The 111,297-nt window shown below is 37.7% G+C and overlaps 1 protein-coding gene across 6 annotated transcripts; it reads right to left on the bottom strand.

Moving 5' to 3' along the window:
- Positions 1–24,392: 24,392 nt before the first annotated feature.
- Positions 24,393–109,639, bottom strand: LOC109069500 (rho GTPase-activating protein 35-like). 6 transcript variants are annotated; one of them, XM_042739154.1, is made up of 8 exons: positions 108,784–109,639; positions 50,163–53,620; positions 49,477–50,123; positions 46,910–47,057; positions 37,756–37,833; positions 31,645–31,776; positions 27,468–27,573; positions 24,393–27,377 (listed from the first exon to the last, which is right to left on the bottom strand). In XM_042739154.1, exons 2-8 carry the CDS (start codon positions 53,221–53,223, stop codon positions 26,966–26,968), a joined length of 4,584 nt encoding a protein of 1,527 aa, XP_042595088.1. In that variant the 5' UTR covers positions 53,224–53,620; positions 108,784–109,639; the 3' UTR covers positions 24,393–26,965. The 6 variants fall into 6 exon arrangements, with proteins under 6 accessions (XP_042595088.1, XP_042595084.1, XP_042595082.1 ...); XM_042739150.1 differs by adding an exon at positions 84,632–84,701 and having other exon boundaries at positions 49,477–53,620; positions 108,784–109,638; XM_042739148.1 differs by having other exon boundaries at positions 49,477–53,620; positions 108,784–109,638.
- Between the last annotated feature and the right edge of the window lie 1,658 nt (positions 109,640–111,297).

The raw sequence follows: 111,297 nt of genomic DNA, 5'->3' as shown, positions 1-111,297 counted from the left end.
CAATCACAAGAGGTGTGATATATAATAATCTGCGACTCCAGAGGGAAGGGAGGGGATGCGCAATGTTAATGGCAGTAACACAGACGGCAAAGGTCACAAAGGTTACCCACGTCTGCCCTTTATTGACCTTCTCTGGGCAACAAGACTATAACCATGGCAACTGACTCACAAACATATGTGATGTCATCTATTGTAAGTGGATGAATGGGATTGCTGGGGGGAAGGGGTGGTCACACACTCACACACACACACACACACACACACACACACACACTCGTGCTGTATGTGCCAGTGACTGAGCCATCAGTGCATGTCCAATGATCGCATCAACTTCCCAGACAGCCATAAAAAAAAGGAAGTTGAATCAAAAGAATTAGCATTCCCGTAACGCAGGGACTGTCTGTGTGCCCCCTGGCAGCAGTGAGAGGGGCTTTCTGTCTTTCTCTCTCTTTTCTCTTCCTGTTTCTCGCTTTCCTGCTCTCTGTCTCAGCCTGTGTCATTCCAGCAGAGCAGCTTTGGGTGAATGAGGTGGCGTTTTTGAGGATGATGGCAGTGAATAGGAAAACTACTAGGAAGCCTAAGACTGCTGTCAGTCACGGGTGATACACAAACGTGCGGCGGGAGTTAGGGTTCATCTACAATGGGGTCCAAAAGTCCGGGACCACTTGAAAATTCCTCTGTTTTGCATTTTTCTAACTGAACACATTTATTAAACTACATTATCAGGGTCAATGACAAATGCAAGCCTCCAAAAAAAAAAAAATACTATGAGGCAACAACTATTTTTAGCACTGATAATAATAAGAAATATTTATTGAGCAGCAAATCAGAATATAAGAATGATTTCTGAAGGATCATGTGACACTGAAGACTGGAGTAATGTTTATTGAGATGAGATTTGGATTATAGGAATGATTTATGTTTGTTAATGTGAAAAAACAGTTATTTTTAAATCAAATGAATATTCACAATATTAGTTTTACTGTGTTTTTGATCAAATAAATGCAGCCTTGATGAACATAAGAGACTTCTTTCAAAAACAGTATTAAATCATACCAAGCCCAATTTTTCAATGGTAATATGTGATAACATTTTCATTTTTGTTAAAATATATATGTTTTCTGATAAATAATAAAAGATTGTCAAACTACATGATGTATTTACATAATATATATATATATATATATATATATATATATATATATATATATATATATATATATATATATATGCATACATACATATGCAATTTTCATTAAAGAATTTGAATGGCACACTTTTTTCTTCATTATGACATCACACTGGCTTTTGTGACTTTATGAACCCCAAAAATATCTATAAATCCAAAAATTATGAATACATAAAAACATGCTCTACTTATTTTCAAGTCATTGCATGGCATTCTAGTGCATTTGAGATGCTTTTTGTATTTTATAGCTTGACTGTTTCAGTAACCATTATATAATTTACTGCTTTTTTATGGTAAAAAACAAACATCTTATAGGTGAACTATACCTTTAAAGATGGAAGATGGCCTCTAGAAACACACACAAAAGCATGCATGCAAAGAAACACACACATGGATCTCTGGTCAGGCGCTCACATGTGTTCGCAAAGTCATCTACAATCAGTGATTTGCTGTGAATTAATGACTCATCCTACCCACACTCCATCCTACACTCACGGAAAGGCCCTTTCTAATTGGACATTGATTGTCAAGGCCCTCCAATCTCGTTTGAATATCTAGAGCATGTTAATTGAAGAATGGGACTGGGTGTATCTTCATGCTTAAGGGAAGGAGAGTGACATAGACAAATGAATGTACTCTCACAGACACAATTACAAGAGCTCACCCATGAGCAAACTTACACACCACAGAATAAACATGAGCTCATGGTAACTTCATCAAGACTTCATCCTTCACACAGAAAACTCGAGAGAAGAACACACATCATTTTGGGGACTGTAAAACACCTAACCTTCAGCTACTTCAAACAATTTAAAACGGCAACAAAGTGTTGTTGGAGGAATTTACAGCAACCTTTTATGAAGTGTTTAGCACATTTTTGCATGTTTTATCATCCATGAGGTTTTCAGGAATCATCACAAGTTACATTTATTTATCTATTATTTATTTATGGTAAAAATGTCAGGGCAATGCAACTGTCCTGGTATTATTAAAAAAAAAAAAAAAAAAAAAAAAAAAACTTTTTTGTAATGAAAAACGCAGCTTGAGAATGTAGCTCAAAAAGTCTGTGAAAATATTAGAATCAGAAGTTTTCATAATTAGCTTTCATAATTAACTTATATACTTTGAAAAATATATGTACAATTATTTTGAAAATATTTTGTGATTACACATGTATACTCATATGTACAAGGAAATTCATGAACAGTATTTTTACTTGTCGCATTAACCCTTTTTTATTTTTAATTCTTTATTCAACTAATTTGGATGCTGAACTCTTAAGTTTTGTATGAATTAACTTCTTGAAATTCTATCAAATTGATTTTCAACTGTTTTAGATTTGTGCAAAACTTTGGAGATATTTTATAAATGTCGATAAAAAAGTATTGCGAAATGATGACGTTTCCATTAACCAATGTTATGCAACTAAAACGTAACCTTTTGCCTCTCACGATAAGTCCTGGCAATGGATTTTAGTGGGATTTTGATGGATTTTGGATATATTTATTCAAAGGAGGCGTATGCATGTATCTTTACAGAAGCAGCACAGAGAGCCACTTAAGAAACGTGTGAGGTGTGGTTGGAATAAACACAAGCATTGTCTAGAGTGGCGGCAATCAGCTTCAGTGGCCGTATCAGAGCCACACTGTGCCGCAGACGTGTGCAGTGTAAATTGTCTAAGCATTAATGTTAGGGAAAGCCCCTTATACTGGAGAGCGGCCACATATGAAGTGTTTCTTGAAGGTTATACTACACTGAAGAATGATGTTATGATTTTTTACATATGCCATGTGACCTGTAAATGCAAAAAAAAAAAAAAAAAACCTTTCCATTGCAGTTTTGCGAATTATTCCTTTTTTGCATTGCCCGAAAAACCACCTCATGCGAGCGTAAAAACTTTTTTTATTATATATGGGCATTTTTGCAAAATTGACGCATTTCCACTAGGCGTATTTTCAATTCAAATTTCAATCTGCGCAATTTGAAAGGTAATGGAAACGTGCCTAATGGTAGCTACTGAAGAGCTGGAAGTGATTTGGGATGCCCTATATCTTCAGACATCAAATACAGAGTTCTGTCTTGAAACGCTAGATCGCGCAGATTAATAGTTTTAACTCAATCTGATATAATCACATCATTCACATGGGGCAGCCAATTGGTTTCTTTTCGCATCAGCAGCCAATGAGCTCGCTGCGCAACATTTAAATACTTAGCTAGTGATAGCTGTAGCAGTTGCAGCGCACTTCAGAAATCCTCCACCTCCCCCAGCTCCACCTGTCTAGATCTGTTACAGGGTGATTTCATGTATGCTAGACACAGAAGTTATTTCATATATATGTGCAGCAGTATTTCTTACATGCTCATGTGGATGTACAGTATTGCAGCAGCATAGCAAATATATTCCACCAAGACCAAACATGCCATGTTTATTACCATGCTAAACTCATTTGTCAGGACAGAGTTTGTGTTATTGCCTAATAATTTTCCTATAAAATATAATTTATTGTAAATGTAAACTTTTAGATTATGCCATGTTTAAACATTTTTAAAAATAAATATGAAACACTTCTAAGAACTTCGAAGAACTACATTTAATAAAGATTTCCCCTGTTCTTTATCGTTGAACTCTGATTTGTCATTGACCCACAGTTTGAAGTAGCATGTGCAATGTGTGACACTTTTAGGTTTAATACATACTGTAGGAGTTTTTAAAAATCCCTAACTCTAGCTCTAGCGATAGCAATAGGAATGCTGGCCTTAGCAAACACTACTAATCAATGCCACAAGCACAGGCACATCAGAGTAAACAACTTAACCTGCCAGAAATGCCATTAAACACCTCAGTTCTTTTCATCTCTCTCTCTCCTCGTGCACATCAATCACAGCACCACAGCATCGTCAGAAAGAGTACATCTGAAATCATGATGGATGACAACTTCCTCCAGATTTCCCCTCCTGTGCCAAAGCCATTAAACTAAAGGCATCAAAATGTTTGGGCGAATAAGAATCTCCTCTCTCACATCCATCCTGCTGTACCAAACCAGAGACACTTTCATAGTTTGATTGTGTGAGAGCTCTCAGAGTCATAATGGTGATATTCCCTTTAAGAATTAGTTCATCCAAAAATTATTTATTCATCTTCATGTCATTCCACACCAATGTCTTTCTTCTGTGGAAGAAAAAATAGTGAATTTCTTAACACCAACCTGGCCACTTTTCCATAAAGTGACTCTTTTCCATTTAACACATTTCAGTGGGGTTGGAGTCTTATAATCCATAATGATAAAATTTAAAAAAAAAAATCATATTATTCTATAAGTGGACTATATTATTCATGCACAATATTCCAAATCTTCTGAAGTCATATAAAATGTTAGTATGAGAAATAGAAATCAGAAATGTAGTTACTTGCTAAAAATCTTGATTTCATGAAAAAAGTAGTAATGTCCAACACACTCTCATGGCAATTCACAACTAGTTTTGGTGAATTGGTGGCAAATTCGTATAATATCATTTGTACAATTTTGCATAATCTGCTTACCTTCATACTCATTTTTTTCTAAAAAGCATACATTTTGTTATGAATCAAATTGTATAATTTCATAAGAGCTTGCCATCATTTCGGCATAATGTAAAATAGTTCTTTTCTCATGAAATCAGGTTGTAATGTCTGATTTATAAACAAATTGCTCTTTTGAGTCAAAAGCTTTTAAATGAATTGATTGAATCATTTGGACCAGTTCGTGAAGTTCAACAATCATGAACCAGACTCATTCAGTTCTTAAATTCATCCACAGCTGTTATGAAATTACAGAAGGGAAAAAAATATTAGTTAAAGGGTTAGTTCACCCAAAAATGAAAATTAGCCCATCAATTACTCACCCTCAATCATCCTAGGTGTATATGACTTTCTTCTTTCAGACAAATCCAGTCGGAGTTACATAAAAAAAATTATCTTTGATCTTTCAAGCTGTTTCATGTTTCATGTTTCAGCGGGTGTTGCAAAAGAAGTTAAATAAAAAGCACCCATCCTTAAAAAAAAAGTGTCTCACATGGCTCCGGGGGGTAAACAGAGGCCTCCTGCAGAGAATTGATGCGCTGACCTCACACATCATCTGCCCGGAACTACTTCCGTATACTACAGTGACCGCAAGTTACATTAAAGTGATTATTACGTTTTGAATATGGATATTTTTCTTACAAAAACGCATCGATTCACCACAGGAGGCCTTTGTTCACCCCCCGGAGCTGTGTGAGACACTTTTTTTTTATGGATGGGCACTTTTTATTTAACTTTTGGACTGATGCATGCAACACCCGCTGAGTGGCATTAAACAGCTTGAAAGATCAAAGACAATTTTTAATATAACTCCGACTGGATTTTATCTGAAAGAAGAAAGTCATATACACCTAGGATGACTTAAGGGTGAGTAATTTATGGGCTAATTTTCATTTTTGGGTGAACTAACCCTTTAATAATACTTTCAGTATATTTCCCACACAAACAGACCCAGAGTGCATTTTGAAAACTTGATGAGACAGCATCTTATAAATCTCAGCAAGACTTCATTCTATTCACGACTTATAGGCTTTGATTTATTTATTTATTTATTTTTATTTATTGCAAATTCAGAATGATTCACTGTGAATCATAATAAAATTTTATTAGATTTGAATAATATGAATGTAAATAATTTAAATGTTTTTTCTATGTTCTCTCATGTGTCTTGAGCAAAAAATAAAAAATTAAATTAAATTAAAAAAATAAAAAAACTACCCGCACCAAAAGTAACTAGAATAGAAATGTTAAATATGCTGTAAGTGTAACATGAATACAATGAAGAGTGCACTGTGCCAACACAATCTCACAGACATTTGTGACTATTTTGGTTACACTTCATTTTAAGGTGTCCTTGTTATAGTGTAATTATACAATTAAGTACTAAGTAATATTAATAAAGACCTTGTACTTGCTATATGGTAAGGGTTAAGATTAGGGTTTGGTTTAGGGTTTATAATTATGTATATTTTACTTTTATTACTATAATAAGTACATGTAACACGTGTAAGAATAAAACTGTAAAATAAAGTGTTACCCTATTATTTACATTTTGCCATATTGGTGACTAATTCATATAAATTTGTACAATCTCATTTGTACCTTTTCGTGCAATCTCCTTACGCCCCACTGATTAAATTAGGGGTGGACCTTCATGCTGAGGCTTCTTACTAAAAATCATACAGTTTCATACAAATCAATATTATATAGCCAAGTTTATTCCATAGAAGAACGTAAGTCATATTGATTTGGAACATGAGGGTGAGTAAATAAAAATATATTTGGAATGCATTGTTACTTTAAATTCACACAAGCGTACATTGGGCACATAGACACATGCATACACACAAATTCACTCCAAACCATACAAAGCGTTCTCCATCTTTCCAGGCTCATACATTCTGCCATAAACAGACTATCAGTCCAAACGGCATGGGGCACAGGACGCAGCTCCAGTCATTATTAGCGGTGCCCTCTGTATTGTGTTGGGAATGAGCTGTGATTGCCAGTTATGTGTAATATGCTGTGAATGTGCATTGACATGGCTGACTGCTCAGCAATATACAAGGCAATTAACTTGATTGCCCTATCTCAGACTAACGCTACCAAGTGAGAGAATGAAGACACAAAGAAATACGGCATCAGACCTTTGCTAGCGCTAAAGCTATGAGCGTCAGAAAGAACGGTTAGCAGAAGACAAAAGCTGGCCAATCAGTTTTGCTATGCTTCGTAGCCTATATCTGTAAGACAGTAAGTACCTGGACAGTTTGAAGTATTGAAATATATGTGTGGACTATTATATTTTGTCGTTTTATGTTAGTATTAGTAGAACCAAACTGCAACAATGTTTAAATCTTGCCGTCATGATGCTAGGGTGGTTTTTTGTTTGTTTTTTGTTTTTTTGGTTGCTACAGTATGGCATTCCTTAAGGGATGTTTTCGTTGTTGTTGTTGTTGTTTATCGTTACCAACATAGTTCAATGATTCTGTTTCCCAAAAACAAAAATTTGCTAAACTGTAGTTAGAAGCGTGGTTTCTTGTTGGTGTGACATAGAGCAAAATAAGAAACTTTCATTCCATATATACACATTTAATTCTACGTCTTTTAGTTTGTTAAGAGAATGAAAGCAACATGGAGGTCAATATGTATTATTTATGATAATATCCTAATTATTGTTTTAACAATGTGTCAGATGATGTTATCAAGCATGTCACGCACTTTGCATAAACAAACAAATCAGGCACTGAGAGTGAATGCCTTCACTCTGTGATGGAGCCTATTTTAATGTCATTAGAATGACCTAGAAACTCAAGATATAAGCCTACTAAGCCTACTTTTCCTCATGAGCTCATTAGTCTTATATTTTTATTAAATGATATATAGTCAAGAAATATCATACAGTATGTGCAAGATTGCTGTTTTTCCCGAATATATCTGCACTGATTTTATAAAAGTTCAAGAGACAATGTTACAATTTTTAGTTACATTTTAGACAGTATTGTCAGTATTTTATGTTTTTGCTTTATTTCATCAATAAAAATTTCCAAAAGAAACCACAGCAAAAAGGTTTTGTGTCCGAGCAATAATAACAGTATGTTGTTACTGAATGAATCAATTTTTTTAACAAACCCGTTTAATAAATTATTCAATGACTGAATTAATCAGCCGTTTTAATGAATCAGTTCAATAAATGATTCAATGACCAAAATGAATCATGTAAAAATGACTCAGTGACTTAACTCTTCCATAATGCCTTCTGCCTGACTACCCTTGTCTTCCATTGGTACATAAAAATATTGGTTGAGCCAGACGTTTATGTTGTGCTCAAAAAAGAGCTTTTTAAAACAAAAAGCACCACAGTTTTCTCTGCATATTTAATATTTTGTCATCGGAAAAATAATCAGATTACAAATGACGCTATATATTGCATACAAGGAGAAGGCTGAAAAACATAACTGCAGTGGGGCTTTGAGCCCACAATATCACATATCTGGCCAAGAAATTGAGACACAACCCACTGTTGTTTTGTTGAATGAAAGCCTGAGAAAATATGCCATGCTGGGAGCCAACAATTACATGCAAAACACATTGCTAGACAGGGAAGGGGCCGACAAACAAACGGTGAACAAACAGGAGATGTGAGCACACAGAGCACATGAATCCTGAGGGATGAAACCTGCCGTGTGCTCTCTGACTCACTCACAAAGCTCATGAGTCCGGCTAGTTAACATGCCATGACTGAAAATGTGAGGGGGAAAAATCGTTTTATACTGATTTCTGATTTCTGATTTCACATAAATGGCATTTGACATTTGATCAGTTTTAGTAAAAAATGCAATTTTACTTAATACAGCATTCACAGTGCAATTCTTTACTTACATAATACTGAGTGAGGAAAAAAGGTGCATTCATGCCTTATTGGAATTAATTCAATTACGAGATTGAAAAAAGCATTCACGTCTTCGTATAACTCGTAAGCTCTGAATTTTCGGAGAGCTCTGACTTACTGCAACATCACCCTTAAATACTCCGCTGCAAAATCTAGTTAACTGTTTCAGAATATTTACTAATTAATTGGTTTAATAATTCAATAATTGAATCCAAAAATGAAAATGCCGGCTCCTGCGTCAGCGGCATAACATGCATGCATTGTGGTACTCTCATGAACACATGTCTAAGACTGAGAGAAGAAATTGTTGAATAAAGTAATTATTTTTGTTTTCTTTGTGCACAAGAAGTATTCTCGTAGCTTTATAACATTATGGTTGAACCACTGATGTCACGTGGACTATTCTGACAATGTCCTTACTACCTTTCTGGGTCTTGAACATGGTAGCTGTGAATGCAGGGTCAGAAAGCTCTCGGATTTCATAAAAAAAATCCTAATTTGTGTTCCAAACATGAGAGTGAGTAATTAACGACAAAATTTTAATTTTTGGGTGAACTAACCCTTTAATAATGCAAGAACAATTAACAACATCTATAAAATACAGTTTATAGATAATATCACACTAAATAAATTATTAATAATGTACAATGCCGCGAAAAGGTTTTTGCCCCTTCCTGTTTTATTTAAATTTTTGCTTATTTGTCACACTTAAAGGGTTCAGATCATCAAACTAATTTTAATATTAAACAAAGATAATGCAAGCAAATACAAAATGCAGTTAAATTATGATTTCATTTATTAAGGGAAAAAAGCTGTCCAAACCTTCCTGGCCCTACTTGAAAAAGTAATTGCCCCCTTCTGTTAAATCATGAAAGAACTGTGATTAACCACATTATTTTAGAAAGCCGAGTTAAATTTCACTAGCCACACCCAGGCCTGATTACTGCCAGACCTGTTGAATCAATAAATCACTTAAATAGAATCTGTCTGACAAAGTGAAGCATGCTTAAAGAGCAACACATCAAGAAAGAAATTCAAGAACAGATAAGAAACAAAATCGCTGACATGTATCAGTCTGGAAACGGTTATAAAGCCATTTCTAAGGCTTTGGGACTCCAGAGAACCACGGTCAGAGCCATTATTCACAATTGGAGAAAACTTGGAACAGTGGAGAACCTTCCCAGGAGTGGCCAGCCTACCAAAATTACTCCAAGAGCACAACGATGACTCATCCAGGAGGTCATAAAAGAACCCAGAACAACATCTAAAGAACAGCAGGCCTCAGTTAAGGTCAGTGTTCATGATTCAACAATAAGAAAGTGACTGGTCAAAAAATGGCATCCATGGAGAGTTCCAAGGCAAAAGCCACTGCTGACCAAAAAGAACACAAAGGCTCATCTCACATTTGCCAAAAAAATATCTTGATTATCCCCAAGACTTTTGGGCAAATATTCTGTGGACTGATGAGACAAAAGTTGAACTTTTTGGAAGGTGTGTGTGTCCCGTTACATCTGGCATAAAACCAACACAGCATTCCATAAAAAGAACATCATACCAGCAGTCAAACATGGTGGTGGTAGTGTGATGGTCTGGGGCTGCTTTGCAGCTCCAGGACCTGGACGACTTCCCATAATTGATGGAACTATGAATTCTGCACTCTATCAGAAATCCTGAAGGAGAATGTCCGGCCATCACTTTATGACCTCAAGTTCAAGCGCACTTGGGTTATTCAGCAGTACAATGATCCCAAACACACCAGCAAGTCCACCTCTGAATGGCTCAAGAAAAACAAAATTAAGGTTTTGTAGTGGCCAAGTCAAAATCCAGACTGGGACTAAATCTGATTGAGATGCTGTGGCATGACCTTAAACAGTCCATTCATGCTTGAAAACCCTCCAATGTGGCTGAATTAAAGCAATTCTGCAAAGAAAAATGGGAAAAAATTCCTCCACAGCGATGTGAAAGCCTCATTGCCAGTTATCGCAAACGCTTGATTGCAGTTGTTGCTGCAAAGGGTGTCACAACCAGTTATTAGATTTAGGGGGCACTTACTTTTTCACATAGGGCCAGGCAGGTTTGAACATTTTTTTTTTTCCTTTAATAAATGAAATCATCATTTAAAAACTGCATTTTATATTTACTTGCATTATCTTTGTGTAATATAAAAATTAGTTTAATGATCTAAATCTTTTAAATGTGACAAATACAGTATGCAAAAAAAAAAAAAAAAAAAGAAAACAGGAAGGGGGCAAAAATCTTTTCACAGCACTGTATTTGCATAACAACTTTCACTTGTTATATTGTGGTTTTGTTCATTGTTTACTCAAATCATGTGGGAAAGTCGTGGGCTAGTGGTTAGAGAGTTTGACTCCTAACCCTAAGGTTGTGGGTTCGAGTCTCGGGCTGGTAATACCACGACTGAGGTGCCCTCGAGTAAGGCACCGAACTCCCAACTGCTTCCCGGCTGCCGCAGCATAAATGGCTGCCCACTGCTCCGGGTGTGTGTTCACTGCTGTGTGTGTGCACTTTGGATGGGTTAAATGCAGAGCACGAATTCTGAGTATGGGTCACCATACTTGGCTGTATGTCATGTCACTTAATTTGGACATTTAGGTCCAGTTTTACTAACAGCGATACTAACAGCGCAAACCGTCTTTTGGCGTTAAAAATTTTACTGTCAGATTTAACTAAAGATGCTCAGTGAACAATTAGCACTGAAAAGGCATGGACAGTTATTTTTGCACCTGACCTTATTGAATATGCATTTATAGGAGTTTTTCTTTCAGACGCAAAAGTCCTCATCAAATTACTGGCATTTGTGTCATTACTTAGCACCCCCAAAAAATCATGTCTTATCTATTTTGGGCTTGAAATATCTGCAATTATTGTTGCTAGGAGGAGGCACCGCAGAGAACAGAGCATGTGATAGAAGGGAGAGGATTTTTTCCACACGTATTAATTTATTTGGAAAAAAAAATTATATTTTACATATCATATCATTTGCGAAGCCATGTTATTTTTAATTTGCTTCAAGAAAAAAAAACGACTTGGAACCTAGGAGTCACGCAATAGCAGGTCTATCAAAATGTCAAGCTTCATTTTTTGGCTTCTGGTTCTTTTCAACGTACTATGGCTTCTTTTTTTGTTTATTCTTTATTTGTGACTGCTAATGCTAATTTGCACTGGACTTGGTATATTTCATTGGTCTATATGTAAATGAGATGTTGCATCTGTCTTCATTTTGCACATTGTTAGTAAATCACCCGCAGAAATTTCCCCTCCCATCGGTGCTGTGAACACCTGCAAAGGTTTCCTGAGCCTTCAAAATGGTCTCTCAGTTTGGTTCACTAGGCTACACAATCATGGAGAAGACTGCTGATCCGACAGTTGTCCAGAAGACAATCATTGACACCCTTCACAAGGAGGGTAAGCCACAAACATTCATTGCCAAAGAAGCTGGCTGTTCACAGAGTGCTGTATCCATGCATGTTAACAGAAAGTTGAGTGGATGGAAAAAGTAGAAAGTTGAAAAGATGCACAACCAACAGAGAGAACCGCAGCCTTATTAGGTTTGTCAAGCAAAATCGATTCAAGAATTTGAGTGAACTTCACAAGAAATGGACTGAGGCTGGGGTCAAGACATTAAGAGCCACCACACACAGACGTGTCAAGGAATTTGGCTACAGTTGACGTATTCCTCTTGTTAAGCCACTCCTGAACCACAGACAACGTCAGAGGCATCTTACCTGGGCTAAAGAGAAGAAGAACTGAATTTTGGAGGACTTCATGCTTCCTTCTGCTGACCAGCTTTTTGAAGATGCTGATTTCATTTTCCAGCAGGATTTGGCACCTGCCCACACTGCCAAAAGCTCCAAAAGTTGATTAAATGACCATGGTGTTGGTGTGCTTGTTTGGTTTTAGATAAATTGACCTGTTTCCCTTACAGAGAATCTATGGGTATTTGTCAAGAGGAAAATGAGAAACAAGAGACCAAAAAATTCAGATGAGCTGAAAGCCACTGTCAAAGAAACCTGGGCGTCCATACCACCTCAGCAGTGCCACAAACTGATCACCTCCATGCCACGCCGAATTGAGGCAGTAATTAAAGCAAAAGGAGCCCCTACCAAGTATTGAGTGCATGTACAGTAAATGAACATACTTTCCAGAAGGCCAAAACAATTCACTAAAAATGTTTTTTATGGTCTTATGAAGTATTCTAATTTGTTGAGATAGTGAATTGGTGGGTTTTTTTGTGAAATGTGAGCCAAAATCTTCACAATTAAAAGAACCAAAGACTTAAACTACTTCAGTCTGTGTGCATTGAATTTATTTAATACACAAGTTTCACAATTTGAGTTGAATTACTGAAATAAATGAACTTTTCCACAACATTTGAGTTTATTGAGATGCACCTGTACATGAATTGCATTATGAATTGCATTCCTATGCATTTCAGAATCAAGCTTATACGTTTAAATAACTTGCGCAGAGTACGTTTTGCCCTTCTTTTTTTTTCTTTTTTTTTGGTCAATAACTGGTTCATTCTTTCACTCTCTCTCCTACTCTGTGTGTGTATTTGCATCCTCTTCATGTACATTTCAGGTTACAGTGTCACCGCTCCCTAGTGGCTCTGGCTGGCTGCTGTGCTGGTGTCGGTTGGCCCTGGGTTTGCCCTCTCACTGATCAGTCTCTAATCCTCGCTGATGGGGGTCTGCCTGGGTCTGCACTGGGATTAGGGGGGCATGAGACCACATCTCTTGGGCGGCTGGTCGTCCCCCCTGGAGAGAGGAAGCTCAGAAATATATGCTGAGATGGGAACTCTGAGAAGTTGACTGAAACGATACTCAGACGAGACATTATTAGCATGCTCGCCAAGGCAAAGATCACCATTATTTTTGTTCAAACTTTATTACTGAAAAACCCTGAACCCTAAGAATTAAACACTGGGGCATAACTCATCCAACACTGTTTGTGAATCTTAAATTTAGCTTTTTGGTGAGAAGAGATGTAAGATTTGGCTTATGTTCATTAGCCCCTGTTGGATTTGTAACTACACATTATGATAGCAAAACTGTATTTTCCCTTTGATGGTAATTGTAGTGTGTTATGATCTTATTGATGTTTTACAACGAAAAGTATTTACTACTGTTCAAAAGTTTGGGATCAGTAAAATTGTATTTTTTTGAACAAAATCAATACTTTTAATGAGCAAGGATCCATTGAATTGATTTAAAAAATGACTAAATACACTTATAATGTTACAAAAGATTTTAATTTTCAAATAAATGCTGTTTTTTATCGTGTTCATCAAGGAATTCTTTAGAAATGTATCATGATTTCCACATTAAAATAATCAGCACAACATTTTTCAACATAGATAATAAATGTTTATATATATATATATATATTATATATATATATATATATATATATATATCTATATATATATATATATATATATATACACACACACACACAAACACACATTAGTCTCAATACTGTATAAAAACTATTTAATTGGCAAACAATTAAAGACCAGAAGCCAGAAGTTTGTGTATTCTTCTGTCAAAAGCATTTTTCTATATATATAATTAATATTTTGGCCGCAGTGCTTGCAACGCATCTGTGTATTCTTGTCAAAAGCATTTTTCTATATATATAATTAATATTTTGGCCGCAGTGCTTGCATTTCGACAGGGAGTTCCTCAGGGTTCAGTATTGGGTCCAATATATTTAACATTATATGCTTCCACTTGGTGATCATTAGGAAACATGGTCTTGGGTATGACTGCTATGCGGATGATACGCAGATTTACATCACCACTAGTCCTGATGTCCATTGCTCATTAATAGCTTTGCGTGGTTGTTTAGCAGAGATCAGTATCTGGATGCATAACAACTTCCTGAAGCTGAATGGCTCCAAAACCGAACTGATGCAGATTGGTACAGTGGCAGCTACTCGTAAGGCCGAGCAGATCAGTTTGATTGTTGATTCCTGTACAGTAATCCCCACTTCACAGGTGCGAAATCTTGGTATCATTTTTGATTCACAATTATCATTTGAAGCACACATAAAACACATCTCTAAAACTGCATTTTTCCACCTGAGAAACATAGCTCGACTTAGACCTTTTCTCTCTTTTGCAGACACAGAAAGGCTTATACATGCCTTCATAACAACTAGGTTAGATTACTGTAATGCCTTGTTCTCTGGCCTTCCAGCTAAGTCGTTTGAGCAAGCGTTTCAGTATATACAAAATTCTGCCGCTCGTGTGCTCACTTGTACTTCTCTCTCGTGAAAACATTACACGGGTTCTTTCACAATTACAACTGGCTTCCCGTAAATGCGAGAATTGATTTTAAAAATTCTTATTTTACCTACAAGGCACTTCATGGGACTGCACCTGACATCTTTGTGATCTCATCAGTCCTTATACTCCATCACGCTCCTTCGCTCTACTAACATCTCTTTCACTTCACCAGCCATCATGTAAGCTAAAGACCATGGGGAAAGAGCCTTTTCATACAAAAGCCCCTAAGCTATGGAATGTCCTTCCTCTGCCCGTCAGAAATGCACCAACATTGGGTTATTTAAAAAGTTGATTAAGACACATTTTTCAGACTGTCTTTCTCTAATGAATTGTTGTATTGCTTTTGGTGGTTTTTTATTTTATTTTATTTATTACTTTATTACTGTAGCGCTTTGGGTTTAAGAAAAGCGCATTACAAATAAAATGTATTATTATTTTTCTATATATATAATTAATATTTTGGCCGCAGTGCTTGCAACGCATCAAAACTGTGTGTTTCTTGTGTGTTGACTGTCGTAGTTATTGGAATAAGGATGCACGGCGGGCAACTGGAGGATTTAAACGCTCTCCTCCCCCTCTCTCTCCTCTCGCCCCCTTTCATGAATTAAAAGAACAGTCTGCAGGGGGAAGCATAGTTAATTCTGATCAGATCTCTCTCTCCCTCCACTTCCCCTGGCGTCTCTCTCGGCCTGACAGACATAGATGGGATCTGACAGTAAACAGCCGAGCGGATGCCTTGCGCGTGATTGACACACCGGCAGGTCGCCTCTCGCCCGCCCAGCACCTAATCCTGCCCTGTCAGGTCTAATTGGAGAGGTGGAGCCCCGTGTCACCGGGGCAACTGATTGGCAGGACCCTGGCTTTGCATAGATATGAGCCGCAGATGAAGGCTGCGGTACTACCCCACTGCTAACAGAGATATGGAGACTGATACACACACACACACACACACACAAGTATTTATGCATATTTTACACACAAATGCACATTTATTTACTATACTTTGAGATTTATAAAAATATACTGATGGAAATTACAGACCTGTACACACTGTCAAATGCACAAAGAACAATGACTGATCATAATTTAATGATATGAGGGTTTGAGTCTCTGATCAGAGAATTGGCCACATAAGAGGTGAAGGGTGAGTCCGTTTAGAAGTGTCAGAGTTTCTATTGAAGATTTCGCCAGTGTTATTTTAGTATTATTTACAGTATATACTATAATATTAATATTAAAATTATAATTTCACTTTTATTTGATATTTTCAGGTTTGGTTTAATTTTTAGTTTCTTTCTTTCTTTTTTTTTTTTTTAGGTATTTGTTATGTCCTTTTGGCCTTTTTATTAGTTTTTGTCATTTTTAAATACTGTTACTTATTTTATATTTTGTTTTTTTTTATTTTTATTTCAGTATTAGTTTTAGCTTCGATTTTATCAACTATTAGCTGCCATGGCTTCTTTTTTTTATCAAATATTATGCATACTATATAATGCACATCATATGCATAATATATTTTAATATGTAAATATAATATATATATATATATATATATATATATATATATATATATATATATATATATATATATATATATATATATATTCATATATTATATAATAATACAAATAACAATAATTTCTTAATTACAATTCATTTTGATATTTTTGAGGGAATAAAGTGGGATACCTCTGTTGTGATGCAGTATGAAGAAATAAAGCCCAATAAAACATTTCAAAAACATTTTTAAAAAGGTGATATTGTACATATTTATTTTAAATAAGCCTTAGTAAAAAATGCTGCTTCTCTGCTATTTAATATTTGAAAAACGTGTCGGCCAAATCAAAGTAAAGTGGTGCAACCAACTTTCAAGAAAAAAAACAGGAAGTGATGTCATAGAAAGCGGACCTCAATAAGCCTCTTAAAATATCAGATAATGTGACCTTTTTATGACAAGGCAGGTTTAGTTCAGGTTGTAAAATGTTGTCGCCATAAACATGACATTTAATAAATAACAGTAATAATAATTACCTTGAAAAACCTGTGACATCAAGCCCCGACGGCCTTGCATTAGTGTCATATGGTTAATGCGTTTGTGTTTTTCATGAGCATTTTTGTTTTTTTTTTGTATATATTTTGTATTATTGTTATTCATCAGATCATTAGGTGTGTGTTTGTAATTTTCACCTGCAGCTGTGTGCATCTCCTCCAGAGTTTGAATGTAAGGGTGTTTGTTGCATGACCTCACCGTTGCGTTTGTGTCTGCTGCAGAGTGATTGACAGCTGCCACTGACCTGTAGCAGTCAGAAAGCCATGGTAGAGGTCACCGGGTCAGACAGAGCAGCGTTGCTCTAGACACGACCTCAGCCCCTCATCTGCATACAAGCCTTCATTAGTAGCACCATGCAGCCTGCATAACAGCACCATAAATTAATAAGGCAGCTATAGGAGAGTTTGTGGTAGAGAGCACATTTAATTAGGGCAAGGTACAGTCACAGTGGCCATATTCAAGTGTATAAAAACTATCGTAGATCACTTCTTCCGGGCATGATATCCAAATTCATTGTATTTGAATGTGTTTGTTTAGCACACACCACACAGATGGTTTTATGATTTAAAAAAGGCAGAGAAACAGTCTTTCTGACCTGTGCTAGTCTTGATGGATCTTATGGAGGCAGCTGGTGTACACCAAAAAAATAATATGATATTGTTAAAATATTATAAGCATTTGGGGAAATGTTGTCTACTATAGCAAAGTCATGTGGTGTAACCAGCATGCAGAAACATGCAGGGACTCTCAAAACTGGTTCAGGGTCACTGAGTCTCTTAAAATATCTTAATAATTTTGCTCTTTTAAATGTCATCTGGTGCAACTAAAAATGACCGATTTATGATATTTGTAAAACTACTTTTTGCCTTGAAATTTTTTTTTGGAAAACGCATTTGAAAATAATGATTGTTTTAATGCATTTATTTGATCAAATTACTTTAAAAACATTAATATTTTTGAAATATTATTACAATTTAAAATAACTGTTTTCTATTTAAATATATTTTAAAAAGTAATTTATTGCAGTGCAATGGTAAAACTGAATTATCACATGATCCTTCAGAAATCATTCTAATATGCTAATTTGGTGCTCAAGAAACATTTCTTATTATTATCAATGTTGAAAATAGATGTGTTGCCTAATATTTTTAATGGAAATGTGACACATTTTGTTTTCCATGATTCTCTGATATATAGAAAGTTTTTTTTTTAAATAACAGTATTCAGTTGAAATCAAAGTGCTTCTATTCATAAATATAAGCCTATTCACTGTCACTTTTAATCAATTTAATGCATCTTTGATGAACAGAAATATTAATTTCTTTCAAAATACACAAACCTTTAAAACCTAGTGTATACATAAGGGAAAAAAGTCATTATTATACACCACATGACATTGTTGGAGTCATTCAATTTAAACATCTGTTGAAAACAGTATAAAAGTTTTTTAAACCATGAAAAATAAAATCGAATGATTACTGGAGTACATCTTATAAGACAATACTATTTCATTTTTCTATACTAAATTTCACATCTAATTCAATATGAAATACCCATGAAATACTGATTTTCAATATCTGCACTAATCACCATGTTGTCTGTTAATCCTGCTTCCTCTTTAACCCCAAAATGAGAGGAAATTAGCTCGGCAGTCACAGGAAGTGAGGCTCCGGCGGTGCAGATGGACTGAGTGTGAGAGGAGGCTGACTGGGCCACAGCGGGGCAGGAGCGCTGGGATGCTCGCTGTGCTCTGGAGGAAATTCTCAGGGCAATCGATGCTGGGGATTAAGGCTGGGTTTTGGGCTCAAAGGCCTGGATCTCAGCGTTATCCTCTAGGGGAACGCTGGGAGTGCAAGTGGAGAGGCGAGGAGCTAACCTGGAACTGTCAAGTGCGCATGAAGGGCTTCTGAAAGCCAGGCAGGAAGATTCGCAGGGGCCGCTTCAATGCGCGGAGCCGCTCGCGCGTGCTCACCATGCCATGGTAACCTTATTCAATATTCTACGGAAGACAGAGCTACTCAAAGTTTGAACTTGGAGGGGAAAAAAAGCAGTCTGTGAAGAGACTGGATGTGCTTAACTCACTTCTCGCTACTTGCTATAGAATCATGCCAGGCATCCATACTGATTCTGAATGGTCAATGCAATCATCTTCACTCGGCGCTCCCCGGGGTGAAACCGAACTCGACGCTTGAATTCACGACTCATTACAAAATGAGAGTGAAAAAAACACACGCGCACAAGAAGACCATGGGGAAATTACAGGAGAGCTATGGTGAATCTCAGAATTAAACAGCATAATTAATCATAGCAGAAAAAAAGACAGCGAGAGAAGGGAAAAAAAAAAACAACCACATTGCTAATAAACTTAATAATAATTGCATTTCTTTTCCACATCAGAAAACACAATCAGTTCAACCATGAACTGACTAACTAATCTGCATCAGCGTCTGCCTGGCCTTCAGTGCCAAAATCAGTCTGCACTAAATCTAAATCACTAAAGCTGATTTCATCTGGCATACCAAAAAATATAGGTTTGATTCAAATTACTAATAAAAGAGAAAATAAATCAAGTTATGTCTTATTTTCACCTAATCAGAATCAAAATTATAAGCTGATACTATTTACAGTGGACACAAAATGTATTTAACACTCAAATGTTTGGAGGTGGAAAGATTTTTTTTTAAGAAATGAATGCTTCAAGAAGTGAAAGTAAAGACATTTATAATGCTAAAAATATACTGTTCATACTGCTTCAATTCATCAAAGCACCCTAAAAAAGGCAACACAGTTTCCACAAAAATTGTATTGTTTTCAACAAATGTTTCTTGAGCAGCAAATCAGCATATTACAATGATTTCTGAAGAACCATGTGACACTGAAGACTGAAATAATGTCTGCTGAAAATTCACAGAAATAAATTGCATTTCAAAATATATGAAAACAGAAAACTTTCATTTAAAATGGTATTCATATTTCACAGTATTTTTTACTGTACTTTTCAGCATTGGTGAACATAAATTGCCTTTTTTCATACACAATTCATCAAATTTTACTAATCTCAAACTATTGAATGCTATAGTTTTTGCATTATATGACAAAATATAAAACTGTAAAAGGTAGGATTCTTGAAGCGTCTTGAAGACGTTGCCAACAGTTCTTCTGGATTCAGTGTGTCTCAGTTTCTTCTGTTTCTTCATGTCATTCCAGACAGATTGAAGAATGGTGAGATCAGATCTCCGTGTGGATCACTGGCTGTTGTCAGACAAAAATCTCACTGGATTATTACATTTAATAGCTAAATGAATGTTTGGAAATGTAAACTGATATTTCCAACTGACACACTACAGCAACAGATAGAAACAACTGACATAAAACCATTTTTTACCTGCATAGTGAAAACACTAGTGTTCTAATAATTTTGGACATGACTGTATATATATATATATATGGAAAAAGTGATCTGGGGCTTGGGTGCTGCTGGCTGTATTTGACTGTTTTCAGCTGATAGTGCCAGCAGCATTCATCAATTTGACCATCAAATGATCAATAGCAGCATCCTTACTCCCAGCACTGCCATCAATCGAGGTATCAGAATCGAAACCCCCACAGTGACCCGGACAATCGATGTGTCGTGAGGACAAACATGGGCCTGCGGAATCAGTCTTATCCTGTTCTGGGATTAGAGAGAGACCGGGGTTAGTTGTCACAAATGAATATACACTGAATATACAATTTATTAAATACAATTAATTAATTACTGTTGGACCCAACAATGTTGTGATATTTGTATGCATTGTTGCAGGCATTTCAGATAAAATTCTTCACTATTTAGTTGACTTATGTCTGGATTTCTGAGTGGAACTTTATTGTATTCTCTAGTTATTCAATAAATGTGACCCTGGAGCACAAAACCAGTCATAAGTCACCTGAGTATATTTGTAGCAATAGCCAACAATACACTGTGGGTTAAAATTACCTATTTTTCTTTTATGCAAAAAATCATTAGGATATGAGGATATTTTGTAAATTTCCTACCGTATATATCAAAACTTAATTTTTGATTAGTAATATGCATTGCTAAGGACTTAATTTGGACAACTTTATATATTCAAAATTAAAACTGTTTCAGTCTATAGCCAAAATTACGCATTTGTGTATGTATTTTTTTTTTTTAAATCTCAGAACATTTGAACCTTAAAATAGTTTTGTCTTAAAACAGTAAACTACACTTTCTGTAGTACGGATCGAGTCAGAATTAGGATGAAGGTTACAGGTGGATCTCGGATGCTGGTGTATGAGAGCTGCTCCACTCGTGAAGCTCTGAATCGTTTGGAGTCGGACGCATCTGAATTCAAGACTCGGAGAGACACGGATGAGCAGCGATACGTGCCTCGACTGATCATAAGAGGAACCGGAAAGAAGCAGGACAGACTTCTGATCTACCGAGACAAAGGATTCATGAAACAAACAATGACTCTCTGTATAACCTATAAATAAACACCTAATGCGAATCACACGAGGTCGTTTAGATGAAGTCAGTAGGCATGTTTGTTAATTGAACGTGTTTATATCATTCAGTCTTCAAAAAAAAAATTAAGTAAAATAAAACTTAAAAATGTGTTGGAACATTAAATTACGAACATGTATCTCTAATGAAAAGAATTCATCAACGTTAACAAGCGTGAGTCTGAGCAGAGATCCGAATGATTCAGATCGTAGTGGAGAGAATGTCAAAGGTCCAGTACTGAAAGTTCAACAAGCGAGACACCTAGTGGTCTGTTTGGGTCATTGCGTGCGAAACTCCAATAAACACACACGCATACACTTACAACTGAGCAACAACAGCGATCAAATTATGTAATTTATAACAAATAATCAATAAGCCGTAATTAGCTGTAAGCTGTAATTATGGTTATTAAAAATATCGGAACACAATCCGTAGAATATACGCTTTGGTGTATTGTCAGCTACTGGAACATTCCACAAAAACGGTAGGCTTTTTATATTGTATATTTTTATACGTATAGTATTAGGAGCAAAAATGTTTTTGTTGTGAGGTCTTATCGTCTAGATAAACTATTATCTAAATGATCCTATGAAAAATAGCTCGATTTAAACACCAAATATTTCTATCCCCCATAAAATGATGTGAGCTGATGGTCTTGACTTTTTAAAAATCCATCCAATAATTAAATCAAACGCCATAATTCTGACAATTCGGTTTAAGTGATATTCCATTTATTTATTTTAGATACTTTTGAACATAAATATCACTGACCAGTTTTTATATACAGTCATGGCCAAAAATATCAGCACCCTTGGTAAATATGATCAAAGAAGGCTCTGCATTAATCCTTTTGATCTTTTATTTTAAAAAATTCACAAAAATCTAACCTTTCATTGGATAATAAGAATTTAAAATGAGAGGAAATATAATTATGAAATAAATGTTTTTCTCAAATACACGTTGGACACAATTATTGGCACCCCTAAAAAGTCTTATGAGTAAAATATCTCTGAAGTATATTCCCATTCATATTCACAATTTTGAGCACACCAGCATGATTATAGACATGAAATTATCCATCCAAGGCTTCCCGTTTCACAGAAATATAAAGAGGAGGGAAAACAAAGCCCAAATGCCCTTAATCATCCATCACAATGAGAAAAACCAAAGAATATATTTCTGATGTGCAGCAAAAGATAATCGAGCTTCACAAATTAGTGAAGTGGCTTTAAGAAAAGAGCCAGAGCAGTGAAAACTCCCATTTCCACCATCAGGGCAATAATTAAGAATTTCCAACCAACATGAAATGTTACGAAACTGCCCGTAAGAGGATGTGTATCTATATCGTCCCAATGCATGATGAGGAGGTCAGTTTGAGTAGCTAACGACTCTCCAAGGACCACAGCTGGAGAATTGCAGAAAATAGTTGAGTCTCTGGTTCAGAAAACCTTTAAAAAAATTGTCAAACAGAACCTACATCATCACATGTTGTTTGGGAGGGTTACAAGAAAATTTCTCCTAGCTCATCCAAAAACAAACTAAAGCATATTCAGTTATCAGCCATGACTGGAACTTTAAATGGGAATGGCTTCTATGATCAGATGAAACTAAAAAATGAGCTTTTTAGCAGCAAACACTCAAGATGGGTTTGGTGAACACAGAGAAAAAAAAGTACCCCATGGGTACACTGAAATATGCTGCTGTATTTTTGATGTTGTGGGCCTATATTTCTGCTGGAGGTCCTGGACATCTTGTTTAGATTCATGACATCATGGATTTTATCAAATACCAACATATTATAAATCAATAAATGACTGACTCTGTTAGAAATCTTATAATGGGCCATGTTTGGATCTTCCAACCGTACAATAACCCAAACACAAACCTCAAAAACAACAGAGAAATGGGTCACTGAGCTGATCTGGGTCTGAAGTGATTCTGGATGAAGGAATGGTCTCTGATCTCTGGTCAGGTGTTCTCTAACCTCATCAGGCATTATAGGAGAACATTTAGAGCTGTTAAACTGGCAAATGGAGGTTTCTAAAAGTATTGAATAAAAGGGTGCCGTTAATTGTGGCCAATGTGTATTAGAGAAAAACATTTATTTCATAATGATATTTCCCCCCATTTTAAATTCTTATTATCCAGTGAAAGGTTAGATTTTTGTTTATTTTTAAAAGAAAAGATCAGAAGGATTAACAATGCAGATGAATTTTCACAGCCTTCTCTGATCATATTTACCAAGGGTGCCGAATGGGACGTTAGAAAGAAACTAACAGAAGTCAATATAATGTATGGTGCTGTAACTGGGTAGTTTATATACTGTAGCATGTCAGACATCTGTGAATGACAAAACTATATTTCATTAGACATTCTTTTTTTTTCATTTTAATGAACTCTGTGGGTCAGAAGTAGTAAATTCTTCCTCAAATGCACCAACTTTCTTTTTTTGTACAGCATTTGATAGTAAAATAAACAGTATTTGTTATAAACAATTGTTTTCATTATGTTTTCTATTTTAAGATGTAATTTATGTCTGTGATGATGGTAAAGCTGAATTTTCAGCATTGTTACGGCAGTCTCCAGTGTCACATGATCCTTCAGAAATCATTATCATATGTTGATTTGTTGTCATTCCTGTCCCCAGGATTCTGTGATGAATAGAAAGTTCAAAAGAACAGTATTTCTTTTAAATAGAATTTCTTTCCAACAGTGTTAAATGCATTAATGTCATAATTAACCAATTTCAACATCATTGCTGAATAAAATTATTTTTTAAATAAATTTGATTACATAAGTGAAAAAGTAGAATCAGTAAATAGCAAAAGCACAGATGTAATGGAATTGAAGCACATTCTGCAGCTATAAAATAAAGACAAGAGACCGATTTTACAAGATTGATTTTATTAACTATAATACAGGTCACAGAAGGCCTTACTGTTTATACACCATTCCCATTAAGACTAATTACCAACTTCTTGGCAAATAATGACATGTATTTTTGTGGATGTAACTTCATTTTATTTCTATTTTTTTCTTTGTTCATTTTTTCTTCCTTTTTTAATACTGAGAGTGGCAGACCTCTCTCCCTGACCTGGTCTTCAATCATGCACTACATCAACGTGGCCTTTACACCATTCACAAAAAAAAAAAAAAAAAAAAAAAAAAAAAGACTTAAATGCCTTCTCATTTTTTAATTATTAAAATAAAACATAAAAAGAACACCTTTTCTATCACCATTGACTACAGGGCAAAGTGTCAGACCCCCTAACGTACAAATAAACAACAATTCTGAATATAGTTTTGCTCCTTTCTCCTTTAACTTAACAGACAATCTGTCACCAATGTTGAAAAAAGAAAAAGAAAAAAAAAGAAAAAAAGTGATGCAGCCAAATAGGATTGCTGAAACAATGTCACATTTTTAATACACGTTTGTCAGGTCACTTTTAGTCGTCTTCCCCTGCCCATTTTTATTATTTTTTTTTTTTTTTTTTTGCACAGTCTTTGGCTGCGAAGGACAGTCGGCTCTGAAAGAATACATTGAAAATACATAGAGAATGCAGCATTCATACAAAGTACCAGGGCCGTATAGGCCACACAGCTCCCGATTTCCCAAAATATACCATTACTCCTGCTCTCTGAGGGCAAAAAGTGTTTAAGCAAGAACGGTTAAAGAGTTGCAGATCATCACAGCCAATCAGAAGTCAGAGTAGATGTGGATTGAAGTTAAAGAGGGACAGGGCAGGTGTGGTTCACAATGTATTCTAGGGAGAGATATGCACAAAAATGAAATGAAATCTGCTGTAGGATACATTCATTTTTCTCCATAAACAGTTTCACAGCGTCTGCCTGCTTGAAAACCACGGCTCACAACAAACTGACTTTTTTTGAGTTCAAATAAACACACAAGCCACAGAAAATGATCCATTATCTAATCTGGAGTAAGTAAACTTATGAAGTATAAGCCCTGGGAACACTGATATAAACTTGAAAGCTAAATGTCAGTTTTTTTATTTAAACCACGTGATTGTGAATGCATCCAGCATTTTCTAGAAAAACAAAAATGTAACATTAGCGTGAATACGAGTTGAGTTTCAACATGCAATACCTGCTTTGTCCACAGGGTGGCGCTCCAAGAGCCCACAAACGGAAGTCTGCTCACAAGCTACCACATTACCTTTCCCGTTTCCAAAGTTTTCTTCTCCTAATCTTTTTAAAACGTCTGGCATTTTATAAACAATGTCATCCTTCTGAGGTCAACTCCGAAGTAGAGACATTTAGTCAGTCTTGACAAAAAGCTCATATTCTCACTCTGATAACGCACCACATGCTGTTTTCAAACACATTGAAGACTTTATCTTTTCCGAATGCCGTTAACAGCTATGCCACTATCTTCACTCTCATCTTCTAGGCTTCCACAGCTCACTGATTCAATGCCATCCGAATAGATACAGCACAGCGTCTCCTCTAGTGCAAACTTCCTTTACCTTCCAGAACTGTGAGGTAACTCTTGATTTAGTGCATACCTCTCCTCTAAAATGCAGGAGGACCACAACCCAACCCATCCCTTAGAACTCATCACTTACTGGTTCACCAATCATGTGCGCAAAAAATAGTCCACGGATCTAACATGAGGAAACTTCCTACAAACGTGTAATAAGAATAATAAATGAACAGACACCGATCACAAGATCCTCGTGGAGCAGGAAACCGAGGGTTGAGTGCTTTGTGAGGACATTCTGCAATAAAAGAAGCATTAGTCTTCCAGCATGTTCTGGAGGCTCATGTGACGGGGATAAAGGGGAGGAAAAGACTTCAAATCCCAGAATGCTGTGCCACACACATCCTCCCACACACAAGTTCTAGTTTTGTCTTTTGATTTGTGTCTCTCTTTAAAAAGCGGTTTCAGGATAAATAAGGGGGAGGAATATGGTCATGTTGCTGCGTTGGAAAAAAGCATTTATTTTTCGTAATTTATAACAATGGTCGAAAGTTACAACAAAAATCTGGTGAATATATAGGCCACCCTGTTGGCCCGCTTAACCTTATTTCTAGGAGATTGCGTACAGTGGCCACCCGAGTATGAGGTGGACTTCATACATCCAATCTCCCATTGGTCGCCGATTGACTAAGACAACGCTGGAACAGCAAGAGTGCGACAACTACGTCAGATTGACCCATCAGAGATCTGGGTTTAGGGTTCCCACACTTAATCTGCAGTTGTCTGAATGTGCGTGAGGAGCGTAAAGGGCCAAGAACAGAGCAATTTATAGAGGAGCATGATGCAGAAAGAGGGCGATGAAGTGTGGTTGACATAGCTCATGTACTCTTGACCTCTTTCTTTCTCGTTCCTCTGCTGCTTGTGATAAGTCAGGCACGGCCGTGCAATCTCCTCGGAAGTTTCTTCCATTCGATTAATCTCTTTCAGTGCTCCCAAAGTTCTCCTCCTCGTCTACAGCTTCACAGCGTGTGTTGCTCCGTAGGGGTGTGATGGGGGTGGAGCGAAGATAGCAGGGTCTGGATTGGGGGTGGAGAATGGGGCGGGGATTGTTGGGCGGTGCCGAAGGGCGGGGCTATAGGTTGTAATGGGGCGTAACAGGCGGAGTAGGCGGAGCCTTGTATGGAGGACGCAGAAGACAAGGCGGTGGTAGGCGAGGCGGGCTGTCCGTGCAAGCCACTGGGTGTGTCGGCCAAAGGCTGATTGTAGAAGAAGAAAGCACACTGGTGGATAAAGGTCTCGATGACTGTCTGGTAGGTGCGTGTGGCTGTCAGCGCGTCCATGGTGGTGAAATCTGGCCGCATTAGTGTCGGCCAGAAACAAATGGACAAGTTCTCGCTGGTCATCAGGTTCAGGCGGCTGTTTTGACTCACCCTGCGAGAAAGAGAGAAACAGTGAGAATGAAAAACTTTCGTGTGAGAGAGTATGATTGTGTCTTGCCCTAGGGATGGCTCTGATTCTCACTTGTTCAGGTGAGTGATGACGTATTTGAAGACCTCGTAGTTTTCTCGAGGGAACCTGCGGAGCACGTCCTTCATGGTGTGGAGGCGCTGCTCTCGATCATTGATTTCTGCAGGGGGCAGAGAGGGAACACGGAATGAGACACAAACCCATTTATTTTCTTTATGCTTCACAGGTGTTCACTTGTCCCACAGCACACAAATAGATGGAAGGCGACAAGACAGACACACTGGAGTCTTGACAATGGCTTCAGTGCTTGAGGACCTTCAAGACCAGTGTGTTTCTGTAACGTCATGGTGTCCTATTAGCTTCTTTAAAGTAATAAAGGCACAGACCCTGAGCTATTTAATATATACAGATATATTTTAAATTATTAACAAATGTATGTACCATAAACACAATATTAAGCTGTCCCACACAAACAACATGTTCAACCCTGTTACCACAATGATCCACTCCTAAAGTTTTTTAATATTTACCAGTATATTTTAATAGAACCTTTAACCAAAGACTTCATTCATTTCATCTGACTGGAGTGTCTATACCACCTTTTTAATTAGTTTTAAACTGTCACACATTTTTGTAAAAGTGTGATAGGATAGAAAACTTTAATATAAATGTAAATTAAAACAGTGCATAGTTTATTTTTTTTATTATTATTTTCAAAGAGATGTATGCACTCTTTTGTAGAGAGTACTAGAAGCCACAATTAAAAATAAAATGAAAGAATGAGTTGTCAATTTCAAATATAAAAAAAAGGAAACAAATCAGATTTTAAATGAAAATAATTTCTTTAATTCATGTGTTTACAACTGAGTAAAATAAATACAAATTTATATATAATTTAAATTCAAAAAGACTTATTTAAAATGGTTTAATTAAATTTTCTATAAAAAAATAAAATAAAACAAAAATAGTAAACAGACTTCTAATCCTCCATAATTCTGCACCAGATTTGTGAAAAATGCTGAATACTAATTGAGACTTTGATTGAATATGTGTGCAGAAACTGAATCACTCTATTTACTCGAGATGAAATGTGAGTGGGGACTCTTTCTTAAAACACTATCCATGTTTGGCTTTGGGACCTCAGATTGCTTGGAAGCGATGCTTGAGGAAGTAATTCAGGAATAATGAGTTCTAATATGCACAAAGGAAGCAACACACTCCACCTAAATCAATAAACAACAACTCTAGGGAGGAGTAACAGTGAAAAGGTGTGTGTGTGTGTGTGTTTGCATGTGTGTGCGCATACTAGACTTCCCATCAGTCTCATCTGGGCTGACCGAGGGGTTGTTCAATGAAGCACAGTGTCTCACACACACAAACAGTACATGTACAGAAATAATTGTGTAGTGTGTGCAGTCACACACACACAGACACACACACGCACGCCCTAGGTGCAGCGAGCTTGATGGTTGCAGTGAGTCAGAACGGCTTACATCAGCCCTTAACGCTGTGAGCCTTGTGTCAGAACATGTGACCACTACGGCAGATGTGTTCCTCCCTAGTCACACACATACTCTGATGTCAGCGTTACACACACACACTCACACACTGACATCAGCATTATGCATTGTGGCCCCAGATGCAGAATTACTGCAGTAACTCAAAGGAAAAATGTGCAGAACCACTATAATGGCAGTTTGTTGCTATATGGTTGCTAGCTAGGGTCATTTTTAGTGCAGTGTTTCTGAAGTGTTCATTGTTACTGACTCACCATCAAGTTCCAGAACACAACATTTTTTATCAGTTATAAACCTGAAGCCCTATTCGCACAGGATTAGTATTACCCGGTGACTTCTAGTCATGTGTAATAATTGCAGAGGTTGTCTGTGATCTTAATTCTGTGTGAATCGTACATGTCTGTAATTTGTCAAGTAAAAATTTCCCCTAAATGGACCTACCATATTTCACCAGACACAGAGGTTCTGTGATAATATTAGTCCCCTGCGAATCGGTATCTCTGTGATTGACCAGGATCTGTTGGGGTCATGTATATAATTGTTTCAAGGTTTTTCTTTCCTGTGCACCTTTTTATCCATCTTTCTGAATGGAGGCTGCGTTGGAGTGTTTTGATAGTATTTTGGGTGCTGGGTCATAGCGCTCTACACCATAAAACTATATAATTTGCAGAAAGAGAAAGCTGAAAACCATCAGAAGAGTGAAAACAAAAAGACTGATTAGATGGAGATGGACAAAATGTAGGAACACTCTTCAGTTTATGATATATAACCTTAAGCAAAGCCTTGACATCATATCCGGGAGATAAGTAAATTTTTTTTAGTAAAATCCCAGGCTTCGCTTATAACGTGCAAATGCAGATGTGCGGGGTAATTTCTAAATCACATGAGCTCCCCAGATAATACTAATCCGGTGCATATAGGGCTTAAGAGAGAAATAGCGCAAACATTAGACAAGGATGAAACTTTATAGAGCGCAAATGTCAAGCAACTTTCAAACGAAGTATACTTCGCAAGTTTGCATCAAAACCGAAAGAATTCTGTGGGACCAAATTATACTTCGGGTTTTATGGGCATGCTTGGGTATTCATAAGCGCATATTTTGTCATCAATACTATACAGGCACAGCCTGATTTTTCTAACCACACATATTCGACACAATCATCTCACACATGTGCTTTGAATTGTACTATGCACAAAATTTACAAACACAGACTGATATTTTGGAACGTGCATATTAAGTGCGTACAAATACATTTTTGTTTGTTTGTTTTAAAAAGGTTCAGCTGCATGCATATCTAAGCATTCAGGTCAAAACTTAAGTATATTTTGGGCTTAATACTTAGGATTAGGTACTTGAATGAAATCATGACCTGTAGTATTAGTAGTAGTAATAATGCTCTCAAAACATCAGGACGCCAGTGTATTTAAACCCTAGCCAGACATTGTTTATTTTGAGACCGAATATGCAAATATCATCCAATGAATAAACCACCACCGCCACTGCCAGTCAGAAAATGCATTAATTTTAATATCCTATTGAGACGTCTAATAGATGGCAGATCAACAAAGCAAAGGATTATTCAGAAGGCCATAAAGCAGTGCAGGTGCTTCCTGTGTTTTCAGAGACTAAAACAGAACAAGCCTGCTGGGCTCTTGCCTTGGCATCCAGTAACAGACGGATCAGAGAAAAGCCCCGCCCACCACCTGCGGAGAGTGACACGGCAATCAGGTGACCTGCCAACTGTCCTCTCCCTCCAATATCCCTTCCTTCTTACTCTCAATGGGCTTCTGTAATGTTCTTGCATTAAATAGTGTTTGGTTAAAAGTTTAGACTATTAATAAGTGGTTGCTTATATTTAGGATTAAGAGTTTCCACAACCCACTTTCTTTCATCTGAGGAACACGAAAGAAGATATTTTGAAGAATGTTGGTAACCAAATAGTTTTGATCACGACTGACTTGCATCGCATGGACAAAACAAACATTGATATTTTTCCAAATATCTTCTGTTGTGTTTCACAGAAGAAACAAACTCAAACATGTTTGGAATGACATGAGGGTGTGTAAATAATGACAAATTTAAGAATTTTGATCATTTTCTATGGCCATTTGAACAGTACTAAGATTTTACTCTGGTATACCAAATTTATTCATTTTAACACTTCCAAAATAACTGAACAATTTAACCAATCAAGTCCCCTTTTTGTGCTTTACTCCACCAGTGCAGGTTTGGGTGTTACGCTGAATCAGGCCTGCTGTTTGTGAAACTATTTAAAGCATGGCAGGACTTGAGAGGGCTTGTTTATTGAGAAACAGTCTGGAGTGAAGGACTAACGGCAATCTTAGGCTTAAGTCTCATTGCTTGTGTGTTGCTGGCTTGGAGCGATGCCCAGAGCAGACAATGCTGAACTTCACACTGAGAGAGAGAGTGTGTGTATTGAAGAACGGTGAGAGAAGTCTATCATACCGCAACAGGAAAACACACTGCAGAAACTCAGTCCATTTCTACTCGCTGGCTTATCCCTTGTTTTTCGTTTTCTCCCAGCTCCACACACAAGATTTCCAGCAGAGGAGCTCTCCAGAGCACACTAACCTCAGAGGACTACAACCAAGCACGCTGCTTTCTGACAGTAAACATCTGGCCATGGAAAATCTTCCCTGTATCAGTGTTTTTATTGATTGTGATCGCTGCTCACTGTGGTGTTGATACTCACTGAAGGCCTCCACCAGCTCCGTCTGCATGCTGTATGGTACCAGAGGATCGGGCAGCTCTGAGAAGAAGCTCTTCATCGCTCCTGCCACCGTGTTCACAGACATGTCCTTCTCGATCAGGTCAATGTTAGGGTCTATAATGTACAGAAAGAGAGAGAGAATTCAGTTAGACTTTTAAACGGAAGTTTAGTCATTGCAGCTTCTCAAACTATTTGCAATTTAAAGTTGTTAAATTACAGTCTAAAAGGTAAAAAAAAGAAAAGGAAGTGCGACAATCATTTTAGGGTGCAACTGGTTAAGTGTACATTATCCTTTTAATGGGTGTTTCCTTAATTTCAGGCAATTTTATGTGCTGGGGATTGAATTTTATTAAAACCAACATACTTCAGCATGATCACATTATAAAGATTTTACAAACTTTACCAGGCATGTGAAAAGTATTTTTGTTACTTTTCACATACATTTTATGTTTAAATTTAGTTTTATCCTTGGTCTCGGACCTTCAATCTAAAACTATGAAAATTATTTATATTTGTAAAACAATCAACCATTTCAAAATTTACTTTGAATTCAAAAGTTTGTTTTACATTCTTAATGTTTTGGAAAGAAGTGTTTATTATTTTATTATACTTTGAAATGTTATTTATTTCTGTGGTGGCAAAGCTGAATTTTCAGCATCATTACTCCAGTCTTTAGTGCCACATGATCCTTTAGAAATCATTCTAATATGCTGATTTGCTGCTTGAAGACAGCTAATCTATATTTTTTGGAAACGTTGGTGAATAGAAATAGAATAGAAAGTTCTAAGAAAAGCATTTATTTGAAAAAAAAAAAAATTGCAATTCTGATTATCAAATATGAGCTTAAGGGATAAAATCAGTGACTGCATGGGGACTTTTATGTTCTTTAAAAAAATTTACAAATAAATAAAAATGATACAATAAAATATATATATACATATATATATATATATATATATATATATATATATATATACACTATATCACACACACATTACATTTTCAAAAAATGTAGTGTGTGTTTGAGTACGAAGCACAATTACTGTGTTGGTGCAGAGCTTGAGATAAATATCAGAAATCAAAATATAAATCATGTTCAGAATATGTTGTGCATCACTTCCAATTAAGCTGTATTATTAAGCAAAAATTGTGAATGCATTAAATTTATTTAGGACACATTAAATATAACATGTTAAATTGGCCTTTGGAAAACAAAGGAGTCATTTTATTCCAAAAACGATAAAAATGGCATTTCCATCAAAATGCTATTGAAACTGCATTTAAAATGCTATTGAACAATACATTAATTTGTATTTTATCACTATTGGAAAACAAATTACGAATTAAACTGAGTTTGCAAAGCTTTTAATAAAAAATAAAATAAAATAAAAAATGCACAGGGCCAAAAGTGCCAATAACTGAAGAGACACTGTGTCCTGCACCATAATTTTGAGTCACTCTGACCCTGAAATACATTTCTTACCAAGGAACTAGCACTGAGATGAATGGGAAGGCAAATGGACACATTTTTTCTAAGAAGTACTTGATCTGACTTAACAGCAAACAATCCGTTTCTTAAAATCAGAGACACAGGATCGTATAAACATCCCTGACAGCCAGCTTCTTGCAAATGCAGCTTCTTTGTTCACACAAGGGGTCCTTCTGAAAGCACAAGCCCCTTATAATCAAACCTGTCCACGCTTGCTGTCTTGATGCATCTCTAATCTCACGGCTGATCCAGTGAAATCTGTATCTAATTGGAGAATGTATGCTTAGCATGCAGGCGTGAAATGAGTGCATAGGAGAGGGTGAGAGCTTACGAGCCGCAAACAAAACAAGCGCTGATTAAAACCACAAAACAATTTTGATCTCCGCTTCAGCTAATATGACTGAGCTAAAGCTACAAACACAGACAAGCACTCCACATTCGTATTACAGTTGTAATCTTTCAGACCAGCATGTTAAATCCAGTTGACCCCAGATCAGCTACTCTAGCCGTCCTGATTGTATTTCATCAGAGATCGATAACGGCTGTGTAGCACCTGATTGTGAATCGTCTGACATTTCGCTAGAGTTGGCCGGGATGCTGCTGAGCACATACCTGAGCAGTAATTTCCGCCGTAATTGTATTGTCACCTGGCTGTGCGGGATTCTGATCGATCAGACACGAGCCTTCGCCTTCTATTAGCTCATGCCCATCCAAACCGGGCCCGACCAGATCAGTGGAGCGTGTGCGCTCGTGGTTCATTACCCAAACCAATCTGTTGGTAATTAACTGACCTTCTCTTCCGGCGCAAGCACACAAACAGGACGGCCTGTGGTGATGCACACACACACACACACAAACACACACACACACACACACACACACACACACACACACACACACACACACACACACACACACACACACACACACACACACAGACATGCATCCATAGCACACAACAGTTCCTTTAGAAGAGCTTACTGAAATGAAAATTAGAGATTTGGGGATTTTAGTCCATGTCTATTAACTAACAAAGCACATGAATATTTACAAATATTAATTAAATATTTATATAAATAATATATTTTATTAATTATTTTTATATTACATAATATCTGTATATAACTGCATTTTTTATTTATAAATATTATATTCTGTTCTGTTCTGTTCTGGATGAAAAAAAAAAATATGATAAATCGGTCAAATTTGAAATACGCTATCAGTGAAATGTTTTGCGACAGTAAATATGTGTTTTTGAAAGAAGTCTCTTGTGCTCACCAAGGCTGCATTTAATCAAAAATACAGTTAAGTGTAAATATAGAAATATTATATATACATTATCATCTAATTTATGATATATATATATATATAATTTTTTTTTTGGAACAAATAAATCCAGGCTTGGTGAGCAGAAGAGAATTCTTTAAAAAACATAAAGAAATCTTATTGTTCAAAAACGTTTGACTGGTAGTGTATGCAAAATAGTTATAAAGTTTTATGTATGTATGAAGTTATACATACTTATACATAGATACATATACACACAAATACTAGTCTGAACCGGTGGGGATAAAAACATCATGCAAACCCGCTCTGACGTCCCGATCTGAATCAAATGATTTGCGATACGCGATCCGATTGGAGCGCTTCGAAACAGTGAATCATTTTGCGACGCAATGGTTTAACTGATTCGGAGTTTCAAAAAGCTCCGTTGTGTTCTTTGCTCACTTTCTCGATGTAATTTGTTGTTTGAATAACCGTGGACATTAAATCATTACAATTAATAGGCCTAACGTAGACTTACAATGTTTTTATTAAACTGAGATCACACTAAATACAATTTCCGTCGTATTAAAAATATTTCATAAAAATTTTCAAAAGCATCCCCCCCTCTGTTTTTTTTCACAAATCGCACCCTGTATATATATATATGTCTTACCACCATTAACATAAGCAAACAATAACAGACGCTGTGCACAAGTATGCACATAATACAAGCATATTCTATGCGCTCTGACATTATGCTTTCATAATGGCCCTCGGTGGGCCGGATCAATACCTGTGGCTCAGTCCCGGTTAATTGAGCTTATCTGCTCTACAGTGTGCTCATTGACAGAAATGTGATCCATGCACCAAGGAATAGCAGCCATTTCTTTGAAAGCAGCGAGGTCAGGCGGGTCTGCTGTGACTGGCCCACTCAAACTTTTCCCCAGGGCAAATATGAGTAACAGAGTTCTGTATGTACTATGATATCCATGAGATGTCTTTAGATTATGCTCCTACAACAGCAGGGTAATGTGAGAGCATGGAAGTTCATGGAGGCCAGACAAGCAGTGAGAGAGAGAAGCCAGGTGGTTGTAGTCATTGCTCTGGTTATACTTTAGTGATGTTCTTAGCTTTACAAGCTTTTTAAGGTGTACTTTTGAAACAGCAGCATGGTATTATAATGTTTTATATTTTCTTCAAGATTATAGTGTAATCTGTACATGGGTCAAAGACAAGATGTCCAATTTTGGTCTCTGCATCAAATTAAATGAGCAGTTTTGTTGCAAACAAGAGTCTTACCTGAAATGCAACAAAAGATATTACTGGACAACAGTTATGAGGTGAAATTGCACACTGTCTAGTAGGTACTACATTTGATGAGGAAGATACTTTGCAACTGTTACAAAGTCTGTTCTATATTGTATGAATGTGTGTGGTATTGAAATCTGGATGTAGTACATTCGCTATGTTGTCATTGTCACATAACAAACCAGCGTCAGTTGCGTCATTTTAATATTAGGTTACGTTTACACGACAGCGATGTAGTCAAAAATGGAAAAGTTTATCCCTTGCGTTTTTAAAAAGTTTCACGTACATATGACAATGTTTTCAAATCGATTCACGTTTATACACATCCGTGAAAACGGCCAAAAATGCTGTATTACGTATGCCAGGCCAGTAGGTGGCGCTGTCACCTTGTTAGTAAGCCGTACCTGTTGCAGTGTGTATATGATACATCTCCGCTGTTGGTTGTAATATTGGTGAAGTAAATCCACACTTTGCTGAAGAAGCGTTGGCAAACTCTTGAGCAGCAACAGCAGTACCATGTACTACGCCATTGTTGTGTATGTTTGTTCGCGCTTGCCTTTAAAATCAACACCTAACACGTACTATGCACGTGCATGACATCACCGTTTTCAAAGATTCCTGTTTTGGGTGTTTACACAGAAACGACAATGGTGTCATTTTTTAAAAACTTGCACTTTGAAACCCATTTTCAAAAATATGTTTTCAGTCCCCAAAATGCCGTTGTCGTGTAAACAAACAGGCAAAACGCATAAAAAGTTTACTGTTTTTTGCTGAAAACATTGACATGTAAATGGTCCCTTAGTCACAACTCTTCTCCCGCGGCCTCATGATAGTAAAGTCCCATCAGATGCACACTTTGGAATAGTAGGTAGGTCATCTGGTACTTTGCACCTACTGTTTTATGAATACTGTGAATGTGGACATACTATATACTATATATTAGGGAAGTATGCTTATTGGTATGCATGGTTTGTCTTTTGTAGTAAACCTTTTAAGCTTAATAATGTCATAAGGTTTTATGACAAAGGTATACATCAACACCACAAATTTGACAAGAATAAAACAAAACTCCCTTACTTATCAGATTTCTAAATTCTAATAAAATAGTCTAACAGTTACTACTTTCTGTGGTGATGGCAAAAGTACAAGAACTGTCGATCAGCACAGCTAACACCCTATATTTTTTACAGGATCCAAAAAACTCCTTTTTTGGTGTCCCGTTTTCATCTGTCATCTCGTCTGACATGATTCAGTGCAGCAGAACTAGCTACACACTAGTCATCATCTTCATTTTTCCATTTTTCTGATGGATGTCAAACAGTGTTAAGGTGCAACACTGCCACCTTCTATGCTGGAGTGTCAACCAGATTACAACCACAACAGTTACTACCACAGGATTATTTACATTACTGTGTATTATGTGTAGTATTAACATCAATATTTCATTTTTCATTCAATATCATGATTCTAATCACATTATGCCACACATAATTCATAATCATTTCAAAACTGCCATGGTAGCTTCGGCATCAGAGCTTTAAACAGATTCGAACCGACAACATTTTTGTGATTCATTAAACAAATCTGCTCATTTGTTCACAAACTGGACTCCATTAGCATGTTTGGATGCAAGTCTGTGCATCTAACAAAGACAATGGGATTATTTTGTGGTGTATGGACTTCTTATTAAATTCAATTCACACTGCAAGATGCAGCACAGGTAAAATGTGATTTTGCTGACTGAGGCCGATTAGCATTTAAATGCATTATTTGTGTCTGCCTGACTTGAAACTTTCCCAACACTGAATAGTTTCAATTTACCCTTACTAATTCCATTCCTTGCTATTTCAACTTATGTTCTACTCCACGGTTTCTTTTTCAATCTAATATTACTGCGTTACTGACAGTAGATGCACTACATTTTGTTCTATTTGTATGTATCTGCCATGCCAATGAAGCACACTAAACAGAAACTGAAAAGAGAGATCAAAAGAAAAAGAAAGTGAAATCAAACAGGTCATGTGACTCACCCTGGTCAAACTGCCGCTGCATGCTTTCCATCTCGGCCTTATTTCCACTCACCCTGTAGATCCCCTCTGTGCTCAACCCTGTAAGAGAGAGAGAGAGAGAGAGAGAGAGAGAGAGAGAGAGAGAGAGAGACAGAGAGAGTTGACATTAATTAATGAGTTTTGCACTCCATTCCTTTTACACAGTCTCAGAGTTTGATAAGAGCTAACAAAATGGTGTTATCTCCAGCTCAGAATGTACAATGCATTACACATATTTAATTTATATCTGAGGTTGCTAATTGTGCGACCACACTCCGACTGTCAGATCTTCACTGTTTGACTTATCAGTCGTACATGAAGAATGAGGGCTGCCACAGGCCGAGAGCAGCTTGCGTTTTGTGCCCCGCAGATGCAAGAGCCAGAGAACGGCTCGACTTGGCCCATCTCACCCAAGCAGAGAGAAAACAAGTACATCGATAAAGAGGAAGACAGAGCGAGAGGCAGAGAGACACTCACGGAAATGAGTCGGCACGTTGCCGAGGCAGACTGCATTGACTGCCTCACCTCTCCTGATCAATTATCCATAAAAGCTTTTCTGTGGAGCTGCAGGAAGGGAAATGTGTGTAGAGAGGAAGGGTGTGTTTATGGCGGAGTGTAATAACATGAGGGAAAAAAGAAAAGAAAAAAAGCGAGAAAAGGACTGTAAAACGTCTGAAAAGTTTCATAATGCGTTATAGATCTGCACTGATCATAAAACTCTACTTTTGATGTCTAAGAAATCCACAGGGTCGACCTGGTCTACCAATAATTTCAAACTTTCTTTTAAAAATAGGCTCAAATATGATATGAATATGAACAGCCTATTCAAAAACAAATTATTGTTTTGTGATGATAAAATTAACATTGTTAAAAATAAACCACAACACCACAAATGCCACTGTATTTTAATGCCAGACCTCAAGAGTGCTTTTTTTTTTCTATTAGTCTTCTGTTGTTAAATTATTTATTTAGAAATGTCAAAAATATTAATAATGAAAAAGTAATATGATAAAAAAATACAGATTTGTAATGTTTGAATGTGCTAGGAAAACTGTCACAATTCTCAAAATGAACTAATATACAGTTAAACACACAAGTACGCAGTGCCGGTCCTACATAATCAGTGATATAAGCGGCTGCATAGGGCCCCCGTGGCCACCAGGGGGCCCCGTGTCAGGAGTTCAGACAGCAATCACGGGAGTATGGCGAGATTATGGTGGAGATGGCAACAGCAGAGCTGAGCTGGAGCGTTCTCTGAAGCTTTACTTCCATAGGAATTAATTAAAAACATTCGTGGACACGCATTGTAAGTGTCTGACAAATCTTGTAGAATGCAATGCGCGCTCAGCACCTCCGGTCCCGATTGCGAAACCGAAAGTGAAACTAAAAAGGATGTGTGCGCGCATTCAAACGCAATTTCTATACCAGCAGTTTGAGAGCGGCTGCGGCTCCCTGATGCAAGCAAATTAGGCTCCATACAATATCTAGGCTGTAATTAATATGCACACCATAATAGGATGTGTAGTTATAACCATCTCCTAGCTCTGTATCATGCTTTAAGAAAATTATGGTTTCTGTTTGCGCTTTGATTTGAACATTGAGAGAGTAGCCTACTTTGATTATGGTTGCACTTAGATTAAGAAATAACTGTTCTTTTTATTATTATTATCATTATTATTATTATTTCTATGATCAATTTATGGAAAAAAGTTCAGATAGTAGGTCAAACAAGTACAATTCTATAGTTCTGAAGAGATTCATGAAATCATACAAAAGAGACGTCAGTCAGTTGAGCCTGTGGCAAAATATTTTACAGTGCTTGAGTACTGTCCGTTATTGCTATAATAATTCATTGTCAGAAAGCAGAACTGAGATGGCATTTATTGCAAGATTAGTTAAAACATTTCAAATGCACCTGCAGACTATTTTTCCAGGAAGGTTTTTATCATTGAAGATCTCTTAAAATAGTGTAAAAATCTTGTCTAGTCTAATTCTTGTGAAACCGGTCTCTTGTCTCGTCTCAGAATTTTGCCTTCACTTTGATGTTGCTTAAATCTGCTTCAACATGTGTTTACACTTATGTTTGATTATTTTTGCATTATAATCTGGCCTGTCATGCCAGCCCAGAAAATTAATTCTTCTATTGTTATTATGTTCTCTAATGTATTTTTCATAACCAGGTGTTTTTGCTTTAAGAATTAATCTCACTGAATTTTGTTACATTTCTCTTAAGCAATCATTAAACTCTTTAATTTAAAATTTTAAACTGTTTAGTTGTAAAAGTTTGCTTAAACGGGTTGTTGACATGACAGCATTTTCACTGTCACACAAGATAAAAAAATTATATTGTCATCATTTAAAATGTATTTGTCTTATATGGACCCATTGTTATAAAAACTTAGATTAAACAATAAAAAAAGCTTTATTATTAGATTTATTTAATTTTATTTAATTTTATTTTACATTTTTGAGCTAAATCTCAAAATTGTCCTATGGTTTGACTGTCTCAAGGATGTTCAATAAATTACAACTTATATAAATTAAAAAGAAAAGCATACAATTATTTTAATAATTGGCAATCATTTTTTCATCAATATATTTCTAAAAGCATATGAACTGTGATACATTATAATACATTATGTCACTGAAAACTATGTCCTGCGGTGTGACACCATATCCTGTTTTTAAACTCCACGGATAACTTTAATTAGTTGAAGGAATAGTGTTTTACGAAAAAAAAAAAAAAAAAAGAATTAACCTTTTTTTTACTGCATATTTGTCAACTAATATATTTTCCTATCTATATCTTGAAAGATAAATATATTGAGTAAAACAAATTAGTAAAACTTTACAATAAGGTGTCAGTGTAGGATGTGTACACTGGGATGGGATGCGGGTGGTTAGGTGAAACTGTAGGTATGGGGGCCCCTATTGAAAATCTGCTTAGGGCCCCCAAAACACTAGGACCGGCCCTGCAAGTACGTAACTAAACACACAAACAAGTAACTAAGAAAAGTCAATTAAATAAACTATTAAATAATTTAATTACTAACTACATAAGTGAATAACTATATAAGTAAAAAAGTATAGATATGTAAATTAATAACTAGGTTACGTAAATAACTAATTAACTGAAAAGAAGTGAAGTGAACAGACAGACAGACAGACAGAGAGATAGATATCATGAACTCACTATAAATTCACAATAATTTTTTTCTAGAAAATAATGTTATATGATGTAAACATTACTGATTAGCGTATAAGTTCTGTTTCCAAGTCTCTGTTCTGTTAGGTAGCACTGGTCAAATGCAAAAATTAACAATTTACAGAACCTTGCTTAACATAATAGAATGTTAAGTGGAAACAAGTTGAAGAATGTTCTAATTGAATGTTCTAATCAATTAGAAATAAGCTAACCAGTAACATTTACATCATAAACCATTATTTTCTAAAGAAAAAAAAAAAAAAAAAAAAGTTTATGAATCTGTGGTATATTACTATGGTATCTATTGATCTACAGTATCTATCTATCTGTCTGTCTGTCTGTCTGTCCACTGAATTACCCTAAATTTTAAATCATATACCAGACAAGAAAACACTACTATGTATTTCAAATTAGTTTTGATGCCCAGTTTATATGCAAGTTCTTCAAATGACCCTTAATGAACTTAATTCAGATGAGCTTTCCGACTAACAAATCGTACAAAAGGACTCAAGACTATCCATTCATAGCTTAAATTGAATCACAAACTAAAGATTCCTAAAGAAAACATTCAAACAGAACAGAAGCCACAGGAATGCATCAGAGAGAAAGAGAAACATCCTCTGAAGGACAGTCAAGGACAATACAAGGAAGCTGCCATATTTCCAGTTCATTATATAATTTCTCTCATGTCATTTCATGTCCATCACTCTCAATCTATTGGCCTTCAAAATGAACGTCCAGTCCATTAGCAGCGCCAAGAGAACGTCATGTTAAGACATTTCAAAAAAACACAGAGCACTTTGAGCCTCATGGGCTTCTCTAACTGAAACTCACCATGACCTTTTTGCTTAAAGCCCTCCTAATGCACAGATAACCCTGCAACATGTCCAAACAAACCCCTGCCACTTCCTGCCATCATCTTCAGCATATCCTCCGGGGCCAGTATCAGCCAATTCAGCATTTCTTCTCCTCCAACGGCTGTCATGTTCCCTCCTTCCCTGTCTCAATAACTAGGGCTGTTTCTATAGAGCTATTTCATTATCTGATTCATATTAAAAATAGGGTCTGATTGATGGGTAACAGTTGGTGGCCTGTGGGCTGAGACTATATACTGTATCTCCTGTTCCCATACTGTGTAGCACTGGACTGATTCTGGAACAGGTCCTGCTGCTATGAAAAGCAGTGAATAATGTGGAGTGTGTGACCCCTATGGCCCTAAAACAACCAACATTCATTTATCATACTATCCCGCTGCTACAGTGAGAAAAGGACTGACAGATAGAGAGTGACAGGAAAGAAAAGTTAAATGAGAGACAGGTTTACCTAGAAGAATGAACAGGAAATGAGAGGAACAATAGGGGAATGCAAGTATTTTCGGTACAGAGGGCATAACGGAAGGGACGGAAATGGATCCCTATAGAAACTACTGTATATAAATCTGTTTTTATTTCTGCCCCATCAAACACAAAAAGAAATAGAAGAAAATGACATGAACCCCTTCTCCAGAAATATAGCTAGTTTGCTCATAAACTGAATTTGTCGCCCAGCAACAAAACTTCTGTGTTTAAAAGACGTAATTTTGATTAATGTGATGGTTACTCAACAATGAATTGGGCCCTTACATACAAGTATAGTACACAAGGATATATGGGTGAATAAAGAATGACTAAATGTTTTGATGGTTTTTTGATTAAATTATTTAATGAATTAAGTGATTTAGACTAGATATGTGCTACATGCTCTACCATCCAAGGTTTTGGGTCAATAGAAATTGATAAAAATGATTAAAAATGATTAAACGATATTTTACTTAGCAAGGATACATTAAATTGAAAGGAAGTGACATTAAATACATTTGCAATGTTAAAAACTACACCTTTTCAAACAAATGCAGTTCTCTTGAACTTTCTATTTGTCGAATAACCTTGAAAAACCTTTTTAAACATTTATAATAAGAATACATGATTCTTGAGCAGCAAATCAGCATATTATAACGATTTCTGCAGGATCACGTGACACTGAAGATTGGAGTAAAGATGCCTAAAATTCAACTTTGCATCACAGGAATAAATTACGCTTTAAAATATATTACAATAGAAAACAGTTATTTTGAACTGAAATAAAATTTTACAATATTACTGTTTTTACAGTATTTATGCACAAATAAATACAGCCATGATCAGCTTAATGTTTAAAAAATAGCATACTGACTCAGAACTTTTGAACGGTAGAGTACTTTGAAAATTGCTTAGTCAACATTGGTTTGAAGTTTGAACAACTAAGTAAACCTTGCATAATTAGGCATGTTGCTTTAGACAAGTCCAGGCTCCCAAGGAATCTGCACTAGCAGACCTCCACAAAAAGCTCCAAACATCAATCACATAACACATCTGCACATACCTCGCCACTTGCTTTATTTAATTAATATTTACTTATTTGATTTTGCTTTCAGGTATAAAAGAGCTATACAAATAAAAAAACTAGATCTAAATAGCTGACCTTATAAACCGACTAGCCGTTTTCATATGACGAAAGTGACCAGTCCCTAATTTATACAGCTAGAGGTAAATTTAGCTTTTATGAGGCCCTGAGATACAGTGTTGCCATATGTACAATACTAAGCTGCTATGACTAAGCACATCTTAGCTGACATGTCAGACTGACATTTTTTCTACAAAAGCCTTTGTAAAAGCAATTTGGTGTAATTCTGATAAGGTTGTATTTTTTTGATGGGTAAGGCACTGTGAGTGAGTAAGTGAGCGAGTGAATGTGTATCCTCTAGTGTTCACGCTGAGGGTGCTATCAGCAAATCATGCTGTAAGCTGTTGTAGAATCCAGTTCCACCCACAGAGCAGAAAAAAAGAGCTGAGCCCAAAGATTGTTCACCATTTCTGCTATGTGATATCGATCTCAATGAGGGAGTTATCAGGCAGAAAATTACCGCAAGGGGTTTGGCAGCTTACACACATACACAACGAAACATAAAAGGTGGGAGAAGGGCGGGGGGAAGAGGAAATGGAAACGAGGGACAAAGATCAGGAGCTGAATTAAGAAAACTATTAATGACACAGCCAATGACTCCGCTCTGCCCCCTAGTGGTTCACACATTCAATCTAAAGGGTGGGGTTGAGCGCTATCTTAGGTATTTGACATGAATAGACTTCAGCTATGTTTGTAATGCATAAAAGCATATAGTTGATGCTTTATATAGGTATTGTACCAATTTCATGTTTTCTTTTATACTTATGTGTGTAATCGCAATCCAGTAGTGAGGATCCAGTCAAATCACTTGAGTGATAATCCAGAAGTGCACAAAGCAACGCAATTTTGAGATCCGGATCTGTGAACACGCCAACATTTGACTAACAGGGGCTCATTATACAGTAGGTTGCGCAGGGTTGACTTCATCTGAACTACAGATGGACAGATGCATCCCACAGGGAATACTGACATGTTCTCCAACACTCAGCATTACAGAAAACCCCAGCCGGAGCAAATGCACTCGCTCTCAGTTAATGAGCTTAATCCTTGGAAGCTAATGGCACTAATGCTACCGAGCCAAATCAAATCACACACTTAACAAGTGCACATACCTGCATTCATGCATTGCATTATCATAATGCTGAATATGAGAGGCTCTTATTTGCATGCTGAGCTCTGTGGGATTACTTAAAATGTTCAAATGATTATATAGGTTCGGAACAGTATATACCCTGTTGAGAAAAAAAATCTTAAACCAGCCTGAGGTAGTTAGCTGATCTCCCAACTTGGCCAGGTTGGTTAGGTTTAGAGGGATTTGTAACTTCTGAACTTCAGATACAATAAGCAAATCAACTTATGGTCGACACAGGTCTGAGTAGGATTTGAACTTCAGCCTCAAATGTCAGTTGCTTGCATGCGTTTTAAAGGGATAGTTTACCCCAAAATTTAATTTTGCTTACAATTTACTCACCCGCAGATCATCCAAGATATAGAGGAGTTTGTTTCTTCATCAGAACATTTTAGCATTACATCACTTGTTCACCAATGGATCATTTGCAGTGAATGGGTGCCGTCAGAATTAGGGTTGGGTATAGATTGGGTTTTTTACAATACCGGTGCCATTTCGATACTTTTAAAACGGTACCGGTGCCTAAACGGTGCCTGAACCGATACTTCAAAAAAATAAAAAATAAATAAGGAGCCATTAAAAAGTATGGATAAAATAAAAGAACATTCAAATTTTTTTTTTAAAAATCCATAGAATTCACACATTTCTTGGATGCTCTCATTTCCCAAGTTGTGCTTCCCTTACTCTAAGGCTAATAAATGTTCACAATCTGGGTCATTATTTAATACAAAACCACACATAATGTTTCTACTGTATCTCTGTCAGTTTAGTTAAAATGAGTGCTGTCTGTCACTGTCTTTAATCAGTTCTGTGAATGACTGTATGGTCATTCTTCATAAAGTAGCAAAAATGTCGTTTGTAAAGTACAGTACTGTGCAAAAATCTTAGGCACATTAGTATTTTCACCCCAAAAAAGGGTTTTAAGCCAGTTATTTATATTTTGCTGTAGTGTGTCAGTATGAAATATTAGTTTACATTTCCAAACATTCATTTTGCCATTAATTTTAATAATAATCTAGTGAGATTTTTGAATGCACAAGAAGTCTGACAACAGCCAGTGCTCCACATGGAGATCTGATCTTACCATCATCGAATCTGTCTGTGATTACATGAAGAAACAGATGAAACTGAGACAAACTAAATGTCTCTACAGGAAACAGACACACTACAGCAAAAGATATAAATAACTGGCCGAACACCATTCTTTGGGGTGAAAATACTAATGTGCCTACGACTTTAGCACAGTAGTGTCTGTATAAAGTAAGTATAATTAAATTAAGTATATTTATATAAGTATAATTAAAGTATGCGTTCATGTCTTAAGGGCTAGATTTTCGCTGGAGGAAACAGCTGCGGTGTGATGAGCGGGGAACGGAGCGAAAACTTTACAGTAGATGGGAAACAGATTGCTCCCTTGTGACTTTCTGTAAACTGTATTTATGACACAGAAACACACAGATACAGATATTCTAACAATCAAGAATCCAATTCCAATTTGAGTCCGCTCGCGCTGCTCCGCCGCGGTCTGCGGATTGAAGAGCACACCGAAAGATGGGGAGGAGACCGGTCTGCCCCCATTTTCATATGAAATTTAAGGGGACTGACTCTGAGGCGATCGCAATTTTGTGTGCAGTTTATGGAGCTATAGTTTTAAAAAAAAAACTATATAAATACTCTTCAGTTTCTTGCACAGACTGATCGTTTTGTGTCTTTACACATCAATGTATCATCACGAGCCGGAGGGTTTAATTTAGATTTTTCTGTGCATGTTTTTTTTCTCTCACAGATTATGTGACCATTGACAAGCATTGTACTGCTGAGAGACTGCAACACCTGAATCTAAAAAATCATTTGTGTTCTACTGAAGAAACAAAGTCACCTATATCTTGGATGCCCTGGTGGTAAGCAGATAAACATCAAATTTTCATTTTTGGGTGAACTATCCCTTTAAGAGCAGAGGAGTGAAGGAGTAAATGGTCATGGCATCAGTGTATGTAGTATTTAATGGGATTCAAACCAGCATCAAATGGCATGTGAGGCGGGCACACTAACAAGAAAGTTGTTACCATTACTACAAGCAGGTAGCCAATATTATAATATTTAATTGTATCCATCCACCATATACAGTACTGTACACAAAATATATGTACTCAACAGTCTTTTGAGTTTGAAAACAGTTCACCAGCTTTGGAAAACACTGCCATTTAAAAAAAAGATCTTCGCACTACAGACTTCTTGTCACATACTGTTTGATTTCAACTTCAATACTTCACTCCAAAGTAACAATACAAATGTCAGAATTTTAGCTATGTGCTGCTTACCTGTAGCCTCAATGTAACGGATGCACTTTTCGATGAAGAGTGGAATGGGCCGCTCTGGTGTGACCACGTTGGCCAAGGGAACACCGAAGTAGTTACTTTCCAGAGGTTTGGACAACGATGACTGACGAGCCTTTTGCCGCGTTTTCTGCTAGACAGAAGGCGAAGACATTATTTGCTGTTATTATTATTTACAATAACAATAGCTAAGTTTGAGCCACAATTAAGCACATACAATATCTCAACAGGTTTAATATAAAATACATCAACAGGTTTTGACAAACAATAATTATAATATTATAATTATATGTATTTTAACACCTTATCATGTCAAATGTTACTGGAACATAATTAAATGCAGTGATTCTTTAGGGAACTGAATGCATAAATCCACTGAAATCCCCTTCATATCAGTTGATTAAAAAATAAATAAATTCTAAGACAAGGTTTAATATAATTTCTAGACACTTAGATTTATATTTTGCATCTTATGCAATGAAATTAATATTTTAAAAAGTGTCATATCAGAGTCCAAATACTGTGCATCAGACCACCCTAAAGGTGGTCAAATCATTCACATTATTCCAGCAATTTGACAGTTTATAAAAGGTACACTGGGTTTGACTTTTGCGTTTAGAGTTCTTCAGGAGAATATACTGCTCAGACCTCCCTCCCCACCTCCTGCCTTCCCATAATGCTCTGCAGCGGGCATCACGGTTCATTGGCTAGTATGTCTGCAGTACTGTCAAACGAGAAAAAGCTATGACGCTTATTAGGCCAGAATCTGTCTGCTCTATAGCTAGAAGGCAAGCCGGCTTCCTGGTACATCTGCAGGTCAAAGCTCTGCTTTTCACACATTCAGGAACCATGCCACCTTTGCCTCCCTTTTTCTATCTCTCTCTCTCTTTTTGCTTCTCCTTACATTTATTTTCAGATTTTACCTAAATCCCCACTGGCTTCTCTCAATAGACGTTTACATAATTACCTCCCTCCCCTCTCCGAACTCTCGGTAAAGAATCTGTGCTCCAATTACAGTTCACAGGGAGTATTACTGGAATGGCAATGTTATGCAAATGTAATGCATTCACCCTGCAATGCAGGTCACACAGCAACCCAGACCAAGGTGCACAAAGAAAACCAGCTACATCATGTTTATAACTGCTACTCCACCCATTTGCAACTTCAGACATGACAAGATACTCTAGTGTTACAGTGCAATGTTTTGTTGTGTTATGCCTCACTAACCTCACAATCTATGCACAAAATATTTGCAAGCGGTGGAAAACTTTACATTGAAACCAGTCCCCTGGTATCTCCACCATGCAACCATTCACTTGCCAGTTGCTGGTGCAAAGTTAAAGGGGGCATTAGAAAGGAACTAGGTGACGGTGGAATTTAAAACATTCCACTTGTTGGGTGAGGAGATTTTAAAAGGCTGAGTGAACATTTCCGGCTTTGCTGTCCAACATACTGAGAAAGAGAGAGAGCACAGATGGGATAGTACAGAGAAACAGGAAAGGCTTATTTGAACTCCTTTAACATCAGAAGGGGACAGACTTTGTTGAACAGAGCTTAAACCAGTATAGACCCCTGGGGCTAATGGGCTGCTGTGCTTTTTTATGGGTTGCTTTATGGATCAGTCCCATAAGGCAATTGATGCAAGCAAGGTGATTTAACCCAATGGCCTCATTCTAACCCCACTGAAGTAATAAAGACACTGCTGTGCAATGAGAAGGACTGGTGGCTCAATCCTTTCATATGCCCTCAGGCTGTCACATGCTCTATGAGAACAGCAGTGACTGAAATTTCTGCTTGTGTGAATACAGTGTTTTATGGGAGTGATGGCTATAATAGTACTCCCAGCTAAAAATAATTTAGATTTTACAACTATTAAGCAAAAAACAGACAACTGCAAGTGAACAGCACCCAACTGCCTTGCAAAAGATTCAGACTTAAAAGATAATTTGTTTTGTCTGACTTAAACACTTTTAAAGATGGACATACACCACAGCATAACCAAAAATCAACCCTGATCAAAGTTTGGCACACAGGCATTCAGATAAACTAGAGGATTAAAGTCTGTGCATCCATGACACACACACACACACACACAAACAAACACACACACACACACACACACACACACAAACAAAAAAGTGGATCGACTTTCTGAAGATTAAGTAAAACAGCCTATCAGGCTACTGCTCCAAAACTGTAATTTACATTTAGAGAATGGGTCAAAGACTTCCCCTAATCCTGGATGAAGCTAAGTGCAAGAAAAAGACAAGGGCATGCCACCATTCCTCTACATTTGTCTTTTGACAGACCTAAAAGAGTCTGTCAAACACTGATAATATCTGTCAACACTGACAATACACAGATGTGAACAGCCAAATTTAAAACAAATACACAAGTGTAGTCTAATACAAAAACAGCATTAATTGCAAACTTCAGAATCATAAATCAATAAAAATGAAATAAATTATGGCCATCTTAAAGAAAATTAGCCCGTATAAATGTGATCTGAAGTAAAATGAATATATGTAACAAAAGAACACCACAAAATTTACCTTGGTATTTCTTCTCAGACTTCTCAAGATATTCCTCCTCTTTGGGTCCTCGCCTTCTTCATTCAAGGAAATGTCCCCTTTCTGTGCAGCAAGCTCATCCTCTTTAGTCTTGGAGAGACCTCCAAGTTCATCATCACTGCCAATGAAGCTTGTGCGGTAGCTGCTGAACTTTCCAAGACGTTTGGAGCGATCACGATACAGCCGAGGCTTCACTCCAAGAGCAGATAGTTTCCGTCTACGTTCCAATGAACTGCTATCAGCCTCACTGTCTGACCCATTTCCTGCACCATTAGAATGGCTCTTGTTTGCATTGCGAATAGTGATGATCTTGCCCTGTGTGCTGTCATGTGGTACAGAATAAATATTTTCCTCCTCTGTGGGACGGGGCTTTGCTACTGCATCCATGGGCTCAGCATAGTCAGATGGATCATAACCACCTTCAGTTGCTGGTGGCCAGGTGACTGACGGTAATGAGCGCCTGTTAGGTCCATGTAGGCTCAGGTCCATGTATGAACTGATGTTTGAGGGTTTGGGAATGTCAAAGGTGACATTGGGCTTTGGTCGCACCTGAGGTGGGACTTTATTGTTAAGCTTGTTTTCAAAAGTTGTCATGTCAGAAATGAGCGGGAAGGCATCACCCTCCATATCTGGGAGCTTGAAACCTCCACCATGGGCCAAAGTGCCATCTTCCCTTAGGGTGGGATAAGGTGGGGAGGGCTCGATGTCATCCTCTGAGTCCAGCAATGTGATGCTTGGGGAGCCACATCGAGGTGAAGAAACATTTTCATTAGTGACATTGTCTGCAACATTGTCATACATATATGTTGCCTCTACAATGGTTTTCTTCTCCACTACCTCCTTAAAGAATGGCTGGAAGTGGTCTATCCGATGCAAGCCTCCCACCACCCCACCAGGTCCACAAATTACTGAGTTGAAACGGGCGTCAATTTCATGGGCCAGTTCCTCCCCTTGGCCAAGCTGCTCCCGGACTGCCTCAGAGTCTGCAAGTTCTGATTGAGTCTCTCCAACAGCAAGCAACTGCACTGGAATAATATCTTGGACCTCACAAAGGAAGGCACAAAGGGTTTCCATGGAAGCCTTCCGTTTGGCTGAGTACACTGCTATGTAACCATGCACTAATCTGCTTTTACGTAAGGAAAAAGATGAGTGGTAAGATAGAACAGCAAGATCAATGCTTTGCCTTTGGCCACCAATAGATAAATCCAACAAAACTGATGTTCCACTGGACAGACTGGAAGAGGGCCGACAGTGCTGGGGCAGCAAGAATGGTGAAAGAAGCTGGTCAACATCATAAGTATCTCCACACATGAGACACATTACGATTCGCAAGTCACCCTCTGTGCTCTGCTGAGAGTCTCTGTAACCTGCAAATGCAGGCAGCGAAGGTGGGGGGCTACTGCCAAGACTAACTGAGGGTCTTCGTGTGTCTAACAGACCTTTGAGTATCTGGTTTAAATGTTTTTCATTTATATTGCGACCATAGCCCACACCTGGAGAAGCAGGCTCTAAATAACTGCACTGAAATTTGCCAGCCACTTGTTGACCTTGTTGGATCAGGCTTTGTGCCGTTTCACCTCCAATGTCAGAAATTGAACCAACACCTCTTTTGGTGACCAATAGAAGAGACAAGGGAAACTGAACTAGATTGGTATCCCTTCGACCTATGGTTGACTCTCGTAATTTCTCAATACTATCAACAACATAGGATAAGGATTCCTTTGAGTTGTAGAGGCAGAGGCAACCGTGTGGGGCAAAAGTGGGGGTATGGAAGGAGTTCACTGGAAGGCGTACATTTCCCTCTATAGGTCGAAGAGCCAGTTCATAATTCCTTCCATCTAGCACGTACCGTTCATCATTGGTGCACAGGGCTCTGATCTCATTAGCTAACTCTCTTGCAAGTCCATCTTTGCCAAGGATTACAAGATTAATTCTGTCTACCTTTCCCTCACCAAATTGTGATTTTGAGCTCCCATCAAAGCAATATCGAGTGGGAAAACGAAGAGCTAAGAGTTGCTCAATTTTGCCATCCACACAATGAGGACTGCTAGGACAGGTTTCCTTAGTAGGGTGGTAGACAAAATGGATATGCTTGAGCACTAGGGCATCTCTCTCAGCTTGAAGCTTTTGCAGGGCCTTGAACCTCTGCTCCTCTCCAAGAACCTCCTGGATAGCACCCATTTTTTCTTTACTGGGCTTAGCATCAACTTCAAGCTCATAGAACAACTCCGAGTACTCCAGTAAAAGTTCTTGGAAGTCCTCCTTGGCTTGGTCAATAATAATCTTCTGGTATTTGTTATAGATATCAAGGTACTCAGGCTCCTCCAGCCACTGATAGAACTCCTCATTCATGATGAAACTACGAGCTTCCTCCCAGGGTTTGCCAGGAGTAACAAACGGAGAAGATGCAAGTTTCTCTTTGAACTCCCATTGCATTTCTGCCCGCTTTCGCTCATTGCGCAGATGTTCTAAGTGAGCCTCATAGATTTGCTCTGCTGCAGGGGTTTCCAAAAGATCCTGGGGAATGCGTTCATCCTCCATGTTGTCAATGTGTGGTGTAGTTTCCCAAGGTGTGTCATCCAGCACTACAAACCAGTGGGAGAATTCCCGCTTAGTCTCGAGAACTTTCTGTACTCCTGACCAGCTCAGGTGATCAACCTCGTCCAGGTCTGGAACCAAGGAATTGAGAGCCTGTGGGAGTGTGCTGAGATAGATTTTACGCCGCTTTTCTATATGCTCTTGCTTGAGTCTGTGCACATGCTGCTGGAATAGTTTCTTGGCCTTGGAAGTACCCTCGAGGAAGACATACTCTTTGTATTCAGGGGATGTCTGCATTCTGCGGTTGATGTTGGGCCATGTTTCATTATGGTTTTTCACAATGCGGTTTACCAGCCACTCGTAGCGGTCCTTAGAGGATGCTATCTGCTGACTCTGCTGCTTGAGCGCTTCAAAGTATGGAATGATCTTGGGCTTTCCTCTACTCTTATCTATCAACTGCACCAAGGTAAGAAAGGCAAGGTCAACATTAACGTTAGAGCGTGCTGAGGTTTCAACAACCTGCAAATTCTTCTTGGCCAAGGCAAAGGTGTGAGAGTCTTTGATGTACCGTTCAACTCCTTCATCACACTTGGTCAGCACAAGTACAACTGGCTTCTTGGTTTTAGCTAGCTGGTTATAGAGATTGGTGACAAACTTGATCTGGTCATCAAAATTTCGGTTCATTCCCCTGCTCACATCTACACAGAGTAAGAATCCATCCACTAAAAGCTTGCCTTCAGGCATTTGCTTCTGCTCAAAGTCTTGCTCTAGTCCTAGCTGATCTGTGCAGAAATACATAAGCTTCTCAGCAGAGGCTAGTTTGGTGGAAGCTGCCCGCTTGATATAGGGCTGTAAGGCAGTACTTCGATGTGGCTGAAACGTTTGGTCATCAATGAACTCGGTCTGTTCCACCACATGCATTCGGCACTCAGCACCCTCCTCCAACATTCGTACCGCCTCACCCCAAAACAGGAAGTGGTCATTGTTTACCACTCTACCACCAAAGTCACTTGTGCTTAAAACAGATGTGTGGTCCAAATAAAAATCATCAGCACTGGGGCGAACAAAGCGATTACAAAGGCAGGACTTTCCTATCCCACACTGCCCCTTTTCCTTTTCAGTCCCGGACAAACCTACCACAACAAGATTGTAGGTTGGTGCCCGGGCATCTTGTTTTTTTGCCATCATCATCGTATGACAGCACTCATTTTGCCATTCCCAGAAGCTCTAGTTTGAAAGCTGCTGGGCTGATGTTCCATCCAAATTCTTTCAGGCTTGGCAAATTATTTATTTCTAAAATTCCTGAAAGTTACTTTAGGGTTTTTTTTCTTCTTTTTTCCATGCAGGGCCAGTATGTCCAATCCCTTTAATGATCAAATTTTAAATCCACAGTCATTTGGCCATTCACAACTCTGGCAGATGTTTAGAAGGGGAAGAAGGGAATGGGTTTGAGGGTGGGGGAGAGGAGTCCGTGTGGACTTAGACGGGTGTGCGGCAGGTGGTATTATTCCAGCCCATCTCCTTTCTTTAGGGGCACTCTTACACAGAAATAGTGTAGTTTTCAGGTTCGCCCAACCTGGACCTCACCCTGCAAGAAATAAAAGAGACATTGCAATTAGAAAGTTATTACAAAATAGATACAAAGATACATTATAATAATTTATCCATCACATTTTTATTTATTAAGTATCTAAGACTACTTAGAGGACAAATAATTGTTTAAATTTGACCAAATATGACTATAAGCTATAAGCTCACATCCAGATGAATGATTTTATATTGGTTGTAAAAATTAACCGCAGTACAGTAAGGGCTAAGTCACAAGGAATTGGATTATTTTGGCACCACCAGTCCCTGTTTTATTTCATCAGTTGCCCAGGGTTGTTTATGCATAACCTAAAGGTATCAATACCAAGGTATAAGAGGCTGGTATCATACCAAAGCCAAAATTTTTAAATGGATTCAGGCCTACAAGGCATCATATTCTGATCCCCAAACACACACAAACATATACACACAGATGAAAGCTGTGATAAGTGCTCCAGAGATACAGTTTTAATTGGGCAACCAGGGAAACCCAAAACGGCCCTTAATAGGAAGCACTGCACATTGGCTGCTTTCCACAGTCTCAAAAATCATTTTCAAAAGGTTTTTGCTATAACAAAAATTTACAACTCCATTAACATTTCAAACAGAGTGATACTGTGAATCAAATTCAGAAACAAATTCATAACAGGAAATGTATGATGTATAAATTGAGTGATGAAAGCATCTGGATACAAAAACAAAATTAATTTAAGGCCTGTGGAAATCTACAAAAAGAACAGAACCCTCTAGACAATATATGACAAAGGCTCAGAGGAGCTCTTTCACTGTTCTTGAAATCCTGAGACCCAATAGCCTGCCAAATGCAGAAAAAGTTGCCGCTATACTTACAGAATACAGTGAAAAGGTTAAGGAGTATCCTTATATTTTTGATATCTATTCTGCTATTTGTTTTGGAAAGAAATTACAATCACTATTTATTAGGGGTGTGAAAAAATATTGATACATGTGAGTATCGCAATATTTTGTTTGGCGATACTGTATAGATTCTCAAAAACAGATTATTGATATAAAAAAAAAAAAATAATAATAAAAAACATACAAGATTCATGCGTAGCAGTTGTTTCGTTTTAGGTTAATATCCCGACCTGCTAGACAGCAGTCTTCATCTCTGAACTTAAACAGTGGCAGAAAATACTAGCATTAGGGCACGCCACTATTGTTAGCGTTAATATAGTTTGCTGCCAGTAATGGAGGATGAAAGAACTGTTCCAGTTGCTGTTTCGGTGTACAAAGCTGAAGTATGGCGTCATTTGGGCTTTTGTGGTAACGTCCGCCCCGGGACCGCGGCGCGGATAGCACCTCGGTTTCACCACTTGTCATGTCCCGTGTAAAGAGCCTTTGCGTGAGGCACGCAGCTGCAGCTTTCTCTCGTGGTGGTGGCGTTTGTGCAATTGGGGTGGTGCTCGCGTTATGGTCTCTGTGATTCCACGCAGAACATAAATACAAACTGACCACCCTGTGAAATCCAAGTTGAAAGGTTCTAAGAATGTTTAATATCTGTATTTATTTGATTGTTTTACAATTGTTTTGTTCTCTTTAGGAATCCTGCAAGAACTTTATTTTCCATTGATATTAAGCAGATGTAATTTTTTCTAGATCAAAATGTTATGACATTGTATGTCACAATTGTAAACTTAAACTGTGAACCTTTAAAGCAGGGTCTAAAAATATATGGTCTTTTATAAAATACATTTTATACATATACATTTAACTAAAGAATCCAGCAAGCACTTGAATTTTTCCCCCTTTACTCATACTGCACAAAAAGTGGTTCAATAACATTGAATGCTACAGGGACTGATTATTGCAAATGCAGATCCCAGTGTGTTCTGGTTAAAAAAAAAATATTTATTTTTTGCTAAGGTTTGCATATGGTGGTGTGTTCTTAATGACAGCTTTCCTAAAAAAAAATATATCCTATTCCTAAAATAAAATAAAAAATCAAATTTATCAAAATGTATCGCAATATATCGTATCGCATGATTCTTGCCAATGCAAAGCCCTACTATTTATACATTTATATTTTATTTTTGTTGTTTCTTTTAATATATAGGCACTAGCCTATGCTAAGGACAGGCAATACAGAAGCCACAGAATTCCGTCTGCCTAATCAACAGCAGCACCTTGGAAGCAAGACTAGGTAAATGTGCTGACAACAGCTCTCAAGGCACTACATCTAGCAATCACAAGCGACACATGATTGTAGATGTCACTGTCATGGTCTGGGCCAAATGTAATGATTCTGCTGTGGCAAATTTGTTTTAACATTCTATTTGAATTTCTGACACTTAATATCTGAGCAGAAAAAGGTATTAAAGTTTGCGCCTGGTATTCCAGTCAATGTTAGATCAGTGATAAGACCAGTGCTCGTTTAACTCTATCAAAAACAGATTTGGCTACAGTACGATTAGCCAGCAATCATTGGACACTTGCAATATAGCAAACACAAAAGTGAGGTATAATGGTTTAGCTAGAAAAAAAGCCTGAAATGTTAAGAATTAATTTGTTCTTCTACTCCCCCACTATAGTTAAAACAAAGTGGAGAGCAATGCAATGCTGTGGGTGTGGCAGCATTATGTTTGTTTAACCATTGACCAGCTCCCCCTAACATAACTCGGAAACATCTTCTCCATTTTGTGTGTTAAATACTACACCTGCACTGCTCAAGAACTTACTAAAATCATATATGAAATGTAACCTGGATATATTTTTATTGCATTCATCCAATAAGACTTCAAATTAACATTTTTTTTTTCTCTTGTGGCCCTCAGATGTGGTTATCAGACATTAAGCTATGAAGGAGTAATTATATCATTCATGCTGATAGGGGGCAGGTAATTATGTAATTATGCTCAAGAACAGGTTGCTGTAAGTTCCACCCATGGTAATGCTTTCAATATTAAATTCCAAGATGTTACAATGAGGAAGAAATTATGTGAGAATGCATTCTGTGGCTTGAAAATTCATTTTAGCAGAGAAACACTTGAGAGCTCTCAAGGAAAAAGAAATCATTAACAAATAACCATGACAGCTGCCTGGCTTCAGATCAGCTATGACCCACGTGTCGCACACATACACGCACAACCAGGTGGTGACTCCACCTTTTGGGACTAAATGAAAAAAAGAAAGAAAAAAAAATCAGTGCACATATTTTGTTGGGTCACCAACATGACAAGTGGCGCAATGCTTGCTGGTTCATGACCAATTGTGAAAGTCATTAGTCTAATTAAGGAAGTGCTCATTATTCTTTAGCTCATCATGACCTAGCTCTCTGAAACTCACACGTTGCCGCCAGCGCAAGAGCCACATCTGCTTGATCTGTCCCAGCTGTGTAATTCCATGTATTGCTGTCTCTTTCCATGTTCAGCATGCTATCAGTGCTATAAAATGAAATGAAATTTACAACAGCTTAAGATGAGAGCCAAATCAGTCTGTTTTTCCCCTGAAGAACTAATGCAGCAACAAACAAATCATAGACATCACAAACATGCGAACAGATGGCTAGTATAGTTGATACAAAATTAACTAATAAAAATTAAAGCACTTCAATCAGACATTCAAGCTCTAAATAACTGTTCATGTCCATCTGCAATTCTAAACACTTCTTGTCAAATGACTGCTCAGATTCATAAATTTGACAAATATAATTTGAAATAGAAATGAAACACTTTTCTGATAGACCAAATGAAAATGTCCATATGCAAATTGCATTACACTACTGGCTACTTGCATGTTCAAGTAAGACAAGGTCCCGTCTCAAATGCCAACCTAAAACCTTGCAATCCTCCTTTGTCCACTATAAAGTCTGGATCTGTATGAATTAAAAAAAAAGTGGGCATTGAGGGTGCATAGTAGATGAGGGGGCCTTCTGACACCAAAAATAATGGGACGACATACAATCTTGAAAGAAAAAAAAAATGGGACCACTGCTAAGGTATCATCCAACAGATGGCAAAAGCAAGATGTTCCAGCATCCACCACTCAGAAGTGAGATACAACCACACCCATGACCATGTTTGTTTAAGACATGATACAGTCCATCAAGCCAAAGCAAGGCTAGCATGTAGCCTGCAGGCTTGAAGACTTCATCCTACCCTTTGTGTCAGAACACAGTCAATAATAGATGAGGATATGCCTGGACTTGCCCTCATACATGGCCCACTTGCCTACATAATGAGTAGAGGAATGAAAGAGAGTGCATGGGTGTAAGAAAGATCATCTAAGAGATGGATGCCAGCTAAACCTAAAACAGCATGTAGTGGCCAAAAGAGCATGAAGTTCACACTTGCTTGTAGCGGTGGGTTCCAGTTAACTCAGGGAGAGGGTTCAATAATAAGTGATCAGAGCATTCCAACGCTTCATTAAAGGACAGTTTAGTCTTTTAAGGGACTATCAAGATTTAAACAAGCATTCTCAGCTTTAGGCTACTGTTAAAAATAGGTACCATTCCACCAGCCTTAGGCCTGACCGGCATATAAGCTAAGAATACTGTTAAAATTGCAGGAGCCAAGCTGATCAGAGAAAGGAATCCATACACTAAAGTCTGAGTGATGTGCAGTGTTAAGCTCTGCAGGACTGCTTTTTAAAAGGTTATGGCTGCATCAGATAAGGACACTGTGTTTACATTTATACAGTATGCCTTTTTGTTTTTGAGTGCTAGCAAAGCCCCTGACCTTTAGATAAGCAAGACTAGGAAGACAATGAAAATACAGGTTAGAATGTTGGATGAAGCCAGAAACATCTCTTAAGCTACGCACTGACTTTCTCATCAAGTGTTAAAAAAGTTGACGGTTACATTTTTTAAGACATCATATATAAGTTGATCTGAAAAATGCCCATTGTTGGCTGACTGTTTAAGTCCCATCAACTTCCAGTAATGAACAACTCCATAGCCAACACAATCAAACTAGAGAACAACCATACAGCCCCCTCTGAATGGGTCTTAGGACAGTAAAATGCAGCAGACAAAAGCCATTTTAAAGACTATAATTAATACCAACAGAAATGAAAACTACAATTTGTTTTCAGTCAAACTACTGTGAAAAAGCCTGTCTAAACAGACAGTCACAAGCTGTAAACATCCACTTACACTCTCGCAGATCAATCTGTCTTTTATATTCCCTTCAAAAGAAGCAGAGATTGAAAATGTCGCAGAACATCAGTAAATCAGAGATGTGTATTGTTTGAGTCCTAAAGACGTTATTGTTGAGAGAGTATTACCATGTGACAATGTGCTGGTGCAAGTATTATTCCTAATGACAAGCTTCAGCACTAAAATTATGAGGAGTGATATTTGTCCAACCATCAGCATTATATAAAAAAGAATTCCACTCCTCTAGTGTGTTATCTTTACTGGAGCCGAAGTCCAAGCGGCTTAGAAAATGAGAGGCCATACATACGGTGTCCCACAGGGCCGATGCTTAGGTCCCTTCCATTTCCGGCCTGTCCTCATCAATGCCACATTTCATAAAAAAATTATAGGTGACAGAGCTAGCGATGATGACAAAGCAAGGCACGATCGGAATAAACACAGTTTAGTTTGACGGATGCTACTCGCAAACCCATTCCTCCAACCAAATCAGCACTAATATGGTCGTAAGAGCATATAGTCTACTCATCCATTTCCCCCCACTCCTGATCCCTTTCCCAGTCTCTCTCGAGACCTGGACTCCATTAGAGCACTGCCTGAGGCACCGAGGAACAGATCCTTTGCACGGACAACACTTCCTGTATGGGGAGATAGTCTAATGCTGCAGTGGAGAGAGCAAGAAAGAGAGAGTCGTACAGGGATGGGAAAATTAACAAAGGGGAATGAAGATGTATAAAATATTCAGCTAGAATGGCCAGGGAGGGGAGAGACCATATTCTCTGTATTCGGAACTGAGAGGCTAGAGTAAATGTGTTGCTCTGCTGCTCTAAAATGGGTAATCCAATAGGGATAAAATGTGCACTGACCAAGATGTCAAAAAAACAAAACAATAAAAAAAAACCTTCTGTTACATATAAATCCCCTCAAAAGTGAATGTACAGTACTAGCTTCAATCACATACACAGGGCATTACTTACACTGATACACCCAACGAACAATTTCATATTTGATCATAGTAAGAATGTTTAAACCGGGGTGCCCAATACTGCTCCTGAAGGGCTACCATCCTGGAGAGTTTAATTATAACACCAACTAAAACACTCCCGAACCAGCTAATCAAGGTCTTCAGGATTTCTTGAAAAGAATAGCCAAGTGTGTTGGAAGAGGGTTGGAAATGAAGTCTGCAGGAAGGTAGCCCTCCAAAAAGCAGGGTTGGCTACTCCTGGTAAATACCAAGAAATTTCCAACTTAGATGCTCCTAAGCACTGCACATTTTGGATGTTTCCAGTAGTGGACACACCCGATTTGAAAACCCTTTGGCTATACTGTCCCAGCTTGGTTGATTAATGAAAGTGGCAGTTCACCCTTGCATCTGTACTTGTCATGTTGACCACTACTGTAGTAAAAAAAAAAAAAAAATGCAGAAAAACCCATGACTCAAAGATCACCATAAACTGCAAGGCCACTACTCCGAGATTATAATCTCACCATGGCCAGCAATGGTTTGCATGCAAAGTACAACGGATTACTCTGGATTAACATGGCACTCTCTGCTTCTTCATATTTCCAGGATGGCTGGCTCTTCAGGCATGATATAATGCAGTTAACCACACACGCATACACACACAAAAAAGAGACCATTGCAACCATAAAGCCCCTGACCTAGATCCTTACACACTGCCCGATTTCGCTGTTAAAATCCGTTATTGACTTGTTTAACCACTGCAAATATCATCCTCCTCTGCGTCACTTTAAAAACGACCTTTTGGTTGCAGAGTTTAGCTTCCTCATGCTAGAAGCTACTGTTGCCCAGGGCAAGGAGAGGATTTCTCAGTGAAGCCAGATTTTGATCATGACCGATCTGCTGGACAGCTTTCTCCTTTGCTCTCGACACACACACACACACTTTTCACAGCCTGAAACTTGGAACGGCGGTCTTGTTTAGTAAATAGGGAGAAGGAAAAGAGAGGGTGTGTGTCATAAATGGAGGACTGAAGAGAAAAAGGAAAACAAAACAGAAAAAATTATCTGTTTAGAGGAAAAAGTGTAGGGCGACTAGCAATAGTTAAGGTTAGCTGCTGTAACTCACTTCTAACACCATGACTCTCACAATAAAGACTCTAAATATTTCTCATCAGGGAGCCATGCGTGATGACAGCTATTAATTGCTCACACCAGCAGGCATGGTGGCAGGTCTGACAGTGATAGGGGCTCCCTCTTTTCAGCCACACACCAACACAGCAGCCCACGCCAAACATCACAATCCAAACAACTGCACAGCCTTTGCAAAGACAGATGACCTTCATTCAACTCTACTCTTCTGGAGTTACTCTTCTCAACATGTGCCTACTCTTCCTACCTTAGGACCGTTGACACGAGGCCAAAAAACTCTGGCAAGACCACAGCTGTAGCAGGTGTATAGAATGGAGAATGTCGTTTGGGGGCTGCTTCTCTTGTGTTGGCTATATTTCTGTGGCTTCCCTCACTCAAGAGCATGGGCAGGAATATGAAAACTTTGTCTAAATCTGTAGGAAAAGGAGGCATACATGTTGACAGTGTGGTTGATAAATAAAGATGCATATTTCTGTTGTTATGATCCGTTTTGAAGGCATGAGGGAAGGTTTGCGGAAAGGTGAGTATGTTGGAAATCTAGAGCCAATGGATTTATTAAAGAAGTGTCTTCTGGAGGAGTTTATGACCTTCTAATGCACCAATTTGAAATGAAGTATTTTAAATCCAGTGCACCACTTGCAGCATTCTTTTAAACTCTAGAGTTTAAGTGTCCTTAAAGTGATTTAGACAATTCAATTGCTCAAGGTCACCAAGTCACTCTACTCTTGGTTGCTAGTAGTTGTTATAACTCAACTGTGTTTGATCAAAATATTGTATAGCAAATAAAGTTAATGGTCACTTTTGTCACTGATGGCAGTGTGAATGCATCATTAAGGCCAGGCTTAAACAATCTGCAGAATCTTTAACATACCTTTATGAAACATACCAGAACCAGCTAATCAAGGTCTTCAGGATTACTAGAAACTTGCAACAGTGTGTGTAAGCAGGTTGCAGCTTAAGTGATGACCCTCTAAGAGCAGCATTGGATAACCTAAGCTACAGTCAACCATCGGTTAAGGAAGAGACCTTACAGGGGGCTAAAATTAATACCACAACCTAATAACACTAAAGTCAAAATGTATACATTCAAACACTAAAATGTGACAAACACACCCTTAACACCCTTGCATAAACAGTCAGGTGCAAATGTACACAACGCTACCAAACAAAGAGGCAATTATAATTACACAATGTCTCCTTCCTTCTGGGCCCAACACTCCCTTCCCAGCTGCCAATCTATCCTACTAACAGCAGAGATTTACAGGCTAATTGGCAGGTTAATTGTAGTAAGGCACAGGTGTTGAAGGCTGGAGGTACAAAGAGGGTCGGCCAAGCCTCGAGAGTCCTTAGGTCAATTTCAAACCATGAACCAAAGACAGACACTTTGCTTGAGGGAAACTAGCTTTGTTTAAAAATCCAATGTTGTGTAACTAGAGAATAGGTAAAATCTCTGTTGAACTTGAATACATATTGTAGGAGCCTGGAATAGAGATTCCATATTTTTTGACTAATGAATTTTCATGACTTCTCCGTGAACTTTTTAGCTTTTTATGAACACAGGATTTTTGGAATCATTCCATTTGAGAGTGATTCGCTAATGAATCATTCAGCGCAATTTGTGAACTGGTTTGACTAATTCATCGAAAAGAACAGTCTAAAGAATAGCCTAAGCTGTTTCATGACTTCTAACATTAAACAATAATTAATCCATGACTTTTCCAGGCCTTGAAACTTCCTGATATTTTTAGGTTTTCCACAATCTTGGGATCCCTGTTGTTTTATGTGTAATGATATATAGTATGTGTGTGTTATATGCAAACACCATAACCTATGGGACACCAGCACAGCAGGGTTACTCTCTTTCAAACAGATGGTTCCACACTACACTTATAATGTACCATCTGGACTTGCAATGATAGAGAGTGTCAAAGTCTCTGATACACACACACACACACATTAAGTGAAGTAACGTGACATACAGCCAAGTATGGTGACATATACTCAGAATTCATGCTCTGCATTTAACCCATCTAAAATGCACACACACAGCAGTGAACACACATACACCCGGACTAACCAGTTTGGTCTCTTTATATGAGTCTATAACATTAAAACACTTTCTTCTTTGATGCAGGCAAGAAATATGCTCTTGCACTGCTGGATTATGACACCAATTAAAACAAATGACAAGATCGCTGTGTGAGAGCTTCAAGTGTGAAATCCTACATTTCATTGGCTACATTCACAGTCAGGGTTTGGGATTTACAACTATATTTCATAACAGGTGTGAGTCGCATACAACAGTTAATAGGAGCGACTCAAATATAATCTGTATGAATGAATAAACTATGTCAATGCTATGAATTTTCATACTGGTTTGAAAAGACTAGGACTGTAAATGAAAGCAGAATTTCATTTTTTCAAGTTTTCTTATTCTTTTCCTGCCTGACATGGGCCTGTGTGCCACATTTTCATGCCATAGTTTTAGTACTTCCTGTCAGTTGACAGTTCTGCTGATAATCAGAGAGAGAAGCCTTCAGGTAATCTACATTGTAATGCCAGAGTAATAAATATACAAATTCCAGTCCTGATACAACAGACATGAACCAACAAGACAAAGTGAGAGAGAAAGATAAAGAAGGACTTTACAGAAGAAGAATACAATGATCTGACAGGGAGTTACCAGGGCTTGGTAGCAGCAGCAGTTCACTAATGGGCCACATTCACTTAACAGAGTGTTGTAAAAATCTCATATATGCCCAGACATGCTGCTAGCACCTGAAGCAGTTGATGATGGCGCACTTTCCCCTTCTGGTTAATTACACGGTGGAAAACATAGGGTCGAAGTTCCCAGTGTGAAAGAGAGGGACAGAACAAATCATTCAAAACTAACAAACAACTTAAGGCAGAGGATGAGAGTCTGAGTAGAAGGTTAAGAGAAAAAACCCAAATGTTAGGCAAGCACAAGACATCTGACTCACTCTCTAGAGAGTGAAAGCAAACTATGAGACACCTGAACCTACCATGGTGTCAATTAGAGATGATGACTTTTTACTTGTTGCCACAGTAACTAGCTCTTGCAGCACTGGCAGATGGCTGTGGTTGGTTTTTTTCTGCTTGTTTTCTTCAGAGAGGGCAACTCAAAAGACCAAAAGAATCAAATACTTTCAGGCTTTTTAAAGGATTAGTTCACTCAAAAATGAATTTTACTCATTCTCATTCCATATGACTGATTGACTTTCATGGAACACAGAAGGAAAAATATTAAAGAATGTACTGGCCATTCTTTTCATACAATTACAAGGCTATTGAGGCTTCCAAGCTCCAAAACTGACACAAATAGACAATTATACTATCATGAACATGGTCCACACAACTTGCGTGCTACATTCAAGGTCTACTGAAACTATATGACAAATATAAAAAGTTGCTATGAAACAGAAGTAGCTTCAGAGTGAAACGATTTATACAGAAAAAGAAAAAAATATATATATACCTTGGACTTCTATCCATCAGTAGGGTTTAAGTGGACTAAATGATTGAAGAAGTCTGGCACATGTCACTAGAACAAATCATTCTTTCCATTATCTTTGCAATTAATTTGCTAATCTGGTTTACAAAACTAGTTTGAAATGCATTAAACTCACTGACTTGTTCAGTTCATTGGAGAGGAATATTATCAGTGAATAATGACTTAAATTTCAGTCTATTAATCACAAAAAAACTATTGAGTTGAATAGATTTCAAAGGTAAGTTTGTGCATTCTTTCTTAATTTTAAAAGCTGTGGTCCACATTAATGCTAATTGCATTGCCTAACAATTTCTGTAATATGTCATCACTTTCTGTTTTTTCAACCAGATACCCAAGGAAACCAAAAAAAAAAAGAAGTGCACAAACAAGCGAGAGAGTATGTGTATGTTTTTCTTGCTAGGTCAGAATCGCCGCTGGATTTGGCAGTTGCGAAAACAGCCCTGAGGCAGCCAGAGGTTGGAGGGTTTTGTGCTTGCTTGTCCATTTTAAATGGGCATTCAGACAGGGAATGCCATTAGCCCCATCCTGCCTGCACTGACTCAGCCATGGGCAGCAGTAACCTCATACTCCTCAGAACAGCAGTCGACAACCTTGCTCTTAATGTGCAGGCCGTCTTGGTTATACCTGAGTAACCAATCGACTATTACACCAAAACATTTAAAGCTACAGCATGTAATTTCTGTGCCACTAGATGTACCAAACAGAACTGCAAGGTGTTTATTTAGACCAAGGTTATCAACAACACCTGGAGAAAGCTATTCATTAACACTGGCAGTAATCTTAATTAGAATTCCTCTGAAATGCATCAAATGTGCATAAAGGACCATAGAACTGTAGAATGAACTACTCAAATATTTGCAGCCAATCATATGGGCTGAATTATTTGGCATTGACAACTAGCCTAGTTGTTAAGTTTGGTTCTGGAAACACTATGCAGATATAATGAATCCTTCACTCAAAAATGGGAAAAACTAAAGCGGAAATTATTTTTAAGGATTAAAAAGGATGTCAAATTACCATAACACAACTTGAATAGACTAAACATCATACCCTTTTCCAAAAATCTACACTTGTTACAGTTGTTATAGAGTGTTTTTTTGTTTCATAATCACAGAACGATTTCTTCGATTTTTTATAGAGTGTTTTTTTGTTTCATAATCACAGAACGTGTCAGTGAACGATCTTTATAATTGTGCGAAAGCATGGACTTCACGATTATGACAAGACATCACAATTTTGCGTAGCTTGTCAGTGAACTATGGCTCTGTGTAGTAAATGCTGCTTCATCTGAAAGCACGTGCTGGATATTTACTACTAATCACAGAACCAGCTTTACTGACAAGATGTGCATGACAATCGCTGTTTGTGTAGCTTGTCAGTGAGCTATGGCTCTGTGTAGTAAATGCAAGCGTGTGAAAATACCACATTTAATAACATGTTTTTACTGCAAACTCACTTCATAACGTCAGTCGACTGTTTGAAATAAATCCTTCTGTGAGTTGATGTGGCTTCTTACATAGAATAAGGCACACAACATATTTCATATTATTATTAAGCAGTGATAAAGTCTATGTCAATTAGCACTGCATCATTATATACTTTATTATAATAAAAAATATAAGACGAACTCAGATAAACCATATATTGTCTTAGTCGTGTGTTTATTAGTCACGTTGAATTAATGAAAGCAGTTAAATCTTCTGTTTATTTAGCAACCGCTATAGGAATTTCCTGGGTTTCTTCTGCGAGGCGTATTTGGAGTTTCAGCGTGAGAGTGCCCTCTGGCCTTCGGATGGAGATTAACTGCTGATCACAGAAACGTGCTTCACTGAAAGATACACATGACAATGGCTGCTTCTGCCTAATCACGATTTATCGCCTTTGCGATTTAATTTTGATTAATCATGCAGCGCTATGTGAAATGCAAAAAAACTTCATATAGATCTCTTTTAATGATCTCTTTTTGAACTTCTGAAGTAATGAACTTTCAATGGAGAAACAAAAATCTCTCAGTTTCATAAATACCTTCATTTGTGTTACAAAGATAAGTCTAATGGGTTTGGATCAACATAAGGGTAAATTATAACAGTAAATAATGACAGAAACTATCCTGTTGTGACCTGACCTTTGAGTCAAGAACCATTTAAAAAATCCAACTCAAAAAAGTGATTCGTTTATGAATCATTCACCGCAACTCCACTCACTGAGTGGCAACCACTGAAGTGTGTGCAAGGCCATCAGGTGTCAAAATCCACTAGTGTTCAATATGAGATGCTTTGCAGAAACCAAAGCACCCCACGATCCCTCATCTACCCTTTGAAGGCAGTAGACTATCACTATCCGATTCACTACAGGTGGCAGGGACACAGCCACATGTCTCCAATGTTCTGTTCCAGTCCCAAACAGCATGAAAGCAGTTGGAGGAAACTAGCTGTATGCAAGGAGGCCTCACACATTCACAGTGCAGTGGTACCATCTGCCAACAGTGCGGCCAAGCAGAAGAATAAACAGCAGCTTGAAAGGCTACGGAGGCTGAAAGTGTTAGTGCGGGATCCGCTGGCCAGATTGCGAAGGGACCTCGGAAGTGTCTGCCAGAGTAGTTCTACAAGAAAAAGTCAAGCATTCATGAATACGTATGTGTTCCAAAAAGGTGAATGAAAATATTTAGCTTGTGTTAATCAGAGTGTTTTAGCAGCCCTCCTGTTTGCTCTGCTTCAGAATGCTCCTGATCTCCTCCGCTTTCATCTCCACCCCCAACCCAACGTGCGTTTTCGCAACCTCATGACTGGCACAGCCTCTCACTTTTCCCAGGCCCTCTCAGGCTGGAGTTCGACCAAACCTCCTGCAACTTTACCAATCGTCATTCAACATGGAGTTGTGGCACTGTGACATTTTTTCCGCTCTTTGTACAGAGAAACACTCACTATTCTCACTACTTTTTGCTGTAGTGCACTACACAGTGAGCAAAGGTCCTTACCAAGGGTCTCCTTTGTGGTCTGTGAAAATGGAATAAAAGGCTACATTAGATTTAAATACGAGAACAACTACAAATTTCCATAGCAATCTAGTTAAGTTTTTCTGTGATATAGTGAGAGAAAATTGTCTGCTGACTGTTAGCAAAAATACTGAACTCTGTTCAGTCAACAGTAAAATGTAATATACACACAGACAAACACACACACACAAAACACAATAACAATCATTCGAAAGCAACAGAAAAAGTGAATCAGACTGGTACCCGAATGTGGTCACCTGGGTCAAGCTAGCTGCAATAAATTATATTAGGTTTTGTCTATTGCAAAAATCGCAGTAATTTTAAGGAAAAATAGAGTGGCACCGTTTCTGACCTTTTGCAATTTTTCTTTTTAACTTTTTGAATGTTTATTTGAACACCCAATAATTCTGTTAGATAACTGTTGACTTTATTTGCATCTATAATCTTTATATTTTGAATAATCACATGAAAAACAATCTTTACTTGAAAAGCACTTAAAGGCTTCATGTCATTGTTTTAAATGTAATTTACTTTGTTGCATGCTTTGTAAACTTTAATATTTATAATGCTACTTAAAGAAAAAAAACTTTCTGAATTTTTTTATTTGGTCTATTGATTGTAATTAGTTTCTTTGCTCTTAATTACTCACTGAAGGGTACAAATAATATTTTATACTCAGAATATTTAAATTCTTAAAGGGATAGTTCATCCAAAAAAATTAAATTCTGCCATTAATTACTCACCCTCATGTCGTTCCAAACCTACAAGACCTTCATTCTTCTTTGGAACACAAATTAAGATAATTTTAATGAAATCTGAGAGCTTTCTAACCCTACATAGCAATGGTACTACCAAGTTCAAGGCCCAGAAAGGTAGTAAGGACATCATTAAAATAGTCCATGTTACAGTAGTGGTCAGAAAGCTCACGGATTTCATCCAAAATATCTTAATTTGTGTTTTGAAGACGAACAAAGGTCTTACGGTTTTGGAACAACATTATCGTGAGTAATTAAATGGCAGAATTAAATTTTTTTGGGTGAACTATACCTTTAAATTGTTTGTTTCTATTTTTAAATTGGTTTTGTATTCAATTTCTTTTTTCTTTATTGCTGACTGAAAGCCCAATCCATTGCATAATAATAGCATAATAGTTTTGGTTATGCCATTAAAATAGTTATTGTAAAAATGAAAAATTTTATCTGCATTAGTACCAACTATTGAATTTTTAGACAGCCCAACATCTGCATGTAATCCTCATCTCTACCCATCAATCTGATTTCATTTGTTAACCTGCCTTCCTTTCCATCAGCCTGCCTGACATCCATTGATTACCACATGAGATCTGTTGACTGATTATGCAGTGTTATTTGTTGTGGAGATATATTTGAGTGCTATATAAGCATTTAACACAAGCTTTGACAACAGAGGCAAAAGGTGGAGGGCGACTTGACAGGTCCTAGATTTTCCTGCAAGATTACGCTCAAGCTCTTGAGACTCAGGCAGGCATGCTGACCAAATGACCTTCAGCGGGGTTAATTCATAATGTCCAGTACACAAGAGGGGAATGGAGTGGACTGTGATAAAAATCTACTCTCAGACAAGGGAAAAGTAAGGGCCGGAGAGAAAGGAATAAACGAATTAGGCCAGATAACCCGCTGCTCTGACTACACTTTGTGAGCAAACGCTATGGCAGAAATGGATAGAGAACGAGAGCAGCAGAGCCCTAAGTGCACTTTCATCCATTACTGCATCCAGCAGCACAAATGAGGAACTTTAGAGAAACGACACAACAATAATGTGAAAGTTGGAGGAAATGGACAAAATATAGGCTTGCACAGAGAGGATTTTCTCAAAACCAAATCTTTTACAACTACAAAGGCCTTAATAATGTACAGTTCAGTATCAGAAATTCTTTTCAGAGGTTCGATCCACGAGCCTGGTGCGTTTGCTAGGCCTGTATTGCCTCAATTACAGAAATATCAGGCTTGAGGCAAGAAAATACTTTAAGCTCAAGTTTTCAGCATCAATAAGCAACAACAAAAGAAAAAACTGAAATGAAAAAGACTGCAAAAAGAAGTGAATGAATGTCACTTTCTTATACGCTTAAAATATGCATTAGTTAGCAAGAACCATACTTGAATGGGATTTTTTTATGGTTTACATCACAATATTAACTTATTAGTTTAATTATTAGAATACATTTTACAAGATAATACTATTTCAGTCTTTTACATAAAAATGTCACATTTACTTCAGTGTGTCTTGAAACTATTTGTGAAATTTACTAGCATTTTACTAGTGCAACTTGATTTAAAATACATTTTTTAGTGTATTTAACACATTATTGGTCCAACAAACAACAAAAGGTAATTATATATAAATTTGCTTTGACACAGAACATGCTTGGGTTGCCAGGTTGCTGCTATGCAGTTGCTTGTTTACCATGTTTAATAAAGTTATGATTCTGAACCCTAGATATGATTTGGTTCCCTCCTTCAATAAAAGTCTATGTGTTTTATACCTGTTTTATCATCTGGTTACTTATTAAAAATAAAATACCAGCACACCCCTGCTCAACAAGCTGGACAATTTGCCGTAACACTCATGTCCGTAGAGCTGTGTGTGACGAGTTCAATTCTGCGGTTTAATACTTAAGATTAAGAGCTTTGAGGCAATGAATGATGTCTGCATTTAGAAAGCACCACTAAATAGGCCGCACTTGATATCCAGACATCTCTTTGAGCTAAATACCCATATATCCCCTATGAGCTTGTCCAATTTATCCACTCAAACGCTCTATGAATATAACAGCGGATCCAATCTTGATTAACAATTCAACTCCTCCACAAACTCTAATAAGCTTCTTTCTGCTTGTCAGGCAAACTGTAATTGCTCTATTCAACATAACTTTACTTAAAAAAATAAAAATAAAAACTCTGGTGGTCTGAGCATAGACTCATGATATAAAACATGACAACCATCTTATGCTTCCTTTTAAGATACCTTAGCCACTACTACTTATACAAAATATTATAGCACATACCCTAATTATATTATTTTGAATTATGAACAAATATGATAATCACTGATGCAAAGGAATTGATTATTAGAAATATATGCATAACTCATATAATACTCAAAAGTATTGATTAAAATAAACTAACAACTCAAATTTTGAGTGCTATGTAAAATTATTTTTCCTTAAATTGTTTTCAAATTTCTAATATTTTCAGCATCTGTGCTTTAATGATTTCAATGATTTATTGTAATTTCATGTTTTGCTATTTTAAATTTCACTGTGCTCAATACATTTTTTTTTTTATTTTTTTATAGAAACACACCAAAAGTTCGGACACAGTAAGATTTAATTTTTTCTAAATAAAAGATTTTATTAAACAGGGATGCATTAATTTGACCAAACACCGACCCCAAACTTTTGAATCGGTGGTTAAACGCCCTCTAAAAAATGTGTCTGATCATGTTCAGGTGAACCTAAAAACAGCCTGATTATATGGGGCATTCTTAAAGCTGATTAGTCCACTAGTCATTCAGACAGCTAAACAATTAAACAGTTGTGAAAATATATACTGACACTTTAGTAGGCAGGATGGAGCGAGACGACTACACTAGATTGTGTTCAATGCCAAGGCCCACAATTCATGGGTCCATTACCAAGAACATCTCTAAAGACACAGGAACTGAAATGTTCATTTTTCAAAAAAGAAGGCTGTTGTTTTTCATTAAGAATCAGTAAACTGACATTAGAGATTCTTCTGTTGCTATGCAAGCTTAGGCTGACTCAGGTGACCCTATCGTGCCCCAAGAACACACCCTATTACTCAGCTAATTGTGTGAGACAGACAACAGCACCCGCTGAAATTGTCCTCTTAAATATCCACCAATAATTTATCATTATCAGTGTTCTGCAGTGTTTGTGGTTTAGTGAAGCTGAACTAGAGGATTCGGTGAGGACAGAGACGCAGGCTCAGTCTCTCTGTTTTTGCAGCTAAAGCACAAGCGTTGCCGTGTTCCTGAGACTGAGAGATGTAAGGAATACCTCAGGGGCCTCTCCAGTTTCATACAGCTGATCCTGTTCGACTGCCTAAACTCAAATGTACGTGTACATACCTGCTCCTATTTCGCCATCATGCCGGTTGTTGGCATGCATCAATCTTAAACTACAAATGTAAACAAATCCAACCAATATAGATTTTTTGGGGCACTGTATCAGTTACAGTTTTTAGGTCACACCAAAATATTCAAGATAAAAACTCAAAAATTCAGTTCATACCATTAATCAGTAAAAACACATCAGCCGAGGAAAGTAACACTGTTGCTCATAGTTTGTTAACCTCTAAGCCTAAGGGCCAGAATTACTAACAGCTTGCGCCAGAGCAAACCGTCTTTTGGCGTTTAAATAGTACTGTCAGGATTTACTAAAGACGCGCAGTGAAGAATTCGCACTAAAAAGGCGTGGATAGTTATTTTTGCACCTGACATTATTGAATATGCAATTGTAGGAGTTTTCCTTTCAGGCGCAAATTTATGGGAGGGGAGTATTAAAATGAATCAAGAAATGAGATGTACTAAAGTTTGCGCTCGTCGAATTACTTGTATTTGCGCCATTATTTAACAGCCAAAAAAAGCATGTCTTAAAACAGGCGGTAATTTGCGCTGCTCTTGGTAGATTGTGCATGTCATTATTGAAATGATCCGGCTGCATCTGTGTTCTTTAATGTGCACATTGTTAGTAAACCACACGCAGAATTTTCCCCTAAAATTTAATCAAAAATACAGCAAAATTGGAAAATATGCAATTCTGTTTAATAATGACAATTTAAAACACCTATTTTGATATATTTCAAAATGCAATTTATTTATTCAGCCATTACTCCAGTCTTTATTGTCACATGATCGATCAGAAATCATTCTAATATGCTGATTTGCTGCTCAAGAAACATTTATTATTATCAGTGTTGAAAACAGTTGTGCTGTTTAATATTTCTGTGGAAACCATGATATTTTTTAAAGACTTTTTGAAAAAGTTCAAAAGTACAATAAAATGTACATATAAATTTTTTTTTACTTTTTCTAATAAAACACTATTTTAATTAAAGTGACAAAGTTTTAGAGAGTGAAATAATTCTAAAAGGAACACTACAGTTCAGAATTAACATTCATAAGACGACAAAAACAAGATTCTACTCTGAGCTGATCTTGTCCTCGGATTTAGAAATGATTTGTTTCTATGGCAACGCTCATAACACCAAATAGATCCATCTGCAGCTTTGTTGTTGACCACAGCAAAAGTCTTCATCTTTACATGAACACGTTTAATACTATAGCAACATCTTGCTACAGTTCTTAAGACTAGTCAGAAACTCATAAATGCTACAACTGCATCAGAAAAAAAATTTGATTTTTGACACACCATTTTCTCAATAAAGTAAAATAAGCATTCAGCAAGTACTTGTGTGCACATACACTTAAGATATTGCATATGAGACAAGACCCAAACTAATTACGGATTCATGAACCCATCCAAAGATTACTACAAAAATCACAAAGCGGAGCAGCACAGCGAACAATATATGGGTCATGCTTTATGAACAACTGAGCCCTCGCATCTCAATGTTGTGTGAAGTAAGAAAAGCAAGGGAAGTGGAAGAAGGAAAGATTTTCACAGGCAAATGAACATAACGTTTTATCAGATCGAACCAATGTGGCTACAGGCGTTAGCGGCAGTGTGTGATTGCTCTATCTAAACGGTCTTGCCCAGGCATAAACAAACAAAGACATAACGAGGAAAACACAAACACACACCCACATGGAGTTCTGGGCATCTGGCGGCTGCATTGTGTGAGGTTCAGGCGCTACACGCAGAGCACAAAAGAACTCAAACCTGACTGCAGTGACAACACAGCCACGGCATTTATCAGCCATGGCATGTCTGCCTGACAGCACCTCCCTCCTCACACACATTAATGCTTTTCTATCCGGCTGAGTGTGTGTGTGTGTGAGAGAGAGGAAGTGAGCGGACACTGAATATTTATTCATTTGCAAGCAGACACATGAACTTAGTGTCTCTGGTGAGGAAGATAAGGGCTTCTTTCTTTCAACTATGTATATGTGAGTGACACAGAAAGAACGATAGAAGAGAGATGCGTTTCGGGCCTAGCATAGGACACGTTGCTGTAGGCAATGACTGGATATGGGTGTGTGTGTGTGTGTGTGTTTGGACCTGGAATGCACAAGCCAACTGTGACTGACGTGAACAAAAGATAAGCAGCTCTGCGGCTAACTGACCAAAGTGAATGCAAGGTGAACGTCTTCTTGAAGATCAGAAGCTCTCTTCGTAGATGTGCACATGAAATCAAAATTTGAGTTCTGTCATGACAACTCTCGGAGGGATGGTAATGTACATGGCAATTTTAATGTGTTTGGTCTTGGCAGAATAGGTCTGCTATGCTGCTGCTGTGGCAGAGCAAGTACAGAGACTTGCTACTTCCAATACATCCACAGACATGCTGCTGTGAGCATGTAAGAAAAACTGCCGCTGCACATATAACATATATGAAATAACCCCCATATATAACATACATGAAATCACCCTGTAGCAGATCTATACAGGTGGAGCTGGGGAAGAAGGAGGGTTTCTAAAACATGCTGCAACTGCTAAAGCAAGCACTAGCCAAGTATTTGAATGTTGAACAGCTGGCTAATTAGCTGCTGATAAAAAAAAGACCTAATCAGCAGTGTCATATGATAATGATTTCATTATGTCAGATTGAGTTTGACCTATTGGACTGTGCCATCTAAAGTGTCATGCCAGAACTTTGGATTTTGGTGATTTTCAGTACTGGTCTAATAGCTATGAAACCATTTATATGTAAGTATACATCAATTCTAAATGTTAAAATGAGCAAGTAGTACAGTTAGATGCTAAAGTTTACTGCCTTCCTCTTTCAGGAAACCAGACCAAAAATACTGATGACTCATCCTGCACTAGACAGATTCTTGCCCAATCAAATGCTCTCTAGAGTGAAAAAGTCCCTCCCACTAATTCCACCTCCAACTGACTGACAAGTAACAGATTATAGTGCATAGCCATTATGCATCAGGCCAAGATCTTATCTACATTCCGCACATTATTGTGACATCTTGCTCTAGCAAATAAAAAGAGCTACTTTTAACCTGTTACTATTATGCTAAGCTAGTAGGCAGAGCTTTGTCCTTTTAAGCTGTATGCTGACAAAATATAAGTAAATTATTGTATTTTAGCATTGATAATGTAATTTAAAGTGAAAATAAAATAAAAATAAAAACTTGCTCTAGCTAACCAAAATACCTTTTCTTACTATCAATACACTAAACTGTTAGGCAAATTATTTAAATTGACCATTTAGATTTGGTAATTTAATGTGATGTCATTTACATTCTAATCAGTAGAGCTAACTGCAGCAGTTAACGCTATGCTAAGCTACTAAACTAACTAACCACAAATGGAAACATATAATATCATTTAGCTTTGGTAATATAATGTAATACATAATATGTTATTGTATATGCTAAGCTATTATTTAGCTTTATTTATATAATGCACAAATAAAAATAGTTGTTTCAGTCAAAGGAATCACTCTGTTCCGGGTGGCAGGATCGTACACAACAACAAATAAAACATATTAGCCAATTGAAACCAAAAACAACCACACTTCTGGTTTCAACAAAAAAATGAACTGCACACATCAAGAGATTTCAAGCGATCTTTAAGGAACCGTACTAATGCATTATGCCTGACATTTACTGTCATCCCTAATCAAGATAGGGTACGATTTCTGCTGCCAAGTCTGCTGCTAGCGCCAAAAGTTATTGAGAGCAGCAGGGACAAAACGCCAATTCATTGTACCATTCTCGAAAACGGCAGCACGGTTCAATTTCTGTGCGTGAGCCTCAGAGCTAGGGAGGATAGAGGAGGAGTACTGACTGAGAGGCCGTGCTGATCTTGGCTCGGTTCAGAGGAGGTTCTGCGGGGCAAAAACAATCTAGACATCGTAAGTACAGCTTAGCAGAGCTAGCGGGATTTGTAGTGGTCTTTAAGTGAGTCTGGTTGAGGGACAGTAATCCAGGGGATGATGGGATACGTTAAGGAAGGATTGAAGAAGAGGTGGAGGAGCTAGTGGTGCTTCTAGGCCAAGAGAAGCTCAGAAAAGAGTCATTTTGTGTAAATGAGTAAATTAACACACAACGTTCAAACTGACCTTTCATAAAGAATGTGGGTTACATTTTAATATGCAGGTTTTTCCATAAAATGTGTGGTGGACTTTGGATGGACTTTTGCACTTGCATTTTGCGTCTTTTGCAAGGTCTTGTGCAAGAAACACATTCTAAAAGCATGCACCAAAGTAAAAAAAACTAAGAAAAAAAAGCTCTATACATTTAGATTTTTTTCATTCCACTGTTTTATTTAAACATGCTCTACATGTGATGAAGGCCCAAATAATAAATGTCACAGATATATATTCACTGATTTAGATTGAGATGAAATTACAGCCAAATTACAGAAGGGTAGAAATGAGTTTAGAAAGATTGCAGCATCATTAGCCTATATTATTTTTACACAGAGATTGGTAGGTCTAGTAGTAAAATTTGCATTATATGCCAGTGTTGATGGTTGAAAATCCATTTTTCAAGGTTTTTTTTTTTCTTTCCCAAGTTTGGATAGCTGTAACTCAAGAAGCATCAAAGATATCATAATGTTAAGGATGGGCGATATCTTATCGTTTGCGATATACCGGTATAAAATCTACTCACGATAAGAATCAGTCTTCCTGTGATAATATCGATAAAGTCTAGCTGTTGACATATTTCTGCGTGCGACAGTGAGGAGCGACATAGCAGGAGGCGGACGTGAATTTGAGGAGGAGTCTATCCTAAATGAGGAGCTCCTACAATCTGGAACTGGTTTGGTCAGGGATGTATAAAGCGAAATAAATGTACTACAGCTACATGTGTGCGATACAGTTTTGCATGTGTATGAGCCTGTTTACAAACCTGTTGTCCAACAAAGATATAATTTATTGACATGCTTTTTCTCCAAATTAAATTCATAATACATTAAGTGTGTACTCAGTAATGTGCACACTACCCTATTTTGGATAAAATTATATAAGATAATACTTTTCTGTAAAGAAACAGGATTCCCTGAATTATCATTATTGATATCGTTATTGTAATAAATACCAGAAATATTGTGATATATTTTTAAGCCCATATCGCCCATCCCTACATAATGCCCTTTTAGACTTTGGGTCTTAAACTTGTGGCATCTTTATTTTTAAGGCCCTCTATGGTTCACTTCTAGAGATATTGGGATCTCAACATGGCTCCAGGAGTAAATGGTTAAATTGATTCCAAACTCTGCATCTCTTGAATTGTTGCATTTCACTTTGCTATACCTTGATATTCTATGCAAGCATGATGTGTATGGATATGTTTGACTATTGAGCTTATGCCATAAACCTTTTGTGGAGTCTTGGGGGTGATATAGCGTTCAGATATTGCAAATCTCAAGTAAAAAACAAAACAAAAAACACTGAGCTGAATTTAAAGTTGTTCAGCTTTAAAAAAAACATATCTCTAGACCTGCCGTTCTTTTCTATTCATTCTCTTCTTCATGAACACCCCCTAATTATGTGAAAATGTGCATTATATTCCTGGTCATGGTCCAGCTAAATACACTAGAATCTGAGCTGCAGTGTTGCACAATTTGCTCTGAGAATTTGATCATATTGGTCAAGGCCACACACACATGTTGGCCGATCCAGCTAATACATATTAACTAATCCAGCTAAAACATATTAACCTGAGCAGGCGGTCAGAGCAGCAAGCAAACATGTTGTAATTCTGATTAAACAGGGCGGTCAGGGTCATGAGCAGCGCTGAGAGATGAATGGACTCTAATCGCAATAGAAAAACAGTTTAATATCAATACTTCAAAAAATGCACATACAGTACATCCTACAGACTCCTACAGTATGTATTATGACTGTTTGAGGAATACTTTTTGAGAAAACCCATAAAACAATTTTATTCAAACAGGTCTGTAGCACCTTTTCCCCACATTAGTTTATCAATTAAACACTAGAAATGACAGTTTCTAGAAACATACTTGCGACACACTTTTTCTTTTTATCCTAAACCGCCGGCGCTCTGTTTCTTGATACGGTTTCTGCATTTGGAAATTCAGCTCATTCCTCAGACTCTGTGAGACAAAAGGTCACTTTCTCCAAGCTCTCTTTGAACCGTGACTCTTCCCAAGCTTGCGGCCAAACAAAACAGCCCTGAGCACTCTGGAGTCTAATCAACAACTTCCACCCAGCCATCACACTTCCAGACTTCCTGCAGTTGGACAGGCACAAAGAAACTTTGCGTAGGAAAGAGAGGAAACAGGTTGGAGAGACAGACGGACTTGCAAACAAAAGCTTCAGGTGAGAAAGAGTGCAATAGAAAGCAGACAGACAGTTAAAAAGAACGAAGCTGGTGATTTGAGGTTTCGGGAAAAGGAAGGAAGTTGTGGGAGAGAGGAGCCATTAACATTAAGAGCTCATTTTACCTTAAGCAAACACTTTGCTCAAGCGAGACACTGATGTAACAAGCAAACGAGCAATTGCAATTAACCAAGGCCACTTATGTTTTGAATTAAGGCATCATCTAACCTACAGCGGCCTATCAATTAAACAGCAGTGCAATGCCTGCTCATTGAACCACCCGGGGCTCCAATAACACAAGAACTTTGTGCATCGCTGCTTGCGTAGACCATTACTTTGTCTGTGGCTTCTACTAATTTAGCCTATGAAACTTAAGCGAGATGAAGTTGATAACAGAGGAGTTGTGCAGGGTTAAACAGGGCATAACATTAATTGTGGTACACGTAATTACCCACTAAAAAAAGCAAAGCAAGGCAAAGCAGTGTGTAATGATAAGGCGGGAAGATGAACCTGTTGATGACTCTGACAAATGTCAGTTTTATCTGCCACCTTGCCAAAAAAAACAGAAAAGTTATATGGGCCAATGATAATTTTTGTTTTCCTCCACAACAAAAGAAAAATGATTATCTTTTAAAAATCTATTAAAAAAGTGGCAATTTTAAAATGTAATACTATTTACATACATTTTAATTTGTTTTATAGATTGTGTGTACACACACACACACACACATATATATATATATATATATGCGCATACTGTAAATAAAAAAATGTCAAGTGGGGTAACCAAGAAAAATATAGATTTTACTTTACCAAAATATTCAAATTTCATAACGATCATTTTTGGAACACAAAATAAAGATGATATATTATATATTATACATATATTATCATATAATTTTTGTCCATGGAACCAAAACATTCATGCATGCATTAGAAAAAACAATCTAGCCCTTTAAGTTTCAAAATAAAGTTTAAATTTAATGACTATACTTAATAATAAAAGAAAATTTGTGTGATGTAACAAAGTAAAAAGTAATATTTTCCCCTCACCTTGGATACATGCGAGAGTAAACATCTTAATCATTCAGATTACGTTTTAATTTTTTAAATTATTTTTTCAAGGCAAAAATGTAATAAAAGTGATTTATTCATGGTTAAAAAACAATGAATTATTCATGAATATCATTAAGCTTTTCTCTTAAAATATCATTAAAATATTTTAAGAGACTCACTTACAGTCATACATAATTTTTTACTTTTTTTTTAACTGCATGTTGGTTTCACCACGTGACCAATTATTAATAAGCAGTTTTGTAAAGTAAAAATATTTTTTTTCAAGGAAGTAATACTAAAAGATGATGGCAAACTTTTAATAATGCTTTTTTTCTTCATGAAATCAGGAAAGTTGTACCACCCTGACAATTTTATTTCTATGCTATTAAAAGTAGGCCTATGTCAAAATTAATTGTATTGATTTTGAATTTAAGAAATTAAAAGCATGGTCATCATATCCAAATCCCCAGGTATGAACAGCAGCATTACTGACGTGAGGCTTACAGCAAGCACATCTAAATACGGGTGTTTGGAAAGGCGTTTGGAGTCAATGAAGAATCTGGATTCACACTATCACACTTTCTAAGCGGTCAGGAGAGTATTTGATAGGCCTGTTGAATGTCATTACCATGAGAGTGAGCATTCCAGAAGCACAAAAATCAACCTGGGGTCTCAGGGGTAAAACATCTACACATATCCACACACCCCACTGCTCCGTGAGCGAGCACATAGCCTAGGTTATGCACATACAAGGGCACTGGGATAGCTCCAGGCTGCAGGAACTGAGGAATGTGGGTAAAATTCAGGGGGGATGGGTCAACTGCAGCTAACTGGAGCAATAGTGTGTCAGCGAAAGTGAAAAATAGAGAGAGCGACGATAGAGGGAGAGAATGAACAGGCAAACTAGGAATTTAAAGCACAATAGGAAACCAAGAAGGGAATCTGGTGAAACAGATACAGGCTGCGGTTCACGCAGGGGTCGAGAGAAAAACATCTATTCACTATCATCAGCAACTTAAAAGTGGTGCAAAACATTCAGCTGATTAACAGATACAAACAGTAATTCAGCAAATGTTTATTAATAGTTACTCAGTAAAATATTAAGCTATTGAAGGACTTACAGAACTTTTGTTGCAGAGAAAAACTGTCTGCCTAGAGTTATGCCTAGAAATGGGCCAATTTTGCTTTATTCATGAAAGATGGCAACAATGAAAATTAATTATGTGCCTAAAGAACAATACATAAAACAATTTTTTCTGCTTTCTAACAATAATAACAATGATAAGACTACAAAAATAGGTTTAAAAGTCTGAGTTATACAATTTTCTTAATTGTACTTTTTAGCAAGAAAGCATTTAATTATTCAAAAGTGACAGTAAAGCACTTAATGTTACACAAGATTTTAATTCCTAAACAAATGCTGTTCTTTTGAACTTTCTATTCATTAAAGAATATGACTGTTTCCACAAAAATATGAAGCAGCACAACTGTTTTCAACACTGATAATAATAATAATCAGAAATGTTTCTTGAGCAGCAAATCAGCATTTTCGAATGATTTCTGAAGGATCATGTGACTAAAGACTGGAGTAATGATACTGAAATAAATTGCATTTTAAAATATGTTCAAAATATTTTTTTAAATTGTAATAATAATTTAAAACATTACTGTTTTTACTGCATATTTTTATCAACTAAATGCAGCCTTGGTGAGCATAACAGACTTCTTTCAAAAACATGAAATCTTACTAAAAAATCTTACTATAATGTTTATAAAATTAATAATAATACTTTCTCTAAGCCATGTCAGGCCCTATTTTTATAAAGAAAAATAAAATACTTTAAAGTTTAGTGCCCCCCAAAAAAACGGTTTCTACAAAAAGAAAACAGTAAGCTGAATTAAGATATTTGACTTTACTTGAAGCCTTTATGTTTAATGCATTATAAAAGTAATTTTAATGCATTAATTATGCCTTGTAATGCACCTTATAATGCATCGTACAATCTCATGAACAATTGTAACCACAGTTAATACATTATAACACTTATCAATTTACACACTATGCAAATTAAATTCAGTTATTAGGGGTAGGCAATTTGACCAAAATCTTAATCACGATATGAGTAATTTATTCACAGTAACGATATACATGTTTGTATCACCATACAGTTATTTTTGCTTTAAATAAACTCTTTATGATATCAAAATTTTTGATACCATAGAAATTTCATAATTCTTGCCACCAGTGTTGATATTACAATTTTTTTTTTTTGCAATTTAGCAATTTATTATATCATTATAATTATTTACGAGAAAAATATAATGTATTACAACACACATTATGAATACTTATAATGCATTATACCCTTAAATAGCCCATTATAAGACTTGTATTGTTATTATTTTTTAAAAATTACTATTAAATTTTACTTACGTTTCTCTATTCACAAATAAATGTACATCTTTATTTTGTTAAGATACCCCACTGGAGAATAAAAGCTGTGATTCAAAAACAGAAGCTGAATATAAGATTCTTCATCCTTTACCTCAAATTCTGTAGATCAAAAATTGTTGATCAGAACTGTCACGCTATATGCAACACAGAACGAACACTACCTCAATCCTTGACATTGCAATCACATTCAAGCACAGTCAAGTAATCAAGTCCAACTCCCTCAGTAGATGACATTAGCTCATTTTCCAAATGCCAGTAAATAGCAATGAACTAAAGTGCCCTGCAAGGGTTAAAATTGGTCTTTTCACACAATCATTTTTAATATGCATGCAAAACCGCCGCCCTGCGCAGCCCTGGTGAAGTGTCTGGGAAAACATGGCCCACTGCCCTGCCCCTGCCATACAGTCCCACACTGCCAAAACTAGCGAACCGCTAATGCATTCTAAAACAAGGAGAAATCACAGACCTCCTACACTCCTTTCAAAAACACTAAGCCAGAAAACCTCCTAATTTCTGCACTTCACCCACATCCTCCATTCATTCTGCGCATCCTATCCATCCTCCATCCGACCGACGTACTCAAGACTGCCCATTATCATCATCCGATTCCACGCAGAGAAATAGTGGGATGGGATTTGGACGCTTAACTTCATTAGCTACGCCTCAGTCTGGGGCCCGTAGATTGTGACTAATTAATCAGCTTACCATGGCTTAAACACCACTATACAGAAAAGAAGAGTCTTATCTGTCAACACGCTAAAAAGATTTCACTCCCGTCATCTTTTCTTTCCTTAACACGCTCGACACAAATTCCTCCTCTCCGCGTCCTTTGTTGCCCAAAGATTAGCTTGACACACGCAAGCGGCTGCAACACAACCAGCTGAAATGGACGCTGTAACTTGGCTGAACGCTTGTGCCTCCGAGGCGGAGATGTGAGCCGTATTGTGTGCCGGAGGTTCTCTTGTATGCTATGATATGGTCTGTTAAGAAAGAAAGAGAACAAGGAATCAAGCCGTTTGGCTAGGAGACTATAGGGACCTATGAAATCTGTTTTGTTTTTACGTTGGCTAACCGCAAACAATTTGACCCCGCCCACAAACACATCATTCTACTGATAACTGCTTCTCTAATCTCGGGGAGTTCAACCTGGGGTTTTACAAAACGCTTGCTGTTGAAAGATGGATCAGTATCCTGTTTATTTGGACCAGCTGCTCCACTGAATCACTACCTGTAAGTATGATAAACAATAAATGTCCATATTTTCTATCAAGCGTTCAAAACACAGAACTATTGAAATAGGCGTATCGTTTCCGACGTGCACTGTATGCGGTAGACCAATCACAACAGACTGGGCCATCTGACCAATCAGAGCAGAGCAGGCTCACCGAAAGGAGGGGTTTAGAGAGACTGAATCTTTGAATTACTTTGAATGAATTGTTTGAGAATTGCTAGAAAATTAGGTGATATTAAATGCATATTTTGTGAAAACAAAAGCGTTTTTTGACCTTGCATGCATGAAATCCTGTTGTAGGAGACTCCCAAAACAATATTAGGAACCGTAAAAATGGCATAATAGGGGAACTTTAACATAAAATGAACTAAAAAAAAAATCTAAATTCTAATTTATAAAACTTTAACATTAAATGGATGTATCTTTGTTTGTTTTTTATATTACTCAGTATTTTCCCATTAAAATTTTTATGGATTCTGTTTCAATGATTTATTAAAATGTAATTATCTGGCGATAGTCTCGGTGTCACTCACTTCCTGTCATATCACAACTGTCTTATCAAAAGAAAAAAATTATAAATTATCCAAAAGTTGTCTAAGCATCGTCTAAAGACATTTAATTCATAAAAATGTAACAAATAAAACAAATTTATCTTTGTTTTTTTTTCCGAATTAGATTTTTTTTCTTCCAAAATTCAGTGTTTTCCCATTTACATTTTTATGAATTCAGTTTTTAAATATTTATTTAAAATGCCCCTATTATGGATTTTTGAGAATTACCTTTCATGCAGTGTGTAACATAGCTCTAAGTGAATGAAAACATCCGTCAAAGTTTTAAATCTGAAAGTGCACCGTGTATAAAGTTATTTCCTCTCAAAAGAAAGAGTTGACTCTGAATCATTTAAACAAGTCGTTTTTAAAACAAATCCCAAGCCTTTCATGTTGAAGTCAACATGAAACATTAGCATATTGCCCGCCCAATTATTGGTCTTTTTGCGTTGGTCTGAATGAAAATGCAAATTCATTCTATGCCACTAGCTGCCGCTTTTGGAGTGGTAAAAAATAGCGGTTTCCCCGGTAACACTGTACACAAAGCAGCACTGTGCTCACAAACGCTGCTTTATCAGGAATTACAGGCAAGATGAAATGAAAATGAGACCAATCGGACCAATCAACGCCGATTAGCATCAAGCAAATGAGGGGTTTGGAAAAATTAATCGTTGAGCGAACCATCTGAGAGTCACTGAGCAAGTAAGGTACAAATAAATGCATAAGACAATTAAAGTGTTTTTGACCTTGCACGCATGTCAACCTTTTGTTGGGGACTCCCAAAACCAAAATATGACCTTTCATTACCCATGATAGGGGCACTTTATTACAAAATGTAAATATTTTAAAGAGTTAATTAAATGAATGCATAAAAATATATATATATATATATAAACATATAAAATGTAAATAATTCTTAAAAAAAATTTGGCAAAACAAAGTACTACTCAACTAAGGTTTACTGATCAAATTAAACAGATGAAAAATGTGTAAATACCAATTTAATGACTAGATTTCAAAATACGGTCTGCATTTTCCGAATCATGGAAATCATTGTGCCAAAGACCAGAGAATGCAAGATGCACAGCCAATCTGAGTTCAGTACTGAATGAAGTTAACATACCAAAAACGTCACCGAGCTCTAATGCTAAGGTCGTATTTACACACAACAGGTGAATTCAAAAGACCCCGAGGCAGAGCCGGTCTGTAATTACATCAGTTAAATGGGAGGCTGTAAAAGGTGCACCTTGTGACAGTAGAGGCGGGAAAGCATGGGGCGCCTCTTGCGCCAGTTGTCGTAGTTTAACCCAGATGCATAATCATGGCGGTTTCAACAAACTCCTTTTCACCTTCGTTGACAGCGCTCTGTCATCGGTTTGGAGTCTGTTTGCAGTGCTAAGAGAGATTTGAGGCGGGGCAAGGCGAGGTGAGACACGCAAAGACCCCCCCAAATGCAGACGCCATAGTGTTTCAAGTAGCACAATACCTGTTAACATCACCCAGCCCTGCTGAAACCAGGAGTAGCTGCTTCCTGTGAACCGGTCGGTCCGGTTGATCTGCACAAATGAGAATAATACTTCCTACACCATCAGTATTCTCTCAGTTTTCCCCCATTACACCGATCACTGTAAGCCATTCAATCAGATGGGGAGCTACAGTGTGAGCTAAAATGAAACATGTGCCAATATGTGTTCATGTTTCATAGGGTTTTTAAAGACTTTGATGCAAACTTCAGGAAGAGTTTACATTTAAAAATGGTGTAACCATTAACATTTTCTATACATCTTGAATACAGCATACACGTATGGTAAATTATAAGTCAAGATTAGTAATGTGATTTTCAGTAAAACAAAAAGAAAAGAAAAAAGAATATATATATATATATAGATATATATATATATATATATATCTATATATATATATATATATATATATATATATATATATATATATATATATATATATTTACAGTACTTATCTTTAGTTATAATTTACAAAATTAATGTTTTAGCAAGAAAAAAATTCTATTTACCATATAATCCAAAGTAAAGACATTACAAGAAGTCTATGCATAATAAAGACACATTGTTTCTTTTAATTTTGTTATCAGTATTGTACAATAGGGATTTTGTATTATATATTCTGATATTTAATTAACGTTTATTGCATTATTTTAGTGTCATGCGTTACCTTGTTTTGCCTTTACAAGTCTATATATGATTCATCATCATGTAGCTTTCTATTGCATTTCTATTGTCTTTCTATTCATTTATCATCATGTATCACCTGCATTATTATGGTAGTTATCAGTGCATTTTAAGGTTAAAAGTACATTCTGGTAGTTTAAGTATTTAACATTATATCTCTTAATGAAATATACAGTTACAAATTGTTAAAAGATGTCAATTGTCAATATGCAATCCTGTAATACCTGAAACATTCTCACCATATTTTTTACAGTATATTTCTGGCAGTTTTTCTTACAGCAATTTTCTTACAGTTCATCTCAATCATTATTTAAAACATATCCGAATAAATTTAAAGTAAAAACTATTTTTTAAGAATTTCATGAATTATTATTTCATAAATATCATTATGAATATAATTTGAAATAAACTTGTCACAAACCGGTCAAATTACATGATTGACAGCAGGATGTTTTTTTTAGAACTCCTTTCTATGACTTTAAGAGAAACATCTTTTCCAATACTAAAAATTATTGATGTTTAATTATTCTTACAAGAAACAATAATAAAAGATTATGCAAGATTAAGCTTATTATTTTTAGTTTCATAATTTTTCTTCAGCGTGTTTTCAGGAAAGTCATATCCCCCTGACATTTTTACTTTTAATTTCTTTAATTCAGAAATTAAAAACATGAACGAATCGATTAACTAGTTTAGCAGGACACTCTGACTCAGTCAGTGATTCGATCCGAATCATTCAAACAGCTCACTCACCGAGTGAATCGTTTGGAGTGGTTTGAGACCAGCTCTGAACTGCAGGTAATAACACATTTTAATGTAATTTTGAGTAAATGAGTTAGACAGGAGCTTCATTTACACAAAACACCAGGACACTGAGCAAACAAGGGTTTGAGATGATGGACAAGCAGGAATAGATTGAGGAAGGGAGGGAGGGAGGAAGAGAAGAGAAAGCAAACAGGATCTGTAATAATTTGCACATTCATGCATCAGGGCTTATGCCAATTTGTCAGATCAGTGGACGGACACTGAGAACAGTTCATAACCTCGCTCCATTCCAATGAAGACACAGCCCGCAGCGTCGAGCGAGACCATCATAGATAGACTCACACACTCCGCCGGGCCTACAGTCGACCTGTTCACAAAGCAGCACATCTGCAAAGCACAGTGCTGACGACACGAGAGAACCAAACAGAGGGAGAGAGAGAGAACATCAGATAAGAAGGGATTTGTCCTACCCTGCAACAGTAATTTACCAAACCGATTCTCCCAAAGCCCATCAATCCAGATCTGTGTGAGATTAAATGACTCAGCCAGAGCCCGGCTTTAACACGGCCAATCGCAGGCAGTCTCTCTGCACTGACTCTAGGCTCTTCTAGGCTCTACCTCTTCTAATCAAACTCGATAGAGAGAGAGGAAAAAAAAAAACTATGAGATTAAACCGAACACCATTCTTGTGTTTCCCTCCAGGAAAGCAGCAGACTGTTGAGTGTGTGATCTGAAGATCTGCTGTTTGTAATCGCTTGCGCTCGCACCTCTTCCTCTTTTGATCCCGGTTACGTTCGTTGGTTTGTTTGGTTTCCTTGTTCCACCCTGCAGGTAGTCAAGTACCCATAATGCCCATCAAAACCGTCTCCGCAATCCTCTCTGTGTGCAGGATTTCTGTCTTTTTTCCTCAGTCAATGTCAAATTCTTCCTGAGGCAGAGAGTCGCTCACTGACAAACAGATCTGGACATGTCGTTTCAAACAAAAAGCGACCAGAAACCAGGCCCTCGGAAATGTTCTCCAATAAGAGACTCAAACTCAAAACTCATTTTTGACATTTTCCGAGGAAAAGATGAGCGGCGCTTACCCACGCTCGTTTCTGTCATAATGCTGTGTTATGTGATTGTTATGTTGCTACAGTGCTAGCTGGTTGCTCACTGGTAGTGTTAAGCAGTAGTGTCACTACAAAATGTGAACCCAGTAGTGTAACTGTTTGTTTTTAAAGGGGTCATCAGATGCCTATTTTCCACAAGTTGAAATGATTCTTTAGTGTCTTAATGAAAAGTCTATAACATACTTTGGTTAAAATTTCTCGATGGTAGTGTAAAACAACACCCTTTTTTACAACGGTAGTGTAAAAAAAACAGCCCTTTTCACAGCAAGCTGTTTCAGTGCATTTCCCTTTAAATGCTAATGAGCTCAGCTGACCACGCCCCTCTCTTCTGTGGGGTGACGCGCAGTTCTCTGAGCGACTGTAAACTTTAGTCGCATTTATCGTGAAACTTGCTAATTAGCATATTATTAGGAAAGGCGATTTGCCAAATTCATTTAAAAAAATACTCACTTCTTCTGTAGGTGAAGCTGAATCACAAATGATCCGCGCGAACATAAACGCATTTAGGTAGATCGGGGGACGCATTCACTTCAAAAACAAACGTGATCCACTGCATTTTCAGTGGATCAGATGTCGGGAGTAAATGACGGCTGCTATGTTCCCTCAAACGCTTAAGAGTCATTATTGCATCTACTCCGGTGTCAAAACAATGGCGGACTGACAATCGTGGGAAGGGCCTGGTTCCATGTGACATTCATTTATAAAGAAAATATTTATAAGCTTAGCTATTTATGTCAGTAAGCTAGTAGTAATATTGCTTAGCAGCATTGTTATTGTCAACTAAATAAAGGTGAAATAAAATAAAATATTAGATGAAAAACTTAAACAAAACAAATTGAAGTACTAAAATTACTAAAACTTAAACTCAAACATTAAAGCAAAACATTAAATAATAATTTTAATGTCCTTGTTATACACATTAAATTGACTTTGTATAATAATAATTGTGAACTATGTATAATGACAAGCAAACAAACTATAAACCAACAGTAAGTAAATGTTGTTAATATTACTTAATTTGTATAATTACACTGTAACAACAACATTGTTAAACCTCAGAGGGGTCATAACATGCGATTTAAATTTTTGCTATCTCTTTGGAGTGTTACAAACTCTTGGTGCATAAAGAAGGTCTTTAAAGTTGCAAAGTCTAAAGTCTCAAATCCAAAGAGATAATCTTTATAAAAAGTTAAGAGTCAACCACACTCCCCTAAAATGGCTAGTTTTAACACGTCCCCACATCTCTACGTCACGATGTAGGAAGATTTGCATAACACCGCCCAAATGTTCACACAAATAAAGAAGGCGTAACTTTTATTCTCGCTGCAGTATCGTTGTTGCCTCTGGGCGCTATGTCATGGAGAATTGAAAGAATTTGCCACTGACTCTTCAAACGTGAGTTTTGAGCAGTGTAGAGTAGCGCTTGTTGTTTGTCATTTCTCCGATCACAAATGCAGACATGGGTTTTATGTTTACGCGGCGCAATGCAATGAAACACGTAAAAAGACAGTATAAGTCATTATACTCAGTAATAATTACGCGGCGCAATGCAATGAAGCGCGCGTCCACACGCAGCGGCTTCTCTCTGTCCCGACAGAACGGTGTTTTCGTGTGTTTTTTGTCTTGTGAGTCGCAGTGTTTTTGTACGTCGTCATCGCGTCTATCTGTCTTTAAGCGCGCATACAGTCGTGAGTTTCTGCTGGATGTCGGCAGAGCCGCATTTTTAGAGTTAAACTCCGCGCACGCGGAACTGCTGCGAGATCTCGAACTGCTCCGGAGGCCTACATCATCACCGACCCCCTCTACTGCATCTCGCCCACAGCGGAGGCGCCACAAGCGGCGTGAGAGGAAGCAGAAGAGGGGTAAGCGCGGAGGTATCCGGGCTAGGCTAACGGCTAACCCACACAAGCCATCCATCCCCACCGTCGTACTGGCTAACGTACGCTCTTTGGACAATAAACTGGACTACATCCGATTACTACGTTCAACTCAGAGGACTGTAAGAGACTGTTGTGTGTTTGTATTCACGGAAACATGGCTCAGCGACAGCGTTCCGGACTGCGCCATTCAGCTCGACCAGCTGACGTGCTATCGAGCAGACAGAGCTCGCGTCGCGGGAGGAAAAAACCCGCGGCGGCGGGCTTTGTGTTTACATCAATGACGCGTGGTGCCGCGATGCTGTTGTGATCTGCAAACACTGCTCAGCCCTGGTGGAGTTTATGATTATTAAGTGCCGGCCGTTCTATCTGCCGAGGGAATATACTGCCATACTGCTCGTTTCGGTTTACATTCCCCCGAACAACAGCAACAGCAACCGGAACGATGCACTAAATGAACTGTACCAGCACATCAGTGAGCAGCAGACAGCACACCCCGATGCTTTTCTCATCATAGCTGGGGATTTCAACCATGCTGACTTAAAGAGTGTATTTCCTAAAATACACCAACACATTAACTTTCCAACAAGAGGTAAAAACATTTTAGACTTTGTTTACACCACACAGAGAGGAGCTTACAAAGCCCTCCCCCTCCCCCACCTCGGTGCCTCAGACCACATCACTGTCATGCTAATGCCCGCACACAGACCGCTCGTTAAAGTCGCCAAACCAGTTCAGAAACAGATTCAAGTGTGGCCAGAAGGATCGTCTGAGGCTCTTCAGGACTGCTTTGATACAACTGACTGGAATATGTTTAAGCAGGCTGCCACTTATAATAACTCCACTGACCTCCAGGAGTACTCGGAGACTGTCACTGCCTACATCACCAAGTGTATTGAGGATGTAACAGTCACAAAAACCATTACTGTCCGGGCCAACCAGAAGCCGTGGATGACAGGGGAAGTCTACAGACTCCTGGAGACGCGGAACGCTGCCTTCAGAGCTGGAGACGAGGGGGGCCTGAGAACAGCCAGGGCCAACCTATCCCGCGGCATCAGAGAGGCTAAGAGACAGTACTCCAGGAGGATAGCCCATCAATTCAGCGACAGCAGAGACACTCGGAGCCTGTGGCAGGGGATACAGACCATTACGGACTACAAGCCCCCACAGCGGACCTGTGACAGCAACATCTCTCTGCTGAACGAGCTGAACACCTTCTTCGCTCGCTTTGAGGCACAAAACAGCTCCACGGCACAGAAGACTCCACCTCCTCCCAGTGACCAGGTGATGATGCTGACCCCAGACAGCGTGAGGAGATCCTTCAGCAGGATCAATGCACGCAAAGCTCCGGGTCCTGACAACATTCCTGGGCGTGTACTGAGAGACTGTGCAGCAGAACTCACTGATGTCTTCACAGACATTTTCAACATCTCACTTAGTCAAGCTGTTGTTCCCACATGCTTCAAAGCTACCACCATCATTCCAGTCCCGAAGAAGCCATCTCCATCATGCTTCAATGACTACCGTCCTGTTGCACTTACTCCCATCCTCATGAAGTGCTTCGAACGGCTAGTCATGCACCACATCAAGTCTGCCCTCCCCCCCTCCCTGGACCCCTTACAGTTTGCATATCGGTCCAACCGCTCGACCGATGATGCCATCTCAACTGCCCTCGACTCAGCACTCACACATCTAGAGGAAAAAGACTCATACGTCAGAATGCTGTTCATAGACTTCAGTTCAGCATTCAACACAATCATCCCTCAACAGCTCATTCACAAACTGGTCGAGCTGGGGCTCAACACTTCGCTGTGCAACTGGCTGTTGGACTTTCTGACTGGAAGACCTCAGGCAGTACGTGTCGGCAGCAACACATCCAGCACCATCACACTGAACACTGGGGGCCCCCCAAGGATGTGTGCTGAGCCCCCTCCTCTTCACTCTGCTGACACACGACTGCACACCGTCACTCAACTCCAACCTCTTCATTAAGTTTGCGGATGACACGACTGTGGTGGGTCTCATTAGCAACAGAGATGAGACAAACTACAGGAGCGAGGTGAGCCGCCTGGCCGGGTGGTGCAGTGACAACAATCTCTCTCTGAACGTGGAGAAGACGAAGGAGATTGTTGTGGACTTCAGGAGAGCGCACACTCAGCATGTTCCTCTGACCATCAACGGTGCGACTGTGGAGAGAGTGAGCAGCACCAAGTTCCTGGGTGTGCACATCACAGAGGACCTCTCCTGGACCGACAACACCGCAGCACTGGCCAAGAAATCACAGCAGCGTCTCTACTTCCTCCGCAAACTGAGGAGAGCCAGAGCCCCACCCCCCATCATGTACACCTTCTACAGAGGCACCATCGAGAGCATTCTGACCAGCTGCATCACTGTGTGGTATGGCGCCTGCAACGCGTCCTGCCGGAAGACTCTGCAACGCATAGTGAGAGCAGCTGAGAAGATCATTGGTGTCTCTCTCCCCTCCCTCCAGGACATTTATGGAACCCGTCTCACTCGAAAAGCCCTCTGCATTGCAGGTGATCCCACTCACCCGTCACACAGCTTCTTCAGTCTGCTGCCATCAGGGAGGAGACTGCGGAGTCTCCAGGCCAGGACCAGCAGACTGAAGGACAGCTTCATCCATCAGGCTGTCAGGAAGCTGAACTCGCTCCCGAACTTACCCCCCCGTCCCTCTTCTGCCTCAGGCACCACTGAACTATTAAAACCCCCCCCCCCCCCAGGTCCCACATCCCCAGGTCCTTCCACCCCCCTCCCTCTAACATACGAATGTCATGCACCAGTCACTTTGTGCAGCAGTGGTCTGCTCACTACCTCATTCACCATGGATCTGACATCATTCTACCTCCTCATCAGTCAGTTTAATAAAATAACTGCTCTGAGCCCTTTGTCACTTTGTCACTTTAATCAGACTGAATAAGCTATTTTTTTTATGCACTAAAAATCTTTTTATCTGCACTGTTTGTTCACTGGTTTGCACTCTATCTGCCATGTGCCTTGCGCTGCTTTTATTTAAACTTATTTTTATTTTATTTTTTTCTATTATGTCTTTTTTTACATTCCCTTATTGTATAGTTTTTATCTTATATTTTATATTTGATCTAGATTTTTACGCTCTACTGTTAGTGTTATCTGTATGCACCGGGGGTCTGAGAGTAACGCAATTTCGATTCTCTGTATGTATGTACTGTACATGTGGAAGAATTGACAATAAAGCAGACTTGACTTGACTTGACTTGACTTGACACTCAGTACCACTGGATGCAACAAATGCCTAGCTTGTAATGGGTTTTATTGTTTTTGTCTGGTCACGCCAGGAGACGGCATCACAGTATGGTAAGGGGCGTAACATTTCCGTCACACGCTTGAGGTATTCAGCCAATCACAACGCACTGGATAGCTGGCCGCATTAACCCATTTCATTACACCAAATACACAAAATAATGTTCTTTTTAGCAACATCATATGACCCCTTTAAAATAAAGTGTAACCTAACAAACTAATAAAAATAAACAAAAGCACATAATGAAATTACCTTACATTAATTATAGTAAAATTTAAATTAAGATCAGCAAATAAGTCTAGTTCAAATTATTAATAATAATAGCATATAAATAGTCAAAAGAGCCAGAAGTCGTTATGATATTCTGGTGCCCAGATATGGATGTAGTAATAGACAGGCATAAATCGTACATTTTGCCACAGAGAAAAATAATAGCATGCTTCTCATCACATGATTTAGGGCATCATTCACGTCTGGAGCTTAAACGGTGCAGGACGAGGTACACAAAAGTCTAACACTTATCTGGAGGAATGGAGGCATGACATCAGAGGGCTGTGATTTCCAGAGAAAACTGGCATGACACAGCTGCAGTCGACATTTCAAAGGTCAAGGCATAGCAGCAAAACCAAAGGTACCTTTTTGTATGCTTTGCCTACACCATAGGGAATGGTTAACAAACAAAAGGCCCACGCTCCCCCAGGACCCAGACAGGATCCAACAGCAAAACCGCACAGATCCTGCATCTGTCTTTTAGTGGCAATGTGAAAAAAAAAAACACCCTAACTAAAACAGAACACCAGGGCTGGTTTCCTCCTGAACTGCACTAAACCCAACGCAGACTAACTTCTCCCCTCGACCTCTCACTCGCCGAGGGCCAGATCAGGGTTCCTCTCACCCCTGACCCTACGGAGAGGAAGAGAGAGAAGGGGGTTTTGGATTTGTTTGGGTAGATTTGCACAAAGCCTGCTCCATGAGACACTGCAGGAAATGCGTGATTACAGTGTGTTTTTGCATTCTTTCAAACATCCTTGTTTGTTTGGCTTACACGGAGGCTAGTCACAAAAGTAATGAGGAGAAATGCATGTTGACAACACGTCTCAGAGCCTTCGCATGGTGACTCATCCAATCTGGATCGGTTATGTCAACAGAAAAAGTGGGCGGCGCAGAGACCTGTCCCTCTTTTGCACGCCCCTACTATTTTAGCTCTTGCATCATATATGCAGCATAGAAAAACAACAAGAGCCGGGTCATACCGGACCAACTGCATTCCACCGCTAATGCGCTTTTACCTGTAAAACGATTTTACCATTCCCCTGAAATTCATCAAAACCACAAACTATCATTCTTCATTCTTATTTAGATAACTTCTCTTGTCAACAACATATCGTGTCTAGTACAGCTAGAATGTTGCTGACCGTGACCGTGTTTTGAGTTCTACTGTCAATGAGTGTTGAGGATAAGGAAGACTTTAAAACGTATTCATGTTGGTTCCATATGGTTTTGAAAATCATTTAATGAATTGAGTGTCATGTGGTGTAACCACCAGTGTGGTTATTGTTATCTAAAACCAAAGAAAATCATGTTCCTTAGTTGAAATAAAGCTGAAATAAAATCAAATATTAGATGAAAAACTAAAATAATTAGAAATGTTGTCTTGATAACTGACTAAAACAAAATAGGTTTAAGCTGAAGTACTAATAATACTAAAACTAATAAATGTCATATTTCAGGGGGGTTGCACCTGACAATTAACAGCCTGGACTAACCTTGCCTTCCCATAAAAGGTTTTATTTTAAGAAACTTATCGACCTTGACACTAGGGCTACACGATTATGACAAAAATCATAATTGTCGATTATTCCCTTGAAGTTGTAATTGCGATTATTAATTACGATTATCACAATTTACATTGAATGATGTAGAAAGAAAAAAAACATATCTTAAGCATGCAGAATAACATAAGTGGACTTTGAACGATTAATTGCCGCTTCGAACAATTGCGTAATTGTGGCATCCATAATTGAAATCGTGATTAGAAATTCGATTAATTGTGCAGCCCTACTTGACACAGTTATGAGGGTCTGCAGGGGTCCACTCTATGATATAATTTCCTGTTTTACGTTTGTTCCTGTTTTTGTTATGTTACACCACATGACTTTGATTTGCCAAAGAAAAATACAATCAAGAGCATCATTTTATTATTACTAAGGTATTTTTCAGCCTTTTTCTCAGCCTTTTCTTCCTTTTTATCATGGCAATTGCATCACCCTAATATTTTTGACTTAATGCCACAAAAATACATTTTAAATTAGAAGAATTGATCATAGAAGATGAGTACCTCTGGATAAATCAATAGATCAGGACTCATCATGCATGGAACCTTTTATTGGTTTTCAACCAAGCTTGTCATCTAAGGGTGGGTTTTTGGTTTATAGACACTCATTTCCCTTCTGAACAGTTTTTAATTTTGCTTGCACTTCACAGCTAATTCTCCAGATAAAGCTCAATGTCTAAGCCAGCATAAAACAAGGCCCTAAAAATTGATTCAAGTTACATATAGATCCACAAAAGGTGCAATAACTCCCGTCGCATGTCTTAAATTTAATAACTATTATTACAGTGGGAGTGAAGTTGAGAGTGCTCCTGACATTTGAAGTAATTGTTCTTTGTGGTCTAGTAGTCCCTGAAGCAAAGGTCGTGACGTTCCTATGTGTCGCCTTGGATCCTGACAAGCCATCTGCTTGACACCAAGTCCGATTGTTTTTTAAATGCTACACTTGGAGCAAGAGTTCAAAATATCAGAGACAGACCCCAAAGAGGCAACAAATCAAGCTTTCGCTGTACAAAAGCAGCTAACATTTTGAAAAACTATGCCGGTGTAGTGATACGACAGCTCTGGAGCTTTCAATTTCCAGCCAGATTGCACAGATAACCGTTTAGCAACTGGAAGTAGAACTAAATAAACACAAATCTATTCCCTCTTGTGAGAAGCCATATGGGAGTGCTGAAATAAAGCGAAAGCCCTTTTCCGCCAGCCTGAGAAGCACTTGACTTGCTGTCTCATATGAATCTCATCCATCATCCCAGCCATGCCGCTGCTCGTTTTATAGCTCCTTTCCCGCTTGCCATCGATAGCTAAGTGTGACCAAGATGACAAGCCGTTGCAGGGGCACTCGATAAAACCAGGCCCAGCACCTTTAAGCAATGCAGCACTTACTCATGAGCGAGCGGCCGGCACTGTCGCCAGATAAGGAAAGAGCTGGCCAGATAAAAAAAATGCTTCCAGATGGTTCTCTTGTCGCATGATGTAAGGAGATGTGTTTGTCAGCAGATAAATCGCCTGCGATTATGAACACGATATTGCGTAGCTTTTCAGTGAACTACGGCTCCGTGTATTAAATGCCGCTCCACCTGAAAGCATGTGAAGATTTACTACTAATCACAGAACCGGCTTTACTGATGAGATGCGAATGACAATCGCATCTGATTAATTGCACAGCCCTTATATATATAGTTACTAAAGGGTACTTATACCTTGACACCAGTGCTGTTATTAACTAAAACTAATAAAAATTGTTTTTGTTCATTAAAATGAAGCTGAAATAAAATAAAATATAAATATTAGATGAACTTAAAACTTAAAAACTTATTGTTAACTAAAACCATTAAAAATTATTTTCTTTCCCTGAAATACAGCTAAAATAAAAATAAAAATATATTGGATGAAAAATTATTTGAATTAGAAATGTTGCCTTAACAGCAAACTGAAATAACTTTAATAAGTTTAAGCAGTAGTAATAAAATGACTAAAATTGTAATAAAAAATAAATAAAAGCTAAATAGAAGTTTGAAGAAATAAATAAACATAAACGAATAACAAAATGTAGCAACAAAATAAAAACTGAATATAAAAAATATATTCATATTTAAAAAAATATACTATAATAATATATAAACAATAATATAATAAAATATCATATATATATATATATATATATATATATATATATATATATATATATATATATATATATATATATATATATATATAAACACTAAAAGAAGACTGCTCAAAAACAGCTTGAAATGTGACACTTAAATGCCAAAGCTGTCCAGTGGCAGTGCTTTCTAAACATTTTAATTAAGACTTCATGGTGCAATCTAAGCACATCAGGTTGTTAGGCTGCTAATTAAAGTATTGCGGCTAAAATATCAAAGCTATGTAGTTTATGTAATCATATTACAATTCTAGTAAACGTCGTTGCATTAGTGAATTTTGCAGGCAGAAATGGTCTATTGTCAATAGTGAAGTAATGTACAAAGCACAGCTCACAGAGAAGTCACTTTGAATGTTGTTTAAGTAGTTTTTTGTTGGTCAACCTGGCAAATTCACACAGTCTGCTTGCGAAATCTGCGTGGGGAAATCTTTCGCCCTCATGCATGCATTTCTGTTGAAATGACTGGATTTCGACCACAAAAATTTGCCAAACAACAGTAAATCAGACCAAAATTCAAGGCAGCTTAGAGACCTGTGCAACAGTTGTATGTATTACTCAGACTGCCTCTTTTTCTTTCCAGCCCTAATTTTATTCAAACACTGTCTGCCTCCGAGGTCATTTCAAGTCGGCCAATTGCTTCACTCCACCCTTGTGGTGACTGAATTCGCTCAGTAAGCACTGGGCAGTGTTAAAGGCCACTGCAATGGTAACGAAGTTTCTGCGAGCAGACAGCCTCATCTAACAGCTTCTGACAAGGTGCTGGCCTTCCGGCACCCTGGGCGCCTGCCGGAGTTTAAGCACAGACGTAAAGAGATGGGAAGAGGGAAGTGAGATTAGAGGACCACTGCAGGAACTCATGATAGCATAATGCCTTCACTCGTTCACACATTTGGGCATTTTCAAACCCCTTCTCTCATGACTGCTCATCTTCTCGTGATTAAACCTGCCATATCTAATTATACGTTACACTGCAACGACTTTCTCCCTCCATTTCTGCCTGGCAGGTGGAAATGCGAGTCACAGTTTAAGCTATAAATGAGTTTCTAAACGGTAAATGTAATTTCATTTATTTTTATCTGATGAAGTCATAATCAGGAAGGTTCACTTAGGAGTGCCTGCTTGTGCTCTTTGGAGCTCTACTTGCACACATCAATGACGTACTAGGGAGCCAATGATTAAAAAGTAAAAAGAAAAAAATCTTTTAAAAATCTAGTATCTTAGAAGTTTTAAAGAATATTAAAAAGTTTTTGAAAAACTTACAATTCCATGTTTCAGAAAAGTTAATATTATGTGGTGAAACATTTCTATTTATGTATACATTATTACCAATGCTAAAAGTTGTGCTTCTTAATATCTTCTTAATTGTGGAAATTGGCATTTATTTTGAATTTTTTTCAGGATTCTTTAATAAATAAAGTTCAAAAGAACTGCATGAATTTTAAAGATTTTTTTTGTAACATTATTTTTTTAAATAAAAACTATATTAGTATAAAATACTTTAGTGTCACATTCCATGAATTTAAAGTGTCCTTGCTGAATAAAAGTTTTTTTATTTTATTTAACTGACCTCAAATATTTTTTCACAGTAGTAGTAGTATTTTTATAAACATCATGAATTATTAATTTATAAATGTCATTAAATTTTAGAGAAGTCACACCATATGGAATTTCACAATATGATATATATTTTGCCTTATTTTATACAAGGTGAAATTATATATTTTAAGAGAATTACTGACCTTGACAGAGACTTTTATACTCTGCATTCTTCTGCATGTTGGTTGGACCATATGGCTTTGTTGGTAACATCAAATGACATCAAATGACTCCAGGTAAAGTTTTTTCAAATTAATAATAAAAGATTAAGCCTACTTAAACCACCTCAGGTTTACATTCTTTTAATAACATTATTTCTTCAGTATATCAGTTGCACCACCCTGACATATGCGATTATATAATAGAGAGACAAACCACATGTTCATTATAGACGACTGTAATTAAGCCATAGTGTAAATTGAATTTTTACTATATTTTTTAATAAATTAACAGATCTGAGAAAAAAAAGAGCAAGTTGTTGGCCCATAAAATGGATGCCAAACGAAGCACACGTTTTTAATTTTGATGATCCGTTGACCGTTAGCAAATTATAGCTGAAGGAACAGAGGTATGTAATAATGTTCATCCCCCACAGAGAGGCCTAACATCCAGCTAAGCCCTTTCATATGGCAGTCTACAACCCTGCTCTCCTTGTTTTTTCACTTACCCCCTACCAGGGGCATCTATGGTGGACATCCTGCAGGAAACGGAGCACGGCTAAAGGAAAGCGGGGAATCCCAACAATCGCAAAGTAGCGACAAAAACCGCAAGGGCAACTCCAGAGGAAATGGAGGCTGAAAAGTCAAACAAAGAAGGGAGGCTGAAAAAAAAGTCTTTTTTGGAAGTTACATGCCAAGTGTTTTCTTCCCTATAATATAAAAACAGCAAACACTGGAAACACCAAAACATGTCATAAATGCAAAAAAACTGTGGTGAGTGGGAGGAGGGCAGGAGGCTGTGGCGACGATCCACTCGTATTTCTCTGCCTTGGTGTGAAACAAACACTCACATACCCAAAGCCCAGAAATACAGACGCAAGGAGAAATAGCTTCAGTTTGGCGGGAAGAAGCCACGTCTGTGGGAGGTGAAATTCCTGAATGTTACAGAAAGTTCTTCTTGTGGGCCATCTTTGCTCGGTTTCTGCCCGTCTCTCTCTCGTTTCGCAGATGCTCTCATCTGAAGGTAAAATGCTGAGTCACCGAGAGCCGCACTCAAGGCCACAGGAGTGGCTGGAGACCACAGAGAGACTGATTATTGACAGAATGCACATTGCGGATCCGCATGAGCCAATGCAGTTTCTGGGAACAGGCACCAGGGAAAGGGTTGGGAGGCTGCTTTATTAATATATAATGCTACCAAACCATTTCATGAGAGCTTTTGTACATTGATGCCTACACTTGGGCTGCATTCAAAATTGCACACTTCCTTACAAGATAGCAAAACAGTAGTAAATCTGAATTCACGGTATTCTTAAAAGAGCAGGCGAAAAGTTCCCGAATGACCTGTAATTTCCAGTGAGATTCTAAAGTGCTCATCAATGGACACTTTACTATCCCACAGTAGAGGAGTTGTGAATGACAGTGACGTAACTGACGTGGGTAGGTCACATGACAATGACAAAATGACAAATGTACATTCATATGTCACGTTCAAGCCGTGTTGGAAATATTTGTTGTATTTATATATTTCTGTATATGAAAAACTGGATTGTATGTATGAGCTCAACACACATGAGCCACGACAATGATTCCATAAATGCAGTGCAATTTTTCAAAATAAAATAAAATTATTGTTATTTGTTTTTAAATGTACAATACAACTAGCTAAATTGCATGTGCAAAATTTGATACAATATAACTGGATTTACAACACATTCATAAATTAAATAACATAAAAAGATGCACATTCCGCATGAATTTGTAGAAGTAGAATTAAAAAATATTGTTGAGTTTGTTGTAGAAAAGGTACATAGCCATCTTGCACAGACCAAACTCATCTGATAGCATTATAACGACTTCCCAAATTGTAAATACAAACTTTCCAGGAAGATTCAAAGCAATGCCATACACGTTCATACCATATAGAACATTTCTTGAAAGTATGTATTTATTCAGAAGTAGGCCTCCTTACTCACAGAGTTGAGAAGAATTTAATTTAATTGGAATCGCTATTTTCTTGTTTATCACTTTAAAGCTTTTTTGAAACGATCTGTATAAAGCCCTGTATAAACAGAGGTGACTTGATTTGAGAGTATGCAATTTAGGACGCAGCATAGAAAACTAAAGCAGAACTGCTGATAGCAAAGGTCACACCCAAAGAACATCCAGGAACTTCATCGCCATGGATACCATTCTTTAAAACAATGTGACAGGCCATTGTTGCAAAGTGCTATAGCGGGCGATTCGAAACTCTCTGACAATAGATAGCTGCCCGCTGTAGATGCGAGGGTTGCCACCCCCTCTCAAAACCCACGACAATGTGTTCATTTCTCCTGAATGCAAATGAAACTCTAATCGGGAGTCGTTTTCTTATCAATTCCAGGACATCCAGACACTACTGGGGGTTTCTGGGTAATTTGCAACCATGTTTAATGCAGCATTTCTTACCCCACAGAGACTCTCTCGTTGTTGCTCACTATGATCAAATACCTCATGTCAAGAAAAATAACCAAGTGGGGTAGTGTTAGGATCAGATTTCCTCATGGAAATTCGGATACTCATTAGAAAATGCCAGTTTCCTTTCCTTGTAATCCAGCCTCAAACAAGGCAGCAATTCAGAGCAGAAGTGGTGTAATCTAGGGAATGTATGCTAAACCAGCTATAATTAGCTCTTTACATTATCAAACACAACCCATATCTCAACTCAATTCATGCTCACTTTTTCCTTCACGTCAAACAAAGGCCTACTCAAAAAGTGTTCAGGGATTCATTCATTTGGCAAATTGCCTCAAAACAACGACTGCCTGCGTTAATATGACTTTTAGGTCACTCTGAGAAACATAACAATCCTGTGGAAACTAAGACTGTGTCCCAGTGTCATAGCTGGTCAATGCTTGTAGCGGGTGGCCACGTCTCAGCCATCTGCTTGTTTTTCCATACAAACACAAAGACTCTGCAGCCTAAATAAAGCTCAGATTCCTCTGTAAGAGAGCAGACATCTGGACCAAATACTGTTTACGATAAACAATCTTAGGATATAATTAACACAAGGACATGACTACATTTTTACATTAGAATTTGAGGTAGTTTGCCATGTAGTGAAACATCAGCAAACCAAATATATTTGGCCAAAACAGAAAAACAAAATGTAATTTTCGGGTTCAGGGGGCCAAAAATCACAGACCGAAATAGTTATGCTTCTCTGACTTTTTCATTGTCTATCTTACAATATGGATAAGCTACAATGGTTAAACACGTCAGCAGTGTGAACCCACTTCACAGTTACCAAAAATAATAGAGCAGCAATACCTACTATTTGTAAAATATGTAACAAATTTTAAATTTCTTCAGCTGAAATATCGAGAGGCGGCATATTACCAGAAAACTATACTATGGACAGCATACTGAGCTCAATTATTCAATAACCTAAATTTAATTACGAAAACATTATTTTCAGTTTAAATTATAGACGTAATAAAAACTTTAATTTCGTTCGATTTTATTTTGGTCCATAGTTATTGCCAAGGTTTTGTTATGCGGTTACTAAATTGTTCAGATTGGTTGAAAAATTAGCTAAGCTAAAAGAAAGCTTAAAGGGTTAGTTCACCCAAATATTAAAATTATGTCATTAATGACTCACCCTCATGTCGTTCCAAACCCGTAAGACCTCCGTTCATCTTCGGAACACAGTTTAAGATATTTTAGATTTAGTCCGAGCTTTCTGATCCTCTATTGAGAATGTATGTACGGTATACTGTCCATGTCCAGAAAGGTAATAAAAACATCATCAAAGTAGTCCATGTGACATCAGAGCGTCCGTTAGAATTTTTTGAAGCATAGAAAATACATTTTGGTCCAAAAATAGCAAAAACTACGACTTTTATTCAGCGTTCTCTTCTCTTCCGTGTCTGTTATGAGTGCGTTCACAATACTGCAGTTTAGTGATATCCGGTTCGCGAACGAATCACTCGTTGTAACCGGATCTTCTTGAACCAGTTCACCAAATCGAACTGAATCGTTTGAAACGGTTCGCGTCTCCAATAAGCATTAATCCACAAATGACTTAAGCTGTTAACTTTTTTAATGTGGCTGACACTCCCTCTGAGTTCAAATAAACCAATATCCCGGAGTAATCCATTTACTCAAACAGTACACTGACTGAACTGCTGTGAAGAGAGAACTGAAGATGAACATCGAGCCGAGCCAGATAACGAACGAATGATTGACTCGTTCTCGAGTCAAGAACCGTTTCTGTCGGACGCGTACGATTCGAGAAGCGAGGAGCTGATGATACTGCGCATGCGTGATTCAGACTGACACACAGCGCGTCTGAACCGAGCTGGTTCTTTTGGTGATTGATTCTGAACTGATTACTAATGTTATGAGCGCGGGTAAACCGAAGGCTTGAATCAAGGGCAGTCATCGCCAATGAAGTCATTACGTTGAGCGCAAAAGAACTGGTGAACCGTTTTCTTCAACCAGTTTATTGAATCGAACTGTCTGAAAGAACCAGTTCGCGGAAAAGAACAGAACTTCCCATCACTACTAGTGATCCGAAAACCTATGCAACCGGTTCTTGACTCGAGAACGAGTCAATGTTTCGTTCGTTATCTGGCTCGGCATCTTCAGTTCTCTCTTCACAGCAGTTCAGTCAGTGTACTGTTTGAGTAAATGTATTACTCCGGGATATTGGTTTATTTGAACTCAGAGGGAGTGTCAGCCACATTAAAAAAGTTAACAGCTTAAGTCATTTGTGGATTAATACTTATTGGAGACGCGAACCGTTTCAAACGATTCAGTTCGATTTGGTGAACTGGTTCAAGAAGATCCGGTTACATCGAGTGATTCGCTCGCGAACCGGATATCACTAAACTGCAGTATTGTGAACGCGCTCATAACAGACACGGAAGAGAAGAGAACGCTGAATAAAGTCGTAGTTTTTGCTATTTTTGGACCAAAATGTATTTTCGATGCTTCAAAAAATTCTAACGGACCCTCTGATGTCACATGGACTACTTTGATGATGTTTTTATTACCTTTCTGGACGTGGACAGTATACCGTACATTCTCAATGGAGGGTCAGAAAGCTCTCGGACTAAATCTAAAATATCTTAAACTGTGTTCCGAAGATGAACGGAGGTCTTACGGGTTTGGAACGACATGAGGGTGAGTCATTAATGACATAATTTTAATATTTGGGTGAACTAACCCTTTAACCAAAGACTATAGAATACCCAAGATGTGTCACTCGTATCTTTTTGAATGGGAAAAATGCAATGCTCAATATGGCCGTGCTATCGAACGAAGCCCCGCCTTCTGAGCAAAAGAGCCAATCCCTAATCGGCAAAGTCAGCGTGTCACTGCATTAGAAGTCCCGGTTGCCATAGAAACAATAAGCATTCTGCGACACGCGACTTGGACTGCGCATGCGGACTGGCTGCTCTAGCCTGAAAAATATGCTTTTTTCACACTATTTGAGCAAAATAAACAACATTTATGATTCAGTTGTTGTCAGATTTCCTTGGTCATTTCAAATATGAAATTTAATCGTAAGCTTGGCGAACAGTTTTGGAGAATTTGATGTTTCCCCATTCAGAGGGATAGGGGTTGCTCTTGCACACCCGAGAGGCATTTCAAAGATGGCTGCTGAGTGACATGACTTGTCTTAAAGAGACTTAAAGAAAGTAGCTAGTTACAAAACAAAAGTCACTTTCTACATTTAAACTTCATGTTGTTCATTAATGTGAAATCAACAAATTGATTTATTGAAAAGAACTGACCGAAAGAAAAAAAAAACATTCATTCTCAAATCAGAAATCACTAGTTCCATTTATTAACAGCTGACAGAGAAAAAAACCCAATGCACAACTTGATTTAGTAAATATTGCTTGATAAAATGAAAACTATCAATGCTACTACTGAGAAACATAACTTTGCTATTTGTAACAACACTATACACCCAACATTGTTTCAGGGTGGTTGCTAAGACTAAAGGTTTGTTTAAATCCCAACCCTATGAATATGAGCAATAATGATGCTTGCCTTAGCAAGCACAACTAATTATTCAGTCGTGACATGCTGAATTCAAGGAGAAAACGGAACTGGAAAAATAAATGAGAAGGATTAAATTACCAATCACCCTTTCTGCAAATGTTTGGCAAGTGGACAGGTCTTATGGGCCAGACATCTGGCAGATGAACAGTGGCTAGCGCTGAAGGCACAGCAAAAGGGCTTAGATAGATCACAGATGCTTCTGTTCGTGCAAATCACACATATATTAGCAAAAGTGGAAAGCATTTAGAAGGTGTGCTTGTCCAGCAAATGTCCCTATTAATACTAATGTCAAGTACAAATGGCTAAATTTCATGCTTATTATGGCCAAATCTACTGCTGTGGCTCCCAAATAGTGCATACGATGCCTGGACTGGATTGCATAGATGGTGACAGGCTCACGTTAGCTGAAATATATATGCAAGATAAGGTGAACGGGGCTGAAGAATGAGAGATTAAACTCTCTTAAGCCCATGACGTTTATCAAGCGTTTCCATCAGCCGGCTGAAAATTGTTTGTGAATTTCTGGGAAAGCAAAGCCGCTCCTACAAAAGATTGCAATCACGTCTCTCTGACTTCTGTCTACCTGTTCAAAGTTATGGAGACAAGACACAACAACAAATCACTTCAGTTTCTGCACTGAATTCCAAAGCAGTCATGAGGGAAACTCTGACAATTCAGTCATCATCACACTCGTGTTTTTCCAAACATTAGTGCATCCAGCAAAGCAGTTATCTATAGCAGAATGTCCAGGCTTATAAAAAAATGCCCCTCAGAAAGTCCCTGCTCGCGAGGTAATACTTTTCAAAGGTCCGAAACTTTCGGGGGTGGGACTTGGGTGCTAAACATGCTGATTGGTTGAGTTCACACAGCATTGTGATTTCAACTCGGCTAGGCCTTCTGACATTTGCCGCTGGCTCTGATGTCTCTTCAGTGGTTAAACATAAAATATTATTTGTTCTGGGTAAATCTAAGGTAATCTTTGGTCTTTATTGAAATTATCTATATGTTAAAATGAAAATAAAAAGAGGCAATTGATATAATATTTCGTTTCATTGTAATGTAGGCTGTATATATACACATTTCCCTGAACTAAGTAACGTTACATTTCTGCGGCTATTATTATGTTTAAATGAAAACGAAAGGAGGCAGTGGTATTTGATATTCTATTTCGTCTTATTGTAAATATATTGTGAGGAAAATTCAAGTAGCCAAGGGAGCTGACTGATGTTATCAAGTACGCTACTGTTTGCAGAATTACCGGACTTGCGTCGTCCCGTCCGCGAGAGATCACACTCCCGAGTCGAACTCACAAAGTCCGAACTACCGAGGATGCAAGTCTGAAATTTGCGTACTTTGTATTGAGAAACGCATGCAGACCTACGTCAACAGACTATTTACCTAATCTTCACGGTAGTTTAGACCGTGGTGGAAACGCAGAAAGCAACAGGTCTGGGGTGAAAATAGTTGCTGGGGAAAAAAGTTCCTGGTACAACTGTTCCGGGTAATTTCAGTGGAAATGTGGCATGACTGAATTATACTTTTGGTTGATCTATCTCCTTGAAAAAAAACACTCACTGTAAAACCATTAACCAACTCAACTTTTAACCTTTACTTAGAGCACATGCAAGGATTGGAGAAACATGGCGGTTGTGCTTGAAGCCCAAAGAGTTTGATTACGTTGAATCCTCCTGCATTCTTCACATTTCAGCAAAGGGGCTCGGAGGGTTCGTGGGGTCTGCATTCAGAAATTAAAGATCATAGGAAGGAACACATGCTTCAGTTGAACAATTTCGAGTCTGTAAAGTTCTGGCTTTGTAACAGGAAGGCAGTGTAACAAGTATGAGCTTAATTAAGCATGTACAGGAATACAAGCACATGCCATCCAAGGACACTGTTTAGAGGAATGTACTTCCAGCAAGCAATTAAAAGAGAATCTATTGCCACTTTTGATGAGCACACATGAGTGATATTTACTCACAGACAACAACAGAATGTCTCATTTACTGACTCTTTGTGCAATTTATCGGGCACAAATATCTTAAAGGGTTAGTTCACCCAGGAATTCTGTAATTTACTCACTTTTATGTTGATCCAAACCTGTATGACTGCATGACACAAAAAGACATAAAGCTGTTTTAAAGAATGATAGGGTCCAAACCTCATTGGACCCCATTGGCTTTCATTTCAAACTATCCAACCTAAACTCACGAGAAAACGTAACTATTCGGTGCACTATTTGGAGATGGTGATTTTGTACAAAATAATTTGTATCATATGTATAATTTTTTAGTAAAAAGCATGAAGGCCCATCTCTAAATGTAACTGTCAGTTGGGCACAAACATATTGAAAACGTAAACGTGAGATACAATTTAGCCACTAAATGTAAAAACTTAAAATAGTTACGAATAGCATTTGTAGTGTGTTGAAATATCACCGTTTGTGTTCCACAGACAAAAGAATGACATGATTGTGAGTAAATGATGGTGAGTAAATGATGACAGCATTTTTATTTTAGGGTGAACTATCCCTTTAAATGTCCTGTAAAAGTGCCAGATAATAACTGAAATGAGTTTTCCTGCCAATAGTCCGACGTGGAATGGCCCCAGAGTTTGACTGAACAGACATTCCAGCCCTTATCATTCATTCCTGATTTGATGAACTTTCATCTGCATGACTTTATCTGAGGAATACAGACTCATTTTTACTCAATCAAGCATCGTCAACAAATTCCTCACCGTCTGACTTGCACACTCACTGATATTCTTGTGTATCTTCCAAGCTGCATCAAGTCTTCCCTGAAGAAATATCAGTAGGATTTAATTGATATAACGTTGCCAAGGGGGGGTTAAAACTGATGCCCCTGAATACAGGAAGTCAACACATCACTAAAAGGTTTTTAGCTAAGGACCACAGTCTAAATAGTCTATTGCACATCTGATGTTGAGCAGTAGAACAGCAGTCATCAAGCACACAAACACCAATTTGAAATATTTAAACCAATGTGGACTGTGCCAGATAAAGTCCAAGCAGGAATTTACAACAGTCAGATAAAGAATAATCTGAAAAGGATTGGTAAGCGTACCATGTGTACTGATATCAATGCATCAGCCAGGTCAATTAATAGGATATTAAGTAATTCTGACATCTGCATTGGACAATTAAAAGATGTATAAGTAATGCAAGCATCATTATTTTAGACAATGTTAACTCAAATTTAAGAATTATTAATCAGCTACTTCTACTACTTAAACAACATCTATTTATCAGCCAGATATCAGCCATGCCAATATTGAACATTGGCCAATTTATTGCCTTACAATATGGGATTTGCTAGTTCCTACAGCAAAACACTGGGATCTGAAATACTAGAAGGTCTGAGTGGGTTGCATCTTACTCAGTTTGATGCAACTTCAGCCCACAACGATATTTATGACATAAATGAACAGATTCGCACTGCTTTTTATGAAAAGTTCAGTATATGCTTCTCTGGTCATATTGAACTACCGTGCAATAGGTCAGGAATGGGCTTCAAACCAGTTCTCCAGCCTGTTCTGAATGTTCAGGGAGTAGGTCACTACCAGCTGTTTTTGGAACGTCACCAGCTAAAGGATTATTCAACCAAAGTCAAACCTTCCTAAACAAACTCTATTCTTTTCTCTCGGTATTCTGTATCACAAAAATGTCATTTAGGACCAAAGACACAATGTTAAAATCAGAGAACAACTGGACTATACTGCCATACACGTCAAAGGCAATGTTCCAAAAAGGCTCAAGATTAATAATAACCAAACACTTATAAATGCACAACATTTTCCGATTAAGGTCTAGGCTATTTTGGTCAACTCTTTATTCTGAAAAAGGTGTTTATAATGTAATCTTCATAACCCAAATCAAATCAAGAAAATATTTGACAGGACATTTACAATTATAGTCATTTTAGACAGTAACTAATTAATTCAACATTTCAATAACAAAAAAAATGTGATTTGGATGTGACCGGAATTAACCGGAATTTTGGCGTAATCCAGTTATGTCATTTATTCTTATGTTTGCATGAGTCTTGCATAAACAGAATATAATCAAACTCTGAATATTGTTGTGCATATAAACTACTATATCAGATCTGAGTCAAAGCGCCAGTGTGATGCCAGACAATCGTTCACCCATCTCAGTTTACACAAAACCCAGCAACGATTATGATTTTACTGGCTTTGGTTGTCATAAACCAATTTTCCAGAAATTATATTAAAAGATGTAAAGCATAAAGACTGTTCTGAAACCTTACATTTGCCACATACTGTCTGACAGCTGTAAGGCTGTGTATCTGAGCACAGATATAAGAACACGTTCAAAGGCAAAGGTGTAACAAACTCCTGATCTAGGTGAAGGAATATGAAACCAATCACATGGAAACCAGTTTTAGTTAAATAGTATAACAAATCTACATACGCCCCTCTAGTTTACCCTCAATAAATAGCTCAAGTTTGCATAGCCGCAAACCAGTGTGCTTACAGGAGCCCATGGAATTAGGAAATGTAGACGAAGGAAAAGAAAAAGACTGGCGCATACCACAGCATGCCTCCCTCTCTCTTCTCTTTCACTCCTTTATCTGCAGCAGCAGAAACCGGCTCAGAAATTCATCAAGATGAGGAATAACACTAATACTAGTCCAGCAGTAGTCCCGTAAACATCGGCGTTTCGCTTCTGCAGCTGTCCGACCGCAATACAATCTCTTCTTTCAATGACTGATTGTATTCTGAAAGTTTTCAACAACCTGATCTGTGGCTCTCTTCTCACACGCAGCACAAAAGACAAAAAGCATCGAGGAAACCCCAGACTGGATCATCACATCACTGTTCCTTGTTGGAAAGGAAGGGGCGTTGAAGGAGAGAGGGGGGAAAACAGCTTTGTATCCTTGCGTCTTCCCTTGGGTTCACCACGTTGTTTTTGAGCACTTATAATTTCCTTTGTTGTGTCCAAAACATCTCGAGTTGTCCATATGTCTATTACACATTTCAGCCGTCAGCACGCGGTCTGTCTGTGCGGAGCAGCGCGAGACTCCAGCGGGGGGAAAAAAGAGACTTCTCCCAGCATAAAGACGAAATTCAGTGACGGAGCGTGTGTGTGAATGTGTGTGTTAATGTGTTTTTTTCGGCTTCCCAATAATGGCGGCCCTTCTCCCGTTCTCGGTCTCTCCTCCCTCCTCTGTAGTCTCGCGCATGGACACAATTACCGCACACACACACGCGCGCGAGCTCACACACGGTTATTATTATGACGCTAAGTATATTTAACCAAATATGCTGTTATCCGGCGGAATTAGGACCGGTGTTATAATTGTTGTTTTTTCTTATGAAAACAAATAAGATGCTAGTCAGTAACAAACATTCTCCATAAAGGAGAGGATGGGAGAGTTGCCACAAGGGCTCAATCTCAGCAACTGTATCAAAGAAATGTGTGGTTTGTTTATATGTTGATTTATAAATTTAAATAATAAATCAAATAAAAAATGAAATCAAATAATTAGAGAAGTTACAAATAGTTTTGTACACAAGTAGGCTATCTAAAGAAGGATCTATTTATTTATTTATTTATTTGGTTGGTTTTTAGCTGAAAGGTTGAACTGCGTGTCCAGGACAAGGGTATTTTTCATAAAAATAAATGTTTCATAAAATTGTCACCATGATAATTATCATTTAGTAAAACTAAACTAAAAGTGTTAAAAGAAATAAAGCTGAAATAAAACAAAATGAAATATAAATATTAGATGAAAAACATTAAGAAAATGGAAAAAAAGAAGCTCCAAAAGCACTAAAATTACTAACTGTAAATAAAATATAATATATATATTAAATAAAAACTAAAAAAATAATAAAATGACAAAAACACATACCAAAGTTACTAAAAATAAAACAGAAAATGTAAAAATAAAAGCTAATGAATGATTTTAATAATAAAACCTAATAAAATATAAGTATTACAGAAATAATACAAAACTATAATACTACACTATACAGCAGCACTATATGAATAATACTAAAATAATGTTGGTTGTCACATGGTTGGACACATTATATTGTTTTACTGTTTAAAATTGGGTGAAAAGCGTATAGTATGCTATTTAATGGCAGGTTCCATTGTGACAATTTGCCCCGACATAATCTTCCCTCAGATTTAAACTCTGTTGTTAAGGTGATAGATTATAGAATTGCCTCCACATACTGTTTCTGATCAGTTCTTACCATCTCACCATCATATTGTGAGTTCAATCAGAGAGAGTCTCTTGGGGTAAAAGTTTAATAAAAGGTTCTCATGCTTTCTGTTTTTATCTATAAATAGTCCTACAAAACTATATATGCAGTGTGGTTTTAATATTACAGAAACAAAATCTAAATCCAGTGATTTGCAGGTAATCATAGTATTTATCATGACACAGTTCAAAAAAAAAAAGAAAAAAGAAACAGCAGCCTTCCACACACTGCTTTTGGTGAAGTGAAGAAACTGCGAAGGTCTCTGCTCCCACCTCTAGACTGCAGCTGAAATATTTCTAAGTCCCAAGGGCCACCACATTCTTCGCTCTCACAGTTGTGCAATCTCTTAACAATCAGAGCCCCAACCCCCTTCTGACTAGTGCAGAGACCCTGTCCAAGTTATCTGGACAGTGTTCTGCCGTAGACTACCCTTAAAAGAGTTGAAGTACAGAACAGAGGTGCGGTGATGTAACACAGATCTGATTCTCCATTTCATATGATGTCTCCAGAAATATGGCAAGAAATGCGTAAAAGGATATGATGCATGTTTGTGTATATGTATAGATAAACTGTTGATATGAGCCTCACAAAAAAAAGATATATTATAGTAAAGTTACACTCAAGCATCATCCCTCTTAATGTCTTCTTATATAAAAGTAATAACAATACCCTAATAATAACTAACATAATAATAAGTAACATTACTGTAAATACATTTTTGACAGAACTGACCATTTGCATTTTAACAATTAGACAAAAAGAGGTATAGAAAAAAGATACCTTTTTTTAATCTTTCAAACTGTCAAATGTGGGACAATAATTATATATTCAT

The sequence above is a fragment of the Cyprinus carpio genome, chromosome B15, assembly GCF_018340385.1.
Source record: "Cyprinus carpio isolate SPL01 chromosome B15, ASM1834038v1, whole genome shotgun sequence".
Taxonomy (NCBI): Eukaryota; Metazoa; Chordata; class Actinopteri; order Cypriniformes; family Cyprinidae; genus Cyprinus; species Cyprinus carpio.
The sequence above is the reverse complement of the archived record's forward strand: the minus strand, read 5'-3'. Positions and strand labels throughout refer to the sequence as shown.

Bases quoted from the DNA above. Each gene is read 5' to 3' on its own strand.
- LOC109069500 (XM_042739150.1), bottom strand. From the start codon at position 53,223: ATGATGATGGCAAAAAAACAAGATGCCCGGGCACCAACCTACAATCTT. The intron at 47,058-49,476 runs GTAAATTTTGTG...CCTTCTGTCTAG, and splicing joins GTCTGAGAAGAAATACCAAG to CAGAAAACGCGGCAAAAGGC. The intron at 27,574-31,644 runs GTGAGTATCAAC...TGCCCCCTGCAG, and splicing joins GGAGCTGGTGGAGGCCTTCA to AAATCAATGATCGAGAGCAG.